At 43.0% G+C, this 112,242-nt stretch overlaps 1 protein-coding gene and 1 pseudogene across 2 annotated transcripts; one reads left to right on the top strand and one right to left on the bottom strand.

Moving 5' to 3' along the window:
* Positions 1–2,081: 2,081 nt before the first annotated feature.
* On the bottom strand, positions 2,082–110,895 carry TRIM24 (tripartite motif containing 24). 2 transcript variants are annotated; one of them, XM_062199756.1, is made up of 19 exons: positions 110,598–110,895; positions 68,774–68,892; positions 63,833–63,980; positions 57,580–57,712; positions 51,679–51,795; positions 48,633–48,747; positions 44,464–44,610; positions 38,739–38,856; positions 33,610–33,893; positions 30,608–30,781; positions 27,635–27,808; positions 24,642–24,777; positions 22,660–22,732; positions 21,523–21,691; positions 19,012–19,340; positions 13,727–13,859; positions 11,182–11,256; positions 7,007–7,156; positions 2,082–6,272 (listed from the first exon to the last, which is right to left on the bottom strand). In XM_062199756.1, the coding sequence occupies exons 1-19, from the start codon at positions 110,893–110,895 to the stop codon at positions 6,063–6,065; spliced, it is 3,102 nt and encodes a 1,033-aa protein (XP_062055740.1). In that variant the 3' UTR covers positions 2,082–6,062. The 2 variants fall into 2 exon arrangements, with proteins under 2 accessions (XP_062055740.1, XP_062056304.1); XM_062200320.1 differs by having other exon boundaries at positions 33,727–33,893.
* LOC133763873 (deubiquitinase DESI2-like) lies at positions 11,540–12,588 on the top strand (annotated as a pseudogene).
* Positions 110,896–112,242: the final 1,347 nt, after the last annotated feature.

Genomic DNA, 112,242 nt, shown 5'->3' with positions numbered 1-112,242 from the left:
ACGTTGACCTTACTCATTTAAGGCGGCAGAGAGGGAGCTCCCATTAGCTGGTTCACCCCCTAAATGCCAACAGTGGCTGGGGTTGGGACTGTATCCAAGAAGGTGGTAGGAACCAGACCATTGTGACATCGCTGTCTCCTAGGAGCCAGAACAAAGTATCTACCCACTAAACCTGACTGGCATTGTGGTGCAGCAGGTTAAGCTGCCGCATGCAGCACAAGCATCTCATACAGCCAGTTCGAGTCCCGGCTGCTGCACTTCTTGTGTAGGTACCAGCTCATGGGCCTGGGAAAGCAAAAGATGCCCCATATCCTTGGGTCCCTGCCACCAACGTGGGAGACGGTCAACAAGCTCCTGGCTTCTGCCAGCCATTTGGTGAGTGAACCAGCAAACGGAAGATCCTGCTTCTGCCTTTCAAGTAAGTAAATAGGGCCGGTGCCATGGCTCAAAAGGCTAATCCTCCACCTAGTGGCGCTGGCACACCGGGTTCTAGCCCTGGTCGGGGCGCCAGATTCTGTCCTGGTTGCCCCTCTTCCAGGCCAGCTCTCTGCTGTGGCCTGGGAGTGCAGGGGAGGATGGCCCAAGTGCTTGGGCCCTGCACCCCATGGGAGACCAGGAGAAGCACCTGGCTCCTGCCTTCGGATCAGTGCGGTGTGCAGGCCGCGTCGGCCATTGGAAGGTGAACCAACGGCAAAGGGAGACCTTTCTCTCTCGCTATCCACTCTGCCTGTCAAAAAAAAGTGAGATCAAATAAGTAAATAAATCTGTGAAGGGAAAGGAGGATGAATGGGAAAAGGTGGAGGGAGGATAGCCTTTCATCCTGGATCATCTGTTAGTCTTAGAGACCTCACAATAGCAAATAAATGTGATCTAACTACAGCAAGAACTTGGGCTGGTATTATTAGGCCTTCCTAAAAACTAGAATAGTCATTTAGTTCAAATTAGCATATTTAAACTATGCCATAATTTTATAAAAACTGGTGATTCACAAAAATATGCTTAAATAGTATGGTCATTCAAATTTGTTTATTTGAAAGGCAAAGATTGATCCTCCAACCAGAGATTTATTCCCGAAATGGTCACAATGGCCAGGGCCGGGCCAGGCCGAAGGCTGGAGCCTCCTCTGGGTTTTCCACGTAGGTGCAGGGGCCCAAGGACCTGGGCCATCTGCTCTGCTGCCCACCAGGAGCACTGGCAGGGAGCTGGATCAGAATACTATCCATAAATGTACAGTCACACCTAGAGCACTTGTCTTCTACCAGATACAAGGTATTTGCTCTAAATAGTTCTGTTTTATTGCTGGGGAAAAGAGCAGTTTTGAGTGAGCTCATGCAGAGTCTACAAACAAGGAAGCCTGACTGCAGTGAGCTCTGTGGTCTCTCAGTTTTTGGTCTTGAGCTTTAAAAAACATCACTAGGCTTCAGGCTATACATAGCTTATAGCAGCTATAATTAAAGATGATTCTTAAGATTCAGGACAAAATATTTCACATGTGAGGATGTCTCAGCTACACTTGTAGGGCTAGCTAAATAACCCACTACAAATCCTTTCTAAAAATCTCAATTTATAATCAGCAGTGACTGAAAACCAGTAATCCAAGGACCAAGGAGAGACTCCAACATGCATGTGCCCAAAGGTTTCAGAACTCGGGGGGGGGTCTTACAGCACTACCTGGCAACTAGGCTTCTGAGAAGACAGTAACCTATAGCAAACGACTCATTCAATGACAAAACCAGGATAACACTATTAACTATGCTAAGGGACATACACTACTAGTAGAAATTGAAGTCACTTACCTGAGAAAACTTTTTGGAGTACCTTCACTGACCACTAAAAGAACCAAGAGGTGATACTGGTGAGATATTAAAAAGGGTCATGTACTGGAGTATCTGTACAACTGTGTTTTGCTTTATACAATAAAAGCTTAATTTATCTAAATAATTACATGAGAATTTAACAGTCATAACCTGTAGTCTATAATGGCAAAGACATCTTCTGAAAAATGAAATGAATGCCAAAACCTTTATTTGTGACTGTTTGCACAGGAGGCTTTCTTAGCACTCACTTGTAGATGCCTAAAATTACATAATCATCACTGTGGAAGTCTGGTCTGGAACACCTGGGTTTTCTTTGGGAAAATGCCATTCCCCAAGACAGTACATTATCATGCCAGGGGTGAGAAATGTTCTCCTGCGGTTGATCCGTATATTCCATCCTCTCCACACTGCCCACCGTGACAAGGCTGACAACTTGGCTTCTGCGGTAGAAAGATTCCTGCATTTTCTGGCTCACTTGTCTTAGGGAAAAGGCATGAGAAGATGGGAAGGGAAATACATTTTCAACAATTCTGATATATAGAAGACAATGTTAAAATAATCTTTCTTCCACAGCACATTTCAAAATGTGGGAAGACGCTTTTGCTAAATGTTTGACTTAATTCTATTTAAAAACTAATTTTGCAATCAAACAGGAGAAGGTGTATTAAAAATGCAATAATGTTATTTCAAAATAGTTGTGATGAGACTCCATGAACACAGGGAAACTTGGCAAACAAGCATGTTGATGGTCCCCAGTCTGTCTTCCTGGAAACAACTCAAACTAGGATTTTTCATACTATCTTTGGCTCTCATACACCAAGAGGCTGGGATCCTTCAAGGAGAAAAATCATCAGCTGAAGATACCCCCCACTCACCCTTTTTTTCCATCTTTTAAAGCTGGTGAAATACATACATTAGATTAAAAAATTTTCCTATTACATTTGTTTATAGAAGATTCTCCCTTTATGTATCAAAGTTACACTCATAGGAACATACAGAGGTAGTAAGGAAGGACTGCTAGTTTCAAATGACTGATACAATATTCTGGAATTACTGAAATTCTTACGGTATTCTCCGAAGTCCAAAGTTCACTTTTATTAAAATGAAGATCACCAGTCTGACCCCCAAAGTAAAACAACAGACTGTTGCCTCGATGTCCTTCACGATACGTTAAGCCTTCATGGACAAAGAAGTTGGTGATCCAACTGGCTAGCACTCTCACTCTGGGACATGAGTTCCCAACGTGCATCAGGACTTATTGTACCTTCATCTTGGATGGGAACTTACATCAGCTAATTTACATAGGTTATAAAATACTTCTAAAAATATGTATGTGGTTATTTAAAAAGAGCTCCATAAGAAATTAGAGAACTGAACTCATGGTCATGTCAATAATCTTAATGGCCAATTAGATCACTCAACTCCTCTCATAACAATTACAAATAGAAAATGTAGTTCAATTTAAACTTAAAAATCTTTTGTTCACACATAGCAACTGATTCAAGGGATCCACAATTTGGGTGAGGTCTCAGCAAAAGTTTCTCATCTCTCCATGGAAATGTTAAGTATAGTAACAGCACAGGACTTTCAATGCTAAACTCAAAGATGAGCCTGCATGCTAACTCCCTTTGCATTCCTTAGTTAAAATCTTTGTGGTAGTAAACCACAAAGCCTGTTGTTTAGCTTGGGGAGGGATAGCGACCAAAGGAAGAGCAGAAACTCTGAAGAAAATGAATGGATGGCCAGTTACTGATATTAAACTACTTTTATTATGGTTTCAGTCTGTCTGTCTTTCTGCCTGTGTCCTTGGGTTCCTTATTGCATTGCCAGAAAGACTGAGGTCCTGGCATCTAAGAACACTGCTCAGCTGGAATGAAGCAGGCACCGCTTCCACACGGTCTCCTCATGCAAGAGCACTCACCAAGAACACGATCCTGTGAATCCTGCAGCAACTGCACCAAGGTTTCAGAGGTGAATGTTAGTGTGTGCAAGCTGAGGTCAAGCCTGCTTGACTCGTACCGATTTTTTGGGACACGCTCTCTTAATCAGTGTCAAGTGCAGTCAGGCTTCTTTTATAGCTTGTTTGTATTCGAATTCAAGGACTGCTTAGCTGGGATTCACCTGGGCACGCCCACAGGCACTTAATAAAGTCCCAGAATTGAGAGATCGTTACAAGAGGGCACTTGGAGAGAAAAAACAGAGCATTTACATTTAATAGGATTATATTACATATGACTACAAGAAGGATGGCTTTTAACTGTATTCACTTAGCAAACTCTAAGGGTAAAAGAAATACTGTATCAGAAAAGAAAGTGGCACAAAGATAATACTGATAATTCATGTTAGTAGACATTCTGGCTCAGATACATTCAGGAAATAATTTTTTCTCTCCTAATCCCAACTGCCCTTTGTGGATTTTCAAAATAATTTACTCATATTGCTTAGTTTTAATTCAGGAGAAAAATATGGAACAAACAATGCCAGCAATAAACTTATTAGCGAAAGTGCCATGAATGCTGTACTAAAACGCTACAAGCAAAAAAAAAAAAAGTATTTGTTCAAACCATCTTTGGAAAATAAATGTCAAAAGCATATTCAAGATAGTACTCATCATGGTGTAACACATACTTGGGAAAGTAAGTCTTTTTAAACAACTAATACATAAGTGACATTATGCACAAGATCTCAGTATATACAAAAATAGAGATATTGCTAGTAAATTAGCTTAGCAATACCTGAAACCCAATGAATTCTCCGCAAAATATTGTCAAACTTGTTCATTTCAGAAGCAATGCCCTCTGCATAAAAGTCCTCTGTGCTTCTTCCATGGGAGGTGATAAATTCAGAAGAGCATTCAAGTCAGCTGTATTTTTACTCTATATTTCCTCCAGTCAAATATTAGCTGTAATGTTTTATTACTAAGTGTATGCTTTAGCAAACTAAAAATACTCATGTGTATATTGTCAAATTTTGATTATGACAATTTTCTTCTATAATTTAGTTTCCTCCTTTGACAGTTCATCAGATCCTAGAAAACAGAGTACATAGAAGAAATAAATGTATGTCAGTTAAACCAGCTGAGCCTGGCCACTAATATGCTGTTCTGAGGTGATAGGATTCTGTACCAGGAAACTGGAATTCAAAATTAAGTCAGATTAAACATTAAGGCTCAGACTGTGATTCTTAAAAAAAAATAAAAAATAAAAGTAAATAAAGAGGGTGGGGTGGGGAGATGGAGACCTCAGGAAATAAAATGACAATTTCATTATAATTTCCCCTAATTGTCTGCTCCGAAATCCTACAACACATTTTCATTCCAAACATCAAGACAGATGAAAACCACAAAAATTAGTCCCCTTCAGAGGAACTTATATTTAATGCCCAGTAAGATATGTTGATCAAACTTCACATCACATACGGTGCACATTGTATTTTGAGAATCACTGAAAGCCATACTGCCAACAATGAGGTTTGCTTTAAAAGGATCACACCTGCGCAGCTAACACAAACAACAAACCACACAGACAACACAGCTAAATCAAACATGTGCACACTTAACTTCCCTCAGTAGAAGCTGAAGAAAATCTAATCTAGAAATGTATGTAAAAAGGCCTTGGAGATCTGCTATAACAAACACCTCTATAGACACGATAAAAACAGAAATCAAACACTGGATTTCCTGATCTTTTAATACAATTCCCATCTTACACAAACATACTAGGAGGTGCCATCTTAACAGCATCTAATCTGCCCTTCTGTTGTACCAGTCACCGTCCTGGATAGAACGCTTACCACTCATGAAAGTTCATGAGCACTGCTCTTAACAAAGAACGCTTAACTTGTGTTTGGGTCGTAACTCATGGGCAGTGGTATTAATTTGCTAAACATGGACTAACGCACACATTCAAACCACATTAAATTTTCAACACAAAGTTCATACAAAGTCTATTTCCTTTCTATAGTAGCTATCACTCCAGACCGACGCTCTGAAATCCATGAAATGAGAATGTCTTTTATTGTTGAGCTTTCTTCCTTGCTAGGACATTTTCTTCCTTCCATGCCATCCATTTCCTTCTTTAATAAGAGGTTAGAAGAAATGGGTTATTAAGGAAATCAAAGTCTACCGAACATCAAAGACAAGAGAGCAGAGAGGTCACAAACTCCTGTTTGTATTGGTGTTGAATTACTGACAAGTGTTTTGGAAAACAAATTGTAAACCAGCCACATGCCAACGCATGGTGCGGCTTATTTAAGCATCTGGCGTTCCTCGATGCTTTTGAGGCGCTTCTTCCGGGGCTGCACAAAGTCATCGTCTGAATCATCACTAAATTTATTATCTTCAGATTCATTCCTGAATTCTAGCTTAGGAAATCTTTTTTCTGGATAAAGGTTCTTTAGAAGTTCTTCAAAATAGCTTTCAAGTTTTATACCAGCATTGGCTACTTCTGAATCAGGCTGTTGGATGAAAATAAAAAGAATTAAAAAATAAAGACTGACATTTCAGACAGTTAATAAAAGTAACAAATAACTTGCAGTTCTGATCACCTGAGATGGAAGATGCTTGCGCACAGTCATAAATGTAAACTACATATTAGTCTGGGGCAGAACAAAGTCTACGGCAAGTCAGCTGAAAAGGAAATCAAAGACCTGACCTATCTGGATTGTTCTAAAATGGGGAGGTAATAGAAAGACTGAATTGCCAAAGACAGATCCATGAGATGCTGCCAACACAGGCTCACCTAAGAGAAAAGCACACTCCAGAATGAGTAACAAACCCAGAACACAAACCATGAACAAGAGCTGTGTCTGACAGATGAGACAATCTTAAAGAATCTTCAAGTTAGAGCTGTATGACCACAATCAGTATTTCTTGATTAACATGAAAAAGAAGTCTACAAGTGCCTTGTGTCAAAAATAAAGCTGAGAATGAGAAAAAATAATTCCATGTCTGATAAAAATATTTTATAAATTATCAGCTAGCTCTAATTTATATTTTTACTCAGCATATAATAAATCTTTGAATATAAATGTGGACAAAGTTTTCCTAACTACCTCTTTCATTGCCAGAGCCACATTCACTGCTGCAATTTATTCTAATACGTAACAATCATGGTTTCTTCATTTGGTCATAATGTGTGTAAGATTACTTTCACATTGAAATTATAACTGCTTTGTTTGCCTCAACTCACCTCATTGAATTCAGCACAGTTTTGAAAGATAAGCCTAAAATCAGCAACAAAATCTTCAGGCTTTGTGTACATGGGATAATCTTCTTGTAGTCTTTTCTTAATGGTTGACAAATCCATTGGGTTTTTAATTATTTTGTAATAATCAGGCACCTTTCAAAATAAATGAAGTGTTATAATACAAATATCTCAATTCTACCTGGTCTTAAACAGATTCTACAGGAAGTGACATTGAATAGGGTTGTTCTCATTGCTTTTCTGGGTACTATTTTGTTATCAGCAAGGAAACCTAAATTCAGCAACATGTAAAAGTGCCGACTGCCTTCCACACATGGGTTTGTGTGACTTCTTCCAAAAATTTTAATTTTAATTAATTGTAATTCAATGTAACTTGTACATACAACCATAAAACAAAACATGCCCCTCCTCCCTTTCTCCCTCCCTGCAGCCCTTCTTCCTTCTATCTTTCTATTTTTCCTTTTTAGTTTCTGAGATAACAATGTGAATTTACATTACAGTTTAAAAAGGCTAATTTTTATGAATTGCTTTATGTATTTGATATAGGGAGAGACAAACAAGTACCACCTGTTGATCACTTCCCAAATGCTTACAGTGGCCAGAAGCCAGGAGCTCAATTCAAGTTTCGCACAACCAAACACGTAAGCCATCACTGCTGCCCCCCGGGGCACATACTAGAGCAGGAAGCTGGGACTAGACACATGCGCAGGCCCTTCAACAAAAGATGCAAACACGGGCTCATCTGTTCCACCAAACACCCACCCTTCAGTTACTTTTTTTTTTTTTAAAGATTTATTTGAAAGGCAGAGTTACCTAAAAGGGGAAGACAGAGGGAGAGACAGACAGACACAGGTATTCCAGGTATTCCATCCAATGGTTTACTACCCAGATGGCCGCAACGGCTGGAGCTAACCTGAAGCCAGGAGCTTCGTCCAGGTCTCCCACACGGGTGCAGGGGCCCAAGGATTTGAGCTACCTTCCACTGCTTTCCCAGGCCATAGCAGGGAGCTGGATCGGAAGGGGAGCAGCCGGGACTTGAACTGGCGCCCATATGGGATGCTGGCACTGAGGGCAGTGCATTTACCCACTATGCCACATTGCCAGCCCTAGTTACTTTCTTTTTTTCTTTCTTTATTTTTTTGACGGGCAGAGTGGACAGTGAGTGAGAGAGAGAGAGAGAGAGAGAAAGGTCTTCCTTTGCCATTGGTTCACCCTCCAATGGCCACTGCGGCTGGCGCAGGCAGGAGCCAGGTGCTTCTCCTGGTCTCCCATGGGGTGCAGGGCCCAAGCACTTGGTCATCCTCCACTGCACTCCCTGGCCACAGCAGAGAGCTGGACTGGAAGAGGAGCAACTGGGACAGAATCCGGCGCCCGACCGGGACTAGAACCTGGTGTGCCGGCGCTGCAAAGTGGAGGATTAGCCAACTGAGCCGCGGCACCAGCCCAGCCCCAGTTACTTTCAGTGAGAAGTAGTCCCACTTACATATACTGTTTCCCTCTTCATCATGAAACAAAAAGCAAATTACTAGAAAAAGAGTATGACTTCTAATAGGATTTGACATGCTTTTGCTGCATATATTATAAAATGTGGTGAACAAGGTTTTGAATCTTGAGTTTGAGACCTAGTTCTACTGCTCAATAGCATATCCTGGGAAAATTACTTAACCCTGGGAAACTTTAGTCTCTTCATATTCCAAATAGAGAATCCTGGCAATTCAATGGAATTTGTAAATAGTATGTAAGATAATATACATTAAGAAAAAGGGGCTTATTTAAGGTGTACAAATTTCATGTATTTCATTTACACAGATTTAGGAAGACACTGATACTTTTCACTCCACCCGTTCTTGCACCTGTTCGCAACTCTTCTATTCCCTCTCTTAATTTGTACAATGTTTTAATACCAAATGTTAACAGTAGGCCAAGATCATAGAAGTGCCAATTCTAGCTTACAGTTGTAAAGTTTCTACGGGTGTTACATATATCTTTCATTTGACTACCTTACACTATGTCTTTTGTCTGTGAAAGGCCTTTTTACTCAAATGTTTTCTTCCTAACTCAGGTCCTCAAAACTTATTCTCAAGGAAAGCAGCTGATGCTCAGCCTGTATCATCAGCTGTATGTAGTTACTAGGTTTGTTCAACTCTGCATTAAATTTTCTAACTTATTAAACGGGGGGGCCAGTGCTGTGACAAAGCAGGTAAAGCCGATGCCTGCAGTGGCAGCATCTCATACGGGTTTTGGTTCAAGACCTGGCTGTTCCACTTCCAATTCAGCTCTCTTATGGCATGAGAAAGCAGTAGAAGATGGCCCAAGTGCTTGGGCCCCTGCCACGCCCACAGCTGTGATAACTGCGTGGCAAGATGTTGCTGCGTCGGGGGTCTAAGGCTGCAGGGTTTGAGGTTAGCGCTCTGTTGGAGTGGGGCCTCAGGCGGTTCCTGTGCAGTCCGCGGTTGTAATGACCCCCGACTCACATTAGGGGAGCCGAAGACTGTCCTTGCTGATTTTGGGGACACCGTGTCTCTGCTCTGTTGATGATCTCATTATGCATTATCTACCAGCTGTGTTTACACTTTACTGCTTGCTCTCACAATTATCAGAAACAAAAAAATCAAGAAAAAGAAGTTAACGTTTCCCATAAGATTATGGAGAAATTCAAACAATCTTTGCCCCTCTGTTTACTAAAGCTATTTACGAGGGAGCTAGGAATGCAAGTCAAAACATATCATTAGGTTCCCATTATAGTGACAGAAAAATGTTAAGGTTGCTCAGGGATTATCTCCAAGTATCTAAAGGCAAGCAAAACTTTGGGTAGTAATTCCCCTAAACAGTTCATAAAACGAAACTAAGCCAAAGGTCAATTCTCATCCTCAGAAAACGAAACTAAGCCAAAGGTCAATTCTCATCCTCCGTAAATTGTCTAAAAACAATGTCCCCACTATGTTCCTCATAAAACCACTCATATGACATCATTGTTTTAACTCATTTTGTCAACCTTTGTGATAAAAGTTTTACATTTGCCTGTAGCATTGTCCTTTACTATATAAACCCAAGCCTTACTACAATAAATCGCAGCAGTAACATACACATAACGTGTGTGTCTGTCTGTCATTTCCCCGCCGATTCCTGACTCTCCTGGCCCTTCGTCCTCTCGTTCTCCCTCGGTCTTGTGACTCCGCGAGAGCCGGTCCGCGGCAGGCCCCTGCACCCACATGGGAGACCCAGAAGAAGCTCCTGGCATCGGATCAGCCTACTTCTGGCTGTTGCAGGCCATTAGAGGAGTGACCCAGCAAATGGAAGATCTTGGTTTCTCTCCACCTCTCTGAAAGTAGACCTTTCAAATAAAATATTTTTTTAAAAAAAAACTTATCAAACTGGACAGAAGACTAAAATGTCTTGGATAGTAAATAAGCCTTTTCTAGCACTATGTAATGATCTAAAGTCATATTAGATGTTCAACATGAACCTGTTTGCTCTTAATGGTGAACATACACATCCCTTGCTCATCTTTTTCCTATTATGAAAGCTATTTACTGGAACTTGTGTTATGGCTTAGGGGGTAAAGCCGCCACCTGCAGTGCCGACATCTGCAGTGCTGGTATCCTATATGAGAGCCAGTTTAAGTCCCAGCTGCTCCATTTATGATCCAAGTCTCTGCTAATACCGCTGGGAAGGCAGTGGGAGATGGCCATGGTAGCGGAATGGCCCAGCTCTGGCCGTTGCAGCCATTTGGAGTGTCAGACAGCGGATGGAATCTCTCTCGTTCTAACTGTGCCTTTCAAATAAATAAATTAAAAAAAAAAAAAAAAGCTACTCATTACTTGAAATATGGACCTACAATTCAAATATGTACAGAAAATTTGGGGGTGTGGTTTAATCTCAAATAGAAGTCTTTTCCAACAGCTTAGGATCTATAATATCCATATCCAGGAGGGAGACGACTGACAAATCACTCTAGAGAATGGTAGGTAAAGTAAGTGAGATGAGAGAATACTTGAGATTTTAAGTATAGTTTTTATCCAGTTTGTTAAAAGTTTAGTATGTATTAGTCAACTTTAAGATTTGAACTAGATAGAAGAAACTATTGAAAAATGGTATGTAATGGTAAGAATTCAGACGAACCACTGTGTAAACATGCACAAGATGACATTACTACTTACAGTTAAAGGAACAGGATCTTGAAAAGCAAGACTCATTTCATGGCAATAAAGAAATAAAAGTAGGCGTTCACACTTCTAAGGAAAAATAAAAATACGAAGTCAAGTCACAGATTATTTTCAACAACATTCTCACAGGTCTCAAAATACTAGAATAAACATTAAAACCAGATGAATAGATGAAAAACATTGAACCTGGAATTTTCTATTTCCCAATTACCAACTGAATTCTACTGCTTAACAATTTAAGACTAATTTCTGCCATTAAATTAACAAAAACTACATTGCTCAGAATCTATTAGAAGTCCTTTGTGTACTGTTCTGTGAATCCCTGAAGCAGTATCTATGAAGAGACACAGACATGGAGACATCTCTGGTGCGTCTGGTCCTGAGACCCTTCCCTGCCTGTAGAACACACTCAGCTGACATCCGGAAACCCTGTGGGTCATCACCAGGCAGCATTTATGCCCCTCCTGCATAGCGACACTCAGACTGATCGTTCAGCTTAGGGACTTAGCAAAGGAGGTTTTCAGTAAAAGTCTTGACCTAGCAGCTTTCAGGGTGAATTGCAGTTAAATTTATCAGTGGACTTTTATGTGTAAACCTGGTTTTACTTGGCTGAAGACTAGCATTTTTTCCCTAGGAAAGGTGAACAGAAAAACCTATCTCATCAGCACTACTTCACAACAAATTCAGAGGAAGAAATCTTACCGATGGTGGAAATAAACTAGCTCAAGGTAGACTAAATGTGAAAACCTCAGGCTACATAAAGAATACATATTCTAACTTGTCCAGTTTAAAAACCAGAAAACACCTCTAAAAGTGTAATCCTTAGTGCCTGACTCAGGGCCCTGAAGCGTCAATGGGGCCCCAGAGGATGAGGCTAACCAGCTAGAGCTGCCCAAGTGTACTGCATGAACACACACACCTCATCTATAGGACCTGGAGTTTCTCATTCAGGAATTCAAGTTTATGGCAGAGAATTGGCTTATGGTGGCCATCCGTACCCTTTGGAATCTCTGGATTTCTGAACTAGGAGAAACACTGAAATTTAAAGCAGCACTGACTTCCTAGAAGATTTCTAGAAGAAATTGTAGAAGAACTGGGAACAGAATACAAAGGCAACGCTTAGCATTTGATGAATAAAAACTGCAGTTACTTCTCCTCAGCCTTATCCCAGATTCCTTGTGAGAAAGAGTCCTCGCTGGATCAAGCCACTTGCCTACTTCAGCTCCTGCATACCCTTTCTACAGAGCTGCCTCCCACGGCGTGGCTCACCCAACAGCCCTGATGTGCAGGGTCAGCCAGGAGCTGCCGGCTGACCAGGAGGAAGCAGAGGGTGGCGCCGCATCCACTTCCACGGCAGGAGGTGCAGCAGGCCCCAGACCTGGGCGCCACTCTAAGCTATAAAGATCGTCTCCAAAGCCACACCTTCAGAACTGCCTCTGGTGGCTGATTGTCACTCGAGAAAAGTAACCAGAGTTAAGTGTCCTCTGGATATTTTGGATGCAGAGAGCTCTCCCACAAATCCCAGTTTATCAGCTCAGGATTCTATCTGGCCCAGGAAGGAGAACTTTGTATGAAGCTGCCCACTTGTAAATTTGGATTTCCTTCTGTTTTCTCCGACCTCTGTTAAGTTACGTTTACGGTATTTTGTATCGCTGCATACAAACCTTGCATGGACTCCTGCCACCGTGAAAGAAGAAAATCCTCATGTCTTTGAGATCTTTGACAGCTGTGCACTGTTCTTACAGTTACAGTCTGCATTACCTGTTGAAGGACTGTCTGTCGGGTTTATTTTGTTCACACTGTGGGCACCAGGATGCGAGGTGAGCGAGCACGTGCGGCCCAGGCCCCCGCCTGAGCCCAGTCCCTCCCACCCCTCCCACCCCTCCCACCCTGAACAGCACACTCCTGCAGTGGCCACGGAGGGGTTGCTTCTATCCTAAATCCCCGTCCGCCTAGGCAAGGAGGCTGATCTCTGTTTCTGTTTGGCTTGGATTCCTCAGGTTCTATACTTAAGATGTTTTTCCTAAGATATTCCTGTTGGGAACTGAGGAGCATTTTTGCACGTGTGGGGGAGGAAATTCATTTGTATTCTGATACGTACTTATTTCCTCCCTGCACAGGGTTTTGTTGATGGAGTAGGGATACCCTAAGTGCAGCCTTCTGAGTAGTAGTGTCAGTTGATATTCCATTGCTTTTTAACTATTCAGACTACCTTTTTATACTAGACCTTGCAAATTAGTCCAAAGTAGCATATCCCAAAAAGGTCACTCTTTGATATTTCCTACTGTTTATGTACCATATCAGAAAGAATCTGTCAGAGGTTATTAATCTATTATGGGAGTAGTCTCAGAATGTCTAGTCTCATTAACTTCTAGTTCAAAAAGCCTATTTTGTGTCTTAGAGTTATTTACATTTATTTAAACTTTTAGATTGGATTGTTTGCTATTGTTCTGTGGGAAGATACATATCTTTGAATAAACTACATTTTTTACTTTTCCATACAAAAAAAGAAAAAGAAAAAGAAATGCCAAAGACTTACCCTTTTATCTACTGGGGTTAGTTTCACGAGGCCATCAGCTTTCCGTTTTTCTGAGCTGTGACTCCGAGCATCACAATCATATTCAACTTCCGGTTTTGATAAGTCTCGGCAGAAAGTACAAATCCACTCTCCACTGTTGGGCGATAATATACTTTTGAGTTGCTAAGGCATCAGGTCTCTTTCACCTCATCCCTTTCCTACTTCCAGCATGCCATCGAAGATAGAGTTATTTACTATCCTCAACTTCAATCACTAAGTTTACCATGTATGTACCAGGTGCACAGCTCCGTGCTGAGAAGAGACAGCAGATACATAATGCAAGGGCTGCGTGGTTAATATTGAAGTCCAGTTAAGGAGGCACAAAAATACCAATGAGACCAACCACAAATAATAATAGGGCTGATGTGAAGAGAATTAACATTTCTCCTGCCAAAGGATATGAGAAAAAGAAAAGCTCTTTGTATTATTCTGGCAACTCTAAGTTAAAATCCTAAAAAGTACTGAGGGCGTGACCCAATTTGGTTCATCATTCTCATCGTGTCATTCCTCAGAAGGGCTTGAGAATCTGAGATCTGTGTCATACAGCTCAATGCTTGGCCAATGAAGATGTAGGAAACTGTGGTAGTCGTTATGCGTAAGAACCAATGTTCTTCATGGCACCCCTTGTAATGGTTTATTTTAAAAGATTTGTTCAGAGGCTTTCCAACATGGCAGAGTAGGGAAGGAGCTCACTGCTATAGGCTAAGGAAAGATAGTTTTACAAAAGTGGAGAGACTACAATTTCAGGGAAGAGTTATGGAGAAAAAGCAGAGAGAACACCACACAGATTAGAAGGACATGTGGACCAATGTGGAAGGTGTGGATGCGCACGGCTCAGGACCCCCGCAGCCGAGAGCCTCAGCGCCAGATTTGGAGTGAGGTGAGACCAGACTGCAGCAGTCCAGTCCTGGGGATAAAGCTGCGGGGAGAGCCTGGTGTGAGTGCGGCTTGGAGCCCGTTAGCCAACCTAGAGAAAAAAAGAGGGGGACACATTTCTTTCTCCCCAAACTCCCAGCAACCACATCCTGTAACGCGCTAACAGAGGGCAAGTGCCATTTTGGACATACATAACAGCTGCGCCAGCTCATGCCTGATCACCCAGCAAACAGCTGAGAGGAGATGCCTGAGCCTCACTGGGAAAACTGGCAGGGGGCTGGGTGCTTGAGTCTGTGGGAGCTTTGTGTGCTGGGACTGTGAAAACATTGTGGCTCAAGGAGACGGAGCAGGGTGTGGCTGGGTCTGTGGGCGGTTACTGGGGGCTCACTGATTCCCTGGTGAGGGTCACTGCTATGAGATCCAGGCTCACACTGAGGACTACACAGATCCTTTGTGTGGTTCCTGTGGCAACGCAGGTGTAAACTGTACCCACTGGGGCTAGTGTCCAGGCACTGGTCTCCTCTGAGGAGAGGTCAGTGTGAAAATATGTCAACAGAGCAGAAGAAACCTCACCTCTGATTTAAAAGAAAAAAGATTTCCCACGCTCAATGTGGGTGTCACCTCGGATACTCCCTTTCCTGAAGCTGAGCAGAACCCCTGGCCACAGCCAGCACATGCCTCTGGGTATTACCTCAAAGAACAAACACAGCACTAAGCCAGAGGCATTCTCCAAAGATAAAGGCAATCATAGGGGAAAACCAAAGAGAAAACACACAACAAGTACTTCCACAAATGCCTAATAATAATAAACACGGAAATTCAAGCAACAAGAACAAAGAAGACAACATGATGCCCCCAAAACAAATAAGGGAATCAAGATAAAGAGATTGAAAAAATGCCAGAAATGGAATTCAAAGAATTAATCGTGGATTATCTAGAAGTAATCACAAGCAAATCCACAAACTAATGAAATCAGTACATGACATGAAAGAAGATTTCTCCCATAACTGAGATCTTAAAGAGAAGTCAAAATGAAATATTAGAAATGAAGAATTCAATATAACAACGAAAAATGCACTGGAAAACCTTACCAGACACAGTGAAGCAGAAGAAAGACTCTTTGGACTAGAAGACAAATCTCTGGAATTATACAGTCAGACCGAAAAGAAGAAGATACCAGAAAACTAAAACACAGTGAGGGAGATTTATAGGGTACTATCAAACGGCCCAGCATACAGGTCTTAAGAGTTCCTCAAGGCGTGAAAGAGAGAATGGACTAACAGGCCTTTTTCATGAAATAATTACAGAACAGTTCCCTAGTTTAGAGAAAGAAATGGACATCCAAGTAAAGGAAGAACATAGAACAGACATGACCAGAAAAGATCCTCACCACAACACATTGTAGTCAAACGCTCCATAGTAAAACACAAAGATTCCAAAATGTGCACAAGAAAATGTCCGGTTACTTTAGGTGATCTCCAATTAGACTCACACTGAACTTCTCATCAGAAACCCTACAGGCTGAGAGAGAATGGCGGTATATTGTCCAAGTCGTACAGAGAAAACAACTGTCAGCCCAGAATACTGCACCCTGCAAAGCTCCCACTTATGAATGAAGGTGAAATAAAGACCTTCCATAACAAACAGAAATCGAAACAATGTGTCACCACTAGTCCAGCCTCAGAAAAGATGCCTAAGGATGTGCTACCCACAGAAAAATGATCATCACTATGAAAGAAAGTGAAGGCAGAAAATCTCCAAATACAAAGGAAATCAAAAGTAAAAAACAGGAATATTTTTGGAAAAACTGGCAGGGTAAAGTCATTAGTTATCAATAGTCACCTTGAATGGCTTCAAATCTCCAGTTAAAAAAGATACCGACTGGCTGAATGGATTAAAAAACAACCCTCCATTTGCTGCCTACAAGAAACACAGATCACCAACAAAGATAGTCACAGACTGTAAATGGAAGGATGGAAAAGATATTCCATAGTAACAGAAACCAAAAAAGAGCTGATGTAGCCCATCATAAATATAAGACAAAATAGTTTAACACAAAACTGTTACGAGAAACAAAGAAGGGCACTATGTTATGATTAAGGGGTCAATTCAACAAGATGTTACTATTAGAAATGTATATGCACCGAATTACAGAGCACCTGGGTATTTGAAACAAATGTTAATGGAATGAAAGGAGACACAGACTCCCATACAGTAGTACTGGGGGACTTCAATACTCCACCTTCAGCCATGGACAGATCAACCAGACAGAAAGTCGGCAAGGAAACAGAGTTCATCGACACCACAGACCAAATGGACCTCACAGACACCCACAGGACGTTCCATCCTACAGCTGCAGAATCCACATTCTTCTCAGCAGTGCACGGAACTTCCTCTAGGACTGACCACATGCCAGGCCATGAAGCAAGTCTCAGCAAATTCAAAAAAATTGAAATCCTACCATGCACCTTCTCTGACCACAATGAAACGTAGCTGCAAATAGACAACTCAGGAATCTCTAGAGCAAATGCAAACACATGGAGACTGAACAACATGCTCCTGAATGAACAGTGGGTCATAGAAGAAATCAAAAGAGAAGTCAAAAAATTTCTGGAAACAAATGAAGATGACAACACAACATATCAAAGCTTATGGGATACAGCAAAAACACTGTTAAGAGGAAAGTTTATAACAGTTGATGCCTACATCAAGATGTTGGAAAGGCACCAAATAAATGAGCTATCAATGTATCTCATAGACCAACAAAAACAGCAAAGCAAACCCAAAACTAATACCAGAAAAGAATTATTTAAAATTAGAGAAGAAACAAACAAAATCAAATCAAAACAAAACAAAAAAAGACCTACAAAAGATCAGCAAAATGAAGAGCTGGTTTTTTGAAAAAATAAACCAAAGTGACACACCTTTGGCTCAACTAAGTGAAAAAAGTGAAGACCCAAATCAATAAAAATAGAGATGACAAATTTAACAACAGACACCACAGAAATAAAAAGAATCATCAGTAATTACTAGGAAAAGCTGTATGCCAGAAAATGAGGAAACCTAGAAGAAATGGACAGATTCCGGGGCTGGCGCTATGGTGCAACAAGTTAGCCCTCCCCCTCTGGCATCAGTATCCCATATGGGTACCAGTTCAAGTCCTGGCTGCTCCTCTTCTGATACAGCTCTCTGCTATGGACTGGGAAAGCAGTAGAAGATGGCCCCAAGTACCTGGGTCTCTCAAATAAATAAATAAAATGGAAAAAAAAAAGTTTGCCTCAAAAAAAATCATCAGAAACTACTACAAACAGCTGTATGTCAACAAATGGGGAAATCTAGAAGAAATGGATAGATTCCTGGAAATATACAGCCTATCTAAATTGAGCCATGAAAATATAGAAAACCTAAACAGACCTAGAACCAAGACAGAAATTGAATCAGTAATAAAGACCCTCCCAACATAGAAAAGCCCAGGACTGGACGGTTTCACTGCTGAATTCTACCAAATATTTAAAGAACTCCACTTCTCAAGCTATTCAAAACAACTGAAAGGGAGAGAATCCTCCTGAACACCTTCTACGAAACCAGCATTACCTAGGCCTGAAAAAGACACAGCAGAGAAGGAGAACTACAGACCAATTTTCCTGATGAACACAGAAATCCTCAACAGAATTCTAGCTAATCAAATCCAACAACAGTTCTGAAAGATCATTCACTGGGACCAAGTGGGATTTATCCCTGGTATACAGGAATGGTTCAACATTTGCAAATCAATGTAATACATCACATTAACAAATTTAAGAACAAAAACCATATGTTTATCTCAATAGATGCAGGAAAAAAGCAGCCTTTCATGATAAAAACTTTAATCAAATCAAGTATAGAAGGAATATTCCTCAACACAATCATGGCAATTTATAACAACGCCATGGCCAGTGTACTATTGAATGGGGGAAAGTTGGAAGCATTCCCAGAGATCTGGAACCAGACAAGGATGCCCACTCTCACCATTGCTATTCAATATTTAGTCCTGAAAGTTTTAGCCAAAGCCATTGGACAAGAAAAAGAAACCAAAGGGGTAGGGGTACAAACTGGGGGAGAGGAAGTCACACTATCCCTATTTGCAGATGACATGATTCTATACAGCGGGGATCCAAAAGACTCCATCAAGAGACCATTGGAACTCAGAGTCTGGTAAAGTAGCAGGACATAAAATCAACGCACAAAAATCAACAGCTTTTGTACACACAGACAATGCCACAGCTGAGAAAGAACTTCTTAGACCAATCCCATTCACAATAGCTACAAAAAAAAAAAAAAAAAATCAAATTCCTTAGAATAAATTTAACTGAGGTTGAATAATAGCTTACCTTGGGAAATTTGTCAGAGTGGGCACATGGCAAGAGAGATGGAATACTTTGGGACACTTGTCACAGCATAAGAGTTCCCCTCCGTTCTGACAAACCGCACACCAGTCCTCATTGGGATCATCCTCCTTCCTGGTCTCCCCAACATGAAGAGGGGACTTCTGGGATGCAGCCAGCCAGTCAGACTTCTCATTTGAGGAATTCTCCTGCTGAAGTCCAGGCTGATCTCCTGTGCTATCAGGGGCATCGGATCTCAGCACAGTCTCCTCGGAAGCAGAGCTCTGACCACTGTGTAAGAGCAGGGAAGTGAGTATGCTTCTTGGATAGCTGGTCTGCAACAGGAAGAGGGAACAGTATGTGCACATGGATCTTTAATTGGCTTTTTAAATTAGCACTTCCATGATTTCAGACTGCACATTCTTGTCTCTTGATGAACTGGTTACTTACTTCAAGGGAGTCTATGAATGTGTGAGAGAACAAGATATGTTTTATAGAAGACTAATAAAAAATATCAAAATAGGTAATCAGCAGCAAGGGGTATGCATAACAGAAGGCAAAAGAAAATCTTTGAATCTGCTGAAGGCTACAGAAGAGTGAAGAGGTGATGTGGAAGTGAACCACAGTGAGCTCTAGATACACGTGACTAGGGCTGTTTACCCAGATTTTATCTAAGACACAAAACCTCTAGTATGAATCTAAACATTCTGCAGAAGCCTCAGGTGGCAAACTTTCAAACCAGTAACAGAACCATCTCCACGAAACATTTAAAACACTCATTCTTTGGAGACAATTGCTTTTGAATCTAGCCTTTCCTTATGTTACAGGACTCTAAATGCCTGTACACTCTAATTTCTTGGGTTTTCTATTGCCATATGTATGTTGCATGGCCTTGCTATATGTATTGTGTGTGTATATTTGGTATGTATGTAGACTTGCTTTACATAATCCCTACTAGGGAAGATGAGCAGGGTCAATATCTGCATTCTGACTCTACCCTCACAATTACTACCACCATCACCATGCATCCCGCCCTCCTTAGCAGTTCTTATTTAGCACAGAATTTTTAGATGGTATGCGTATAAGGGTTTATAGCTAGCATTTATTCCAAATGATCAGTAACTATATGTACTGGTTGAAGGATTCTCAAAGATTTTGAATAAAGCAAATTCAGGTTATATCTTGATTGTGTCACAGGTCTCCAATTCATCTACATTCAGGTGTTTGTTTACATCATGATGATACAAATATAGTTCATCGCAAAATCAAAAATGTACTGACTGCATTTCCCTTTCTGTACAACTTTTGTTTTTACTAACAATAATTACCTTATTTTTTTTACTTGCATATTTTTCCAGATACCTTCATCTATGTCATTTTCACAATCTCCACAGGGTTATAAAAGACTTCAATAGGGCGCAAACATTTCCGTCACTACAGATACAACCTTATGGAGCCCACACTGTCCTGCGAGACCACAGTGCAGACTGCTCTACTGGAACCTGCCCTTTTCTTGCTCTGTGTAGGATCCCAGAGAGCTTCTGCTGTCCTCTCTGTGTACACACCTGAAAGGTGTACGTGGAAAACAGCGAGCCTTTTGTACACGTCTTATAATATTTAGTCTGCACGCATAATGAATTTTCCTAAGTAAAACATTTTGTTTAGAAAATTCTGTTTCCGGGGCCAGTGTTGCAGAGCAGTGGGTTACGCTGCTGCTTGCAATGCCCGCATCCCGTGTCAGAGAGGCAGCTGCACTTCTGACCCAGCCTCCCGCTAGTGCACCTCTGGAAAGGCACAGAAGACGGCCCAAGTAATTGGGTCTTTGCCTCTGATGTGGGAGACCAGAACGGAGTTTCTGGTTCCTGGCTTCAGCCTGGCTCAGACCGGGCTATTGTGGCCATTTGGGGAGTGGACCAGGGGATTTATTTAAAAAAAAAACAAAAAACAAAAACAAACACAAAAACCCTCTTTCTCCCTGTCGCTCTTTTTAAATAAGTAAATAAATATGTCTTAAAAATACTTTGTCCTACTTTAGCTATTTCTTCGTTCTCTTCCAGGTCCTAGTGTCTGTTAACAATATGATTTTTAACCCTTTTGCTTAAGAGGCTTCTCTCCCTAGAAACAACTTAGAATCGGCCTTTCCTCTGGTGTTCTGGAATTTGTAATACCATGCCTTGAGTCTTTTTCATTTATGGTTCCGGTACTTGGTGGGTCCTTTCCATTCAGATTCTTGGGCCCTTCAGTTACCAGAACATATTCTTTTATTATTTCTTCAGCAATTCAACTACTATTCATTTCTCTTTTATTTTACCCCAAAAGCCTAGCCTCTTCATTTGAGCCTCTGATTTTTCAAACATTTCTTTTCTTGTCTTCCATCTTATCTTTTTGTTTACTGAGATTTCCTAAAAATTTCTTAAAAACCTTTTAAGAAATATAGTTTTTTTTTTAACCTTAAGAGCTATTTCCCATACCCCACTCCCCAAATAGAAATAGCATACCAAGCATTGAAATAATTACATTTTGAGGCCTAGATTCCTCATCAGATTCTTGTTTCACTATAACAACAGGAAAATCGTAATTCTCAGGTGGTCCACTGTTTTCTTGTTTTATTCGGATTGGCTCCAACATGACCACTGGCACTTTATGTGTAGAATCTGCTCCTGCTGGTTTGCTGGAGGAGCCAGAGCTACAAGCATAACGAGAGAAGGAAAGAACTGTCTAAGAATGCCACGTGAAACTGCACAAGCATATATGCAATCAACTTCTGGAAAAACCACCACAATCGTGACAACTCTACATCAGCAATGAGCGGTGCATGACTGAAATGCAACTGCTTACTGCAAAAGCACCATTTCTGATAAGAAGGTTTTACATGTTAACCTAGCTAAACAACCACATGCTGCCTGGGGGAAGAGGCTGAAAGAAACCCTGAATTTAAACAGAACTCATTTCTAAAATTGGCAAGCAGATACAGTATCTCAGAACGAGTATCTTTCTTAGGTTGTCCCGTTTCTCATCTGGTCAGTAGCTATGACAACTCACACTAACAACTTATTGTTGAAGCGTGAAGACAATGAACTATGCAATCATTTATTGCTGTTCTGCTATTTCAAGAAGGCAGTGGAGCAAAAACCTTCTACGGACAGCTACTACCCTCCCAGGATGAAAGGCAAACAGGTTTCTCCCCTCAGAGAATGCTGCTTCCACATGAGCTAAGTAAGAATGGGATTCACCATCTAGGACTAACTTTAAGCACAATGAGGGGAAGACTACCAACATTTGCAAAAAAATGTAAATTTATTTCTTTTTAAAGTAGCAAAGTTAGAGAACATTGAAATTGTTATAAGATTGTCATTTGTTTCCCTGTTTGTGTCTCTATATAGTGCAGTGTGTTTTTATTCCTGTTTCACCTTTTTCCTCCCTTGCTCTGATTAATGTCAAACATTTTATTTTCAACATATAGGTAAATATTTTAAAGATAAATTTATGCTTAATTCATTTATTAAATTAAAATATAATCATTAAAATTTCAACTAAAAGTGAAAAATAAAGGAAGTTGTTCAGAATATATTGAGTATCCAATTGTGTTGAGCACTGGCAGGAGATACTAACTAGAAATTTCATGTGCTAGAGAATACGGTGAAGTGAGTTTACCTTCCTCGGCTCCCAATGCTGGAGGCACTAGGTGAACGTATTGGGGGATGTACACTAGTCATAGTGACAGGTCCTGAGGAGGGGGAAATCATACACATTCATAAAACGAGTTAATCATCATGTACTGAAATCCGACTGAATGTGCTCACTTAGCACTACCTTCAAACTAGGACACATAATGATATTACATGAAACAAGCAGTTGCCGAACTCCTAGTGCAGGCTTTTAGGTCTCAATGGTCGAGCAGGATTTCTCACCCTCAGCACTATTGACTTGGGCCAGATAATTCTTTGTTGTGGAAGAATGGCTATGTGTTATAGGATGTTTGGTGGCATCCAGAACCTCTAGCAGCATAGATCTCCCAGCTTGAGGTGAGCAAGTCAATCTGCAAATACTGCCAAGTCTTTCTTATGCTAGAGTAACTGGGGTAGGATCTTAGAGAGTACTCTATTGCCAGTGCAAGCCACTTAGGACTACAAAAGGTAGTTGGGGCTAATATAAAAGGTGCTCAAGAAAGACCACATAAAGAAAATGAGAAAAACGAATGGGAGACACTGAGATGTTCAGATTTCAGGCAATAAACCAAAGCGAACTTTCCAGCCTGCTGCCAGGAAATGACAAAGAATCTATAATCTGTCAGTAGTTTAGGCTGAAGAATGAAAACAGCCAAGCTGCAGGAGAAAAAAAATAACACAAAAACCAAAAAATCCCTACTATAAATAATTGTGGTTTGATGTGATGAAGGCCCCAACTAAAGGGTAACAGTAGGAACGTAAGGAAAGTGAGGAATAGATAAGTTACTTCAAAGTGAAAAGGTTGTAAAAGATTGAAAAGCAACAGGATGTAGTTGATAAATGATAAGGAATCAATTTAATTGTTTTATGAACTCTGGAGAACTTCCTTTAAAGACAAAACAAAACAATGGAATTTTCTTCTGATAATAAAGCAAGAATGCTCCATTTTAGAATATTTGAAAACTTTAAAGGATATAACATTATGGGATTGATAATTACACATTCCTAAAGCATTTAAGTGATCCATCTATGCTAAGAGACATCTCTTTACAGTTTTAAACATAGTTTACATCTCTTATAATTGGAATAGTATACCATAGTTCTGTATACTATTGTCTGAAAACAGCATAACAAACATGCCACTGAAAACTTAAGTTTTCGCTGCATATCCAAGAATATTCTGTTTGAGTGCATTCTTCCCACTTCCTACGCCTGGATGTTTATATCACGTCAAATCTTTAACTACTGCGAATAACAAAAACACTTGCTGGCACAGTACTTAGGGGTTCCGTATAGGTGAAGTATTAAAATGAGCTAACTGGGCTCAAGGCTACGTATATATCTACTAAGGCCCCAGAAGCCAATAAGCTAGTAGGTAATGCATAGAAGACACTTGTCCAGCAGTACTGGATCAATGTAAGTAATAATGATACTAAGAATTTCCAGAAATGTTTTGCCAAGTTATAACCCTACTGGCTATGTCATTCTGTCAATATGTTTCCAACTATGAGGATTTTCACTTCTTAAATCTTAGCTAATATAGTAGTTAGAAATATCTTGTTTAGATTTTTCTTATAACTACCAATCAGACTGAACATTTTTGTTTAACTTGTTGTATGTGTTTCCTTTTTAGGGAATTATCTACTTATCATGTCCTTTGGCAATGCATTGTTTGTAAGCCCTTGTCCTGTGATAAATAGTTTCTCTGGCATAATTTATCATATGTTTAAAATAGGTATCTAAGTTGCCTACTAAGTTAAGTTCAATTGAAAAGGTGAAGATGTTTAAATATCCTTTCCTACTTTGTAATGATACTAATGTTCATACAAAGAACTTAGACACATCTTGATCATCCAACAAAAAAATACAGGAGAAAATGGGTAGAGGTTTTTTGTTTTGTTTTGTTTTGTTTTTTAAAACTAAGTAAAAACTAGAAAAATTGTCACAAAAGATCAAAGCTGACTTTACCTGCAAGGCCTGGGGATGGCACGGATGAATTTGGTGACTGGACTGTCCTGTTGGAGGGTGGTCTTGGCTGGCCATGTTCTATACTAGTATCTTTTCTCCCAATGTTCTCCAACATAATTGTACTTGAACAGTCAATCTTACAAGAAAATAAATTATTTCAGGGCATCCTGACTTTACAAGCCAAAAACATTTATTCTTATAAGAAAACTTCAAAAACTTAATTTTTTTCAAATAGTAAAACATAAACATCACATTTGAGAAGTTCTGACATTTTTCCATAAATAACCTCATTTGTTTATTCAATAATGCACTCCGCAGTAAATATAGTGAGGACATATTATTTCGGAAACCAAGAGTCAAGAGAAAGATTTATCTCAGGTCATTCACAAAAGAAAATTAAAAATATTTCTTACTTCATTTAGAAATAACAAAGGGTAGCTGTGTTAAAAAAAACAAATTAGAAGAGTAGCACAATTTTATAATTTATAATTTTACAAATCTCTAACGTCCAACTTAAGTACTCAATTGCCGGCGCCATGGCTCAAAAGGCTAATCCTCCGCCTTGCGGCGCCGGCACACCGGGTTCTAGTCCCAGTCGGGGTGCAGAATTCTGTTCCGGTTGCCCCTCTTCCAGGCCAGCTCTCTGCTGTGGCCCGGGAAGGCAGTGGAGTATGGCCCAAGTGCTTGGGCCCTGCACCCCATGGGAGACCAGGAGAAGCACCTGGCTCCTGGCTTCGGATCGGCGCAGTGCGCCAGCAGCAGCAGCCATTGGAGGGTGAACCAATGGCAAAGGAAGACCTTTCTATCACTCTCTCTCTCTCTCACTGTCCACTCTGTCAAAAAAAAAAAAAAAAAAAAAAAAAAAAAGAGTAACCAATTGCATTCTAACATGTCTGCCTCTGTGTTCAATCTGTGGTGCTGTATGGCTGAAGAATAAGAACTCTCTAATGTCTACTTGGAGATCAACCAATTGGATTGTTAATCTGCTTCTATGTTCACTCTGGAGTGACAGGTGGTTGAAGAATCTGAAGAAAATTTGACCTCACATATTCAGGACTCTCTGGGTCATTCTAGAACTCTTACAGGAACTCTCAAGTCCCGGCCCAGAACTGATGCCTTGAAGAAGATCAAGTGAATCCATACAGAACCCATTTCTAGGGCACTAACCTCACTAAATACATGACAAGTGCTTGTTAGGAAAAAGTTAATCTCTTATATAGATTCTTCCTTTAATGTAACAAATATACAAATGACAATGCTTTCCGAACTCACTGGCGTAAGAGCACAATGCTTTAGAAGCAAATATTCTATTCTGCCTGAACACATCAGATTTCCCATGAATGTCTTTATGACTGGAATTCAATGAAGGTCTCTTTTATAATTCCAGCCTTTCCCAATAAGGATTCACAAGGGAATTAGCCAAGGGTACAATTTACAGACTGAATAAACGTCTTGCCTGTGCACCTAGAAAGGTTATGAAGAATGCTCGCTCAGGCCAGTTTCCTCATTCTGTGATCCGGTGAGGAAAGCTCAGCTCAGTTAGTGGGAAGGCTGCCTGCAGAAGACATGACACAGCACTTCACCTTCTCCGGGAGCTCTCATTGGAATGGTAGTGGCGGTGGGGGAGGTTGGAGGGGGGAGGGTGGAGGGAGAGGCAGTGTTGAGTTGGACAGGGTAGCACACTATACAGTGTCATTTATGTGTTAAATTATTTTCTCAATACCTTGGCCAATACTTTACAGAGAGTATGAAAAGTACCGAAATGACTGGAATTATTAGATATTAACATAAAAAAGTTATTTGTATTATGCAGTTATCCTGAAAGCTGAAATAAACCATAGGAATTAGATCCCAAGTTTTGCGATGCACTATCTATGCATAGAAAACAAGTGGATGCTACTCATTTCAAGTACATAAAGTCAGCGGTGGGCATTTGGCCTAGCCATTAAACCATCAGGTGGACTGCCCATATCACAGTGCAGTGTCTGGGTTCAAGTCTGGGCTCTGCTCCCAGGAACAGATTCCTGCGAATGCCCACTCTGGCAAGCATCAGGCATGGATCAAGGAACCGGGTCCTTGCCTGCCATGTGGGAGAACCAGACTGAGTCCCAGCTCCTACCTTCAGCTGAGCTCAGCCCTGCTGGTGTGGATATACTGGAAGGAACCAGCAGGTGTGCGCCCTGTCTTTCCAATTAAACAGATAAATAAATTTGTCCCTAAAATTATAAAAAACAAAAATGAAATTACTCAGGTAAGGTTAACAATACAACTATTAGGAAATACTAGCTGATCTGAACTTGAAAAGACAACAAATTTAACAATGAAAATTAAAAAGTTTGCTCACAATCTTATAGCCATTCTTTTTAAGTGTACAAGGATATTTCTTAAAAATTTTTTACGTTTGGTTTTGTGCAGGTGTGTTCATTACAGTGAAATCACCTAACCTTGTAGTATAAGAAAAGGTAAAACAAGGATCGACTTATGTATAGAGATCTGTCCATGCCAGGTTGTATTTTGTACCTTTGGAAAAGCAATACTGATAGAGATTTGGAGATTAAACACATAATTTAATGTCAATATAACATAAAGCAGAGGTAATGTTACACTGGTCAGGACAATGGGAGCTCTTTGCTTTTCTGAACTTGCAGTGTCCTTCTTTGGCTTTCTTCCACTAAATCACATTCCAATTCCTCAGCCTCCCAGTCCATCTGGCCATGTCCTCATTCCCCTCCTTCCACAGCTTATATTCCATGGTCCATCATCAGAACCTTTTTTGTGTTTACAGCCTGACAGTCCAAGGGGCTGGCTGACTTCACAGACATTAAACAGGGATAAAAATACAGTGCACATTCCACTTTGCTAAGGTTTGCATCCCCTGGTGCAACAGGTAGCATGTTACAACAAATTCACAGTTGTGTAAGATTCAAAATCAATGACAATTTTCCAAAGAGGTGGTTAATATAGATTTTAATACGTAGTTTGTGTGTACTTACATCTGGAAGAGAAGGAAGATTGTAAGAACCTCCCACTGGTGAGCTCAGGTCAATCATGGGTGACCCAAATGCCTTCCCATCGCACCCTGCTGCACTGGTAATGGTAGGACTAGAGGGGGTGGAAGAGGTGCTGCTGGCAGTTGATGGGGCACCCTGTCCACTGCTAATCTGCCACTACAGGAGTGAGAATGGAAAACAGGCGATCAGGAACTCAAACAAAATGAAGTGCAAGACATACTCTGCTACTCAAGTTCAATTGTTATCTGAATGGAAAGCGGGGTGGCGCCCATGTATCCTGCCAAAAAATTAAAAGAACTGATTTCATCAGGAGACAATAGTAAGGATGTCTGAAAAAGTCAAAGTATATCAAAATATAAAAACAGCAGCTTCAAAATACAGAGGTTTCAAAACATAAATTTTCTATCCCTACTTGAAATACCTGAAAGTAATAACCCAGACTGTGACACTGAAGTTTTTATATTTCTCTTTTCCATTTCTCAGATATTAACAGATGTTATACATTTGAGAGAAAGTCTCCCCATTCACGTCAGAGGCTGAGCTAATAAATACAGTAAGATAATACTAGACATGCTAAAGCACACAGAGGTACAGCATGCTGCTGCTTGCAATTTGCTTCAAAATCTAGTTTAAAATGATGGCTTGGGGCTGGTGGCATAGTAGGTAAAGCCACCACTTGCGATGTCAGCATTTCATATGGGTCCTGACTGCTGCCCTTCCAATCCAGGTTCCTGTTAATGGCCTAGGCAAAGCAGGGGAAGATGCCCCAAGTATGTGTGCCCCTACCACCTATGTGGGAGACCCTGTAACAGTGAATCAGCTGACCAACCTCTTATTTGTCTCTCCCTAAATCGGACATGTAAATAAATAATAAACCTTTAAAAATAATATACACTGGCCGGCTCTGTGGCTCAAAAGGCTAATCCTCTGCATGCGGCGCCGGCACACCGGGTTCTAGTCCCGGTTGCTCCTCTTCCAGGCCAGCTCTCTGCTATGGCCTGGGAGGGCAATGGAAGATGGCCCAAGTCCTTGGGGCCTGCACCTGCATGGGAGACCAGGAGAAGCACCTGGCTCCTGGCTTCGGATCAGCACGGTGCGCCGGCCGCAGTGTGCCGGCCGTGGTGGCCATTGGAGGGTGAACCAATGGCAAAAGGAAGACCTTTCTCTCTCTCTCTCTCTCACTGTCCACTCTGCCTGTCAAAAAAAAAAAAAAAAAATACACGCTAAAAATAAAAATGATGGCTTGATGCAGGTGGATAGATAGCACCAAATGGGCATGAGTTACACATGGTATGGCTAAGAAGAGGAAAATTCTATTCTTTCAACTTTTGCTATGCTGAAAAATTTTCATAATGGGAAAAAGAAAGCTTCTAAGAGGTATTCTAAGATAATGCAGGAAAACCATTTTCCCAATGGTCATTTAGGGATAGAGGGATGACACTATGTAGCGACAATCATCTCAAACATTTTGATTTCACAAATTCAATTTAGAAGCTTCATTGTTAAAACTACTACAGAAACACAAGCAGCTGGTTGAGAATGCCGTCTTGACCACCTACTTACCCCTCATATCCTCCATCCAATGTAACCCCACCCTCTCCCTTCCCCAGGAATAATTACAGTTACAGCTGGTGGATATTTTCCCAGGGCTTGTTCGATGAGATTTAAGAAGGAAAGCACCCACACTAAAACGAAACACTTCGAAATTTCTAGAATATGTTTTTATCCACTCAATGTGATTAGAAGGATGTATATGGATTACTGTAATCTTTCATTTTTAAAAAGAATTTTAAAAATAAGCTTTTCTTCTATTTTTCAGGAAGCCAGAGACAGACGGAGAGAGAGTAAGAGAGCAAGAGCGAGCTTCCCTCTACTGGCTCACCCCTAAGTAACTGAATCAGGGTTTAGCCAGGCAGAAGCATGGACTCCATCCAGGTCTGACCTGTGGGTGGCAGGGATCCAAGTACATGACCATCATCTGTTGCCTCCCAGGGTGCACATTAGCAGGAGGTAGGAGCACGTGGCATCTGAACTGCTAAACCAGCACCCATCCCTATTCTATTTTTTTTTATTCCAAAGCAGAGAGGGAGACAGAAGATGATGTGTCCCTTCTGCTGGTTCACCATACAAATACCCACAACAGCCAGGACTGGGACAGGCTAAACGGGGAGACAGGAATTTAATTCAGGTCTCACACTTGGGCGGCAGGGACCCAACTGCTTGAGTCATCACTTGCTACCTGCAAGGCATGCATGAGCAGGACGCTGGAATTGGGAGAAGCCGTCTGGACTGGAAGATAGACACTCTGCTGTGGAGTGTGGGTGCCCCAAGTGGTATCTGAACTACTATGCCATCATCTGTCCCTGCATTGGCTAAACACCAAGAAACTCTCAGACCATGCATCATTAGAATGACATTTCCAAGGGATTTCATTAAAATCAAGGTGAGAGAATTGTGAAAATATCATCATCTTTATTTTAGGCTTGTTGAAGAAATAAACCTGAAATCAGTCTATAAGTCTTCACTTGAAAAGACTGATGTATTTGCTTAAGTCAAAGACAGACAGTTGTCACTTTATAACAAAATCTAGAAGAGGTTTACTGAAGACATGACATTTCCTTGAAATATGTTAGACTCATTCACTATTCTTTTGTGCAATGCAGTTGGTACTTGTTACAATCCTTGGTCTTGGGAAACTCCACTCACTCACCTATAAGTTATACACCAGTGATGCAAATATTAATACCTATGATCTGATTATGATTTCCCTTAAGCGATTTGATTTCTTTCACTTGGCTTCGTTTCCATGGGTCTATAGTAAACACAGTGACTCAAATTTTAGAAAGAAAAAAAGCCAAGCTTACTCTTTTTCCCTTTTGCTGAATTTTCAAATTCAACCTGATCTGGAGAGAGGCAGAATAAGCAACCACAAAGAAGAAGAGGGTGGGCATATACCTGTTTTATGGCTTGTTGGGCCAAGAAAGCCATCTGCAGGGGGTTGGGCTTTATTGCTTGTCTGGGTATATTCTGGCTTGAAGGATATCTCAGCTGTTGAGGATGAGGAGGAAGAACTGGTCCATTTGGTTTAGGGCTATGATTCTGAAAATTTATCAAACGTGGAGGGGGCTGCTAGAAAAAAAAAAAAAAAAGAAATCAATTCAGTAACAATTATTTCCTGAAAGACAAATTACAGAGATGTGTAATTTATTACGCTGCTACAGCAAGGCAGAAACTCAGCCACAGGGAGAGGGATGAGTAGACTTACACAATGTGTGAGAACAATTAAAAAACATACGCTGTGTGAGCAAAAGGGGGGGCTGCATGGTGCAGATAAGGAGAGGCAGCCAGGCTTGAAGGAGTCTGTACCAGGATCAGGCCTGGGACATGCTGGGACAACAGTGCAACCGTATCTCTGGTATCCAAGCCCCCTCGAGCCTTCTAAACCAAGAAACCAGAGAATAACTGCCAATGTTTACCAAGCGGTTATTAAACTCCAAGTACTGCTTTAAGTGCCTCACATGTATTCATTCATTTAATCTTTAGATAGTCTAAGTAACTTGCCCAAGATTAACCAAGACAATCCTGATGGAGCTCAGACTTGAACAAGCAGGCTAGCTCTAAGGTTAGTACTCTTTTCATATGAATTTGAAACACAGAAAGACAGAAATCTTCTATCTGCTGGTTACCCCTAACTGCCCTAAACGGCTGGGGCAGGTCCAGGCCAAAGCCAGGAGGCTGAAATTCAACCCAGGTTTCCCATGTGGGTGGCAGGGACCCAGCTATGTGAGCCACTACGTCCTCCCAGGATGCACAATAGCAGGAGCTAGAATCAGAAGCACAGCTGGAACTGCACCCAGGTAGCTTCATAGAGGATGTGTGTGTACCAACCACCTGCCCTGCCCAACAAATCAGTGATAAACACAATAATGTTTAAAAATTAACAATGAGCTTTATATCTTCCTGAGCTCTAACAATATGCTAGGCATTTTTCATGTATTTTGTTCACCGAATGCTAGCAATATTATTGCATCCATGCTGCAAATTAGGAAACAGAAGATTAGAAAACTTAGAGAACTTGAAAAGTCATCCAGCTAGTAGAAGGAGTACTCAAGGCTATGATAAAAATCTACTGGACCATTATCATTACCAAATTATGTATTTAGCTTGCTGTTGATGAAGAAACTGGCTAGGGGCCGGCACTGTGGTGTAGCAGATAAAGCTGCCACCTGCAGTGCTGGCATCCCATGTGGGCAACGGTTTGAGTACCCACTGCTCCACTTCCAATCCAGCTCTCTGCTAATGGCCTGGTAAGGCAGTAGAAGATGGCCCAAGTGCTTGGGTGGGCCCCTGCACCAGCATGGGAGACTTCGAAGAATCTCATGCCTCCAGGCTTCATAAGATCGGTCCTTTACAGCCCTTTCAGAGTGAACCAATGGATCTAAGAGTTCTCTCTAACTCTCTGTAACTCTGCCTCTCAAATAAATTAATTAAGCTTAAAAAAAAAAAAAAGGCTTGAGAGGGCTTGGAGATAAAGAGCAAAATAAATAACATTAGAGAAAAATACTAGAATCTCAAAGTGTTACAGAAGCATGTGCATGGAGCCGTAGCAATTCTTTTAAGTTTTCTTCAAAAGTTGTGTGACTTGAACGATTTTATGCCACAGAAATACAAACAGAAAATACTTATAAAAGCCATAGTAGAAACAGTGGAACACTGCTAAGTTTATGTAAGGGATTTTTTCTTTTTAAGTGGAAAAGTATATAAAATGGTCCTTAGGGGGCTTTTGCCACTCAGACCAATGCCCTCACTCAGAGTGAAGTTGATTGATCAAACCAAACGTGACAACGGACAGCAAAGTCTGCTGTGTGTGGCATGCCACCCCTGTCCTTAGGGCGCTCACAGTCTGACAAGAGGAAAGGTGACCTTCCCCCTTCTCCTCAACTGATGGTTGAAAGGGTTCATTTAAAACAATCCTGTGACAAGAAGCAGCTTGAAAAAATAAGATCAGGGAGCAGTTACGATCCTAAAAGAAGTGGCAAAACTAGCGCTATGCTGATTGAATAGCATCATTTAATTTGCAAGACACAAAAGGAAAACTGATACAATAAGTCAGAAGAGAGAAACGATGGGGAGTTTAAACAAGCTGACATAATTGCAATGGGAACTACTGCTGTGAATTATGTACAGAATCTCATTTGACAGTGTTGTGTAACAAAGGTCAATCTGTTCACTGGAGTTCAACAGAGTATACCAAAGAGCGCACTTCCTGGTCATGTGACTGGTTGGCCTCTTTTCACCCAAGTCCAGCTACGTAGATGACATGGTTAAAGTTCAGAAGCACAGAAACAGGGAAATATCGTGTAAGTGGTTTGGAGAAACAGTCTTATGTGCTTATGGGGAATACAATCTGAACATGCCCACAAGAGCCACAGGTACTCCACACCTGTTCACGGACTGACATTTTCCAACATGTACCTACAAATAAATGGGTTAAAAAAAAACTAAAAACCAGAGGCGCAGAAAAGAGCGTAAGTTTAGAACACAAAGAAAACTGGCAAGCCAAAGATTTATGAGCAAGAATTCAGCAGAGATAAAACGAGGATGATAGCAGGAAAGAAGCTCCAGTAGTCATGGAGAGTAAAAGGAAAAAGAACAGAACGTGCAATCTCAAAGCTCTATTTCTAGGTGCACAATAGACACTGTATATTATATTGACTATTGTGCTCAACTCTAGGCTAAAAATAACATCAAAAGCAAATTCTGAGGAAAGCAGACTAAAGGCTCAGTGATTAATTCTATAGTTAAATACTGACTCCGTTGATTAATTCTCAGTGAAAACCGTTTATAAATTCATAAATGTAAATCATGAATGATGGATGTCTTGGTTATTTCAAGAGCTGCTGAACACAATCACACTATCATTATCTAAGTTAGGACAGGCCTACTTCCAAATTTACCTGATGAGAGATGGAAGGTTGCTGGCTGGGCCCCTGCTGGCTGGGCCCCTGCATTCTAGGGTTTGGTAAACCCACAGGTGCTGGCCTCCGTTGCACCTGTTGCCTCTGAGCCATTACCTGTTGCTGCATATGCTGGAGTCGTAATTGAGCTAGGCTGATCTGTGTTGGGAACTTGGATAACTGGTTTGAAGATAAACCACCTGATGGCTGTGAATTCTGTTCCATGACAGGATTCTGTTTAGGCATTTGAGGCTGGCTCTCTTTATCCTCGATTACTAAAGAACCTAATGGAAGAAAAAAAGGGTCAAAGTTTTTTGGTAGTTGATGAAATATCACACTTTGTACAGCTATTTTTTGCTAGAATTCAGAATTGTGGAGGGACTTTATACTCAAAAACAGAGAACCTGAAACAGCTATATATGTAGATTCTGTCAAAATCTACCATATGAAAAACTGGAGAATTAAAACAAATTACCAGGCCCAGCCAGCATTGTGCCACAGCTGGTTAAGCCACTGTTTTCAATACCAACATCCCCTAAGAGTGTTGCTTCAAGTCCTGGCTACTCTACTTCCATTTAAGCTCCCTGCGAATGTGACTGGAAGGCAGAAGATTGTCCAAGTGCTTTGGCACCTGTCACCTATGTGGGAGACCAGGATGGAATTCCTGGCTCCTGGCTTCAACCTGGCCATTGGAGCCATCTGGGAAGTGAACCAGTGGATGGAAGATCTCCCTCTCCCCTCCCTCTGTCACTCTGTCCTTCAAATAAGTAAACAAATCTTAAAATAAGGTGAATACTGCTTTGCTTTGGCGTAACAGCTGAGCTCCCATGTTTCCCTGCAGTATCAGTCATGATCTGTAGTTTAGGTCACAATATATGAAGAAAATCTGGTCTTGCACAGATACAGATGCATTCTCCTGAATAAGCCAACCATATTTCAGAACTGTTCTCATACAGCACGAGCAAACCTGACTCCTCTTCAATATCAACAATGCAGTCTCAAGAATCTTCTGCTTTTACAATGAACCTCAGTCAGTTCTCCGATGGAAAACTTTAGATCGTAAATAGCTTTAAAGATGCCTCCAATAGTTCTGATTCAATCTGATTTCTTCAATGATATGCACAACTATGTGTTTGTGATATACTAAGCACCTGCGTTTTTAAAATATATACTTTTTTTGGACAGAGTGGACAGTGAGAGAGAGAGAAAGATAGAGACAGAGAGAAAGGTCTTCCTTTTTTCCATTGATTCACCCCCCAAAGGCCATACAGCCGGCACACCGCGGTGACCCGAAGCCAGGAGCCAGGTGCTTCTCCTGGTCTCCCATGCGGGTGCAGGGCTCAAGCACTTGGGCCATTCTCCACTGCCTTCCCAGGCCACATCAGAGAGCTGGACTGGAAGAGGAGCAACCGGGACAGAATCCGTTGCCCCGACTGGGACTAGAACCCAGTGTGCTGGTGCTGCAGGCAGAGGATTAGCCTATTGAGCCGCGGCGCTGGCTTAAAATATATACTTTTCATTAAATCCTCTGTGTGCATTGTGATAGAGGTATATGCACCGTGTATGTGTAAAACAGAATATCAGGGGTGGGCATGATGTGCCGTGGTTAAGCTACTGTTTGTGATGATGGCATCTCATATCCAGTGCCAGTCTGAGTTGTGGCTACGTGGCTTCCAATCCAGCTTCCTGTTACTGCACCTGGGAAATCAGTAGGTACTTCGGATCCTGCCTGCCAGGATGGAGTTCTGGGCGTCTGGGCCCAGACCTGGCTATTAAGGCCATCTGAACAGATGAACCAACAGATGGAAGATATCTTTCTTTTTGTCTTTCAGATAAATAACATCTTTAAAAACAAACTGCTTTCAATGGAATGGTGAATGCTGAAGCACTTACCCAAAGGCATCAAAACATTAACCAAATATTCATCCAGATTTTTCATCAAGATTTTTTCCCAAATAATCTTGTAAGCTTTTCAAAAGCCCAGGATAAAAAAATTTGGGAAACTTGACTCCTTGGGAGGCTTACAATGTCAATTGTAAATAAATTTACTGAGTTATAAGTAGCAGCCTTGACTAGTACAATAAAGGACATTATTTAGCTTTATTCTATGAGAGTTTCACAAGCTTATTGAGTGTGGAAATCTATTTTTGCTGATGCAGATCCTATTTTTGCAGATATAGATTTTTTTTTTTTTTTTTTTTTTGACAGGCAGAGTGGACAGTGAGAGAGAGACAGAGAGAAAGGTCTTCCTTTTGCCGTTGGTTCACCCTCCAATGGCCGCCGCGGTAGGCGCGCTGCGGCCGGCGCACCGCGCTGATCCGATGGCAGGAGCCAGGTGCTTCTCCTGGTCTCCCATGGGGTGCAGGGCCCAAGCACTTGGGCCATCCTCCACTGCACTCCCTGGCCACAGCAGAGAGCTGGCCTGGAAGAGGGGCAACCGGGACAGGATCGGTGCCCCGACCAGGACTAGAACCCGGTGTGCCGGCGCCGCAAGGCGGAGGATTAGCCTAGTGAGCCGCGGCGCCGGCCTGCAGATATAGATTTATTAAAAGCCATATCCATTTCTGTTATAATTTCAAACCAAATTCTTAAATATGTTTACATGTAGATGTACTTACTCATTCTAAGTAATATGATTACTAAGTATGGAGGTATGTCAAAAAGTTTCTGGGAAAACAATTTAAAAGGTTTGTTTCAATGACAAAGACTTTGAAAGCCATGCCTAATTTTTTCATAATAAGCATTTTTCGGGGACTTTTTGAGATTGCATCATATATATAATACAAGTTTCAGTGAAACAATGCTTAGAAATCCACGCATAGTTTTTTCCTTTTTTTTAAATATTTATTTATGGGGCCGGGCTATGGCATAGCGGGAAAAGCCACCACATGCAGTGCCGGCATCCCATGTGGGTGGCCAGTTCGAGTCCTGGCTGCTCTATTTCCAGTCTAGCTCTCTGCTATGGCCTGGGAAAGCAGTGGAAGATGGCCCAAGTGCTTGGGCCCCTGCACCTGCATGGGAGACCTGGAAGAAGCTACTGGCTCCAGGCTTTGGATCAGTGCAGTTCCAGTTGTTGCAGCCAACTGGGGAGTGAAGCAGCAGATGGAAGGGCTCGCTCTCTCTACCTCTCCTCTCTCTGTGTAACTCTTTCAAATAAATAAATAAATCTTAAAAAAAATATTTGCAAGGCAGAGAGATAGATAAAAAGGGAGAGACAGAAAACACAATCTTCTACCTGCTGGTTTACTCCCTAAATGACTGCCAACAGCCAGATCTGGGCCAAGCTGAAGCCAACAGCCAGAACTCCATCCAGGTCTCCCACATGGTGGCAGAGGCTCATGTACTTGGGCCTAATTCCCTTACCTCCCCAGGTGCATCAGCAGAAAGCTGGGTCAAAGGGGGGGCAGCCAGCACTAGAACCTGCACACCAATTCGGGATGCAAGCGTCACGGAGGGCAGCTTAACCACTGTGCCACACAGCTGGCTCCATGGGTTTTTATGTAATTTGTGTAAGTTTCTCTAAATACACTATGTGGGAAGACTCATCATTTCTGCTAAGTTCTTAGATGAACGTGTGGTAGTCAAGGAGTCTGCTGTGGGTATTTAGTGCAATGGTTAAGATGCTGCTTGGGATGCCTGCATTTGAGTCCGGGGTCTACTCTGATCCCCATTTATTGATAATGTGCACCCTGGGAGGTGGCAGACAATGGACCCTCTACCCGTATCACACCTGGATGAAGTTCCAAGCTCCTGGCTTCACCTGTCTCAGCCCTGGCTATTTTGGGTATTTGGGGAGTGAACGAGAGGATGAAAGCTCTCTCTCATACTCGTTCCCTAGCCACCTCCTCTGCCTTCCAAATGGACATACAATAAACTGGGGGGCATCGCCATGGCACAGTAGATGAAGCTGTTGCCTGCAGTAATGACATCCTATATGGGCACTGGTACGAATCCCAGCTGCTCCAGATCTAATCCAGTTCCCTGCTCATGCACCTGGGAAAGCATCGGAGAATGGCCCAAGTCCATGTGGGAGACCTAGAAGAACTCCTGGCTTCAGATCAGCCGAGCTCCCACCGTTCTGGCCATTTGGGCAGTGAACCAGAGGATGGAAGATCTCTCTCTCTCTCTCCCCACCTCTCCTTCTCTGTAATTCTGACTTCCAAATAAATAAGTAAATCTTTTTTAAAAAATATAATAAATTTAAAAACTGAAAAAATAAGGAGCTTTATATTTCTAAAGATGCTTTTTTGTCAGTAAGGTGGATGAGAGTATGGTAGTTGTCCCCACAGGTCTTCTGTATCACCTTTGCTTCAAGGATTCCTTTTGTTCTTTGCTTGTATGGATGAAATTTGTGTCAGCTTATTTCTTCTTGTCCTGCTATGTCCCACGAACAATGGTGCTCTCTCCAGTCATTTTTTTCCTTCCTACCCAGAATCTAGCCCTGGGGATGAGAAAGCTATCATCTTTGATGATTCTGAAACAAAGTCAATGAGCTCAGAAAATATCATCCAAGGGAAAATTGGTCACTGATGAATAAATGATGTACATGGAATTCATAAATTTCTTTATTTGTAGTTTCTGTGAAGAATCAAGGGAGGAGGCCCAAAAACTTTCTACTCAGGAAGGAGTGTAACAGAAAAGTTTAATAACTTCCAGGTCAACTGCTTACAAGGATATTTTAGCTCCTACTGTTACCACATGATCGTCTGTGAACTTTCATACTTAAATCTACCCTGCATATTATGTTACCTCAATAAAAAAAAATTCATATTAGTACATCTATATATCTATAAATGTAAAGTTATCTGACCAGGCAAAAGAAAAAAAACTTCCTTATGCAAGCAAGATAAAGAAACTGAAGAACCAGGTACCAGAAGAATGGGTGTGCCAACAGCATCAGAAGAAAATAGGATTTTTGCAGAAGATGTTCTAGAAATCCAGAATCCTGAATGAACGGCTGGCAAGCATTAACTCCCTCCAATGAAGAACTAACCTTACACGTACATGTCTTTTAAACAAGACAACAAAAACACTGCAGGGTGAAAGGAAACATATATCCAATAACAGGCCATAACTGCCCAGAGTTCCACAGCAATGGCATGTTGAGAAAATAATGCTTAATTGCCTACCTAAGTTGATAATATTTTGAGCCCAGAAACTAGGATCACAGTGAAACTGGATGGTGTTGTTGGTCACTGGGGAAGCATCACACCTTGCACGAAGGAGGTGCCGTAACCGGTATGTAATCTAGAAGAAAGGAGACAGACAATGAAGCATCAATATCTTTATCAGGAAAATAATAAATTAAATGGCCAGTAAAAACACAAAAACATTCTCTGGGTGGGAGGTGTGAGGCCTAGCAGTTAAGATGCCAACTGGAACACCTGAGTCCCACATGGGTGTGCCTGGATTCAGTACCCAGCCATGGCTCCCCACTGCAGCTTCCAGCTCACACACACCCTGTGAGGCAGCCATGACTCACAGAGTCATTTCCTGCTGCCCACATGGGAGACCTGGACGCCTGCTCAGCTCTGGCTTCAGCTCCATCCAGAGGCTGGTGTGGGCAGCTGAGTGTAAAGTAGTAGGTGGGAGTCTCTGCTCCTGTCTCTGTCACTAATCATTAATGTCTCTGGTGTGTATCCCCACACACAATGAACATTCATATAGCTTATAAAAAATAGACATACGTCATTTTTCTTCCCAAAGCAACAGTTCCAAGGTATGACTTAATTAGCTGCACCAATGAATCCAAAACTGAGAAGTATTGTAAAATAAAAGGCTAAAGCCAGTTTTGTAAATTAAAAAAACATTATATAGAAATATCAAATCAGATCTGTAAAATAAACATTTTTAAAAGATGGATTGATTTATTTTATTAGAAAAGCTGAGTAACAGAGAGGGAGGGACAGACAAAGATTTTCCAAACCCCGGCTCACACCCCAAATAGCCGCCACAGTCAGGACTAGGCCACAGTCAAGCCAAGAACCGGGAACTCCATCCAGGTCTCATACAGGGGTAGCAGGGGTTCAGGTGCTGGGCCACCTTTTCCTGCTTTCCCAGGTGTAACAGCAGGGAACAGAATGAGAAGGAAGCAGTGGAAACTAGAACCACTGCTCTGATACAGGATGCAGGAGTCACATGTAGCAGCTGAACACATGGCGCCACAATGCCAGCCCTACTATAAAACAAAATTTGAATATATCTTGCTAAGTTGTTCCAGTCCACGTGATACCATTACCCATGCAGGCTCTTGTGGAGACACCACATACTTTGGGTTCTGTGAAGCCTCCCAGAGCCACAAGCACCTGCCCTGCAGAGCCCCTCGAAAGACACACAAGTGTCCCTACGCACCATCCTCCTACCCTAGAAGCAACTAAATGGCCCTATCCACCTTCATACTGCCCCAGAAGCAGGCCCTGCCCACACCATTTGCCCCAGGGACAACCAGTAACCAGCCCTAAAGAGCATGGCTCCAGGAGGCCTGGGGACACAGCAAAGCAGCTCCTCTGACTCAGCCTCCCTGACCTCAGAAAATACCTGAGCTGTCTTTCCTGACTGGTTCAGCCGCTCAAGCTCCGGAGAGAATGGGCACTAACAGGAACCTGCTCTAAGACAGCTGCACCCCAGCTGCTGATGTGATTCCACAAATCCTGTACCCTAGGCTACTGAGACACCTGCAGATAGTATCAACACTACACAGCTAAAGCAGCTACACACTCATCTGAAACCAAAGCCAATGCAACATACCCAAACAGCCTAGGACAGATACCAGAACAAAGGCTTTTACCACAAGAGGCACCGAATAAAACTGATGGAAGGAACTGACCTGTCACATTCACAAACTAATGCAGGGACATAAAAAGTTTATTAGCTTTTTATTACTACAGTGAAATACTTGAAGTAATCAAAACTTTATAAAGAGAAAAGGTTCATTTAGCTCGCACTTTTGGAGGTTCATGTCCAAGACTGGGCAGAACTCCTGGTGAGGCCTATGATGAGGGTGGCAGACGGAAATGGCAGAGCACAGGCAGAGAAAGGACTCCAAGTGAGATGAGGCAGCAGAGTGGTTGCACGGAAGCCCAAGCTCTCATGAGAACTCAAGAGTTCACGAGAGAATCAGGTTCTGAAGGCATGCCTCCAGTGACCTAAGGACCTCCCTCTAGGCCTCACTCTGTCACTTCCCAACATCACCTCCATGGGGACCAAGACTTTAACACAAGGGCCTTTGGGATATTCAACACCCAAAAAAGTATGCAAAGCATAGCAATAAAGATAAAAAGCTAAGGTAACATCATGCCTCCAAAGAATATAGTAATCCTCTAGCAACAGACTACAAAGAAATAGAAATCAATGCATTGTTTGACAAAGAATTCAAAGAATGATTTTTAAAGGAAATTGATGAGGTACAAGATAATACAGACAATTCAACAAAATTAGAAAGATACGGATCCATGAAATAAGAAACTCAGCAGAGATGAAGATCATAAAAAAGAGCCAGTCAAAAATCATGGTACTTAAAGAACTGAATAAATGAAATTAATAATACAGTTGAAAGCCTCAACAGCATAATTAAGCAGACAGAAGAATTTCTAAGCATGAATGTAAAGCGGTCTGTGCTGTGGCACAGTGGGTTAAGCTGCCAGCATCATATATGGGCACTAGTTCAAGTCCCAGCTGCTCTTCTTCCAATCCAGCTCAGTGCTAATATGCCTGAGAGAGCAGTGGGAAATGGTCCAAGTGCTTGAGGCCTGCACACAAATGAGACACCCAGAAGAAGCTCCTGACTTGACTCCTAGCTTTGGTTGGGCCCACGTCTGACCATTGTGGCCATTGGGAGGTTGAACCAGTAGATGGAAGATATCTGTCTGTCTCTCTCTCTAACTCTGCCTTTCAAATAAAATAAATCTTAAAACTTTCCAAGTCTTGGGAAAGACATGGACCTCCAGGTCCAAAAGATGCAACCAAAAAAAGAAAAAAAAAAAAATTCCTCCCTGAGGCACATTATAGTGAAACCCTCAAAAATACAAGACAACTACCATCATAAAAATACATAAAACGACAAAACTCAACAGTAGAGCAGATACACAAAAGATGAAGTCGAGACTCAACACTATCAGTTACAGAAAACCAACAAGCCACAAGGAAGAACGAGATGAAGAAAGGAGCAAAGGATATACAAAATTCAACATAATGACTACAGTATATTTCTAGATATCAATAGCAACTCTGAATATAAATGAGTGAAATTCTCCAGTTAAAAAATATACTCTGGTTGAAATAAGAAAGGGAGACCCAATGATACACTCCCACAAGAAACTCACTTCACCAGTAGACACACACAGACTGCAAGCAAAGGGATGGAAAAGATATGTCACACAAATGGAAACAAAAAGCATGTAAGGGTAGTCATGTCAGATAAAACCGAATTCAAAAAAGACAAAAAAAGGTCAATACATAATAACAAAGGGATCGATTTACCAAAGGAAATAAGCAAAGTACATTTATTCTTCAAAGCTCATTTCAGGATATTCATTTCTTATTTGTATTGCTTTGCACTGCTGCATGGGTGACTGGTTGTTTTTAGGTGTGGTGGTATATGAACAGAAAAGACTATTTTAAGAACAAATGCATATCCTAGTTTTCAGAAGTGATGTTAAGTTTGCTCCTAGTTTAAGAACTTTTGTTATTTCTCAATCATAACTGTAAGAGATGTTCCTTTTATCTGAAATATTCTACTTCACAGGTGCAACTGTTTTTGGTTCTAAAGTAAAATTCAATATATGTGGCCTTTTGCTGTAAAATTTAGCCCTTTTTGTGGTAGGCCTCTGACTTATTATGAATTACATTTTGTGTATACTGTGGAGGGAAAAGCCCTCCAAGCGGCCGGCGCCCCGGCTCAATAGGTTAATCCTCCGCCTTGTGGCGCCGGCACACCGGGTTCTAGTTCTGGTCAGGGCGCCGGATTCCGTCCCGGTTGCTCCTCTTCCAGGCCAGCTCTCTGCTGTGGCCTGGGGAAGGCAGTGGAGGATGACCCAAGTGCTTGGGCCCTGCACCTGCATGGGAGACCAGGAGGAAGCACCTGGCTTCTGGCTTTGGAATGGCGTAGCTCCGGCCATGGCGGCCATTTGGGGGTGAACCAATGGAAGGAAGACCTCTCTCTGTCTCTAACTCTGTCCAAAAAAAAAAAAAAAAAAAAAAACATGGCCGGCACCGCGGCTCAATAGGCTAATCCTCCACCTTGCGGCGCCGGCACACCGGGTTCTAGTCCTGGTCGGGGCACCGATCCTGTCCCGGTTGCCCCTCTTCCAGGCCAGCTCTCTGCTGTGGCCAGGGAGTGCAGTGGAGGATGGCCCAAGTGCTTGGGCCCTGCACCCTATGGGAGACCAGGAAGAAGCACCTGGCTCCTGCCATCGGATCAGCGCAGTGCGCCGGCCGCAGCGTGCCTACCGCGGCGGCCATTGGAGGGTGAACCAACAGCAAAAGGAAGACCTTTCTCTCTGTCTCTCTCTCACTGTCCACTCTGCCTGTCAAAAAAAAAAAAAAAAAAAAAAAAACCTCTCCAAGCAAGGATAAAATATAAGCTCAGTGGTAATCCCATTGGCATGACTCATTTTAAATGCATTAAATTAAAAAATCACCACATGGAGAAACTGATTATATTATGACACCATTACTGTATCTCGTTTGTGCCCAAAAGAAAACTACGATTATGGATTTGTGCAAAAATATACATACATAAAAACAAAACTAAATGGGAAGTCATAAATACCTCACAGAATAAATATTTGTTTGGTCTTTAATAAACTAAAGTAAAACAGGAACTTTAAAGAATGTTTACATTGGCCGGCGCCGAGGCCCACTTGGCTAATCCTCCGCCTGCGGCGCTGGCACCCTGGGTTCTAATCCGGATCGGGGCACCGGTTCTGCCCTGGTTGCTCCTCTTCCAGTCCAGCTCTCTGCTGTGGCCTGGGAAGGCAGTGGAGGATGGCCCAAGTGCTTAGGCCCTGTACCCGCATGGGAGACCAGGAGGAAGCACCTGGCTCCTGGCTTCGGATCGGCACAGCGCGCTGGCCGTAGTAGCCATTTGGGGGGGGGGGGGTGAACCAAAGGAAAAGGAAGACCTTTCTCTCTAACTCTGCCTGTCCAAAAAAAAAAAAAAAAAAGGAATGTTTACATGACAGGACTTCCAGTGGCTAAATATCTTGCAACTAAGGATCCTTGCTGCTCAAACCAGGTTCACAGACCAACCACATTTGCATCGTAAGCACCATCATCCCCAGCCTACAGAGGGGAAATCCTCCAGTGACTCAGAATCAGTGATCACACTCTCAATAGTGAGGCTGTAGTTCAGCAAATCTGAGACACTTCTCTATAGCAAATGAGGTTAACATCCAGCACGCTCTACTGTACTCAGTACCAACAAGCAGAATGCAGATTCTGAAGTCAGTATGAGGTCATGGTGTCTACACTGCCTCTCTCTCATGGTGGGACTTTGGAAATCTGTGCCTAAGTTTCACCATCTGTGCAATAGACAGGTTAGAATCAGTGCCTGGCACACTAGAGATGACTGGTAAATGTATACCACCATGATTACTGTTTGGGTTGAGTTCAACTGCCATGAAAAGAGTAAACTTGAAACAAAACAAAACAGGAGTGATGCTGGAACATTAAAATTTACGTCACACCAAAATCACAGCAGTCAAAAATACTTGTAAAACTTAAGTAGTTTTATCAATTAGAGTAGAAATAGGTAAACATTAAGTACTAATGTACATTTCTGAATTTTAAACATCCCCACGACTATGGTTTCACAGGACATTTTTGCAGTACGTTAAACACCATAATCTGTCTTACCAGTCGCTTGCTATACAGTAATGCTGTACTGCTGCCACTAGAAACTGCCCATTTAGAGAAATGCATGACGTGTTCCAACTGTTTGGAAAGTCCAGCCACCTCCTGTTGCTGCTGCATAAGTTTCATACGATGGTCCTTTGCAAGGCTCTGAAAACAAGAAAGTAATTTTAACATCAGTTTCTGCATATTGCATTATTTAGATGTATTTGATTTCAAATAAACAAATCAGAATAATCATCTCAGAGCAGTCAACTGAAACAAAAGAAACAAAGTATGAGTTGGTTATAATAAGCATATGCTGGCACTGTTGCATAGTGGGTTAAGCCGCTACCTGCAGTGCATGCATCCCATATGGTCGCCAGTTCAAGTACCAGATGCTCTACTTCCAATCCAGCTCTCTGCTACGGCCTGGGAAAGTAGAAAACAGAACAAGGATGGACTCCTGCATCCATGTGAGAAACCTGGAGGAAGCTCCTGGCTTTGGAGTGTTGCAGCCATTTTGGGAGTGAACCAGTAGATGTAGTAAGACCTCTTTCTCTGCCTCTGACTCTCGGAAAATGCCTTTTATTTTTAAAGACGTATTCATTTGAAAGTCAGAGTTACACAAAGAGAAGGAGAGGCAGAGAGACAGACAGAAGTTTTCCATCTGCTGGTTAACACTCCAATTGGTCGCAATGGCCAGAACTGTGCCGATCCAGAGCTAGGTGCTTCTTCTGGGTCTCCCAATCTGTGCAGGGGCCCAAGGACTTGGACCATCTTCTACTGTGTTCCCAAGCTATAGCAGAGAGTTGGATCGAAGTGGAGCAGCAGGGACTCAAACAAGTGCCCTTAAGGGATGCCAGTACTGCAGGTGACGGCTTTACCTGCTACACCACAGCGCTGGCCCCAATAAATAAATCTTTAAAGAGAAAATAAAAAGTATATGCTGAATCCAATATTCACAAAGAGATTTATCAATGAATAATCCAGTAAAGTTTCCAGATCATATGATTTACTCAATCATGAGATGTCTTCACCTTTTAGGGATTCTAGTTCCACCTGTAACTAGTTTTGGTCTACAGTCATGTCCTGTGCAGATAACACTTACCATTTGTACATGGTTGTTTTTTTTTTTAATGCATATTATTTCTGTTCATTAAGAATTATCATGGGAACCATAGATCTAGTGAAAAACTGTACCAGAGCACTAAGAAACGCTAGAAAGAAGCAGAAGACAGAATAATCAAAGGTGGTGAAATGACGGGTTATTTTAAAGGAGCCTATCCATACTCTGGTTTCTCTTCAGATTGTATAAATCTTTCGCCTTTTACTAAAGGATCCTATCGAAAAACCTCATCCATGGCCTGCCTAGAGAAAAGGGAAACTATAGGCCCTCTACTGTGTCAGGCAAATTAAAAATTTCAAAACGATGAGATGAACTCATCAGCTTCTCAATGTAATGTGAAACCAGATCCTGGCCCTAGTCAGTTCCAAACTTGGAAAATACACACGTTCTACAGTGAATTCGCTAACCTCAGAAGCAAGTCTGTATTTGAAGGACTGTTATCAGTCACTGTCTTCATCATGTCAAAGCTCAGAGAGACGACAATTTACCTGCTATTTCTGAACTCTACAAACCACATGTAATGGGAATAGAAATGCTGTTGACTTCTGGGGAGTATTCAAACTGAGAATCAGAAGCCCTAGGGTTTTGGTCTTCCTCTGGTAACTATTTGGGCCAATTTCCCTTGAGTCTTAGCCAATAAAATTATCTATATTTGTCTTAAAGGAGGGCTCTGAAACAGGAGAATGGGTTTGAGGATTAGAGCCTTATTTAAAAAGTGTTGAGAAAATAATCAAAGTTAATTTTTATTTTATTTTTTTTGACAGGCAGAGTGGATAGTGAGAGAGAGACAGAGAGAAAGGTCTTCCTTTTTGCCGTTGGTTCACCCTCCAGTGGCCGCTGCGGCTGGCACATCGTGCTGATCCGAAGCCAGGAGCCAGGTGCTTCTCCTGGTCTCCCATGCGAGTGCAGGGCACAAGGACTTGGGCCATCCTCCACCGCCTTCCCAGGCCACAGCAGAGAGCTGACCTGGAAGAGGGGCAACCGGGATAGAATCCGGCGCCCCAACTGGGACTAGAACCCGGTGTGCTGGTGCCACAAGGCGGAGGATTAGCTTGCTAAGCCACGGCGCCGGCCGAAAGTTGATATTTTAAATACGGATGGCCAGATTCATTCTTTGAGTAGTAAGGGTCTGGTCATTTTTTTCTTTGTTCTTTTTAAAAGTTCTTCAAGCATTTCCGATGCCCAATCCAGTCTGGAAACAAAACCACAGCAATGCATGCATTCTCAATCTTTGGGAAAGCAGATCATGAAGTTCTATTTGATTTTAAGCACAGCTTTGAAAAATTTTCAAATTCTGCTTAAATGGGCCTTTTTGAAAAAAAATCTCAGTACCTTGAAAAAGTGTTATTACTATAAATGGAATGTGATTCTTTCTGCTCAGAATACTTCCTCACTGGATAACTACTTGTATCCAAAAGCACAGAAATATTTCAACCTTTGTTTCCTGCATGGTTGACAAACCATGGGAATAAACAAACTTCCCCTGGAAGGAGAACCTCTCTGACAGAGGCCTTCTAACTTGGCCAACAATGAAACAGAGATTGAAATACATCATTTCCACGCGTCTCATTCCTCCCAATATCTCCAAATACTGGAATTCTTCTCTTTTTATTCTAAACTACTTGTTCTTCAAGAATTCTTTCTATATCTGTAAGACTGAACATCACATGATTGGAACTGTGTGGTAAAAATCCCTGTAAGTTGTTACATCTTATTATTTGAAGTCAAACATTGACTTTGGATGTTGCCCTTCCTGAGTTTAAAAAAGCTGATGGGGGCTGGCACTGTAGCGTATTGGGTAAAGCTGCTGCCTGCAGTGCCGGCATCCCATAAGGGCGCTGGTTTGAGTTCCAGCTGCTCCACTTCTGATCCAGCTCTCTGCTATGGCTTGAGAAAGCAGTGGAAGATGGCCCAAGTCCTTGGGCCCCTGCACCCATGTAGGAGACCCAGAAGTAGCTCCTGGTTCCTGGCTTTGGATGGGCCCAGCTCCAACCACTGCAGCCACTTGGAAAGTGAATCAGCGGATGGAAGACTTCTCTTTCTGTCTCTCTGCCTCTCTGTAACTCGAACCTTCAAATAAATAAATAAATCTTAAAAGAAAAAATGCTGGCCAGTGCCACGGCTCAATAGGCTAATCCTCCGCCTGCGGCGCCGGCACACTGGGTTCTAGTCCCGGTTGGGGCGCCGAATTCTGTCCCGGTTGCCCCTCTTCCAGGCCAGCTCTCTGCTATGGCCCGGGAGTGTAGTGGAGGATGGCCCAAGTGCTTGGGCCCTGCACCTGCATGGGAGACCTGGAGAAGCACCTGGCACCTGGCTCCTGGCTTCGGATCAGCGCAATGCGCCGGCCACAGCGGCCACTGGAGGGTGAACCAACGGCAAAAGGAAGACCTTTCTCTCTGTCTCTGTCTCTCTCTCACTGTCCACTCTGCCTGTCAAAAAAAAAAAAAAAAGCTGATGACAACAGTAATATTTTTCTTACCTTAAGTAATCAACAACCACACTGAGTGTCTTGAATAGCTCCAAGGGCTTCTTTCACATAATTAAGACAAGGGCAGGAGCCACATTCTATTGCCTAATTTCTAACAAGGCTAAAAGAACAGTTGTGCATTACCTAACGACTGGCTGAGTTCTGAGAAAGTCTGTGTGAGGAGACTTCATTGTGAGAACACAGGACCTTCTGACAGCACACCAAGATGGCAAAATGCCATTAGATGAAACCTTACAGCTCGGCCATCACGGAAACCTCGCAGGGTGTGTGGCTGCATTTCTGAGAATTAAATAGAACTGTATATCTTTCCAGAAAATTCTGCTCCAATATATCCTTTGTGATGCAAACTCTTCATTTCAAGAAAGCTCTGAAATGACTCATCTCTTCAACATTCACAAACCTCCTAAGCAAGGCGCTACGCTTATTGTACGAGAGTAAACATCTCTGGGATGTTAGACACTCACAAACTGTTGGCTACAGTCTAGAACGTGGCAAAGAAAACTTGTGACTGGAGAAGAAACAAGACCATGGAAGAGCCACTATGCTGGCTACACGGCCCGGGGGGCAGTGACTCACCTCCAGCTGGTGCAGTAGAGCTTTCCCTTTCTTGTTGATTTCTACCATCAGTGTAAATATAGCAACCTTGATATCCTGCTCCACTTGCTTCTGGTTTTGATTCACTTCGATTATTCTGCAAATTAAATGAATTGGGGGTGAAACATCTAAAATTTAAGGCAATTTTTATTTCAAATACTTAAAATTGATGCTTTAATGTCTAAATTAGACCAACATGTTTTCAGCTCTTAAAAAAAGCTCCTAAGAATCCTTCAGTTTAAAATGACATTTTGTAGATCAGAAATAAAATTCTGAATTATGTATTCATACAATTCAATCTTATGTTCAAAATATATAAAATTGGAAAAAAGCATATTAAAATAATATAGCTTGAAAGACACCCAGTAAAATAAAAGGAGTAAGAGAGAAGGGGAGATTACAAAAAGGACTTGAGAAAGATAAACCATGATTCTAAACAAGTTCTGTTGTATTTACTACATAAATGTGTGAATGTGACTCATGAGCAAACAGTATTCGCTATACCTGACTAAAAGGCAAAAAGGCTGTAGTACTTTGCTACTTAATGCATTTATCTTGAAATAACAAAAAAGCTCCATCGTCCCTGCCTGTTTCTCCATAGTTATTCTCTAAAACTTATGACAAAAAGTACAAATTTTATCCTGTTGAAAATTCTGCAACATAATTTTCTGACAAGATTAATGCTTTGACAATACTGCTATCAGATCAAGGAAACCAGCCGGACCCCAGAAGTAATCTATTTCCAAAAACTCATTCAAATCTTCACGGTGAGAGAATGGGATAAGGGACAAATAATGACAGGCTTGCAAATGCATACAAATGAATTAATAGCAAAGTTGGGAAATTTAATCCTTTAACAGTCTGGTAGGTTATGAGAGGATATAAACAATTATTGCCTACTAAGGAAGATTCTCTAATTTCTATCACAATTCAGAAACCAATTGCTTCTCAACAACGTTATTATTATGTGAAAACAACACAAATTACAAAAACTGAAAAATAACAAATTGGAGAACTCATCCTACCTAAGATTTAATATAAAAATTTATAATGATCATGAAAGAAGAATACTGGCAAAAGCACACACAAAGTACAAGTATCCACAAATAAATCCACACTTAAACAGTCAATGGTTAATTCCTTCTATTTTTTTTTTTTAAACAGAAGCGTCAAGGTAATTCAATAGAAACAGTATAATTGTTGCAACAAATGGCATTGGGAAAAACAGACATCAATATGTAAAAAACTGAACCTTGACCCAGAGCTCATACCCTAAATACAATAAAAGACCAAATAGCCATCTGTATTTTACTTAAAGCTAAATAGTTAACAGTGGACATTTTTACCAGTTAACAATAAATACTTTTGCCAGTAGATATTATCTCTTTCAATTAACATTCATTACAAAATTTCAATTACTGAATCAAAAATGTTATATCCCACCAATTATTCTATTTGGCAAAATATACTATTCTGAATAGAATATGGTAAAGGAAAAAGTATTTGGTGAACAATAGCTATTATGTGAAAAATAAAGGTTAGAAAAATGAGAACTGATAAAGGACATACAATACAATGCAGAATAATGACTAGACTGACATCCCAACACTAGAACAACAAGAAAGGGTTATCTTCCATTTTAAATATCTCTTTTGGGGCCAGCGCTGTGGCACAGTGGATAAAGCTGCTGTCTGAGCAGCAAGCATCCCACATTGGCACCAGTTCAAGTCTCAGCTGCTCTACTTCCGATCCAGCTCCCTGCTAATGTGGCTGGGAAAGCTGCGGAAGATGGTCTGAGTCTTTGGGCCCATGCACCCATGTGGGAGACCCTGAGGAAGCTCCTGGTACCCGGCTTCAGATGGCCCAACTCCGAACTTTGTGGCTATTTGGGGAGAAGCCAGTGGATGGAAGATCTCTCTCTCTGTCTCTGCCTCCCTGTAACTCTTTCAAATAAATAAATCTTTAAAAAAAAAAAAAAAAAGGAATTAGCTGGGCAAACAATCAAGTGCTCCACTCCTATGTCCCAGAATGAATTATGAAGACCGATCTTGGGCAAAATGAATCTCAACAGCTAACCCTACAAAGCTGCTTTTGTGTAGGCTCTTCCCTTGACAAAGTCAGGCTTCCGTATGCACAGCAACCAAAGGAAGAGGACATGATGACACGTCACAGTGTGCCCCCAATGCTTCTTACAATGTGGACTAGACCACACTAGTGCTTTGCTACCCAGTCACAGAATTCTCATCAGACAATCTCAACCATCCCTGACTCCTGGTGTCTCTTCACAATTAGAAGATCACAGCTCAGGCACTGTAAATTTTAGCAAACCATATAGTATCGATTAGCTATATATTTGTTAGAATAGTGTTTAATACTGGCAAAAATGACTTTGTTTTAATATCATGGGGTTTCCTTAAAATTGGACAAGATCAGATAATCATAAATTATCAGTACGAACCAGTTAAACGAGCTATTACTGATTGTAGTTCATCATCAATATAGCTTTAAATTTTTATGGTTGAAAAAATTCTTCAACTCAAAGTTTCTAGAAAAGTCTTTTCAACCATATATTATTATTAGTCATCTCATAGCTTAGCACTTCACAGTGACTTAAAAATAATTCTACTCTAGGCTGGCGCCGCGGCTCAACAGGCTAACCCTCTGCCTGCGGCGCCAGCACACCAGGTTCTAGTCCCGGTCGGGGCGCCGAATTCTGTCCCGGTTGTTCCTCTTCCAGGCCAGCTCTCTGCTATGGCCCAGGAGTGCAGTGGAGGATGGCCCAAGTGCTTGTGCCCTGCACCCACATGGGAGACCAGGAGAAGCACCTGGCTCCTGGCTTCGGATCAGCACGGTGCGCCGGCTGCAGTGCACCGGCTGTGGCGGCCATTGGAGGGTGAACCAACGGCAAAAGGAAGACCTTTCTCTCTGTCTCTCTCTCTCACTGTCCACTCTGTCAAAAAAAAAAAAAATTCTAAAAGTAAATACACTTGACACATATGAAATTATAGTAGTAGGCATAAAAATTTACCTGTTTTGGATCTGATTTCCTGTAAATTTTATATATTTTGTCTTTTCCATCAGTTTGGTGATTAACGTGTCTATTATCACTTTCTGGTTCTGAAAAGCTTCTTCTATAAATTGGTATCTGAAGAAATAATAAGCAAATTACTTAAATATTTGTATAAAACAAAAGTAGAGAAATGATTTTTGAAAAGATACAAAAACAACATCAAAATTTTTAAATACCAAATATAACCCTCTAAGGCAGGCTTTCCAAACTTTCTCACAAATTATTCCTCAAACAAAAAGAGAGTCAATTTAACAGATGTATTAACTATTTTTAACATTTTTTACATCATTTTAACAGGCGTATAAACTATTTTTTGTTTTGTAGCTGTGAACATTTACTGTAAACATACATTTTAAAGATCACTTGCAGTTACTTTAGAAAGGTCTTGAACATATGCCGTTAGGATAAATGGAGAAAGAAAAACCCAAACTCTTGATGCCATGCCTTGTTTGGTAAAGGTTTAAAAATATGATCATAATGAACAGCACTCTAAAAAGCTGAAGACCCACCTGGGATGCCTCATCCCACACAGGAGTGTCTGGGTTCAGCTGTCTGCTTTGCTCCCAGTGTACTCTAGGAAGCAGCAGATGGTGGTCCATGAACTGGGTTCCCCGCCAAGTGAACAGTTTAACTCATCCAAGTCTCCCCCAACCCCAGTCTCCTGGTGGGGAGGCTTGGATGAGTGGGGGCTCTTGGTTGGGTATTTAGAGGAGTAAAAAAGCTAAGAGATTGCTGTCTGTCTGCTTTTCAAATAAAATAAATTTTACATAAATTTTAAGTTTGGGGCTTTCATGGCACAGCAGGTTAAGCCACCACCTGCAATGCCAGTCCCAGTTGCTCTACTTCTGATCCACTTCCCGGCTAATGTGCCAGAGAAAGCACTGGAAGATGGACCAAGTGCTTGGTCCCCCATAAGCCATGTGGGAGACCTCTGGCATTCCATTAAGGTCTTGCTTCAGTGAGACTCAGCTCCAGCCACTGTGGTCATTCGGGAGTGAAAGATCTCCCATCTGCTGGTGCCAGCCCCCAGTGTCCCCAACAGCTGGGAATGGACCAGGCTGAGGCCTGGGTTTCCCAGGTGTATGGCAAGGACCCCAAGTCATCACCTGATGCCTCCAGAGTGAAAATTAGCAGGAATCTGGAGTCAAAAATGAAGTGGATATATGAACCCAGGCACTCCATATGGTGTGCTGATTTCTCAACTGGTGCTGTTATTGCTATGCAAAATACTCAACCTTGTCTAAGTGCAATTTAATGAGTAAGTGTTGTAAGTATGGTTACACTCAGAACAGGGACACTCAGTTAAGAATTTCATTGGGTTTTCTTTGTATATAATCAAGTCATCTATACAATAACACTTTAAATTTTAGGTTTTAAAATCTCAAATGTGGGTCATAAGTATACATTTATTTAAAATTTTGTTTGAGAGGCAGAGACATAAACAAAGGAAGTTACCATCTGCTGGTACATTCCCCAGTGCCTGCCATAGCTACAGCTGGGTTGAGGCTAACGCCCAGAACTCAGGGGAGGTCTCCTAGGTGAGTGGCAGGAACCAAGTTTCTTGGGCCACCTCTCTCCAGATTCTGCACAGGCAGGAATGTGGAGTCAGAAGCATGCACGAGGAATCAAACCTGGGTACTCTTGAAATGTGGGATACAGGCACATATAACTTTTGGCTAAACACTAAATGTCTACATTTTTTATTTACTGTTTCTTCCTTTAAAAAAAAAATTTCTTTATTTCAAAGGCAGAGAGAGAGATCTTCTATGTGTTGGCTCACTGCCCAAAGAGCTGTAATGGCCAGAGCTTCATCTGTGTCTCTCACATGGACTTGGGTCATCTTCCACTGTTTTTCCAGGCCATTAACAGGGAGCTGGTCAGGCACCTGAGCAACCAGGATGGGAACTGACGCCCAAATTGGGTGCTGGTGGTACTTAACCTGGTATGCCACAACACAAGCTCCCTTCTTCTGCCTCTACATTCTTTTAGTATAATACTAATGACATTTAACATCAATGACTTTGATTATTTTATGCCTAAGGCCACCCTGGTTGTGGTTAGTTTTCCAAAAGTGGTAATATTAATCTGTTTAAGTTTCTTATTTCTTAGAAATTATACACTGAATTCACGGATGAACTCAGCCTGTAATTTTCCATATCTATTCCCTCTCAATTTCTGGTGTCTGGGTTATGCTGGAGTCATGAGACAGGCTAGAAATAATTCATTCTACTATTCTCCAGACATGTTTGTATAATTTATGTAAACTATTTTACCGATTCATTAGTGAAGTCATTTGGCTCTACAGTTTTTCTATCTGTGGTATACAAATTTCACATACTTCATATACACAGGTTTACGAACACAGTGCTCCTCCCCCACCTCCCGCCCACACTCCCACCCTTCCTCCTCCTCCTCTCCTATTCTTACTCTTAATGTTTACAAAAATCTATTTTCAGTTTTGCAGCTTTCTTTGTGGGAAAGTTTTAAATTATGGATTTACATTTTAAGACTATTTGAATTTTCCATTAGTTTCAATAAAAGCTTACTTTCTAAAAGTGTTGTCATTTTATGTAAAAATTTTCAAAGAACTGACAGCTTTCATTTTTATCTTCTAACTGCCTACAGAGTACATAGTGATGCCTAGCGTTGGCTATGTGGGCTTGCTCTCTCTCCCTGAACCCTTCACAAAGGGATCTATCTGCTCCTTCCACTGCTCCATTTCTGGCTCTGACTGTATTGCATTTGTCTTTACTACATCCCATTTTTAAGCCCACTTTGGATTTAATTTGCTGCCTTTCCTAACTTGAGATCAATGTTTAATATGTTAACTTTTTATCCTTATTTTCTAAATATTTAAAGATATAAACTTCCCTCTCTTCGTAGTCTTAGCTATAAATCTTAAGGTCTGATTAATATATGGTATTTTTTGATACCCTTCAAGTTAAAATAACTTGAAATATCCATAGGAATTTCTTGGACCATTTAATTAACTGCTTAACTGTGAGCTAACCACAAAGTTAAATTTGCAAGAGTACAGAGATTTCACATTCATCTTTTATACATAGTAACTGGTTTTCAAATTCACCATTATTATCATGGGCATCTAACCACTTAGTAGTTTAGTGTACATTTTCTACAAAGAAGAATGGTCTCCTATATTGTAACAGTGGTTATTAAAATCAAGAAAACTAAGATTGACAGACAATATTACGATTATGTCATCTGTCTCAATGTCTTCTTTGTAATTTTCCCCCTGTAGTCTAGGGTATAACCCAAGATCACATGTCAGTACATTTAGCTTTTTTATGAATTTCATACCTTCATTTCTAAATATATGATATTTTTCTCTCATTTTCTAGATCAATTACACTGTTATTACACAAGTTATTAAACTGAATTTCAATCATTTGCTCAGCATGTGGTTAAACACCTTGGGGCTATAAAGAATGGGTCCGAGCCGGTGCCACGGCTCAATAGGCTAATCCTCCGCCTGTGGTGCAGGCACATCGGGTTCTAGTCCCGGTTGGGGCGCCGAATTCTGTCCTGGTTGCCGCGCCGAATTCTGTCCTGGTTGCCCCTCTTCCAGGCCAGCTCTCTGCTATGGCCCGGGAGTGCAGTGGAGGATGGCCCAAGTGCTTGGGCCCTGTACCCGCATGGGAGACCAGGAGAAGCTCCTGGCTCCTGGCTTCGGATCAGCACGGTGCGCTGGTCGCAGCAGCCATTGGAGGGTGAACCAACGGCAAAAGGAAGACCTTTCTCTCTCTCTCTCTCTCTCTCTCTCTTTCTCACTGTCCACTCTACCTGTCAAAATAAAAAAATTTTTTTAAAAAGATTTTAAAAAAAAAAAAAAAAGAATGGGTCCGCTCAGGCACAGTGTTTCAGTAGTTCTATAAGACCAAATACTATTTCTGTTATTTAAATCTCAGTGACATATCTATGTTGATTTTTAGCCTACTTATTTTGTCAATTACTGGGTAATGTTGAAATTTTCAACTTTAGGGACCGACGTTTTGGCCTACAGGGTGAATCTACCACCTGTAGCAATGACATCCCATATGGGCACTGGATCGAGTCCTGGTTGCTCCACTTTCAATCCAGCTCTCTGATAACGGCCTGGGAAAAGCAGCGGAAGATGGCCCAAGGGCTCAGGTCCCTGCCACCTATGTGGGAGTATGGACTAGATGTTTTCCATTAGTATTTGAAAGTTCTCACCGATTAGATTTGTCTGAAAAGACTGCTTGCTTCCCTAGTTTCCTTCTTTGGCATACAATTACATCCAATCTAAATCGTCTCTTTCTTGCCCATCTCTTCTACTTCCCACCCTACTGTTCGCCACACTTCATTCTGAATATTTCTTCGATCACATTCATTTTCATTTCCTGATATATCAAGTCTACTTTTAAATCTTTTACTGAGATACTTTCATTTATATAGATTCCACTTCATTTTGTTTTATAGCATTCATTCTCCATTGAAATGTTCTTCAACATCTTTAATATGGTACGATGCACTTCGTGACTAACACTACTTGTTTTATTCATATTGTCTAATCTCCCCACATACCTGGTTATTTCTGGTTGTGCTGACTACAGAGTCACAAAATTCACTGTTGAATAAATGCAGTCTAGGATGGTTCCTTTCTCAACGGAGAATTTACATTTGAGCTACCAGGTACCCTGGGGCAACTGAAACATGATTTCACTTTAATCTAACTTCAGGTGAGTTCAGGCCTTGTGAGGAACTACTTACTAGGCAATTCACTCTGAATATAATAATGTAGACTTTCAGGGTCCCAACTTAAGATTAGGTGAACCTTTTGCCCTTAAAATCCTTGAGCTCTAATCCCTGACTTCTCAGCCCTGTGAGCTTAACAGAAGTATTCCTTGTGTAACCAGCGCTGCGGCATAGTGGGTAAAGCTGCCACTTGCAGCTCCAGCATCCCACACGGATGCTGGTTTGAGTCCTGGCTGCTCCACTTCTGATCCAGCTCTCTGCTAAGGCCTGGGAAAGCAGTGGAAGATGGCCCAAGTCCTTGGGCCCCTGCACCCATGTGGGAGACCCGGAAGAAGCTCCTGGCCCCTGGCTTCAGACTGGCACAGCTCCAGCAATTGAGGTCATCTGGGGAGTGAACCCATGGAACCCAGTGAACCCACTTCTCTCTCTCTGCCTCTCTGTAAAATCTGCCTTTCAAGTAAATAAATGTTTAGAAAAAAAAAGTCTTCCTTGTTCTCTTGACAAGTCTCTAGGCAGGGGAAGTATCATTTTCTAACCCTACTCTTGGCCCAACAATTGTTGACTATATTAGCTCTAAAATTTCATGTAGATGTTTTCTATATTTTGTCCAGGTTTTCTAGATGTTCTTACTGGTTATGCTTGACTCAAATTATCGAATCTGCCACTCTTCGAAGACTAGACCATTCTAAGCAATGGTGTTTATCAGTTAACGTGAATCTTACTGTTAAAATAAGTGACTGTTAACTGAAATGCCTAGGAAGTCACATTTAAAAATAAATGTAAAAATCTTCTCATTTTACAACAATGGCAACTAATTCCAGGTATTTTAGAACAGATTTTGGGCCAGTGGTGCTCTGGAGACATTTCTGAGTTGTAACAACTCAGGGGGGAGGGAAGAACAGTGCTACTGGCATCTAGTTGGTAGAGGTCAAAGATAATGCTAACCACCGTAAAAGGCACTGAACAGTGCTCTACGACAAAGAATTTGCTAGCCCCAGCTGTATTTCACAAGCTGAGAAGCTCTGATGTAGGACAAGTTAAAATGATGCGGACTGCCCTCTGGCTGGAGCGGCAACAAGCCTCCAATCCTCGCAATGCTGTGTACATAAGGAAAGACGCTGGTACCTATGCTCTTTATGTTCTAACAGCTGGCAGTCCCGACATGTCAGCTTGTCACATGTCTCACAGTAAAGCTTCAACTGCTCCTTTTTATGAAAAGGACAAAACACTGGCCGTTGACTGGTCACACCAACTGCCTCTGTAGAAACAATGGGAAGCAAAGAGAAAAACATTAACACAACAGAAAAACAAAGAAGTAATTATTAGATCACCCACTGGAATTCAATATCACTGATACAAAAGAACTACCCATGGTTTATTTCTACACCATAACTACCACTAGATGTCAGATATGAAAATAGTAAATATTTCCAATTCAGGAAGAAATGAAAGGGCCAATATGTGATTAGAAAGACGTTTTATGGAATAACAAGTCTTACAAAAATATACTTGATAAGTGAGTATGAACCACTTGGATGTTTTCTAAATCTCAAATATGGAAGGAGTTTATTTCTGATTTAAAATGTATCAAAGGAATAATAAATATTTCATTATCCCACTTTTCATTAACAAAGAAATAATCATAATGTTTTACTATTACACTAGTTTCACATGTGACTTCACTACTTTTGTAATAGAAGATAAAACTAGGAAATGCTTATAATACTATGTTAAGTGGAACAAACCAGAATACAAATAAATGTAATGACTGATTAAACATCAAACATCTATTAACTCACTAATAATTAAAACATAAAACCCAACCACTTCAGAAATAATCCCATTTCCAGAGAAAACTGTTATTAACAACCTGGTGTCCTCCTCTGGATGCCTGTTATGTGTACAATTACATTTAGTACAAGAAAACGCTAAAAAAGTTCATGGAAAAATGGAATTAAAAGATAAAACTTATTTTGGTACAAAAAAGTTTGAAATCTGTGTATAGTTTCTCGTAACATTCATTTCCATAATTTTTAAAAAGTATTTATTGATTTTGATTTATTTGAAAGAGCAACAGAGCAAAGAGTAGAGGAGAGGATGAAAGAGGGAAAAATCTTCCATCTACTGGTTCACTAACCAAATGCCATGCTGGGAAACAGCTGGGGATGGGATGGGCCAGCCCAAAAATCACATGGGTGGCAGGAACCCAGGGCGTGCAAAACTGGGAGCTCTTCCAGGAGCCGCGTAAGACTGGGACCCAGACACTTAATATGGGATGCATGCACCACGAGCGGTGGTTTAGCAGCTCTACCACAATGCCTGTCTTAAACTTCACTCAATTATTTAAATCATTTTTTTTATTTATTGGAGAGGCAGAGAGACAAAGAGCAACACACAGCACATCCTTTCACTGGTTGCTCCCCAAAGCCTGTCCTGTCCCAGCCAGTGCTGGGCTCAGACTGGGGGGGAATGGGATACAATTCATATCTCCCAAATTACATAAACTAACACTACTGTCTCCCAGGATCTACCTTGCCAGGAAGCTGCAATCAGGAACTAGAACCAGCAACAAAACCCAGATACTCTGATGTGGGAATGCAGGTATCTTAACTGCTAGGCCAAACACCCACTACTCATTCCATAAACTTCAAAAAAATTGTTTTTAGGATTTATCTAAAAGCCATAGGGGAAGACAGAAATCTCCTACCCACTGACGTAATCCTTAAATGTCCACAGAAACAGGGGCTGGACAAAGTCAGGAGCTGGCAACACAGTCCAGGTCTTCCACATGGGTAGGCAGGGACTCAAGTCATTATTGGCTGCTTCCTGCAGTACACTTTAACTGAAAGCTGGAACGGGAGGAGCCAGGACTCAACACAGGCACCCTGCTGAGGGATGCAGGTACCCTAACTGCTGCATCAAATGCCTGCCTCTCCTCCCAGAAGCTTTTTGGAGACCCTCCATAGGCTTCACCAAAATAAACTTATCTTTTAATTCCATTCACAGGAACTTTTTGAAGTATCCTCATATAGTACAGAATTTTATTTAATAAAATATAAATGGTACCACACATACTGTCTTAAAAATGCTTTTCTCACCTGTTTTAGAAACCTTTATGGGTTAGTAAACATATTAACCTCATTGTTATTTGTTATCTGTATAATATTCCATCAAATGGATGCACCAGTAGATGTATGGAAGTTTCTCAACACTGTGTAATAATACTGAAATGAACATGAAACTTATGATGTAAATATTTCCATGAGACAATTCCTAGTGATAGAAATTTTGGCTCAAAGGGCAATTTATACAGAAACATTAAATGGTCCTCTAAAAATGGTACCAATTTTTACTTCTAGCTATTAACAGGGTATTTAATATTATTAAATCTTTCTCATTTTCTTAAGCACAAAGAGAGTCTGCACTAATAATAGAGATCAAACACCTTTTCAGAGTCATCAACTATTTGTACTTCTTTTAAAGAAATATCTGCAGGGCCAGCACTGGGGCATGTCTGGTAAAGCTGCCACCTGTGGTTCTGGTATTCCCTATGGGCGCTGGTTCAAGTCCTGGCTGCTCCACTTCTGATCCAGCTCCATGCTAATGAGCCTGGGAAAGCAGCAGAGGATGGCCCAAATCATTGGGCCCCGGCACCCATGTGTAAGACCCAGAAGAAGCTCGTGATTCCTGGCTAAGGCCTGGCCCAGCCCGGGTATGGCCATTTCAGCAATTTCCAGAGTAACCAGCAGATAGATGAAATCTCTATTAAAGTATCTGCTAATAATCTCTACCATTTTTCTGCCCAATTCTGTTATTGACTTGAATGCATATTTGACACACTGTCTGCCAAAAATTACAAAAATTTTAGGAATACTTTGCCTACTTTGACTTTGGCTTATTGTATTTTTTTCCCCTGAAAAGACATATTTTATAGCTTTAGTTTTGAGAACTGTTTCTAGAAAAGCTTTCTCCTTTTAAGTTACACAAATATATTTTTCCTCATTGGTGTATTTTTGTAGGTTTTTAATTCACATGAAATTTACTTCAATGTAGTAGTCACAGTCCTTACAAAAATCTTAATTGTGTACCAGCAAGGAGAATGCGTTAACAGGCTCACATTTTCTGATCATAATAAAACTGTAAAGTAGAAAAATGTAAAGTAGAAAACAAACAAAACCAAAGCACTTATTTCTGGGGCCATAATAATCAGACTGGTGAGCAATTTGACTGTGTATTGTCTACACATCTGCCAAAGCAGAAAACAGGCAAACCACACAAAATCTCATCCATCTCAACTGCTGGGTACCCATAAATGCAGAGTCAAGCTTTAAACCCTTATAACTCAAAGTAAGAAAAAAGAAGCATTCTGCTCTGTGGAGATAACAGGACCTATACCCCTTTAGTTTGCCTGAGACAAGTTGGTTTGAGACCACGGCCAAGAAATAATAACAGTACCTCTTTCTTCTCTAGACAGAACATATGTAACCTGCTTATAGTCTATTGACTGAAGAATTTAAATTGATTCATAGTCATAATCATCTTGAATGATTTAGAAGATGAAATAAATTATCTTATTAAGACAAACCAGAGGCTGGCGCCATGGCTCACTTGGCTAATCCTCCGCCTGCAGCGCCAGCACCCCGGGGTTCTAGTCCCGGTTGCTCCTCTCTCAGTCAGCTCTCTGCTGTGGCCCGGGAGTGCAGTGGAGGATGGCCCAAGTGCTTGGGCCCTGCACCCACATGGGAGACCAGGACGAAGCACCCAGCTCCTGGCTTCGGATCAGCGCGGTGCGCCAGCCATAGTGGCCATTAGAGGAGTGAACCAATGGAAGGAAGACCTTTCTGTCTCTCTCTCACGCTGTCTAACTCTACCTGGCCAAAAAGAAGAAAAAGGGGCAGAGGGGTGGGGGGTGGCGGCACCGTGGCTCACTTGGTTAATCCCCCGTCTGAGGCGCCAGCATCCCATATGGGCGCCAGGTTCTATCCCGGTTGCTCCTCTTCCAGTCCAGCTCTCTGCTGTGGCCCAGGAGGGCAGTGGAGGATGGCCCAAATGCTTGGGCCCCTGCACCTGCATAGGGAGACCAGGAAGAAGCACCTGGCTCCTGGCTTCGGATCGGCTTAGTTCCGGTTGTAGCGGCCATCTGGGGAGTGAACCAAAGGAAGGAAGACCTTTCTCTCTGTCTATAACTCTACCTCTTTAAAAAAAGACAAACCAGAGACTTGTGCTTCAATTCAGCTACCTATTCCAAGGCCACACACTAGAATTTTGTCATCCATAACTGTTCCATTTGAAAATCATAATTTCAGAGACCACATTGTGTGCAGGTTAAGCTGCCACCTGTGATGCCAGCATCCCATAGGTCACAGTTCAAGTCTCAGCTTCTCCATTTCCAACCCAGCTCTCCCAGCAGGTAGGCAGGAAAGCAGTGAAAGACGGCTAAAGTCCTTGGGCCCCAGCTACCCAAACAGCAGACCTGGATGGTGTTCTCGTCTCCTGACCTTGGCCTGGTCCAGCCATTTGGGAGAGTGAATCAGCACATGAATATCCCTTTCTCCCCCTCTCCCTACTCTCTTGAATGAATGAATCTTTAAAAAGAAAAATCACAAATTCAAACATAACACTCTCGTAACTTTGTCTTTCAGATCTTCCAGTTCTTAGTTACTACCTCAATGTAGCTCATTGGAATCTCTGCTCTCTAACCATTTTTTTCATCCTATCAGTCAACACCCTCTATTTCCTTTCTTTATCCAGTCATCTGAAAGATCCTTCAACAGGCACGTACACCCCAGCAGCTCGGACCCTGTGCTTCGGCCAATCAATTCAAAAGGCATCAACCCCAAAGCCATCCAACCACCTTTAGTAGGTCCGTTCCCGCCACTGGATGCACTAATCAATTCTAAGAGAGGTCCTTTGAATTTCCCGCGGGATGAGATGATTTGCTAGATGGTACCATGATGTATGGAATGTCTCTGAAAACCCTATAAAAACCCTGTTAACTGAAGGGTCGGGGCTCTCAATTCAGACCCGCTGCATTGGTGTTGATTGAGAGTCCAGCTCCAGACCTGCAATAAAACTCTCGTGTGCTTTACAGCAGTATCGGCTCCTTGGTGGTCTTTGGGGACAACTGAACTGGACATAACAACAGTAGTGACAGTTGCTTAAGATTGCAAATACAATCAATGCCACTGAATTGTACACTTAAAAATGGTCAAAATTATAAAGTTTGGTTTATTTGGGTAAAGTATGTTCTTAGGGAACTTTACATTAAAAGCAATAGAATAAAAACCCAGAAACCACAATTACATAAAAAGAAAAGATTCTTGGGGATGGTGCTGTGGCGTAGTGGATAAAGCCGCTGCCTGTGGTGCCAGCATCCCATATAGGCACTGGTTCAAATCCTGGCTGCTCCTCTTCCCATCCAGCTCTCTCTGCTATGGCCTGGGAAAGTAGCAGAATATGGCCCAACTCCTTGGGACCCTGCACCCCTGTGGGAGACCTGGAGGAAGCTCCTGGCTCCTGGCTTCGGATCGGCACAGCTCTGGCCATTGCAGCCAATTGGGAAGTGCATAGGTGGATGGAAGACCTCTCTCTTTCTCTCTCTCTGCCTCTCCTGTCTGTGCAACTCTTTCAAATAAATAATTAAATCTTAAAAAAATAAATAAAGAGGATTCTCTGGTTGTCTATCAGATAAACATGATGCAGGCTTATTAATTACAAGGGCATCAGAAGAAAGAGAAGGAAGAGAGTTCTAAACCTTTAAACCCATTATTTGCCACCCTAAACAATAATGTAGAAAAAAGAAAAACTAGTTTAAAAAATTTCTTTATGGGCTGGCACTGTGGTACAGCAGGCTTAACTGCTGTCTGCAGCGCTAGCATCCCATATGGGTGCCAGTTTGATTCCCAGCTACTCCACCTTGTCTCCAGCTTCCTGCTAATGTGCCTGGGAAGGCAGCAGAGGACGGCCTAAGTGATAGGGGCCCTGCACCCATGTGGGAGACCTCAAAGAATCTCCTGGCATTGGCCTGGCCCAGCCCTGGCCAATGTGGCCATTTAAGGAGTAAATCAGGGGTTGGAAGATTTCTCTTTCTCTGTTTCTTCCCCTCTCTGTAATTTTACCTTTCAAATAAAATAAATAAATCTTAAAATTTTTTTGCTATATTTACACCAATATAAGACATTTACAGGAGCAAGAAGGCTGTATGAAGTATGAATGTAAGGCAAAGGATACGATTCGTGCCTACCCACATTTCTAAGGATTTGTACTTCAGGTGTAATACACAGCTCTGTATTTTAAAAAACAACAGTGCATGTACTGCTTGTAAGTGTATCAAAGCAAGTCAATACCCAAAGACTGAAATGGAAAGAACTTTTGTTACCTGGAGATACTTCCTCCTTCTGTCTGACAGTGTGGTCTTTCGTGAACTTCACCCTCTGATGAGCTCTTATACATGTTTTACACAGCCATTCAACACACTCTACACAAAATCCATTAGCTTCCGCATTGTCCTCACAGCTTGTACACACCTAATAAGAAATGTGTCACATAAGTTTTTTAGAAAAATGAAAAACTTATCATACCATTAACCAGACATAAATGGTATACCTACCATAATGGATTATAATCAGTTATCATCTTAATAGTGTTTGTAAATTTAAACTGATAATAGTGTATTGAATTCTGCACAGGCAAGAATGTAAGTACATTTTCTCCTCAGTTCACACACTCAATCACCCAGGCACTACACTCGGTTTGAGGATACATGCACCCAGGAGAGGTAGTGCAGATTTAAATTCCATTTTCCCTACTTACAAGCTGAGTACTCTTGGGCTGGTTACTTGAACTATTTATCCTTTAAACAAGGGTAATACAAGAGGTCATGAGTAGTTGTGAAGATTAAATGTGTGGCAGACGCCTATCATTGGAATAATCACACTAATAATTATAAACTAAAATGTTTATAAGAAAGAAAATGTTTGAGAGGTTGTTTTAGTGGGGTTTGAAGGCTGGGGAAGGCTTTTCCTAAGACCAAATCAGCATCCGATAGTAAAGTTAAATCACCAAGCACTTGATGAGCAGCCTTCCAAGCAGAGAGCAGAGCACGCACGAGAAGCCCCAGGCCACAAGAGCACAGGCTCACAACTCCGGAACAAATCAAGTACAACTGAAGCGAGAGATGAGGAGCGAGAGAGGGCGCCGGGGGGCAGCGGGCAGGGTCCCGATGAGGGAGGGTCACATGGTAACTCTGGTCTCTGACTGAAGCAGCCTATGGCCAGTCACGTTTGGATTTCAGTATCACTATTGCTGCAGTGTAGAAACAGATTAGGCAACACATTTTTAAAGAGGCAAGTGACGCTGTAAGGGACAGAAATTCTGTGAACGTACCTTATTCTATAGATTTTACTTTGGCACTACATGAATGTTTTCTATGTAGTTGTAAAAACTTAAAAACCTCTAAACACAAAAACAAACTGAAACAACACTGCCTACCAAATGGATGGCTTAACCACAAATACAAACGTTATGCTTTTCAAGCAAATTTAAAACATTATGGTAGCGAAAGTTTGGTCTAATGGTTTACTAAAGCGGCAGGATGCCAATACAAAACCTTGGGACCTTGGGACCTTGGGAAGCAGGGGTGATATGGCATCCTCGTGGGAAACATGGACTGAGTCTCAGCTCCCAGGTTACTGTGCGCATTTGGGGAGTGAACCAGAAGATGGAGGCTTGCTTTCTCTCCACCTCTAAAATAACAAACAATGCATGATGATTTGATTGACTATCTCTAGTGCTTATATGTAGCCATGCTTTGAGCTTCCCATTTTGTCAAAAACACAATACAACTCTCTCAACTCTAACTCCAATCTTCCTTATTCTGTTATTCTGCAAGCCTCATGTATGCAAGGTCTTCAAAAAGTTCATGGAATTCATATAGAATGAAAAACCTACGTATGGACTTGAAAATACTTTTGCATCCTTGTATGTCTTACAAGTTGCTGTTGTTAGTTTCTAGCAACGGTGGCACTAAAGGGAGACAAAAAATTCAGAAAGAATGGACTTGACCTTTTTTTTTCTTTCCATTTTTAAGATTTTATTTATTTGAGAGGCAGAGTTACACAGAGAGGGATAGACAGAAAGGTCTTCTGTCCACTGATTCACTCCTCAAATAGCCACAACGGCTATCCATCCAATGCCAGGAGCCAGGAGCTTCCTCTGGGTCTTCCATGCAGGTGCAGGGCCCCAAGGACTTGGGCCATCTTCTACTGCTTTCCCAGGCCATAGCAGAGAGCTGAATCAGAAGAGGAACAGTGGGTACACGAACTGGCACCCATTTAGAATGCCAGCACCATGGGCGAAGGTGTAGCCTACTGCAGCACAGCGCGGGACCATGGATGTGATCTTTCTGAACAGATTCCTGTCTGCCTCCTATGTCCTGCAACCTCTGTCATCACCCCAGTGTTGTTTTACCCCAGCAACAGCAGCCCCTTCCTAGAGCCAACAGTTCTATTTATAGTCTTCCCAATACTTGTAGAACCAGATTTATTGCAAACCACTACCAGTACAAGAGGCCTCAGTATCTCAGCTAAATGCTCAGATCTCAGCGCCAGCCAAGCTGCATCTCCACCTCTTTCAACCTTTTGCCTCTGTTCTCTTGGCTACCTCCTAACGTTGCTACCACTATGATACCATAAGAATTTTCTTTTTATCTTTTGAGAAAACTTTATATCTAGTTAACAACTCTTAGTTTTAAGAATGAAAGTGTTGGGGCTGTGGCACAGCAGGTAAAGCCACTGCCTGCAGTGCCAGCATCCCATATGGGCGCTGGTTTGAGTCCTGGCTGCTCCACTTCCAATCCAACTCTGTACTATGGCCTAGGAAGGCAGTACAAGATGGCCAAAGTCCTTGGGCCCCTGCACCTGTGTGGGAAACCCAGAAGAAGCTCCTGGCTCCTGGTTTCAGATCGGCACAGCTCCGGCCATTGCAGCCATTTGGGGAGTGAACCAGCAGGTGGAAGACCTCCCTCCCTCCCTCTCCCCCCCCCCCCCGCCTCTCCTCCTCTGTGTATCTGTGACTTTCAAGTAAAATAAATAAATTAAAAAACAAAACAAAAAAAAGAATGAAAGTGTTGTCTGACCACATTAAAACTTATACGCCCTATAATACATGAGACATAGTAAATGACTGTGTCATTTATTTAAGAACCAAGAGGGCCAGCATTGTGGTGCAGCTGGTAAATTTGTCGACTGCATTGCAGACATCTCATTTGGGCACCGGTTCCTGTCTTGGCCACTCCACTTCTGATCCAACTCCCTGCTAATGATCTGGGAAAGCAGTAGAAGATGGCCGAAGTGTTTAACCCCTGCACCCAAGTGGGAGACCTGTATGGAGCTCCTGGCTCCTGGCTTTGGCCTGGCTCAGTCCCGGCAATTGTGGCTATGCCAAGAGTGAATCAACAGATGGATCATCTGTCTCTTCTTCTTATCTCTCTCTGCAACTCTTTCAAATAAACATTAAAAAAAAAAAAAAAAAAAACCAGAAAACAAGATTTCCAGCACGGGAAAGAGATATAAATAAAAAATCAAAGAGTAGACAGAATTCTAAATTGAACGTGAAATGTCGATTTTAATACTTTTTGATAAAAGTAATTTGCTTCATCACCTTCTGCAAGGTCTATAATCAATCTAATGGTGATGAGCACCCATGGTGCCACAACACCATTTCTGCTCCTTAGTTTCAGAGCAATGAAAATGTATCCTCCGCAGAAAGCCCTGCTTTGGTCTATGATTAAAGTTTGAATTAGAAAGAACTGTGGATACTTTTGAGACAATAAAAACAGGTATTTAGGTAGAAGTGGCCATGTCCATTTACAATGAATGCTAGGGGCAGGTGTGTAGTGCTGCAGTTAAGTCACTGCTCACATCTGCACCCCCTATCAGAGTACCTGGGTGAAGCCCAAGCTTCTCAGCTTTTAATCAGGCTTCCTGTGAATGTGTACTCTGGAAGACAGAAAATGATGGCTCAAGTACTCGGGTCTCTGCTACCCATGTGATAATTAAAGCAGTTCCAGGCTCCTGGCTTTAGCCTTTCCCAGTCCTGGTTATTGCAGGCATTTGGGTAGTAAACCAGCAGATGGAGAACCTTTCTCTCTCTCTGCCTTACTGGCTATCAAATAAAAATAAATTTTAAAATATTTTAAGTGAAACCACATTCCTGTTGTTCCTTCAAAAAATAGAAAGTTGGAAATGAGACAAAAAGGTATAAAGATTAACCATGCGTATTAAAAATGTCTTGATAAGTATAGCTAATAATAAATTCACTTTCCCCTTGGCAGATTCAGTTCCTCTCCAGATCTTCTGCTCCAAGTTAAAAAGAGCTGCCTCGAGAAATCAGCAATAGTCATGACCCACAAGCACACTGATACACCTCATCCAGCGCACACTGTAGAATTAATCTGCCGATCATTCCAAGGACCCAACATCTAGATTTAGGAAGCCAACAGACATGTCCTACATGTGAATAGCCCAAGTTGGAAAGAAATCTGTTTAATTCAACATCCTGGACACTGCTATCAAATGAGATTTTTCAGAATAATGCACCATATGGAAAAAAAGACTTTCATAAAAATGTAGAAACCTATGTCTCAAAGACGTGCTGCTTTTCATATGTATCATTACAGAGTTTTTCACTAAAATAGAAAAAAAGGTTGACAGAAGAATGTAACTGCCAGGGGCCGGAGCTGTGGCGCAGAGGGTTAATGCCCTGGCCTGAAGCGCTGGCATCCCATGTGGGTGCCAGTTAGCGTCCCAGCTGCTCCTCTTCTGATCCAGCTCTCTGCTATGGCCTGGGAAAGCAGTAGAAGATGGCCCAAGTCCTTGGGCCCCTGCACCCGCGTGGGAGACCCAGAAGAAGCTCCTGGCTCCCGGCTTCGGATCAGCACAGCTCTGGCTGTTGCGGCCATCTGGGGAGAGAATCAGCGGATGGAAGACCTCTTTCTCTGTCTCTACCTCTTTCTGTAATTCTTTCAAATCAATAAAGTAAATATTAAAAAAAAAGAATCTAATTGTCAACACACAAAAAATAAAGAAATGAAATAATGTCAAATACAGAATAATGATTCTCTGTGGAGGACAAGCAAGGTCGAGATGCAATCAGAGATGTCCATATTGGCACTGTTTTATTTGTCATGCTAACCGCTCACTACCATTTATGTACTGTGTAGAATACTACATAATTCCATTCAACAGTAGTCTAATGTCTGACACCAGCAGTCTAAGTTGCCCCATCAAGAGGCGGCAAAGGGAAAGCTTTACTCGCTTACCTGATTAGACTTTTCGACCGTGCTGCTGGGAACCTCAGTAGTGTCCTTCACGAAAAAATTATCTATGATGTGTCTCTCGGCACATTCTTGACTGCAAACCGGGCATCGGATGACTCCAACTGGGAAAAACAAAGTCACATCCTAAGTTTTAATACAAAATGCTGGGTACTAAACAAATACATCCCATCAAATTGTAACTTGGGCTCTTTACAATGTCTGTTCATGAAATAAGCAACTCAGTTTATGTGCACATAAAATATATTAAATGGAGCATAAATTCTCCATCTTAAATTACATGCCCTCTCCCCCAGAAACCACATTTGGGCTACATTTTTCAATTTAATCAATTTTCCAGTAGTGGTTTTCAAACAAGGATGTACAGAACCCCATAGGAGAACTAGGATCCCTGGTTCTTTTCAGACACTGTCTCAGGATTTCTGTAAGCAGAGCACAGTCATTCATTTTGCTTAAAATCCACAAAAAAAGATTAAGAAATACTACCTTCTGTTCCTATATAATAAATGCAAATAGTATTCCTTTGAGAAAAGAACTCTATCCTGGCATTTAGTAAAACAAGAAATAATTATGAATGAATTAAAAACCTAAGATAAACTTGATGGTGTAAATTATACCAAGACTTATCAAAAAGTTCTCAAATACCAGTGAAATGCTCAAGAACTAGCACAAGGTAATCCAAAGCTCAATTTCATTTGTAACATATTCAAGCAACAAACAAAAAGATACAATGGAAAAAAATCATTGTGTTATATACACACAATAGAATATCATTCTGTCTTTAAAAATTATTTAAAATCTTTTTAATTAGAAAACTCAAATAAAGAAAAGCAGAAAATTCTGTCATTTCCAACAGGGATATACTTGGAGGACACTTAACTGAAATAAACCAGGTACAGAGACAAACACTGGATGCCCTCATTATGTAGAATCCTGTGGCCGATCTCACAGGAACAGACGTGTAATGGGGAAGGAGATGCCTTTCCGGTGGTGGCAGATGTGAGAAGCTGAGCAGGGGGAACGGCCACGCCTCCCCAGCTCCATAAAGCACCTGATCAGTTCCTGTAGCAAAGGCAGTTGGTGGAACTTCTTCACCACACTGTCTGCCTTGTGTTCAAGAACAATCCCCAACAGAGTGAGTTCACAGTGGCCTCATGGATTTCTATCAGCAAGTGAGCCAAAGAACCTGGCGTTAACATATTCCTGGCAACCAGGAAGGGATCTGCAGAGGGGTTATTTCCCATTGGGGAAGATGAGGGTGCAGGATGGACTGATGGCTATCCTCTCGCAGGGAATGAGCAGACGGCTGAACCTCTGCCTCAGCATCTCTGTGGTGCCTTCCTTCCTGGTGTCTCAGTTCTCCTCATTCCAACTGTCTTTCTTTCTTTCTATCCTCTATGCCATCCTGTTAACTCATCTTGCTCAGTTTTTGTTTTTACTTTAAACTGTCTTAAAAGATTTGTATGGGGGGCTGATGCTGTAGCACAGTAGGTTAAAGCCCCAGCCTGCAGGGCAGGCATCCCATATGGGAGCCAGTTCAAGTCCCAGTAGCTCCTCTTCCAGTCTAGCTCTCTGTAATGGCCTGGGAAAGCAGTAGAAGATGGCCCAAGTGCTTGGGCCCCTGCACCTGCATGGGAGACCCAGAAGAAGCTCCTGGCTTTGGATCAACTCAGCTCCGACCACTGCGGTCATTTGGGGAGTGAACCAACGAAATGGAAGACTTTTCCCTCTGGATCTACCTTTCAAATAAATAGAATAAATCTTAAAAAAAAAATCTTGTGGATGTGTTGAAATGACAGCCTCCTGCCTTAAAAGACATCCAGGTGGGACAGACTGAAAGGGCAGGTTCCCAGGACTGAGTCAGCCCAGCAGATGGCGAGCAGGTTGCACCACTTCACCAGCCTGACTCCTGGAGCTGCAGTTTTGGGCTTTGCTTTAATCCTTTCTGAAAACTCCTCTCAGACTGCGTATTTTTATTAGAAGACCTTGCTTCCCAGGACATGATCGCATTCCTGTCCACCAACCCCAGCTCCCCCTAATCACAAGGGTGGAGTTTACCTCCAAGCCACATGAATTCAAACAGCAGGTGGACAGCGCCTGCCAGCCACCATGGAGCAGCTGGTGCACATCCACAGAAGCATCTCGGGTCCTTCCTCCTGATCTGATCCTTCCAACAAACCCAGCACCTCTGCTTTTTCCTTTCCAATCTTGCCTTTCACTTTCTTCCTCATTGCTTTTATCTGTAGACAGATCAGAAGCTGGAGGTTTCCTACTAACGGAGAGCTGCCCAGTCACATGGATTAATTACAACCAGTCCCTGGACGCCTAAAATCTAGGGCCTATCCAGAGACTGCTGGCCTATGTTTCAAAAACAGACTGTGACTCAAGGATGGCCCAGCTGCCTGAGAGCAGGGTCTCTAAACTCATGGTGGGACAACCCATAGAGGTTCAACCACCCCATCAGGTGCACGCAGTGTTAGAGGTCAAAAGACTTCATTAGCTAACAGGAGGAAGACTAACTAAATACCAAAACTTTGTATTAGACACTCCTAGATACAACATTAAAGGTCTGTCAGATTCTGAATTGACCACTCTCCTCCTAGCCACAGATGAGGCATGTGCTCGGACTACAGAACAAACCCACTTCAGCAGGCCTGATCGCTGGGAGGAGCCCCTCGAGAGCCTGGATGCTGAATGGTACACTGATGGAGGGCAGGCTATGCTAGGGTGAGTTTGCCTGCAGAGAGGTGGTGACACTCCCATCCCAAACTCCAGCCCAAAAGGCAGAAATGGTTGCCCTGACTCATGCTTTGCAACTGGGAGAAGTAAAGCCATCAATATTTACACAAACTTCAGATAAGACATGCCCATACCACTGTATGGAAGGAAAGACAACTGTTAATGGTCAACACTTCGTTATGAATGAGGACCTAATTTTAGAGGTGGTCATTCACTGTGAATGCCACCTAAAGGATGGGGCTGTTGGGAAGCAGGGAAACAATTAGGCAGACAAACAATCAACAGATGTCGCACAAGTCACTAGCCCTAATGATAGAGCCTTCCTTCCAAGCTTCCTGGCCGTGCCTGGTATGTCTAACAAGAATACGAGGGAGCTAAAAGACTGGGATTTGGAGCGCAGGATACCAGACGGTTCATCATAAAACAATAAGGTTCTTATCCCAGCACAAACCAGTGAAGCTTATTAAACACCTCCACAATGAGCCATCATGGGAGATACCAAGTGGAAACTAGTCCATTGAGTCTTCATGGGAAAAGGCCTCAGAAAGACCATAGAGCAAGTGATCCTCTCCTGCAAATGTGTGCCTGTGATAATTCCAAAAACCATCCTCTTTTACCTTCACTGACAAAACTAATCCAACACAGAGAGGAGAGGAGGAGATGAGGCAGATGGATTTAATTCAAATGCCCCTCAGATCAAGATTCAAGTTCCTTCTGGTATCCCTGAACACCTTCACAGGCCTTCCCTATCTGCACTGAGAAAGCAACAGATGTTAGTAAATTCCCCTTAAAGAAAATAAACACCCCTTTTGGATTTCCCTAATCCCGAGAGTGATGTGGGCTTTCCTTTGTAACCAATGTTACCCAGACCCTCTCGAAGGAGGCTGACTGCTGGGTGTCCTACTAGCTGGCCACAAAGTTTAAGTGTTAGCAAAAATGTTTTTTTTTTTTTTAATTTGACAGAGTTAGATAGTTCGAGACACAGAGAAAGGTCTTCCTTCCATTGGTTCACCCCCAAATGGCCGCTATGGTCGGAGCTACGCCAATCCGAAGAGCCCGGAGCCTCCTCCTGGCCTCTCATGCGGGTGCAGGGACCCAAGCTCTTGGGCCATCCTCCACTGCCTTCCCAGGCCACAGCAGAGAGCTGGACTGGAAGAGGAGCAACCGGGACTAGAACCTGGCGCCCATATGGGATGCCGGTGCTGCAGGTGGAGGATTAACCAAGTGAGCCACAACACCGGCCCCAGCAAAAATCTTTACAATACTGTCAGAAAGTTCAGCAGGATGCCGAGTGGCTAATTCCTAAAAATACATAAAAGAATGTTGCAAAACAAGCTCCTAACTCCATCTCCCTATTAGACTTACAAATGTATAAAATCTTTCCCTAATCTGCCAGTGTGTTGGGGGAAAAAAAAAAAAACTATGCTACAACATCTGTCCAGATCATCCATTTATCTTGACCCACAATTCCATACATACGTTGCTCTAATGAACTTTTTTATAAAAGATGTATTTATTTATTTGAAAGTCACAGTTACACAGAGAAAGAAGGCAAGGCAGAGAGAGGTCTTCCATGCGCTAGTTCACTCCCCAAATGGCCACAACAGCTGGAGCTGCGCCATACTGGAGCCAGGAGCTTCTTTCGGGTCTCCAAGGACTTGGGCCATCTTCTACTGTCTTCCCAGGCCATAACAAAGAGCTGGATCGGAAGTGGAGCATCCGGGACCAGAACCAGCACCCATATGGGATGCTGGCACTGCAGGCGGCGGCCTTACCCACTATGCCACAGCGCCGGCCCCAAACTTTTATTCTTACATAGAGCTTCCAGAGCATGTGATCAATTTGACAGTGTCACAGATTGGTGGAGCTGAGATTTGAACTCATAAACACTAGGGTCCTTACCTATATATACCCTAGAATTCATACCATATAATAATTCTCTAAATTTATGAAAATATCTTATTAATAGATGCCATTTTAATTGAAATGTCATTTTAACTGAAATTATGAAATTTGGTCATAATTTAAGGAAGAATGTCTTTTGTATGTTTGTGAATTTGACCTACATGAATTAAACCCCCCAACATGCTAACCTAACACTACCTTTTTACCCATAAACTTAGAGGAAATTATAATTGCTAGTCCTCCAAGCCTAAGCACATTTACACTTTCTTTACACAAATCGGTAGAGAATGTATCTAGAAATTAGAACAATAAAACCTGAATAACTGAAGAAAAATAACTCTTTAAAGGATAGACATTCTGACTTTTAAAGGCCAGTTATTTCTTTGTGTTACCTAATTAGGCTGAAAATCTTTAAGCAGCACATAACTTCCTTTACACCTGTTTGTAAATGTCACCTACAGTGAAGCCTGCACCTCATCCACCTTCCAGCACTCCTAATCCAAGTTATCCTGCTCTGTCACTCTGCATTTCAAATAGAATAAATCTTTGCCCAAAAAAGGGAGAGCTGTTCAGGTTTTATGTTCTTCTGGATCTAAGTTTCTATGTTAGCTAAAATAAAAACATATTTAAATAGTTGTAAGAGGGCTGGCGCTGCAGCATAGTGGGTGAAACTGTCTCCTACAGTGCTGGCATCTCTTTCTCTCTCTCGCTCTCTCAAATCAGCAGATGGAAGACCTCTCTCTGTAAATCTGTCTCTCAAATAAAATAAACCTTCTAAAAATTTTTTTAAAAATTAAATGCTGCAAGCTTTTGGGTTTTGAAATATAAATGCAATTTAGTATCCTCTTTTTTGAAGCTTTAGTTTCCAAACCTGAGCATAAAGCAGTATCATGCCGTAAAACACACATACAAGTGGGTTAAATGATAGGACCATGTCATGAATCACCAGAAGGAAAGGACCTATAGACTGCATGCCAGTGCTCTGTCCATGGTCCTGTCAATTCTATCAATGGCTTGCTAAACAAGCACACATAACCATGCATCACTTAACAACAGGATACTCCTGAGAAATGTGTTGTCAAGTGACTTTGTTCTTGTGCCAGCACCAAAAAACAGAATTACACAAACTAAAAGGGCACAATGTCACTAAGAATGCAACTGCATAACAAGACTCAAGTAAATGCTATCTCAAAGAAACGCACTCTAAATATATACAGAGTGGTTACAAAAACAGATGGATAGATACACAGTCAAACAATAAGCTTGACAAAAAGGAAGACACTACGTAATGATTAAGAGATCAACAACAAGAAGATGTTACTATAACAAATGTAAATGCACCCAATCACAAGGCGCCTGGCTATTTAAAAGAATGTTAATAGCACTAAAGGGAGACTTGGAAGCCAAATCAATCCACTTTCATCAATGCACAAATAAATTAGACAGAAAAATCAAAGAAAGGGTAGAACTCGGTGACACTATGGACCAAATGGACCTAACAGATATCTAGAGAACTTTTCACCCCACAGTTGCAAAATATACATTCACCTCTAGTATACAGAACTTTTGCTAGGATACACCATACACAAGGCCATAAAATAAGTCCCAGCAAATTAAAAAAAAAAAAAATTGAAATCGTACCATGCATCTTCTCGGACCACAACGGAAATGAAGCTGGAAACGAACAACTCAAGACTCTCTAGAACTCTTGCAAACATATGGAGACTGAAAAACATGCTCCTGATAGAAGAAATCAAGAGGAGTCAAAAAATTTCCAGAAATGAATGAAGATGACAATACATCATATCAAAACTTATGGGATACAGCAAAAGCAGTGTTAACAGAGAGGTTTATAGCAATTGGTGCCTACAAGAAAATGGAAAAGAACTAAATAAATGAGCTATCAATGCATGCCAAGGACCTAAAAATATAACAAACCAAATCCCAAATTAGTAGGAGGAAAGAAATAATTTAAATAATAGTTGAAACCCAAAATATACAAAAGATCAGTAAAATGAAAAGCTAGTTTTTTTGAAAAAATAAACATTGACACACCACTGGCCCAACTAACAAAAAAAAAAAGGACCCAAAGCGGTAATATTGGAGATGAAAGATGAAAAAGGAGATGTAACAACACAGATATATCAGAAATAAAAGCAATTACTATAAAGAGCTGTCTGCCAACAAATTGGAGAAGTACAAGAAATGGGTATGTATATTCCTGGACATACACAATCTACCAAAATGGAGTCATGAAGACACAGAAAATCCAAATAGACAAATAACCAAGGTAGAGATTGAATCAGTAATACAGAGTCTCCCAGCAAAGAAAAGCCCAGAACCAGACAACTTCACTGCTGAATCCAACTTGACATTTAAAGAACTAATTCCAATTCTTCTAATGTTATTCAAAACAACTTTAAGGGAAAGTATCCTCCCTGACTAACCTTAATTCCTAAACCAGAGAGGAGCCAGCACTGTGGCACTCTGGGTAAAGCTGCCGCCTGCAGTGCAGGCATCCCATAAGGGTGCTGGTTTGAGTCCCAGCTGCTCCATTTCTTTTTTTTTTTTCTTTTCTTTTTTTATTTTTGACAGGCAGAGTGGACAGTGAGAGAGAGGAGAGACAGACAGAGAGAAAGGTCTTCCTTTTGCCGTTGGTTCACCCTCCAATGGCCGCCGCGGTAGCGCGCTGCGGCCGGCGCACCACGCTGATCCGATGGCAGGAGCCAGGTGCTTCTCCTGGTCTCCCATGGGGTGCAGGGCCCAAGCACTTGGGCCATCCTCCACTGCACTCCCTGGCCACAGCAGAGAGCTGGCCTGGAAGAGGGGCAACTGGGACAGGATCGGTGCCCTGACCGGGACTAGAACCCGGTGTGCCGGCGCCACAAGGCGGAGGATTAGCCTAGTGAGCCGCGGCGCCGGCCCCAGCTGCTCCATTTCTGATCCAGCTCTCTGCTGTGGCCTGAGAAAGCAGAAGATGGCCCAACTCCTTGGGCCCCTGCACCCACACTGGAGACCCAGAAGAAGCTCTTGGCTTCAGATTGGCGCAGCTCTGGCCACTGCGGCCATCTGGGGAATGAACAAGCAGATGGAAGACGGGCTCCCTCCTTCCTTCTCTCCTTCCCTCCCTCCACCTCTCTGCCTCTGTCTCTCTAACACTACCTTTCAAATAAATAAATCTTAAAAAAAAAAAAAAAGATGCTCACTCTCACCATTGCTATTGAATAATGCCCTGGAAGTTTTTGTCAAAGACATCAGGCAAGAGAAAGAAATCAAAGGGATATAAATTGGAAAGGATAGGCCGGCACCACAGTTCAATAGGCTAATCCTCTGCCTGTGGTGCAGGCACCCTGGATTCTAGTCACGGTCGGGGTGCTGGATTCTGTCCCGGTTGCTCCTCTTCCAGTCCAGCTCTCTGCTGTGGCCTGGGAGTGCAGTGAGGGAGGCCCAAGTCCTTGGGCCATGCACGCACATGGGAGACCAGGAGAAGCACCTGGCTCCTGGCTTTGGATCGGTGCAGTGCACCGGCCGTGGCGGCCATTGGAGGGTGAACCAACGAAAAAGGAAGACCTTTCTCTCTGTCTCTCTCACTGTCCACTCTGCCTGTCAAAAAAAAAAAAAATGGAAAGGATGAAGTCACACTATCCCTATTTATGACATGACTCTATATAGCAGGGATCCAAAAGACTCCACTAAGAGACTACTGGAACTCATAGCAGAGTTTGGTAAACAGGCAGGATACAAAATCAGCACACAAAAATCAACAGCCTTTGTACACACAGACAATGCCATGGCTGAGAAGGAACTTCTAAGATCAATCCCATTCACAATAGCTACAAAAAAAACATGAAAAACTTTGAAATAAATTTAACCAAGGAGGTCAGAGATCTATTTGTACCATGAAAATTACAAAAAGATTAGGGAAACAGAAGACACAAAAAACTGGAAAAAAGTCTTCCATGTTTATGGTTTGAAAGAAGCAATGCTTCAAAATGTCCATACTACAGATTCATTGTGATCCCAATCAAAATACCAAGGACAATCTTCTCAGATTCAGCAAAAGGATGCTAAAATTCATATGGAAATGTAAGAGACCCTGAAAAGCTAAAGCAATCTTATACAACAAAAACCAAGCCAGAGGCATCACAATACCAGATTTTAAGACATACTACAGGGCAGTTATAATCAAAACACCCTGGTACTGGCCAGAAAAACAAAACAAAAACAAAAAGACAAGTAGAAAAATGGAACAGACTAGAAACTCCAGAAATCAATCCACATATCTACAACCTAACTTTGGAGGTGAAATCAATCACTGGCATAAGGACGGTCTCTTCAACAACTGGTGCGAGAAAATCTGATTGCTGTGTGCAGAAGGATGAAACTAGATGAAAATAGACCACTATCTTACACCTTACCAAAAAATCCACTCAAAAAAAAAAAAAATCAAAGACCTAAATCTACCACCAGTTACCACCAAATCACTAGAGAACATTGGGGAAACTGCAAGACATTGGCACAGGCAGAGTTCTTGGAAAAGGCACCAGAAGCACAGGCAATCAAAACCAAAATTGACAAATGGGGGATTACATCAAGCTAAGAAGCTTCTGACTGCAAAAGAAACACTCAGAAAAGTAGAGAAGCAAACATCTGAATGAGAGAAAATATTTGTAAACTACACAACTGATAAATGGTTAATATCCAGAATCTATCAAGAACTTAAGAAATTCAACAACAAAACAAACAATCCAGTTAAGAAAGGGGCAGAGGCCCTGATGAGGTCCTCCCCCCCCCCCCCCCCCCTGTTTTTCAAAACAGGAAATTCAAATGGCCAACACACATTTGAAAAAAGGCTCAGGATCACTAGTCATCAGGGAAACACAAATCAAAACCACAGTGAAGTTTCACCTCATGCCAGTTAGGATGGCTCTCATACAAGAATCAACAAACAACAAATGCTGTGGGGGAAAGGCACTGTTCATGGGAATGTAAACTGGTGTAGCTACCGTGGAAGACAGTATGGAAATACCTGAGAATTGTAAATATACACCTGACATATGACCCAGCAACCCCATTCCGGGAAATTTACCCCAAACCTAAAAAAAATCAGCACATGAGAGACTTATCTATACCCCCATGTTCATCGCAGCTCAAGCCACAATAGTTAAGATAAGGAATCAACCCAGATGTCCATCAACTGATGACTGGCTAAAGAAATTATGGTAGGGCCGGCACTGTAGTATAGTGGGCTAGCCTCCGCCTGCGGCACTGGCATCCCATATGGGTGCCAGTTTGTATTCTGGCTGCTCCTCTTCCAATCCAGTTCTCTACTACATTGTGGGAAAGCAGAAGATGGACAAAGTGCTTCGGTCCCTGTACTTGCGTGGGAGACTTGGAAGAAGCTCCTAGCTTTGTTTCAGTCCAGCAATGGCCAGAGGCCATTTGGTGAGTGAACCAATGGATGGAAGACCTTTCTTTGTCTCCCTCTGTCTGTAACTCTGCCTCTTAAGTAAATAAAATATTTTTAAAAAACAATGGTATATACACACTATGGAGTAGTACTCAGTTATTAAAAAAAAAAAAAGTGAACTCCTGTTTTTTTAACAAAATGATGCAACTGGAAGCCATTATACTTAGTGAAATAAGCCCATACCACAGACACATATCATATGTTTTCCCTGAACTGGGGTAACTAACAGGGTACCTAAAATATAACATATTGGAGTGAAATGGACATACTGAGATTCAATAATTTTTTACAGCCCTTGTCTCTCCGGTTGAGGAAGAGTGGTTTTTTCTTCACATCATTTTTTGAACTCTTTACATAGTGTAGGATTCAGTAAACTGAAAGTAAATCTTTGTAAAAATTCAGAGTAGGAATGGGAAAGGGAGGAGGAAGAAGGGTTGGAGTACAGGTGGGAGGGAGAGTGAAGTGGAAAAGTTCCTAAATCTGTATATATTAAATGCATAAAATTCACATAATGGGGCTGGTACTGTGGTGTAGGGAGTAAAGCTGCCACCTGCAGTGTTGGCATCCCATACAGGTGCCAGTTCAAGTCCCAAATGCTCCACCTCTGATCCATCTTTCTTGCTGTGGCCTGGGAAAGCAGTGGGAGATGAACCAAGTCTTTGGGCCCCTGTACCCACATGGGAGACCTGTAAGAAGCTCCTGACTCCTGGCTCTGCATTGGTGCAGCTCCGGCCATTGCGGCCATCTGGGGAGTGAACCAGCAGATGGAAAATCCTCTCCCCCTACCCCCTGCCTCTATCTCTTTGTAACTCTGCCTTTCAAATAAATAACTCTTTAAAAAAAAAAAAAGCTCCTGCAATTTTAAAGAAAAAATAAAATAAATGTTTTTTAAATCAGTATGGATATGAGTCTTGAACAAAACAATCATCTCAATTCAAGTGCTATTTCAAAAACACCCAATATCAGCAGAACACACATTCTTTGAGTGTGAGTGGGATGGCAAGCAAGATATAACATACATTAAAATAACTAAAACTACAATGAAATCAATTTTGAAATTAGTAACTGAACTGGAAAAATCCCCAAATGCTTAAAAATCAATTTATTTCCAAATTACCCATGCATTCAAAAAGGATGATTCAAACTAAACTTCCATCTCAAGTAACCAGAAAAAAAATTAACTCAAAGAAGGAAACAAAGACCAGAAGTCAATGAATAAAGAAAAGAATATAAGAAACCAATTAAACCAAAGCAATTTCTTGACAAAAAACAAACAAACAAACAAAAAAAAACCTCTAGCTAATCTGATCTATAAAGAGAAAAAAGCATCAAAGTAATAAGTATAGAGGCTATTTCTTTACAAAAGAGCCCCTATTTCTTGATTTGAAAGGCAGAGGTGCCTGGCCTTGCAGCGCAGCAGTTAACAAGCTGCCACCTGATCTCCACGTCTGATCCAGCTCCCTGCTACCAATACACCTGGGAAAGCAGTGGAAGACGGCCCTAGTGCTTGGGCCCCTGCAGCCAGGTAGGAAATTCAGAAGAAGTTACTGGTTCCTGGCTTTGGTCTGGTCCAGCCCTGGCTATTGCAGCCATTTGGGTAGTGAACCAACAGATGAAGATCTTTCTCTGTAACTCTGCCTTTCAAATATATAAAATAAATCTTTAAAAAAAAAAACAGAATGAAAGACAAAGAAAGTGACAGAGTGAAAGAGATATAGAGTGAAATTCTCCATCTACTGGTTCATTCCCCAACTGGCTGCAATAGCCAAAGCTGGGCCAGGAACTCCATCCAGGTCTCTCACATGGGTGGCAGGGACTCATGTACTGGAGTTACCATTTGCTACCTCTCAGGCATATGAGCAGGGAGCTTGATCCGAAGCTGATTTGAACCAAGACTTGAACCAAGCACACTGGTATGGAATACAGGCGCCCCCAGTGGCAGCTTAACCTGAACTACAGTAACGCCCCCTTCAGGTCATTTCTACGGATCTATGGGCCTTAAAAAAGCGGTAATGGAGTACTTTGAACAGCCTGATTATATGAATTCATCCTTTTAAAGAAACAGTTAACAAAAATAATCTTATGAAAAAGTTTAAATCCTGAATGCCTTATCAATTACAGAAATAGAATTTGTAATTAAAAAGCTTCCCATGAAGTTCAGACCCAAAGGTCTCCACTAATGAATTATACTGAACATTTAAATGTAACACCATCCCTAAACAAATCCTTTAGAAAATAGGAGAAAAGGTTAACAAGAATCATTACCAGAATTTTAGAAAAGCAAATACAGGAATAATATACAATGGTTTATATATCATGGTTAAGTAGGGTTTATTCCAGAAACACAAGGTTGGTTCAGCATTCACACCAATTAATTGACTACACTAACAAAGGAAGACATGAGAAATTCAACACCTATTTACAACAAACATTCAGCAACCCGCAAACACAATGTTTCTTCGGCTTGATAATGACTAACTGCAAAAGCTACAGCTAACAATACTTTATGATGAAATACTAAATGCTTTTTACTATGACTGGAAAAAGGACAAGAATGTCCACTCTTGCCATTTCTACTCCAAGCTGTTTTACTGAGTACAGAAAAGGCAAGACAAAGAAATAAAATGCAAATAGATTGGGAAGAATGAAGTAAAACCATATTCACAGCTGAAGTAATTGTATACACAAGAAACACTAAAGTACACGCAAACACACACGCATGCTGCATGAAATAGTATTAACAGATTAGGTACAAGACCTGTATAGTGAAAACTGGTCAAACAAAAATGAAAGATCTAATTATGAGATATTTAAAATATTCTTGTATTGAAGCACAACAGGTTAAGCCACTGCTTTCTATGTCAGCATCCTGTATCAGAGTGCTGCTCCACTTAGGATCCAGCTTCCTGCTAATGTGCCTAGGAAAGCAGCAGAGGATAGCTTGACTGCTTGGGCCCTAACACCCATGTGGGAGACCTGGATGGAGTTTATAGATCCTGGCTGGGTTTAACCTTGCTCAGCATTACTGGCTGTTGTGGCCATTTAGGAAATGAACCAGTGGATGGAACAGCTTTTTTTTTCTTTCCCTCTGTTACTCTGCCTTTCAAATAAATATATATAAACACTCAATATGGTTAGGATTCTCTCTCTCCTAAAGAGTCAAAGCATTCTTAAAGATTTTTTCATTTATTTATTTGAGAGGTATAGTTACAGACAGTGAGAAGGAGAGAGAGTGAAAGGTCTTCCATCCACTGGTTCACTCCCCAATGGCCGCAACGGTCAGATCTGCGCTAATCTGAAGCCAGGAGCCAGGTGCTTCTTCCCAGTCTCCCACGTGGGTGCAGGGGCCCAAGGACTTGGGCCATCTTCTATTGCTTTCCCAGGCCACACCAGAGAGCTGCATTGGAAGAGGAGCAACCGGGACTAGAACCGGTGCCCATAGGGGATGCCAGCGCTGCAGGCGGAGAATTAACCTACTGCGCCATAGCCCAGCCCTTCAATGCATTTTCAATTAAAAACTCAGCAGACTTTTTATAGAGACTGATCCTAACATTTATATGAAAATGCAGTGGACAGAGACCAGCAATAATTCAAAAAAATAACAAATTTGGAGAACTTAGGTTACTTGATTTCAAGACTTACCATAGAGGAACAGTAATCAAGGCAGGATGGTATTCATATAGGCACATAAGACAAATGGATAGAAAAGAGTCCAGAAATAATATATGTACAAGTCTTCAACCAGAGTCACAAAAGGATAGACTGAAAGAAAACATAATGGGCAAGAATTCTGTAGAAGTGATAAATCCTATAGCTTTTCTGGCCAGCACCGTGGCTCACTTGGCTAATCCCCCGCCTGTGGCACTAGCACCCCAGGTTCTAGTCCCGGTCGGGGCACCGGGTTCTGTCCTGGTTGCTCCTCTTCCTGTCCAGCTCTCTGCTGTGGCGCAGGAAGGCAGTGGAGGATGGCTCAAGTGCTTGGGCCCTGCACCCGTATGGGAGACCAGGAGGAAGCACTTGGCTTTTGGCTTCGGTGCAGCGCACCAGCCGTAGCAGCCATTTGGGGGATGAACCAACAGAAGGAAGACCTTTCTGTCTGTCTGTCTCACTGTCTAACTCTGCCTGTCCCAAAAAAAAAAAAAAAAAAAAAAGCCTAGAAGTAATCATACTCCAGAATAGCCCAGTTATTTGGTTTCTAAATGCCATTCCTGCTACTAATGGCAAGAAACAGCTGATTGCACCTGCCTTAGTCTTGCAGTGTATGACACTGGGATATTTTGTCTTTCTAGAAGGGAAGGAACAGTTAAAGTTTGCAACAAATTATGACAAGATGAAGGTGAAAAGGATAAAAATTAAGCCACTAAAATGTATGTGATTTTAAAAATCTGAAGTTGACTGGCAAGCCACGCTAGTAACAGCCGCCAGAGAGGACTGCATGTGACCCAGAGCTATGGTGAAGCCAATAAGCCACAAGCAAACCATCCTCAAAGAGACTCTCAGAGCAGACGCTCCTGAGAGCAGCAGAGTGAGCTGACCAGCCGCACTCAGACCTCCCAGCCAGCCCTGCGCTCGCCTCACTTCACTTCACCGGTGAGGCCTGCGCTCTCCAGTTCAAAGGCATCACCGGTGTGGACTCAGTGCAAACTCCCTTCGGGTTGAGGTCACTGGAATCCACCCTTTGGGCACGTGCGATTCCCTACTGCACAGTAAAATCCTTACTGGAACCAACAATGCCTCCATGCTGTTACTACACTCGTGACAAAGAACTTTATCATACAGAACAATGAGGCCCATGAAATTACAGAAATGACTATTTTAATAGCCTTTATGGGGAAACCGCTTTACTCATTTAGCTTCAGGTTAAAACCATTAGGGAAAGGCTGATAGGCCTCCAAGTATCACCTCACAAGCTACTTACTAGTTTGCAAATGGAAGAACACAACTTTATAATGTGATTTGGCCAGGAAACCTCAGTGCCTCCTGAGACACCTGTATTCTTACCTAAAAAGATTTAACCTGAATTTAAGCAAGCAGTTAAACTGCCAGTTCAGAGAAAAGAAACAAATCAACAGTGCAAAATATTTTGCAATTCCAGATAGGTGGTTTTTTTTTTTTTTTTTTTTTTTTTTTGACAGGCAGAGTGGACAGTGAGAGAGAGAGAGAGAGAGAGAGAAAGGTCTTCCTTTTGCCATTGGTTCACCCTCCAATGGCCGCCGCATCGCACTGATCCAAAGGCAGGAGCCAGGTGCTTCTCCTGGTCTCCCATGGGGTTGCAGGGCCCAAAGACTTGGGCCATCCTCCACTGCACTCCTGGGCCATAGCAGAGAGCTGGCCTGGAAGAAGGGCAATCAGGACAGAATCCGGTGCCCCGACCAGGACTGGAACCCGGTGTGCTGGCGCTGCAGGCGGAGGACTAGCCTATTGAGCCGAGGCACTGGCCTCCACTGGTAGGTTCTAACAAGTCCAAACACAGTGAATATTCTAGGTGAAGATAGAAGACACATAACAAAATGTGATACACAGAACTGGACTGAGTTCTGATTTGAACAAAGCAAATGGAAAGGAGATTAGAGAGAAGTAGGCAAATATAAAAATGAACTGCATTAAAATATCGGAAAACAATAGCAATTTTAGTTAGTTGTGATAAGGTTACCAGGATTACCAAGATGACTGTATTTCTTGGAGATGCAAATTAAAACATTGAAAACTAAAGTGCCCATATCTATGATTTACTTAAAATTTGCAGCAAGATATATCTTGGAAAATGGCAGGATGCCTCATAGTTGGTCTGTCCACCAAAACAAGAAAAAAATAATGTAATCAATTATTTCAGAACTCTGGACCCCTTCAGACATTCACAGCATTGGCATAAGTACTGAATGAACAGACAGCCTGCTGAACTTTGATAAGAGGATGTTCCATCTTTTTCCCCTGCTCCAACATGAGGACAGCAAACTATATCCCAGGAAGGCTGAGGAGAGCCAGGGTGAACAGTAAGGATTTTGGGGTGTGTCTGTCTGATACAACAGCTCCCTGAATGACGCTTGGCTATATTTAACTCCTCATGCTACTGCAGCTTCTCTGAAGACACCTATCAGAACATTTTAAAGACTTTTTTTCTTAATCTAGACATCTAAAGAAATCTGAGAGGTCACAAGCTGATAGAGAAAACAGGCAAGAATATTCAGTAACACACAAGAATATAGGCTTTGCAAAAAAATAGTTTGGAAAAGTCAGTCTACAAATACAAGCTTTCGGTGTTAAAAGTGCAACAAAAGCAATCCCTGAGGAAGAGAATCTGCTTCCTAGAGTTACCACATTATGGTACTCAAATTGTCCCGTTCTCCAAAAAAAATAAAAATTAAAAATTAAAAAAAAAAAAACATTGCAATTCATAGAAATACACTGGAAAACTCAGCACATTACTAGTGGGAAAAAGAATTTGATGCATTATCTCTGAAAAATCAGCTGTCTCAAATATATTCAGAGATCACAGAAACCAGGAACAAAGAGTCAAAGGCTATAAATGAGAACAGTGTATATACAAACAGGGATCGTCAAAGGAAGAAAACAGCAATTCTTGAGCTGAAAAGTGTTAAGACCTAAAATGAAAAATTCACAGAGGGGTGTAAGAAACAATCAGCAAACTTGAAAATAAATCAACTGAAACTTTCCAGCCTGGGAAGCAGAATGAAAAAAGAAAACAAACATGAACAGAACCCAAGGGACACCACCAAACACACCACGGATACCTCCTGGGAATTCCAAAAAGGAGAAAAAGGGGCAGAAAAGCTTGAACAGTGTCTGACAACTTCCTAAATGCAAGGAAAGACATGTATCTATCCACACATTTTAGGTGCTCAACAAGCGCCAAGAAAAATGAGGCTGCTGCTCTTTCTTAAGATGGCGGCATGTGTGGGCCATCTTCAGGCTACACCACATTCCCCCATCGCAGTCAGCTGGCTGAATGAGATTGTGTATTTCAGCTGCTGTGGAGGACCCCTGAGGGCTGGGTGCTGATACTCAGCAGCTGTTTATCAGGAGATGTATCAGGTCTTAGCCACCAAGTAGAATGGAACTGAAGTTCCAGTGACCACACACAAGGAACACACACATTGTAAAAGAGTTTAGAAAAGTCATGAATGGACTGCTGTAGCAATCAATGAGACCCCACCCCCACCCCCCAAAAGGAATCACCAAGGAATAGGAGAATTAATAGAATTACAGAATACTCAATACACTGATACTCTTCATTGAGCACTGCCCTGGTTCCCACAAAGGTTCTCAAGACCCAAATTCTCGATTAGTTGATGCTGGTGATTTGTTCGTTTACTAACTGGTTCAGTGAAAAAACAGCAAGATATTCTCTGCCATTTTTCATGTGATCACTTTAATGTCATCAAAATTTAAACTATCATGCATCAGGGGGCAGCATTTGGTGCAGAAGGTTAAGCCTCTACCCTGGATGCTGTCATACCATACCAGAGCACCCATTAGAGTAATTGCTGCCCTACTTCCAATCCAGCTCCCTGCTGGTAGACCTGGGAAAGCAGCATGAGATGGCACCTGCCTGGGCCCCTCCCACCATGTGGGAGACCGGAATAGAGTTGCAAGCTCATGGCTTCAGCCTGGCCCAGCCCTGGTTGTTTTAGCCATCCAGGAGATGGAAGCACTCTCTCTCCCCCCGTTACTCTTCCTTTCAAATTAATAAAATATAATAGTGGTGATGATTACAGAATACTGTGATCACATTGGATGCCACACAATTATACACTTGAAGATAACTGGGGGGTGCTATGACAGCAGGGTAATCAGAAGTCTGTGGTGCTGGCATCCCACCCGAGTGTCTGTTGGAGTCCTGCTACTGCACTTCAGACCAAGCTCTCTGTTAATGTACCTGGGAAAGCAATAGAGGATGGCCAAGCGCGTGTGCCTCTGTACCCACATGGGAGACCCAGATGAAGCTCCTGGCTATGGCCCGGGCCAGACCTGGCCATTGCAGCCACTTGTGGAGTGAACCAGTGGATGGAAGACCTCTCTGTCTCCTCTTCTCTCTGTAACTCTTTCAAATAAATAAATAAAGCTTTAAAAGAAAAAAATGGCACTGGTGTTGTGGTACAATTGATTGAGTCAACATTCCATATGGGCACCAGTTCAAGTCACACATGTGAATTTAAACATGAATGGGTTTTAAAAACCATAAGAAAATACCATCCCTATCAAATCCTTTTAGAAAATAGAAAAGATTAAAAAAGAATCATTACCAAAATATTAGAAAATCAAATACAGAAAAAATATATAATGAACAATATATGACTAAGTAGGGTTTATTCCAGAAATGCAAGATTGGTTCAACATTCACATCAATTAAAGTAACTCATTACATTAAAGAAATAAAGGAGAAAAGTCATATACCCCCCACACTAGTGCGCATTCTGGTGTGGCTGGTTAAGCCTGCAAAGCCTGCGTACTACATGAGTGCTGGTTTGAGTGCCAGCTGCTCCCCTTCTGATCCACCTCCCTGCAAAGGTGCCTGAGAAGGCAGTGGAACACAGTCCAAGTGCTTGGGCCTCTGTGACCCTTGTGGGAAACCCAGATGGAGCTCCAGGTTCCTGGCTTTGGCGTGGCCCAGTCCCAGCAGCTGTAGCCAGATATTTGTAAGGAAACACTTATAAGATTGTCAAAAAATAAAACGACTGACAATAGTAAATGTTGGTGAATATCTTCATCTCAGCCAATAGGAGCAAACAGGAAATGCTGGTGAGTATATGAGAACTGGTAAAACTTGAGAATTCACATACTCTATCATCAAGTATGCTAGCAGCCGGTGCTGTGGCGTAGCAGGTAAAGCCGCTGGTTCAAGTCCTGGCTGCTCCACTTTTGATCCAGCTCTCCACTATGGCCTGGGAAAGCAGTGGAAGATGGCCTAAGGCCTTGGAACCCTGCACCCATGTGGTAGACTGGGTAGAAGCTCCTGGCTCCCGACTTTGGATCAGAGCAGCTCAGGCCGTTGCAGCCATCTGGTGAGTGAACCAGCAGATGGAAGACCTCTCTGTACCTCTGCCTCTCTGTAACTCTGCCTGTCAAATAGATAATAAAATCTGTAAAAAAAAAAAAAGTACGCTGTTTTTCAGGAAGATTCAGGACTCATGTGAACAGAGGATACATTAAGTCAAATTAATTAATTAAAAAGCCAAAAGTAGGGGGTGGTTTGGCTTGGGGGTTAGGTGCTAGATTGGGATGCCTGCATTCTTTATTGGAGTGCCTGGGGCTTGAGTCCAGGGCTCCACTCCCAATTCCAGCTCCCTGCTAATGCACACCCTGGGAGGCAGCAAGTGATTGTTCAAATAGCTGGGTCCCTGCCACCCCTCTGGGAGGACTGGATTGAGTCCTCAGCTCCTGGCCAGCCTTGGCCGTCACAGGCACTTGAGTTGCAAACCTGCAGACGAAAGCTCTAACTCTGTCACTCTGCCTCTCAAATGTCAGTGAGCAACATTTCAAAAGCGCAATAAAATAGAAAAATTGTGGTATATTTGTACAACGTATTATTTGAGAATTTAAAAATGAATGGATGTGTTATGCACAATATCAAGGATGACCCCTTTAATATTAAATGAAAATAGCAAAAATAAATTGAACCAGTATTCCTTTCAGACAAAGTCCCCCCCTAAAAATTAGTCTCTGCATTTGTTGAATACTAAAATTTTAATATGCCTAAATTGATTTTTTAACAACCCACACTGAGTACATAGGAAAAGAGAACATGTACACAATGAGCTTCTCTACAATCCAATCAAATATTACTCAGATGAGCTGACCTTTGCTAACTAAATACTATCACAGGTATGATTTTTAAAAGATTTCTTGGGGCCGGCACTGTGGCATGGGGAGAGGGGAGTGAGGAGGGAGGAGGGGAGAGGAGGAGGTATTCCATTTCCATACAGCAGAAAATGGCCCAAGTGCTTGGCTCTCTATACTCACCTGGGAAACCCGGAAGCAACTCCAGGCTCCTGGAGTCTGAGAACACCAGCTCCAGCCATTGTGGCCATTTAGGGAGTGAACCAGCAGATGGAAGACTTTCTCTTTCTCTCTATTCCTCTCCCTCTCCCTCTCTGTAATTGCCTGTCAAGTAAATAAATAAATTTAAAAAAAAAATAATTCTTGGGGCCAGCATTGTGGCACAGTGGGTTAAGCTGCCATCTGCAACACTGGCAAGCCATATTTTTTCTGACCTGAGTCTCAGCTGTTGGCTTTTCCGCTTCCAATGCAACTCCCTGCTAATCTTCCTGGGAAAGCAGCAGAAGGTGGCCCAAGTTCTGCCATCCCTGTGGGAGACCTGGGCAGAACTCCAGGCTCCTCTCCTGGAGTCACCCTGGCCCAGCCCAGGCCACTGTGGCCGTCTGGGGAGTGAGCTGGCAGATGGACGATATCTGTCTCTAACTGCCCTTAAGTAAAAATAAATAAATATTCTTTTTTTTTTTTTTTTTGACAGGCAGAGTGGACAGTAGAGGGAGACAGAGAGAAAGGTCTTCCTTTTGCCGTTGGTTCACCCTCCAATGGCCGCCGCGGTAGGTGCGCTGCGGCCGGCGCACCGTGCTGTTCCGATGGCAGGAGCCAGGTGCTTATCCTGGTTTCCCATGGGGTGCAGGGCCCAAGCACTTGGGCCATCCTCCACTGCACTCCCTGGCCACAGCAGAGAGCTGGCCTGGAAGAGGGGCAACCGGGACAGGATCGGTGCCCCGACCGGGACTAGAACCCGGTGTGCCGGCGCCGCAAGGCGGAGGATTAGCCTGTTAAGCCACGGCGCCGGCCTAAATATTCTTAAAATATATATTTTTCTACTTTCAAAATAATTCAGGGTTCTCTGATGTAAAAGTAATCAGCATACTGGTCATGGTTTTTTTACATGATACTAGCATATGAACCAAGCTATTTTCATCATATTCCAAGAGCTGTTACACAAACAGGAGTTCCTGACAGTGGAAGACGGTAAAGAGGCCCCTATGCACATGCTTTCCTTCCTCACCCTCTTACAGCATTATTTCTATGATTTTCCATTAAGTCAGACTGCAATATTTACAAGGAGGTTTTCACAAAGTTCAGAGGGCAGGCATGTGGCTCAGTGGTTACGCTGCTGCCTGGAGACCCATTTCCTGTCCTGGATACTGGAGGGCCTGGACTGTGTCCCAGCTATTCTGCTTCCCACCCAGCTGCCTGCCAGTCATGACTCAAGTAGTTGGGTCCTTGCCATCCAAATGAGATATGTGGATTGAGTTCCAGGCTCCTGACTTTGGCCTGTTCCAGGCCTGGTCGTTTCCAGCACTGCGTGGTGCTGGTGGGAGCTGTGAACCTACACATGAAACCACCATCTGTCTCTCTGCCTTTCAAATAAAGTTCACTTAGCCATTAATGTTGGCGAGGCATGGCTTCTTCATGGGCGATCTGTTGGGGCCAGTGCTGTGGCACGGAAGATTAAAGCCTCTGCCTACAGTGGAGCCCATCCCAAATGTGTGCCGGTTCAAGTCCTGGTTGCTCCACTTCTGATCCAGCTAATGCGCCTGGGAAAACAGCAGAAGATGGCCCAAGTAGCTGGCCCCTGCACCCACATGAAAGCGCAGGAAGAAGCTCCGGGCTTTAGCCTGGCTCAGCCCCAGCTGTTGCAGCCATTTGGGGAGTGAAACAGCAGACAGAAGAGCTATTTCTCCTTCTCTATCTCAGCTTTTCAAATAAATAAATAAATCTCTTAAAAAAAAAAAAAAAAGGAAGAAGGGTGATGTTATTGTGCTGACCAATGGCACCCTGGCTCTGGCTTCACCGACACCATTCATTTAAAGAAATAATATCCCTTGACATGCCCTGGTTAATTTCTGTAAGGCAATCAATGAGCTACTAAACATTTTCTCTAATATTTCTCTAATAGCTTCCCTAAGGAAGGATTCCCGTGAACTGTACTCCTCATTCCCTTGAGTAACTGTATTATATCTACACTACCAGAGCATGCAGCAACTACAGACTACTTTGCCACCCCTTATCCATATTGTTAGATTGAATTCCACAGCTAGACATAAGAATTTTGGGCAGAACACCTTTCCTGTTGTTTTCCTGGCATAAGATCCCTTGGCTATACCACAGAGACTCAACAGCTAGCACTGGCACAAAGATAAACTGGCACAAAGATAAATCAGTGGAACAGAAGAATCCAGAAACAAACGTAAGCACATGGGGACAATCAATTTTTGACCAAGGAATGTAGTGGAGAAAAGATGGTCACTTCAACAGTCCAGAGAAAAGTCAATACCCATATGCAAAACTAACCTGGATTAACACCTCATACAAAAATCAACTCAAGATGATCACAAATCTAAATTAGATTTCTTAGATACAGCACAAAGAAAAATCTATAAAAGATAAACTGGACTTCATCAAAATAAGGAATTTGAGCTCCTTGGAAAAACAGCTAATATGAATGCAGAGACTCGTTTTGTCAAAAAGAATGTGCTCAAAAAACTGTGGAAGCAAGCCAAAGGACAAAAATTTCAACTACTGCCCTCAATGGGACAATTGGTTTATCAAAATAACAAAGGAAGTGATTATAATAAAGAATTTATTATAAGCTCATAATAGGTAAATTGATGGAGAAAGTCTTCCATATAGATTATCAACTGATAAGCACAGAATGACAGAATAATCATTTTGCAATATCACAGTAACAATAAAATCAGTAGGTGTCGATCCAAGTTTTTGGGAACCTGAATATTGAACAGAGATCCTCAAATAGCTCATGGAGGATTATTTAATTACAAAGGGCAAGAGGAGGGAGGTTTCTTCAGAGCTGGCAAATGTGGCAGTCACCAGCTTCAGCAAGGGATCAAAACCAACATTAACAATTAGAGACTCCTTTATGTAAAGTATGCGTACAATAAAGAGCAAGTCTAAAGGAAAACCACAGTGGGAGGATGGGTCTCTAAACTACAGAGGATTCTATGAAGAACACAGGGATGCCATAAGACAGGACTCAACACACTACGCCCCACAGCCACCTTCCCTGGGGCGGAGATCAGACCTCCTGGGAAAGGCATACCTCATTGGCTCAATGTGATAGGCTCCAGTGAAATCCGAATCCACCTTCTGGAATTCGCCCATAATTCCATTCTAAGTCTTGGTGGCAATCTGTGTTCTCTATCCCCACTTCTGCCTCCTACCCCAAAATACTGTGAAGCACATTAATGGGACAACAGGCAAAATGGATTATGGGCCATGTATTAGATAGCAGTGTTATATCAATATCAAATTTCCCGAATTTGATAGACTGTATGTGAGACCATCTTTGTGTTTTAATACTTAACTTGTACACTTATATATGTGCAGCTTTTTGTTTATTAATCTTGCCTCAATAAAACATTTTTTAAAAAATATAACCTCTTTATTCTTCAGACCCGTTGCTATGTTTAGAGCTGAAGGGTCACCATGTCTGCAACTTACTCTCACATGATTCAAACAATTAGTACACATAAATGTATACTATGTGGTGAAATCTAACATCCTTAAGAAAGTCTCAGAGGAACAATATTCCTTAAAAATTCTTACTTGTGGTCATTATGCTTGAAGAGCAGTTAGCTGTGATTTAAAAATCTCAATTCATATTTTTAAGAAAATTTTACTTTACTCCATATCTTTGGGACTCAAGTGCTAATGCTGGAAAATCTGAGGACAATTGACGGTCCTTCCATTGTAATTGATTGTAGTCTTTATGGATGCCCAAACTTTATTTTTTCTAAAGCCCTAGAACACATTTCAGTGACAACTATTTTGTTTCAATCCTCCTAGGCACGTAGTACAAATATTTACCTTTGCCATTTTGTTGGATTATCTTCTGTTATTTTTAGTTTTGTTTTGCATTCCTCAGGAATATTCATCAACTTGGGTATTGCTGTATGTGAGATCCTGCCACTTTATGAATCCTTTTTTCCACGCTGTTTTTCTCTTCTGGTACTTACTATATAGATAGTTACACTATATAGAATCCACTCACTCAGCAAGACTCGGGTTCATCTTCATGTCTGAAACATTTCTAACTCACTCCTGAACTCTGCCAGCTTCTCCCTCCATGTCCTCCTACAGCAGTCATTTTCTTCATAGCACGGCATTTCATTTCACCAGCTCGTTGTGTACAACAGGTTTCCTGGCATGTCTGCCTGAGGTGAAGTGCACCAGTATCTCCATTTCTTCAGGCCCACTACTCACAGCACTGATGTCCTGTCCCTTCCCTCTCTAGAGGGACCTTCTACGATTTCTATTACTTGTGAGATACTTCTCCAATGCTGGGGTGAAAACAGGCTACAGCTTTCCTACAGCTGTCTAGAGCAGACCTAGGGCACCTTAGGATAACCACAAAGTTCTGTTACACACTTTCAGTTCTGCCTCCTCCAGTGTCCCTTCCCCATTTTTGCATCTTTTCCTGTTCACAACAAATAAAGTCTCCCCCACCCACAGTCACCAATCCTTCCATGTATGCTTTGCATCCATGTCCTCCTCTTCTCAGAAGCCTGAGACACGAAAAAAATCTCTTATCTATAATCAAGTGTGGATCCTTTCCAATTAAAAAATGTTTTATTAAAAATGAAACTAAAAAAATCAACTCTGTAATTTTTCCCCCCTCAGATACGGCCTCATGCCTCCCCGCTCTGCAGAGGGAAACTTCTCCACAGAGCTGTCTAAACGTTCCAACTACATCTCCTCATCACTCACATGTTGCTTAAACCCACCTCAATCTGGTTTCTTCTCTCTGCACAGTTGCCATACAGAAGGTTTGTTTGAATGGAGTTTCCGTATGTAAACCCCCCACTGCTGGTCTGTTTTCTAACCTCTCTCTGCCACTGCGGAGCACGGCCAGGGCCAGTGCTGCGGTGCAGCAGGTCAGCACTCCGATCCAGATTCCTGCTTATGTACCGGGAAGGCAGTGGAAGAGGACCCAGGCCTGGGAGCCTGCCGCCCACGTGGGAGACCTGGGTAAAGTTCCCGGTTCCTGGCTTTGCACTGGCCCAATACTGACTACTACAGCCCTTTGGGGAGTGAACCAGCACGTCAAAGACTTGTCTGTCTCTCCCTGGGTTTCTCTGTCATTCTGCCTTTCTTTTTTAAAGATTTATTGGAAAGACAGAGTTACACAGAGAGAGAAGGAGAGGCAGAGAGAGAGAGAGAGAGAGAGAGAGAGAGAGAGAGAGAGAGAGAGAGTGTCTTTCATCCGCTGGTTCACTCCCCAGTTGGCCGCAATGGCCAGAGCTGCACTGATCCAAAGCCAGGAGCCAGGAGCCTCCTCTGGGTCTCCCACGAAGGTGCAGGGGCCCAAGCACTTGGGCCATCTTCCACTGCTTTCCCAAGCCATAGCAGAGAGCTGGATTGGAAGTGGAGCAGCCAGGACCCAAACTGGTGCTCATATGAGATGCCACAGTGCCAGCCCCTAAATATTTATCTTTCAAATTCATTGTACTATACTATGAATGTTTATGGTTTACTTGTATCAGAATTTCTTTGAGAAATAAGACGATTCACAACTTGAGAGAGGAGGATACAGGGCTTAAAAAATATTTTTGAGGGGCCAGTGCTGTGCACAGATGGTTAAAACTTTGTCTGAAATGCCAGCATCCCCTATGGGTGCCAGTTCAAGTTCAGGCTGCTCCACTTCTGAGACAATCCCCTGCTAATACACTTGAGAAAGCAGCAGAAGATGGCCCAAGAGCTTGGGCCCCTGCAACCATGTGGCAAACCTTGAAGAAGCTCCTGGCTTCGGCCTGGCCCATCTTTTGCCGTTGCAGCCATTTGGGGAGTGAGCCAGATTCTCATTCTCTCTCTCTCTTCTTTTTATTTTTATTCTTCTTCTTTCTCTGCCTTTCAAATAAATAAATCTTAAAGAAAAAGCTAAAATATTTTTCAAAAAACAGATGAAAAGCAAAAATATTGGGAGAATAAGGGTGGAGTTGGGGAAAAAGCAAAAATATTAAGGCAAGTCAGTTTATTTAGTTATATTTTTAAAGATTTATTTATTATTTGAAAGGCAGAGTTAGAGAGAGACAGAGGCAGAGAGAGGGAGGGAGGGGAAGGGAGGGGAGAGGAGGGGAGGTGGAGGGAGGGGGAAGGAGATCTTCCATCCACTGGTTCATTCCCCAAATGTTTGCAATGGCTGCAGCTTGCTCCATCCTGAAACCAGGAGCTTCTTCCAGATCTCCCACATGGGTGCAGGGGCCTAAGGACTTGGGCCATCTTCTACTGCTCTCCCAGGCCTTAACAGAGAGCTGGCTCAGAAGTGGAGCAATTGAGACTCGAACCAACGCGTATATGGGATACTAGCACTGCAGGCGGTGGCCTTTCCAAATACATTACCACCTGGCTTATCTTTTTTAAAGATTTATTTAATTATTCAAAAGTCAGAGTTACACAGAGAGAGGAGAGGGAGAGGGAGGGGGGAGGAAGGAGAGGTCTTCCATCCAACGATTCATTCCCCAGATGGCTGCAACGGCTACGCTGATCGGAAGCCAGGAGCTCTCTCCGGGTCTCCCACGGGGGTGCAAGAGCCCAAGGATTTAGGCCATCTTCTACTACTTTCCCAGGCCATAGCAGAGAGCTGGATCGGAAGAGGAGCAGCTGGGACTAGAACCGGCGCCCATGTGGGATGCCGGTGCTTCAGGCCAGGGCATTAACCCGCTGTGCCACAGCATCAGCCCCTTATCTGTATTATTTTAAAAGCCAAGTATTTGAACACAGACCCTACTATTATGTACATGAGCATACTACAATACCAGGACATCTGGTACATAACAAAATCACACATTTTTAAAGAATGAAATCAATATGGAATAATATTTTAATTGTCATAAGAATCATGATCACTTCATATTATGGTCAACTAAGGCTCCAAAATGCAACGTACACTCAATGTACGTTGTCAATGTACAGTCTGTCATTAACAATAAAGGACGGCAATCGATCTCAGTCTTGTTAATCAATGAAACTTTTAGATCCACCTAACAATAGACAGAAAAGAGCCTAGGACTTGCCAGTTTGGTCACTCTAATGTTATTATGCTTGCAAATGACTATCATCTTTACTATAGCTGAGAATGAGGCTTCAAGTACTCAAATATTTCAGGCTGGTCAAGATTACAACTCCATCAGCTCTGTGCATCTCCTAAAATGAAACAAAATGCGGCAGCAATGGTTATAACTTTCTATGGAACATGGATCTCCGTGCCAGCTAACTGCATACTCAGGTGCCTGAAATGACAGTATCTATCCACTGCCACAACACTGGGAAGTCATCAAATACCAACAACCCTGATTTCTCTGGACTCATCCTTCTGTCTTTTCCTAAACTGGAGAGGAGTGTCCAACCTTGATTAGACTTCACTGGAACTACAATGTCTCTATGCTATTAACTGAAGTTGCAATCAGGTTTTATAGCTAGTTTGTATGTGCCCTACATCCTGCAACTTGGGACTCTCCAGACTGCTGAGACTGAGGGCTTAGAAGTGGACGCCATGGGGACTTTCCCAGGAACTGGGAGTGAGGTTTTATGCCAAAGGCATAATCTTTGATTCTGACAATTGCTTTAGTTAAAAAGATATTCAAACCCAGCAGTGGGCATGTGGCACAGGAGTTAGGACGCTTCTTAGGACACCTGCACCCCACACTGGAGTGCCTGGATTTGTATCTGGCTTGATTCCAACCCCAGCTTTCTGTTCAGAGACACCCTAGGAGACAGCAGGTGATGGCTGAATGCTTGGGTCTCTGCCACCCATTTGCAAGACCCAGATTGATTTCCAGGCTCCTGGCTTTGGCCTGGTCTAGCCCCTACTGATAAGGACATCTGGGGAATGAACCAGCATTTCAAATAAAATGAAAAGTACGGACATTGCAAGGCAGCAGGTTAAGGATGCCCCTTGGAATGTCACCAGCCCATACTGGAATACCAATTCAAGCGCTGGCTACTCTGCTTCTAATCCAGCTTCCTGCTGATGCATCTTGGGAGGCAGCAGATGATGGCTTAAGTACCTAGACCCCTGGCTTTGACTTGGGCCAGCCTTGGCAGCTGCAGGCGTTTGGGTAATAAACTAGTGAATAGAAGATTTCTCTTTTTCTTTTTTTATTTATTTAATTAATTAATTAATTTATTTATTTTTTGACAGGCAGAGTGGACAGTGAGAGAGAGACAGAAAGGTCTTCCTTTGCTGTTGGTTCACCCTCCAATGGCTGCCGTGGCCAGCACACTGCGGCTGGCACACCACGCTGATCCCAAGGCAGGAGCCAGGTGCTTATCCTGGTCTCCCATGGGGTGCAGGGCCCAAGAACTTGGGCCATCCTCCACTGTACTCCCAGGCCACAGCAGAGAGCTGGCCTGGAAGAGGGGCAACCGGGACAGAATCCAGCACCCCGACCGGGACTAGAACCCGGTGTGCCAGTGCCGCAAGGCAGAGGATTAGCCTGTTGAGCCACGGCACGGGCCAAAGATTTCTCTTTTTCAAGTAGATGCAAATAATAAACATGTTTTAAAAATCCACAAACCTATTTATCCAAGCACATATAAATTATGTTGAATTTGTAAGGGAAAATTTAGAAACAGGGTCTGCATGGGGCTGGCGCTGTGGCACAGTAGGCTAAGCCTCTGCCTGTGGCACCAGCATCCCATATGGGTGCTGGTTCATGTCCTGGTTGCTCCTCTTCTGATCCAGTCTGGGAAAGCAGTGGAAGATGGTGCAAGCCTGTGGGTACCTGCACCCATGCGGGAGACCTGAGGAAACTCCCGGCTCTGAGTCAGCTTAGCTCTGGCTGTTGCAGCTACCTGGGGAGTGAACAAGGGGATGGAAGACCTTTCTGTCTCTCCCTCTGTAACTCTACCTCTCAAAATCTGTAAAAAAAAAAAAAAAAAAAAAAAAGAAAGAAAGAAAGAAAGAAAGAAAGAAAAGAAAAAGAAAAAGAAAAAAGAAAAGAAAGAGGGTCTGCAGTACAGAAATCCCATTATGGCTACGGCAGCCACACGCAGTTTGATAGATTATACAGTAGAAGGAAACTCCTGGCTCCAGGGAAAGGAAGGATTTAAGGAAGTCTGCATTCCATTTCCAAAGGCACATAGTCCTTGGTGCAGCACATGCAAGAGGGCACTTCTTTTAACCCACACAAATGCACTGTTTTGGCTTGTGGCAGCCTCGAGTCCTCCCCGCAAGAGCCAATGTGAAATGCAGCCATCTAGCACGCGTGTCTGACAGTGCCAGTCTACTTACCAAGTATTTTAAAGCTTAACTTCTGAGAAGAAGGTCTAACGCTTTCCCTCACCCCAGTGAATTACATTTTACTGCATAATGTGGCACATATTCCATTTTTGGCAACTACTAGTCTAATATACATTGAAAATGTAGGAGTAAAATTAGAGAAATGGGTCAAGGATACAGGAACAAATGTGATAGACTTGTGCATCTAGGTGACAGTTTAACGTGGAAAGGCCACTAAGAAAACTTCTAAAATATGAACCAATATTTGCAAAGTACCCACATCTGAGTATACAAAGACACAATGCAATTAAAAAAGTCTTCTGGTATCAAACTTTCTCCCAGGATAGAGTAACTAACTAGTACAGAAACAAGTTTTTCTGCCATGAATTACTACACAAAACTTGGCAAAAAATACATGAGGTAACTGTTTTCAGGTAGTAGGTAACAGTTAATGCAGTAAGTGGTGAACTACAATGATGTCTCTATTGTCTAAGTGGGAACTGCTCTGACCAAGGCACCAGGAGCTACCGCCAAAGCAGAACACAGCTAAGGAGCCGGAGAGAATGTGGGACTATGTACCAGATGGAATATATAGGGCAAAGCACTGGAGAAAAGGAAGCTCAACAGAGGAAGGGTGCCAAGTGAGTTCTGCCAAGTCCTTGGCTAAAGGCTACCACGCATGTGTAGAGAGAGACCAGGGGAAGTTTACCAAAGACAGCAGCTGCTAAGGGATTGAAACAGGAGCAAAGATACTGGGAGCCAAGCAGGAACAAAGAGAAACAGGAAGATGGCAGTTGTAAATCTACCATACCAAACACAGTGCAAACTGAATAAATAATTAAAAGCAAAAATTGATAGCCTAGATGAAAAAGCAAGACAACTAAATGCTATTTACAAAAGACACTTTAAATATGTACATTAAAAGCGAAAGTATGAAAAAAAATACCAAACAGATAAGAAAACTGGCATAGTAGCATTATCACACAAAGTGCAATTCAAGACAAAGCAGTCACAGCACAAAAGACAAAGGAGGCCATTTCATAATGTTAGAGAGCAGGAAAGACATCAGGAACACCGCAAACAAAACCAACCAAATTAAAGAATCCAGAGGGGCCAGTGCTGTGGCACAGTGGGTTAAAGCCCCGGCATCCCATATGGGCAACGGTTCAAGTCCCAGCTGCTCCTCTTCTGATCCAGCTCTCTTGCTATGGCCTGGGAAAGCATCCGAAGATGGCCCAAGTCCTTGGGCCCCTGCACCCACATGGGAGACCCAGAAGAAGCTCCTGGCTCCTGCCTTCAGATCAGCTTAGCTCTGGCTGTTGCAGTCATTTGGGGAGTGAACCAGCAGATGAAAGAACAACCTTGCTCTACCTCTCTGTCTTTCAAATAAATAAAATGAATCTTTAAAAATAAAAGAATCTAGAGACATCAATCACAACTGATGATGACATAGTCAACAAGCTAGACAACATGCTGAGCCATAATGTGTCTCAAAAACTTCAGAGGAGGGGCTACTGTGGTGGCATAATGGGTTAAGCTGCTACCTGCAATGCTGCCATCCCCTAAGGGTACTGGTTTGAGTCCCCAGCTGCTCCCTGCTAATGAACTTCAGAATGCAAAAGATGGCCCAATTGCTAAGTCCCCTGTTACCCACATGGAAGACCTGGAAGAAGCTCCTGGCTCCTGCCTTTGGACTGATCCAGTACTGGCTGTTGTGACCATCTCAGCGGTGAAACAGCAGATCTACCTCTCCCTCTCTCTTAACCCTGGCTTCCAAATAAATAAATATTTATGGAGTGATGGTGGTGCAGTGTTGCGAGGCCACAGCCTGGGACGCTGCCATCCCTTATGTGCACTGGTTCAAGTCCCAGCTACTCCACTTCTCATCCAGCTCCCTGGTAGCCTGGGTGTTTGGGACCCTGCCACCCATGTGGAAGACCCAGGTAGAGTTCCTGGCTCCTTGCTTCAGCCTGGCCCAACCCAGGCCTCTGCTGTCATTTGGGGAGTGAACCAATGGATGGAAGATCTCTCGGTCTCTCTCTGTAACTCTACCTTTCTAGTAAATCTTTAAAAAAAATTAATAATGGAGTATTATGAGCAAATTTATGCCATTAAATGTTACAATTTGATGAAATGGAAAATTTCCTTCAATTTATTAAAGTGAACTCAGTTTTGCTCTCCAGTGCCTCTTGGCCACTAAGAGTGGCCCCCCTACTTTTCTGCCTGCACAATGGCTACCTAGGGCTACTCCTAACACATGCTTTTCTCTGCAGCTCTGGCCTGCGGATTTCTCACACATGACTCCCGGCCTGCTCTCTGCCTGGTATGGACTTCCCAGCTCACTTAAAAAAAAAAAAAAAAAAAGATTCATTTGAAAGGCAGAGTTACAGAGATGGGGGGGGGGGGTGTGTGCAAGCACGAGAGTGCTCTTCCATCTGCTGGCTCACTCCCCAGATGGCCACAACAGCTGGAGTTGTGCTGAGCCATTTGGGATGCTGGCATTGCAGGCAGCAGCCTTACCCACCACAGCGCCACCCACCCCCCCAGTTCACTTTTCTAAATCTCTTCTCCCTCTTATAAAAGCCCTCATCTTCCCGTGTATTTCTCTCACTCTAAATAAATGTTAAACCTTAAAAGAAAAAGTGAATTCAAGGAGAAACAGGCTATGGGAAAATCTTCACTGTATGAAAGATGCTGAATTCCTAATCAAAAAACTCCTATAAAGAAAACTGCAAGCACAGGTGGATTCACTGGTGAATAAATACTTAAAGACAAATATTAACTTTACAGAAAGCCCTTTCAGAAAATAGAGATGGAGGAAACATTTCCTATAATATGTTGAGGAAACTGTTGCCTTGATAACCGAAACGAGATAAATATAAGGATATTTTATGGTCAGAATTCTTCAAGAATAGAACAAAAAATTCTTAAAATAGCAGCAAATTAAATCCAACAGTATATCAGACAAAGGTTAACATACCATGACAAAGTGAGGTATAGCTCAAGCATACCTCCTGGGAGGGAGGCAGGAGGAGGCAGAGGGAGGCAGAGGGAGAGAGGGAGAGATTGGGACTTCCACCCACTAGTTCACTCCCCAAATGGCCACAATGCCCAGGCTGGGCCAGGTTGAAGTCAAGGGGCAAGAGTTTCATCCAGGTCTCCCACGTGGGTGGAAGCCCAAGGACTTGGGCCAGATTTTGCTACTTTCCCAGGAGCATTAACTGGGAGCTGGATTGAAGTGGCGCAGTTGGACTTGAACTCACACCCATTCGAGATGCCAGCATTGCAGGCAGCAGTTTAACCCTCTATGCCAGCCCTTGTAATTCTTATATTAACAGTAAAAAAGGAGAAAAACCATAGGATCACTTTCACTACATACAGAAAAACCATGACAAAATTCATCATTCATGATAAAATGTATCAGTATACTAGGAATAGAAGGGAACTTCTTCATTTTGGTAATGGGCATTTATTAAAAACAAACTAACACAACCTGACACTGGCATCTTTGCTGGAGTCACAGTGAACGGGGAACTGCTTCAGGGGCATCACGATCAGTCGGCATCGAGCTCCAAAGCAAGAACTTCAAGATCTCCTTTGACAGCCACTTCCCAATCAGAACTGCCTGGACTCCCTGCTGCAGAAAGGCCATGACCTCTGTGAACAAGAGGTACCTGCCTGGCCCACATCCTGGGTTTCAATCTGGGCAGACCTGCGGGGTGAAGGCCTATTTCCTGGGAAGATTTCAACTGACCCCCACTCTCTTCCTCTCCCTCCTCTGTCCCAGGATGGTAAAGGGAGACCTGAATACACTGTGATCCCTGTCCTGGGATCCTGAATAATGAATGACTTAGTAAGACAAAGACATCTTTCTCATTTAGTATTCAAACCCAGCTACTCCTCAACATTATACTGGAGGTAGTACAATAAGGGGAGAAAGACATAAATGATAAAGAATATAAAGAAGGAAATTTTTCTCTAGTCTTACACAAGAAATCCTAAGGATTCTACCAAACAAATAACAAAACTAGATTTAATAATCAAATTTAGTGAGATAATGGGATATACAATCAAACATAGTTCAATACTCATGTACTAACACACACAACTGTAAATAACATTTTTAAAAACACCATTAAAGGGGCAGGCATTTGGCACAGCAGTTAATACACTGCTTGGAATGCCCACATCCCATAGAGTTCCTGGATTCAAGTCTTGGTTCCATTCTCAATTCTAGCTTCCTGCCAATAGAAACCCTGGGAGGCAGCAGGAGATGGCTCTAATGATTGGCTCCTTGCCACTCATAAGCAGAGACTGGGATTGAGCTCGGAGTTCACTTGGAGTGAACCAGGGATGGAAGGTCTGCCATAATTTTTTTTAAAAGATTTATTTTATTTATTTGAAAGACGGAGTTACAGAGAGAGGTAGAGACAGAGAGAGAAGTCTTCCATCCACTGGTTCACTTCCCAAATGGCCACAATGGCCGGAGCTGCACCAATCCAAAGCCAGGAGTTTCCTCTGAGTCTCCCAGGTGGGTGCAGGGGCCCAAGGACTTGGGTCATTCTGCATTGCTTTCCCAGGCCACAGCAGAGAAATGGATAGGAAGAGGAGCAGCCGGGATTAGAACAGGCACCCATATGGGAGGGATGCTGGCCCATTTCAGGCCAGGGCTTTAACACAGTGCCACAGCACCAGCCCTCTCTGCCATCAATTTTTTTAAAAAAATTTTTTTAAATATTAAGCATTATTATAAAATATTTTAAGTGATTTAAAGATTAAGCAAAAATGCTACAGTGAAAAACTACAAACACAGATAAAGGTTCAATACTGTTAACATTGTAACCAAGGGAGTAGGATTTAAGGGGGGAGGGCATAGTACCTGGAGGGTGGAGAATCTGAAACATTGTACTCCTTTGAGCTCGTTTTTCAGACATCGCCCAGGAAGGTTTATCTTGAAACATTGTACTGGGAGCAGGTCAGACCACCAGGAGCAAGGAAAGTTGCAAGTAACCAGGCCAAGTCAGATTTCTGAACATACTGTACCCCCTGCTCACCCACCTTTCCTACTTTCTCCATGTAAACTGCAAGCACCAAGGGCCCTCCTGCTCCTTTTCTATCTCCTGGACACTTTTAATCCTGCTATAAAAGCCTAGGCAGGGCCGGCACTGTGGTGTAGTCAGCTAAGCCTCCACCTGCGGCACCAGTATCCCATATGGTGCCAGTTCAAGTCCCGGCTGCTCCCCTTCCAATCCAGATCTCTGCCATGGCCTGGGAAAGCAGCAGAAGATGACCCAAGTGGGTGGGCCCCTGTACCCACCATGAGAGACCCGGAAGAAGCTCCTGGCTCCTGACTTCCGATCAGCTTAGCTCTGGCTGTTGTGGCCATCTGGGGAGTGAACCATCGGATGGAAGGCCTGTCCCCCTCTCTGCCTCTGCCTCTCCTCTCTCTGCGTAACTCTTGACTTTCAAGTAATAAATAAAATAAATCCTTAAAAAAACATAAAGCTTTCCAGCTTGAGGCTGATGATTTGGTGATACCAAATGTATGAAAACCCCTTGTGTCTGCTAAGATCATTCTTCCCAGATTGGCATCTAGACTCAATGCAGTTTTGATCAAAACTACAGCCATCTTCTGTGTCGAAACTGACAAGCCAAAGTGTAAAAAAAAAAAAAAAAAAAAGCAAAGAACTTCAAAAAACTAAAAATTTTTAAAGAACAAAATTGTACAATTTCAAAATTTGCTAAGAGAAGCCATAATAAAAACTATGGCTTAGCTAAACAGGTTCATCAATAGAGCAGAACACTGAGTTTAGAAATAGACTGTACCTACATCACAGTAATATAATTCAGCACTCTTTTTTTTTTAAATAAGTGTTGCTTTAATATATGGTTAAAGTCACAACCTCTACATAGCACACACACACACACACGCACACACAAACCCATCTCAAATGATTACAGAGCAGATCTTTGGCCTAGCAGTTGCAACCACCGTATCAGAATGCCCCAGTTCAAGCTCTGGCTCTGCTCCGGATTCTTGTCGCCTGCTCCTGCACACCCTGGGAAGCAGCAGGTGATGGCTCAAGTAGTTTGAGTCTCTGCCACCTACATGCAGTTGCTGGCATTTGGTGAGTACCAGCGGATGGCAGCTTGCTTTCTTTCCAAAAAATAAATACATATTCTTTAACTGTTGATACATGACTTAATTTCATAAATCTCCAAAAGACTTAAACCAAAAAGTGACCTCCCCAAAAAAAGATTTAAGAATGGCCATTAAGCACAGAAAACTATGCTTGTCATTATTCAGCAGGAGGAGTTACAACCATTAAATATGCTTGCACATAAAAGACCAAAAATAGCCAAACAGACAAGAAAGCGAGCCAATGGACTGCTGGGGTATGAAGGGACTCAACCACTGTAAAACATACATGTACCAACCAGACAAAAACATCCCAAGGAAATGAAGACACAGCCATTTCAAGACTTGCCTGCAGAGGCCTGCTAGCCAGCAGCCTGCCTGTAGTCTCCTTATCCACAGGGGGTACACGAACTGGGTAGCACCAAACCCACAGTGCTTTCTCATATATACACACACACACTATAACAAACTATATATACACAACATATATAATATATATACACACACACACACTATAATAAACTTGAATTTTTAAATAAGGCACAGTGAGAGACTACCAACAATAAATTAACAATATACTGTAGTAGAGCAGGCATTTACTTAGAAGTTAAGGTGATCAGAACACCTAGGTTCCACCCTGACTCCAGTTCCCTGCTAACACAGACCCACAGGGGCAGGGTGTCATCTCCTAGCCCCAAGCCCCCAGTCAGGGGTTCACTGCAGGCATCTGGAGAGTGAGCAAGTGGATAGGAGCTCTCTCAAATAAACAGAAAAAATTTTAAAAAGCCACATGAATGTGATCGCTCTCAAAGTATCTTAGTATACTGGATTTACCCTTCTTGTGATATGGTATAATACAGTGCCTACCTGATGAAGAAGAAGGGAGGTGAATGGTGTGTGCATTGTGATGTACTATTAAGCTGCCTGATCAAATGTCATGACAGTCCATCTTAACACTGAGCAAGCCTACTAAGTGACTAACAGGCAGGTACCCTTATGCAGCATGTATACACTGGACAAAAGAATGATTTGAGTCCCAGGCTGGATTTCATTACACTACTCACAATAGCATCAATGTATTTCAGGGATCCTCCATTTAATAGTTTTGGACAGTGGCTTCCCAAGGGTAACAAAATGAAAGAAAAACTAAGGAATAGCTGCCATCCCCAGAGAAATGACAGATTACATATGGAACTGGTACAGTAACACAGACCAACCTCAAACACTAGTAATCCTTTGCCATTAAGTCATGATTTGCACCTTTTTGCCAAGAACCAAAAGAAGAAATTAGCTCGAAGAATGTAGTTACGTATCTTGTAAACTGCCAGTTCAAAAAGAAGTCTTAGCAAACCAATGGATTTTTGTGGTTTGACAGGCAGAGTGGACACAGAGAGAGCCAGAAAGGTCTTCCTTTGCCTTTGGTTCATCCTCCAACGGCCGCTGCGGCCGGCACACCGCACTGATCTGAAGCCAGGAGCCAGGTGCTTCTCCTGGTCTCCCATGTGGGTGCAGGGCCCAAGGACTTGGGTCATCCTCCACTGCACTCCCGGGCCACAGCAGGGAGCTGGACTGGAAGAGGAGCCACCGGGACAGAACCCAGCACCCCGACCGGGACTAGAACCCGGGGTGCCGGCGCCACAGGCGCCAGCCTAGTGTTTTATCCACTCTGGACAAATAGAAAATAATTAGAAAAGCAGGCTCTCAGTATTCTTTAAAAACTGTTCTTTAAGAGGCCGGCATTTTGGCACTGTGGGTTAAGCCACCATCTGTAACGCCAGCATTTGGTGCTGGTTCATGTCCCGGCTGCTCCACTTCTGATCCATCTCCCTGCTAACTGCTTGGGAAAAGTTAACAGGATGGCCCAAGTAATTGGGACCCCGTACTCATGTGAGAGAACTAGAAAAAGCACTTGGCTTCAGTCTGGCCCAGCCCAGGCTGTTGCAGCCACTGGGGGAGTGAACCAGCTGATCGAAGATCTGCCTAGCCCTCTCTGTAACTCTGCCTTCCAAATAAATATATACATCTTTAGGCCGGCACTGTGGCTCACTAGGCTAATCCTCCGCCTGCAGCACCGGCACACCGGGTTCTAGTCCCGGTCAGGGTGCTGGATCCTGTCCCGGTGGCTCCTCTTCCAGTCCAGCTCTCTGCTGTGGCCCGGGAAGGCAGTGGAGGATGGCCCAGGTCCTTGGGCCCTGCACCCGCATGGGAGATCAGGAGGAAGCACCTGGCTCCTGGCTTTAGATAAGCGCGGTGCGCCGGCCGCAACGCACCAGCTGTAGCGGCCACTTGGGGAGTGAACCAATGGAAAAAAGAAGACCTTTCTGTCTCACTGTCTAACTCTGCCTGTCAAAAAACAACAACAACAACAACAAATATACACACACACATATCTTTAAAGATAATTGTTACTTAAGAGTTTGCTACCCTTAGGCTGAACAGTATGCCCATACCACAAAATACGATAATGTTGTAACATTTCTCCAAGATCAGTTTGTCTTCTGATGTAATGTACCCAAAGAAAATACATTTTTTAGAGCTCTTGCCTCTTTCCTAGATACAACCATGTGCTAAGAAAGTGAAAATGGCAGTCAAGACTGAGACAGTAATCCAACATGAGGCTGTGATGACTGGCTGCAGCCTTAGAAAAGGGCAGCTCAGACCAAGCTGTAGACAACGTTCACCAATGGGGCTTGGTGGCTAACAAAACTGTCTAAGCATTTGTATAAAGTATACTTTTTCTGCTGTAATACATTAGCTTTTTTAAAAAAAAAAAATCCACTTGAAAGGCAAAGTGACAGAGAGAGACGGAGAGACACAGAAACAGATCTTCCATCTGTTGATTCATGGCTCCAATGGCCAGGGCTGGGTCAGGCTGAAGTCAGGAGCCCAGAATGCCATCTGGGTCTCCCGCATGGATGGCAGGGGTCCAGGCACTTGGGCCATTTTCCACTGCTTTCCCAGGCACATTAGCAGGGAGCTGGAACCTGAACTGCCACTCTAAGGCATGCAGGAGTTGCAAGCAGTAGCTTAACCCACTGCTCCACAACTCCTGTCCCTATTCCTTTTTATGAAAAATTATGATGCTGACTTGTCTAAGGAAAGTATGTGCTAGGAAGGATTATTTTATTTGAATTTTATTTAGGATAACAAAAGGTACACAAAAAACATTTTTATGGAAAAGGAAACTGGTTCTGGTAGTGCTGAAAACCATTCCAAACTCTGAATTCTCAATTTTCTGAATACAATTCTCTTACGACCAACCGTATTTTGGAATATAATACTGCCTGAGCTTAAAGCAGTACTAGGGTTTAATATTATACTATAGAATCAAGAAACTATGCAAGATTAGGTAGAATCAGACTCTCTGGAGGGAGGGACCTAGAAATCTAATAATAATAATAAGATCAAGTGATTTTAGTAGTGCTAGTATAACACCACTGTCTAAATTACAACAGATTTGACCTCAACAAACCTGTTTTGTTTTAACTACAGTATGCACACACACACATATACATAAGTATACACACATAAACATAATTACTTGCCAATATTGAATACTACAAAGATTTTACACAAAAACCCAGAGTTCAGACTTGGCACTTAAGTAGTAAGACACTTCAACACTTGCTCTTCACTCTTCACAAGAAGCTACAGGACTGTCAAGAGCTAAGCAGAGGGCCAGCCGTGGTGTGGTGGGTATAGCCGCTGCCTGCACTGCAGGCATCCCTGATGGGTGCAGTCCCAGCTGCTCCACTTCTGATCCAACTCCCTGCTATATGTGCACCTGAGAAAGCAGTGAACAATGGCGTAAATCCTTGGGCCCTTACACCTGCGTGGAAGACCAGGGAGAAGTTCCTGGCTTCAGATGGGCTCAGCTCCAGCTGCTGCGGCCGTTAGGGGAGTGAACCAGCAGACAGAAGACCTCTCTGTCTCTACCTCTTTCTGTAACTCTTTCAAATAAATAAATTAAAAAGCTAAGTGGAGTTTGGTTCCCACTCTCTCTCCCCACCATTCCCAATTACCTGCTTATCCCTGTAGACACCATTCAACACAGGATACCTACACTTACAAATTTATTAGAATGAAAAAAGAATGGAGCTGATCAAATGATTAACTTAGGAAAGTACTGTCAAAATAAACTCAGTTTGGCTAGTGTTAAAACAGGAGAGGTTAAAGGAGAAAATAAGTCAACAAGATTCAGGATAGGATCTCCAGCGTATAAAAGACAACCAATTTTTAGAGGTGCATTTATAAGTAGAATTTCTTAATTTTTTATACTTAGCTAAAGACCTTATCTTGCAATCTAAATGGTTCCTTTAAACTCTTTACAGTACAAAAAAATCGGAGACTAGAATGACAGTTTGACAAGTCTGAAATTCCTAAGTTGTCTCAGAGCTTTATTATTCCTGTTTTCATTCATTCAAGTCCAAGTAAAACAGCCAAGAACACAATAAATTTTGTTTAAAATTATGCAAAGTCAGATCTTAGTTCGCTTCTATAGTTAAAAAATAAGTCAGCTCTCTGAATCTGTGGATTCAACTAACCTCATGGAAAATACTCAGGAAAAAATCGTACTGAACATATACATACTTACTCATCACTACTCCCTAAACAACAGATTATAATAACTACTTACACAGCACTTGCATGGTATCAGGAATGAAAATAATCTAGAACCGATTTAAAGTATACAGGGGGCTGTGTGTATATGTATAGTTTATACACAAATTCTACTACATCATCTTATGAAAGGAACAATCTGAAAAATTTTATCTAGAGGGATCTAGGAACCAATTCCTCCACAGATAGAAAGGAGCATTGTAAGAAACTTTAAAATGTGTGTAAGAAATTAGAAATAAGACTTAACCGCCACCTGCATTAATGGTCCAACAGGTGGGCCGCTCTGAAGAACAGCAGCCCAGTGGCCAGCTAACGAAGCAGCCTCCCAGCTTCATGGACTCGAGGGTCAGAGACAAAGAGCGGTTTATCACCTCCTCACACAAGTGGCATCAACATTTTTGCAATTGTTCCCAGAGTTCCAGTTCCCACAAGGCACCTGAGGAAGCTACCTGACACCTACACGGGCAGTGAGCTGGGTGACAGGAGGGGAACCCTCATCTTCGTGATGGGCTGCAGAGGCAGACACTGTTACACTGGACACGGGCAGGCCTGCCCTCTGCTCTGATGCACACCACCTCCTTCTTCAAGGCTGCGCCTTACACAGCACCCTTGAAAAAACAAAGAGCAGGACTCGCTAGCAAGAGTGCACAGACCAAGCCACGGAAAACTGTCCCCGACAGACGCTGTTCCCAACACACAGCTGACTAACCCTAAGACCACAGTCTCGGTAAGGCATCAATGTCATACACCCCTGGTCTAGTGCTATCATTTAATCAGCATGCTATTTCTGATTAAATCAACTGTTCCTCTAAAAAAGCATGAATTAGAAAGTATTTCCCTGTTTCAGTTACTCTGTGCTTTTTAAAAGGAGGAGCTCAAATATCTGCAGCATTAAAATGTAAAGACCTCAAACGGTCTACTACAATCCCATGCATACTTTAGCCACTTTTAACGTTTCTAACCTGTTAAGGACAGCGACGGGAGCTACCTGTCAAAGTCACCAAACACGGTAAGGAACACCACGAAGAGGAGTAACTTACACGCTGCTGTCTACAAATCACAAGAAAATCCCGGACTCAAAATTCACTTTCTATTTCTCATCAGCGCTTTCGCGAGAGACAGCAAAACGCCGTCTCGGCTCCTTTGTCCCCAGGAGAGGGGCGAGAGGCCTGGGGCCTCATTAAGGTAAGGAACCCAAAACAGGCGCGATAGGAAACAGACGGCCTGCAGTCTGCAATCAATCATCAAACCACTCTCCATCACTGGATCTTCGTCCTCCCCCTCCCCCAGCGCAAATAACGCGCGTACACCCGCGCTGATTGGGATCAGATGGACCCGGACAAAGCTGGGCGCTAGCAGCAGGCCCCAGGGCCCCCGCCCCAGCGCGGCGACCCCCGCCAGGGCCCCCGCCAGGTCCCAGGGCCCCCAGCCCCGGCCCGGCGACCCCCGCCAGGCCCCAGGGCCCCAGCCCCGGCCCGCCGACCCCCGCCAGGCCCCAGGGGCCCCAGCCCCGGCCCGGCGACCCCCGCCAGGTCCCCAGGGCCCCCGCCCCGGCCCGCCGACCCCCGCCAGGCCCCAGGGCCCCCGCCCCGGCCCCGGCCCGCCGACCCCCGCCAGGCCCCAGGGTCCCCGCCCCGGCCCGCCGCCCCCGCCAGGCCCCGGCCCCCGCGCTCACCCTGCGTGGCGAACGGCGACGCGCCGCTGACGGGCGGCGGGGTCTCGGCCGAGCCCAGCATGGGCGCGGGCAGCATGAGGTAGCGCTGCGGCGCCGGCAGGCAGCGCTGGCAGAACGAGTGCAGGCAGGGCAGCAGCTTGGGCGCCCGGCTCTGGATGTTCTGGCGGCACACGGCGCAAGTGTCCAACAGGTTGAGGCGGGCCGCCTCGCCGCCGCGCTCCGAGTCCGGGCCCTGCCGGCTCTCGGCCTCGTTCTCGCCGCCGCCGGCCGCCGCCGCCTTCTCCACCGCCACCTCCATTGTCCTGCCCGCCGCGGCCGCCGCGCGAGGGGGAGCGCGCTCGCCCGCCGCCCCGGCCTCCGCCGCCGAGGCCGCTCGCTCGGCGCGCCGGGCGGAGGGCGCCGCTCGGGCCCGGGGACCCGCCTCCCGGCGGCGCGGCCGGAAGCAGGGGATCTGTCAGCGGGCGCCGCGCCTCAGGCCGCCGAGGCTGCTCCGCGGCCGCGTCGCCAACCGCCGCGGCGCTCGCCGAACCCGCCCAGCCCGCCTTTCTCCCCGGCCGCGGGGCCCGCCCTCTCCCGGCGACCGCGGCGACGACGGACAGCGCGCCGCCCAATCGCCGCCGCGCCTGGCCGGGGGGCGGGGCCGGGGGCCGCGAGGCCCGCGGGCCGCGGCGGGAGGCCGGGACGCGGGGGGGCGGAGCCCGCCCGGCCCCGCCCCGGGCCCGAGAACCACGGCCTCTGATTGGGCGTCCGTGTGTGTTGCTCTGCTCTGGCAAGATGAAGGGTCCGTTTGTTAGCGACCGGACGCCTAATTCGGCCCGCTGGTGTTGGCTCCGCCCAGGGGGCGGGGCTGCGCGGTGTCTGTCCTGAGGAGGGAACTGGGGTTTCGCTCCGAGGAGGGGTCTTGGGGGAGGAGTCTGCACGGTGGGAGGCTCCGGGGAGGCTGAGGGGGGTTGAAATGGCGGTAGCGCAGCACAAGTAAGGAGAGTGAAAGGGTGCTGTGTGAGAGCGCTCCTGGGGAGGCAGCGTGGAGGCTGTGGGTGGCTGGTGAAGACTTACGTCTGTGAAGTCAGAGGGAGAGAAGGGAGAAAGACTTCTTCCGACCGCTGGTTCACTCCCCAAAGGCCGCAATGCCCTGACGGAAGCCGGGAGCCAGGAGCCCGGGAACCTGGGCATCGCCTCTCCCGGGCCAGGGGACCTGGGCCATCCCTTGTCGCCTCTCCTGAGCCAGGTCACCTGGACCATCCCTTGTCACCTCTCCCAGGTCGAAGGACCTGGGCCATCCCTTGTCGCCTCTCCCAGGTCGAAGGACCTGGGCCATCCCTTGTCGCCTCTCCCAGGTCGAAGGACCTGGGCCATCCCTTGTCGCCTCTCCTGGGCCAGGGGACCCGGGCCATCCCTTGTCACCTCTCCTGGGCCAGGAGACCCGGGCCATCCCTTGTCACCTCTCCTGGGCCAGGAGACCCGGGCCATCCCTTGTCACCTCTCCTGGGCCAGGGGACCCGGGCCATCCCTTGTCACCTCTCCTGGGCCAGGTGACCTGGACCATCCCTTGTCGCCTCTCCCAGGTCGAAGGACCTGGGCCATCCCTTGTCGCCTCTCCTGGGCCAGGGGACCCGGGCCATCCCTTGTCACCTCTCCTGGGCCA

This window comes from Lepus europaeus, chromosome 1, assembly GCF_033115175.1.
Source record: "Lepus europaeus isolate LE1 chromosome 1, mLepTim1.pri, whole genome shotgun sequence".
NCBI lineage: Eukaryota > Metazoa > Chordata > Mammalia > Lagomorpha > Leporidae > Lepus > Lepus europaeus.
This window is presented reverse-complemented; position numbering and strand designations above follow the sequence as displayed.

Bases quoted from the DNA above. Each gene is read 5' to 3' on its own strand.
- TRIM24 (XM_062199756.1), bottom strand. From the start codon at position 110,895: ATGGAGGTGGCGGTGGAGAAGGCGGCGGCGGCCGGCGGCGGCGAGAAC. The intron at 22,733-24,641 runs GTAAAGTCAGCT...CCCCCTCCTCAG, and splicing joins GCCATCCCCAGGCCTTGCAG to GACCTGTCACTATGACTAGT. The intron at 11,257-13,726 runs GTAAGTCTTTGG...ATTTTTCCTTAG, and splicing joins TAACCCCAGTAGATAAAAGG to AAGTGTGAACGCCTACTTTT.